This window comes from Rhipicephalus microplus, chromosome 6 (assembly GCF_043290135.1).
Source record: "Rhipicephalus microplus isolate Deutch F79 chromosome 6, USDA_Rmic, whole genome shotgun sequence".
Classification (NCBI taxonomy): Eukaryota; Metazoa; Arthropoda; class Arachnida; order Ixodida; family Ixodidae; genus Rhipicephalus; species Rhipicephalus microplus.
Window position 1 is genome coordinate 113,704,214 of NC_134705.1, and position 144,179 is coordinate 113,848,392.

The 144,179-nt window shown below is 45.2% G+C and overlaps 2 protein-coding genes and 1 long non-coding RNA gene across 4 annotated transcripts; 2 read left to right on the forward strand and 1 right to left on the reverse strand.

Moving 5' to 3' along the window:
• Positions 1-1,283: 1,283 nt before the first annotated feature.
• Positions 1,284-75,232, reverse strand: LOC119167403 (N-acetylated-alpha-linked acidic dipeptidase 2). Of its 2 annotated transcripts, none has more exons than XM_075866456.1 (19): positions 74,915-75,232; positions 33,638-33,931; positions 30,596-30,752; positions 28,030-28,143; positions 26,816-26,938; positions 24,515-24,695; positions 23,382-23,472; positions 22,439-22,528; positions 20,271-20,356; positions 19,007-19,126; positions 17,519-17,601; positions 16,568-16,699; positions 13,293-13,396; positions 12,601-12,694; positions 10,409-10,489; positions 9,501-9,666; positions 8,956-9,037; positions 7,920-7,997; positions 1,284-4,186 (listed from the first exon to the last, which is right to left on the reverse strand). In XM_075866456.1, exons 2-19 carry the CDS (start codon positions 33,907-33,909, stop codon positions 3,994-3,996), a joined length of 2,247 nt encoding a protein of 748 aa, XP_075722571.1. In that variant the 5' UTR covers positions 33,910-33,931; positions 74,915-75,232; the 3' UTR covers positions 1,284-3,993. The 2 variants fall into 2 exon arrangements, with proteins under 2 accessions (XP_075722571.1, XP_037274773.2); XM_037418876.2 differs by lacking the exon at positions 74,915-75,232 and adding an exon at positions 43,433-43,891.
• Positions 75,233-98,092: 22,860 nt separating this feature from the next.
• LOC142765434 (uncharacterized) lies at positions 98,093-105,066 on the forward strand. Its single transcript, XR_012884246.1, has 3 exons — positions 98,093-98,255; positions 99,577-99,662; positions 100,027-105,066. It is a non-coding gene; the product is annotated as an uncharacterized LOC142765434 (long non-coding RNA).
• An 11,292-nt stretch (positions 105,067-116,358) lies between these two features.
• LOC119167402 (uncharacterized) lies at positions 116,359-140,333 on the forward strand. The gene is made up of 6 exons (XM_037418875.2): positions 116,359-116,581; positions 118,965-119,016; positions 123,857-123,942; positions 133,241-133,336; positions 135,738-135,788; positions 137,125-140,333. The coding sequence occupies exons 1-6, from the start codon at positions 116,516-116,518 to the stop codon at positions 137,179-137,181; spliced, it is 408 nt and encodes a 135-aa protein (XP_037274772.2). The 5' UTR covers positions 116,359-116,515; the 3' UTR covers positions 137,182-140,333.
• The last annotated feature ends 3,846 nt before the right edge of the window (positions 140,334-144,179 follow it).

Here is a 144,179-nt window from a genome sequence, read left to right on the forward strand (position 1 = left end):
CTGCGATGAAACTTACACGAAACCCAACCCACATCCCATGTCTTTGGGTTTCAAAGAAACGTTTACTCGAGTAAAGGCTACACAAAGTTTCGCTTCAAACCGTTCTTCCAGCAGTCGCGTCGACGCCCGTTTCAGCCGGGTCAACGGCGTGCATACCACTGCTGCTTCGCATCCCATCATGGTTCCCTTTGGGAAGACTGTCTATATTTTTTTGCGCTGTGTCACCATGCTGTCTACTGAACAGTATAAACTGGCGAGCTTAGTGCAAGCCCTTCTGTTGCTTGCAACAACACCTGCTATGAGGGCACGGCATGTCAAATGTTTCAATCTTAGACGTTGTACTTGGCTAGATGAACGTGTGTTACAACTCAATACTCTAACCGTGGTAAAAAGATGCGAGATAAACATTCGAACGCACCTACTACCCCATTGGACTTGCCGGTTTTGAGCGATGTCCGGGAGTGGCTCCCCGTTTCAAGCTCGTGTCGAAGATCAGCCGCGTCCTCCTGAAAATAGAAGGATTCCGCATGGCGAGGTGACGGGGGGTTGGGTGACACCAGGTCGCTCTCCTCGAGGTCTTGAAGCTTCAAGGAGACTCGGCCCTCGGCGCCCATTGATGGAAGGTAAAGGGACGACCACTGTCGATGATGATGATTCTTTTTGGATGAATGGCACGTACCCAGTCGGAGATATCAGTAAAAAGTCGGGTGGATCATACAGTGTGGGTTTATTATTATTTTTAAGAGCTAACATAGGCTACAGATGTAACGGTAATAAAGCGTTAGTTGAATACTTACACCAGGACCGGAACCGTCTTTTCCTTGTGCCACTTTGCGCATGTATATGAGAATGATCAAGTGCGGTGTTGGTAATGATGACGATAATAAACTTGTATGACTGGTGCACGTTTTCGGTATGCGCTCGAAGATGGCGCGCTTTCTCGCATGCTTCTATAGATTAACAGCGTACCACACATGGAGATGGGAAAGAGTGGATATGTGGACCGTATTAGATTACATATTACTCAAACCACCACGGTGTGACGAGGACGCCTTCGTTGACTGTTTGCTCCGTGTGAGCACTTTATTGCTACCGCCGTAAAAGTGTCGGTTCGTGGGCGACATAAAATCGGCCGTAGCTCTCTTTCACAGTAAGGTGTTGCGGGTTGTCTTAGGAACTTTCCAAGAATTTCGCACCTTTTCTTGAAAGAACACTGAGAGGTCTCCTAATGTATCCGATATCTTTACAATCACCTACCAGATATGACGTTATTTTAGTGTTAATCAGTTTTTTGTATCATCAACTTTATTTCACATTGCGTTAGTGCTTTACAAGGAAGGTATAAAAAAATGCAACAGTTATAAGGCATATACACAGAATAAGCTAAGTATGCAGTCTAAACATAAAAGAAACTGTACAGAATAAATGGGAAAGTCTGGCTGACGTCCAAGAAACACCAAAAGCACACGATGTCTTGCATTTGAAGCACAACAGAAACACACGAGATCAGAAAACACCAAACGTCAGATGCAGTACACTTACAGAAAAGGCGCTTGGTTTGATTAAAAAGATTTCCGAACTAATACTTCTGAGATGCTGATCAAGAAAGGGGACTTACACCTTTCCTGGACCGTGGACTGAAGAGTGCTAAACAACAGGATGTGAATTTTAGCGAGATGGCATTCACTGAGCACAAGAAACGAACAGAAGGTAAACTGTTATATGGGCTTGAGCAAACAAGGCGTTTTTAAAGGATGTAGATGTATTTCTGTCAACTTGTGCAAGTAAACTATCGCTGAGTGGAAGGGCTCCGATTTCGTTAGGTCACTGTAGTTTCAGAACTAGGCCAGCGCAAGCACATCTGGCTTCTTTGTATTGCGAACCGTTTACACGACGTCGATTCTTACCGCGAAGGTGGACAAAATAACATTTTATTCGGAACATACGGGCGTGGACAATGCGTGGCACTTGTGCTTATTGCGATGTATACTTCTACAGTATTATGGTACTTCAGCTGTTTGGTTGGAAGACTGTGACGTGTTCACTGCAATCTTCCATGTCGCTGCTGTCCCATCATCAGCGATACAACAGGCTAATTAGACATACAATGCAAGCTGTGCGCAAATTATAAAGCTTAAGTGTCTCGCCTTCGTAGCTGTGAGAGCTGCCAAACGATGCATTCGCGGTCACTTTTTTGTCCAGTTCTGACTAGCCTTCTTTGCTGTTATTGTACGGATGAAAACACCGCAACACAGCATCACCGACATCCTTCAAACGCGCGTGTCATACTTTTTCTCGGTTATTTAACGTGGACTAACATACTTCAATGGTTCATGATATGAATAGGACAAAAAGTTCGGCTCGATAGTGTAACAGCGACATTATCCTCACGCCAGCATTGTATTCGGAGCATATCATAGGTTGGCGAAGAAGAGGTAGTTCGCTAAGACTCGCTCAAGTAATATGTTTAGCGCTTAAGGCTTGATGGGAATTAGCTTCACCCAAATTTTGGCTAACCGGACTCACCCCAGCTCATACGACTACCATCTTCTTTTCTCAACCGGATTTACTTGCTCTCGAACTCGTCAGGAATAACTGAGACCCCTCCTCACGGCCCGATATAAATGAGTAGACCTAAGGGCGAGTTTGCGGATCGTCGGTAACTTTACTGCCTTTGCTAGCTTTACTTGACCTTGGCGCCAGAAGTTTGAATGGCACACGAGACCCGAAGTACCGCAAGAAAAATGTTTACGGTGTAACGAAACACAGAGCACAACTTTGTGTTGCCCTTCATATCGACTTCTAATGAAACCCTCTTCTGGTGTACTTTCTTCTGATACGTATACTTTTCATGAATTCAAGTAAACTACGTAATTCTGCGCTAAGAAGCAAGCGGGCAGTAAGCGAATGCTAAGATTTTTTTTTAGCATGCGGCACTCACGCTGGTAGTAAAATGAAAAAAAAACAAAATTTGTTAAAATTAGTCTGATATGACATCATATTTCGAACCATCAGTGATGTTTTCGAGCCAAAAAAAATAAGTAAAACAATGAATAGGGCACAATGAAGTTAAAAAGTTCTGCGCACCTCAACTCTATAGTAAGAATGACTTAGGGAGGAGGCTTTTTGGGCTAGTTGATCTATCACGATCAGGGCTCAGCGCGAATATTAAAGACTTGAAGAGATACACTCCCTTTGTTCTAATACAGTCGAACCCAGGTATATATAATACAAGGGGAACCGCAAGAAAGTTGTTTTTATAAATAATTCAATAGACAAAATATTTTAGATATTGAAACTATATCATCAAGAAATTTTACAACTGCTCAATACACGAAATACTTCGTTACCCATGGATGAAGTAATTAAGGTCGAGGCTCATAGCTTTACTACTGTTCATTGTTTACGCTGGGATAACAAGCTTGTACTGTTATACCTCGATTTAAAGAAAAGATATACGAACAAATGTCTTGCTAGTGGTAGTACTTTAACGTAATAGCACTCTACTAATAGCTTAATCTCTGCGCTGCGCCCCCACCCAAAAACATTCTTCCGGTGCCGATGCTTACCGCACAGGACTAACCACCATGGCTCTTAATACAAAATTTTGACGGGAGCCGACAGATGGAAACAACGTGGTGGGATAATCATAAGATGAGCTGGTGAAGTGCCTGAACTCTTCTGCTTTATAGTATCTTGCTTTTCAGGCGTCGATCACCGACAGGGACACTCGTCACCACCATGAGATAGCGTCACCACCAAACCTTTTAAAACTAACACGCCAAGGATGACACGGCGCCTTTGAAAGTCCTCCTATCGAAACGTCGGCCAGTCAGTCTGAGGCACTTCACCTGTTCATCTTATGATTATCTCAACACCACGGCTGCTGCAATTTGCAGAAGGGCGACGATTCTAAAGTCTCTTTAGGCAGCAAAAGTTGATGCACGATATGCAACATGCAGTGTGCGTTGCGAGTTTGCCGTCGCGGCGTCATCAAAGTGAGTCCACGAGAATGTCCGCCGCCGCCCTTATGTGGTAAGTCAACGATGCCATTAGCGGCGTCGCGAGGGGCGATGCGTCGACCAGGGCTTTCTTCAAGGCGGTGAACCGAGATCCAACGTTGGAGTCATCGAAGCTGACGCCGAACACAACATGCTTACTTAAGTAGGTCCCCCACGTGTGGTTCCTGAAAGACATAAGGACAGAAGAGTGTGGATGAATGATGTAGTGATTCATTGAGAGCTCTGTCACACAAAGGATAAGTTTTGAGGAGAGGCCAAGTGGTCAGCCAATCATATGCGTGCTCGTGTTCCACTTCGGTTGGGCAAGGGGAGCAAGTCCTTTTACAGAGCCCCCTCCCCCCCCCCCCTCGCACACACACACACCATCTGTCCCCACACTGTTCAAGAAAAAAAAAAAAGAAAACATATCAAGCTCTGTAATGGATGCAAAACTGAAGCGAAAACGTGGGTTTTACAGCAGCCTCCCATTTTTCCACGGCTTTCAGGGTTAAAAATTTCAAGTAAACGACTCTTTCAATGCAGAATTAGATGACTCGGTCGTTAATGTTGTCGAAAAAACATGCGCAGCTATAAACACTTACACTAAAAAAATGGCCACGTATCTGTATCCTAATCTGCAAATGTCGTCGAAAGACGATAGTCTTGCGTGTGTAGAGACTGAACAAAACATTTATTTGATGTTCTGTGCAAGAAAATCGGTGAATGGTATTCCGGAGGCGCTCCGTTAGAGTGCCTTGAGCGTGCAGCGGAGGCGAACGAGCGCATCAATACATGTCACACGTGAGACATGAGCGCCATCTGGCAGTTCTTTTTAGAAAAAAAAGCGCGTGGCTCTGAGACGGGTATGCGCGCCCGTCTCAGAGGTGATAAGGTGTAGAACGCAAGGCGATGGGTAGGTGCCACCACCGTCTCTCTTAGCAAAGCGTTGGAAACACTCCCCGTTCCGTGCAAGCGTTGCATGGTCAGCGCAGCGTGATATGTGCTACGGTCCTTAAAATTACCTATGTATGCCTTTTCTAGTAAAAGACAAACATGTAGAAAATATATGTGTTGTTGTGGATTGCTTTTTGATTGACAATCGCACACGTATGAATGCTGACCTTTGAGCAACATTGGTGGGCGCTGCGGATGGGGTCGGCCGTTCAGGGTATCTGCTGGTGCTGTTTAAAATACCCGGTTTGCGGTAACAGTGGACAAACAGACAAATGCACAGACAGACAGACCAAATTTTTTGCGTGGAAGGTCAGAACAACTATCATCTTTAAAAATGCTGTAGATTCCGCCTACCATGGAATTGGTCATAATGCGAAGCAGGGGGAGGGAAGGCGACCGTGTTCTAATTTTTTATTGAACAACACGTTACGAAATGACGCTAAATATATGTACAAATGTTGTACGCACAGACATATGTTGAACAGTTGCATATTTTTTACATAACCAGTTCACACTTGCGGAACGATACCAACAGAAACATTAGTATTAGCAATACCAGAAGCCGTGAGCTGATAATAACGCTTGTGCTTTCGAGTATGGTACCCCTGGACACTGCTATGCAAATCAACTTCAGTGGATGGCTTCTTACTACAATTGACGTTAACCCGACGAGACGGCTGTATCATAAATGTACACATGTAATGTTTATAAAGTTGGATAGCCTGCATATTGCAACCGCAATATACCGTTTTCATAATTGTAAAGCTAGCTTTCCTGCTAAGCAGTTTGAACAACTAGTCATTAGTCATTTAGTGCAAATAGCCTGTTCAAGCGTGGTTTGTTAACGCAATGCCATAGAAATTGTTCAGTCGCCTCTAGAGATAATACTCATAATACATGAATCCCAGCATGTTCAAATTTTACCCCGTTCCACTTGAAGCACGACATGTGTTCAAACATGCAACGGAGAGAAGCGCACTTGTGAGTTATGAAAAGGGTACATCGACTTTTCACCAAACATTACACATGAATAGTGTGTTTTTTAAAGACGATAGTCTTTCTTGGGGACCTTCGACGAAAACATCTTGGTCTGTCTGTCTGTCTGTCTGTCCGTCCGTCTATCCGTCCATCTGTCAGTCCGTCCGTCCATCCGTCTCTGTCTGTCTGTCTGTACATTCGTCTGTTTGTCCGCCCTAACGATACCTCCAACGGCACCAAACGGCCAAACCAATTCGCAGCACCCACCAATTGCTCAAGGTTTAGCACTCATAGTTGTGCGATTTGTCAATTAAAAAAGCAATTATTGTGCATATCTGAGGCGCCATAACAACACTTCGAAGGTTTGTATGTCTGCCTTCATACTGGAAGAGGCACACACAAGTAACTCTAAGGAATGTAGCGTTTATTGCGCTGCGCTGATAGTGCAACGCGATGCTCAAAAAGGTGTTTCCATCGCTTTGCTGCAACGTCACGGTAGTGGCACCTGCCCGTCGCTTTATGTTCTACACCTTATCACCTCCGAGACTGGCGCGCATCTTTCTCCGCGGTCTGTACGCCTTTGTTTTCGAAGACAACTGCTAGATGGCGCTTGTGTCTAACGTGCCTCGATGCGCTCGTTCGTCTTCGCTATGCGCTCGTTCGTCTTTGCTACACACTCGAGGCACTCCAACGCAGCGCCTCCAAAATACCATTCACTGATTTTCTTGCGCAGAGCATCAATTAAACGTTTTGTTCACTCTCTTCAGACGCAAAAATATCATCGTCTTTCGACTACATTTGCGGTGTAACATGCAGATTTGGAACCAATTTTTTTAAAGAACAGGACCGTGACAAGCGCGTCATATTCGCCAAGACAGACGGACGGACTGACGGACGGACGGACAGACAGACAGATGGACGGACGGACAGACAGACAGACAGAAAGATAGATGCATGCAGTACGCAAATGAATTCTTGGCTTTTGGAATAACATGAATGGTCTAGCAGAGTAGAGGTGTGGTGCAGAAGTGGCGCGTCCCTTTGGATGACAACGGGTGGCACCAAGGTTAACGGATGACAAAGATTGGGAGGTGTCCACCCCCCTGCCCTATCTGTGTGCGCGCCTATGTAGACGCCAAGGTAGATACAACTTGTAGCGAAGGTTTCAAAGAAGCAGATGCGCTCAAAAAATGGGGGCTGATCAGCAGCTCATGCGGCTTTTTGAGGAGAGCAGACATACGCAATAGCTGGTAAAGAAGTGACGTCATTTTGTGTGTGCTAGTGCAAAGTTTGACCTGAAACTACTTTTTGTAGGTCCCTGATCATGGAGGTCTCGCGCCATGCGATCTCCGGGGAGTTCTCCACGAGTGGTCTTGAAGTGAACGCCAGCTAATTTAATGATATCGACTGATGACTACATAGTGGTGTTTAGGTGCACTACTGTTCAGTTTGCCTCGCTCGTACAAGGAAACTTCTTTTTTAAATTTTTATTCGGCGTTCGTGGCATCTCCCGCTGATGGATTACAGACCAACAGTGCACCTGTCAAGCATGTAGCATTCGTTCTTTGCTTCGCACATACGTAGGTTCTTTAGCATGAACAATGCTCATGCTCTTCATTTCTAAGAGGAAGAAATAACGCCTAGTCACGCTAAGATTATGACGTTTTCATTTTATTGAATGGTCACGATAACTCAAAACTTACTACACTGCGTGCAAGGGTAGTAAGCTGCAAAAAGTCTGCCGACACTACATGCGATATATTTTCTATTATGCTCTGATAAGTTACCTTACGTATGGGAATGCAAGCATGCGATAGCTTGACAGGACTGTTTGCATGAATAGCATCTTTTTCCTTGGAAAAAACTTCCTTGAAAGTGGCGCCCAGAGAGAGAGAGTGTGTGTGTGTGTGTGTGTGTGTGTGTGTGTGTGTGTGTGTGTGTGTGGTAAGCCTAACACTGAAAACAAACACACATGGCAGACGCTACCTGTACATGTTCCCTGCAAGGATGCCCGGACTGTCGATGAAGGCTCGCTCCAGAAGCATCAGCTTGTTGTTCACGTTTCTAAGGGAATCAATGACGAAACATTGTCATGTACGTGGGCAGCTTGCAACATGACATATCACACGAGAAAGTATACATGCCTAGCACGGGCAATATGCAATGTTTTCGATTGAAGATCGTAAGCGGAATCGGTAAAGAAAAAGTCACTGTTTCGGCAAAAGGGCGAAGCAATAAATGCGATAGCATCATATTCGAATGTTTTACAAAGCAAGGCTAGCATTATAGGAGCAATAATAGTTGTAAACATGCGCTTCCTAAGTAACCAAGTTTCCTGCAGCGCAGCAACAGTAGGAGACCCCAACAGGGCTCGTGCGTAGTTACGGCGTTGATGAGAAGCGCCTCGCGTTACAGTATGTGCTGCAGATTACAGGATGCGTACGAAGCACAATACACCTGTGTGCTCTAACCGAAAGCTCTATGATTTTGTGTGGAAGAAATTCCTGTTATGAAAATGCATTTACTTTAGCGTCATTCTTTCCAACACTGGTGTCTGTGAGAGAAGAGAATGACAGTGACATTTAATACAGGCTATCGTGCTGCTGGAGGCAATACTTTCACTATATTAATCAGTTTTCGTAAAAATTACTAGCCATCCTAATTTCACACGCGGATTTGTCTTCTGTGGTAATGTGCAGCAATGCGGCAAGCGCTACATTTATATTCTGACTGCAGTACACCTTCAAGCACACAATACATTTACGAAAATGAGTCGTTTTCTAAAATCAGTCTGTCAATCGCCTTAAAGGACGATCCTTCTTGAATAGTGCTGCATGAATTTTTAACGCTGCACCTACCGGTTCACATCATGAACTTTTCAGGGATTGCAACATGGCTTACGAAACAGCAATGCATCGGTAATTGCACAGTAAGAATGTCCGATGTCATATTTACCACGCACGGCTGCAAACATTTAAAATGTCCTCAGGATATAGCCATAGCAGAGATTCCAGTGTCTTACCTGAAAGTTTTGCTGTTTTGTCTCTCCCGCTCAACAGCGTCTGCTGCTTGGGAGAAGCTCTCCACAGCCGAGATTAGTGGCCCTGTGGCATGAAGTAAATCAGAATACGTAAATATATATAAAAAAACGTACACACTCTGCTCGCTGGACAATTGGGGTGCACTTTCCCGAGACACAAAAACTCCTGAAATCGCGATTTGATGACGGCCTGTCTTTGAATGTGAAGAACCGTAATTGCGAATACATGCACACGCATCCGTGATAACTTTGATATAGTTCAGAAAAGTTTGTATATGTGAGGTGAAATATACTTCTGCACTCACGAGGCCACGCTGAACGGGCGACGCTATGGCTCTAACACTGCATGTGTGGCAGACGTATTGCATTATGCTTAACGAGGTGTAAAAGCTTGAAAACTCTGTGATTGACATCAGAGCTTCATTTTTGCTTCACGTTTGTCGCCCGTGTAAGATTAGAGGAGGTATACCCTCTACTATTTTCTAAAAGCTTTACGGGCAGTGCTGCAATTTGGTCGCCGCACGTACCCACGTCGATCCGTTGGTCCTCGATGTGAGTGGCGTAGAGTACACGTAGCTCGGCCAGGCTCTCGTTCAGTGCCGCCGCGTACGGCCGCACCGTGTGGGGCAGCAGTGCAGGCACCGCCAGCTCGTGCGCTGCTGAGGCTAGCAGCTGCGCCACAGCTCGAAGGAACTGGAAGTCAGTGGACATGGGAAAACGAAAACAGTCCTACTAAGGTGAAAGCCTTAGATGCCCAATAAAACGAGAAATTTGACAATCGGCGTCAGCGTCGAGTAATGCGAAAATCTTGTGATGACGGCACCGTATGACATCATGGTGACGTCACAAATTCAAAAGTCTGCGACGACATTATGACGTCATGATGACGCCACTCTGGCATTGCGCCGCATAATGACGTGTTCATATTGCATTGTCACTTGGCTAAAAGAATTAAGTCCGATCACGGAGGCTTACAACGTAAAACCAGGTGCGGTGCGTCCGATTTCAGAAGCTCTGCAAAACCACATTAGGTGCAGTACTCTCTCGAAGAATGGTAGCACAGAATAAAATCAGAAAAAGGCAATGGCTTTTGCACCCGAGTAGTCTAAGGTGGATGCATAAAACACACTGCTGCTAGTGCTTGTAATACACTGCAAGTTTTTAAGTAAATATATGAGCCCTCAGCGTGCGTTTTTGCCGTCGGCGTTGCCGTCGTGTACTGTTAATGCGTGTGTGTTAGTTTTTTGCCAAAAAAAATTAGCTAGCTAAGCAGAAAGTTTTTTTAGAGGCTAACCCCACCTGTTACGACACTACCACCACCACCTGTTTGCACTTCGCGCTGCCCGCAGTATAATAGTATTATTGTTTTATTGCCTACAAGTGTGCTTACTTGTGCATTCCTTGACATTTTGGAATTTCTCTTATTGTTACTTACCGAGAACTCTTTGTCGACCATCTTGTAAGCCATTTCGTTCTCGTAGATAGTGTGATAAAGAGGCAAGCAAGAGTCGAAGCTCTGAAATAAAATAGGTAACATTACGCAAGAACTACAAATGATTACTATAGCGAAAGTGAGCTGCTTGGGGAACACGTGATCTCAGAAAGCAGGTAACACTGATCAGAGTTTCGTGCTGAGCGCACCGAGCGTATACCACACAGTTGAAAAAAAGAAAAATGGCACGTAAAAACCAAATACATTTACAATGATAATGGACTTGTAAGCAGTTTAAAAGGTAAGCCAAATGAGAAAGAATTGCTGAAAATAGTAAAAAATAGAATGAATGAGTGCAGCTACATGATGTTAACAAAGCTGATATGCTTATCAGTAAATGATTGGTTGAGGTCAAGTTCATGCTGAGATGAGTACGACGCAACAACAATAGTATAGTTTGACACTTACTGATACCTCTTGGTGTGTGTCTGGGTCTACGGCCTAACATATGAAGAAACTCGAGCGCGCGGGTGTGTTATGGTGTGTGCTTACTGAGCTAGGGAACGATAACAAGGAGATAGAAAATGCATCAGAGCAGCTCATAAAGTTTCGCTTTAAAAAGCGGTACACATTAAGGCAACCTTAATTATGAAGATTGAAGTCATATAAAAAATTTCTTGCTATAAGCTTGCTGTTTCAGTAATCTTTGTCTCCACCCTACAAGTACGACCGTGCCACCCCATTCACAATATCAAAATATGCTTTCTGAAAGAACAAAAGCATTGTTGCAGCGTATCCCTTATGTCTATATAGATATGCAAGATGTTTCATGAAATGTGTCCTATATTTTTAAATATTACAGAAAGAACGTATCTGCGTGCTACTTGCAGTGTTACCTTTACTCTCAAATAAGACATTTTAGATGGGCACAGAAATAAATTACAGCTGTAGTTATGCAAACTACAACAATTAATGTTTTAACCAAAGAACTTAAGTGATCAAGTCCAGTGGGTGAATGTAAGTCCTTCCTGCGAATAGTCTATAACAACTTTAGAATTTTTGTAAGGCGGCCAGTGGTAATCACCGCGGAACAATAAAATCTGGCTAATTTAGCAGGTGAAACCGAAATGAATGCACCTCAACAGTGCATCTACTATTCACTTAGAAAAATCTCTCAGTGAGGACAATGTTTCCCTCACCGTTATCAACAGTCAATCTAGACACTCCGCTTTGCGCCCACTCATCGGCGCTCGCTTATCCTCTTCCCTGAACAGTGCCGTTATTGAAACCGTTTTCGAACTGAATGGTAGATGCAATGTTTGGTGTGTCCGTTTCTCTTTCGCCTGCTAAATTAGTCAGATTCTATCGCTCCGCAGTGATAACCAGTGGCCGCCTTTCGAAAATTTTCAAGTGTCTATAGACTATTCACAGGAAGGATTTGTATTCGCCCAATGAACTCGATCGGCTATTTTCGCCGGTAAAAAGGTACTTGTTTTAATTTCCATAATTACTGCTATAATTACCATTTGTGTGCATCTGAAGATGTCTGATTTAACAATAAGGGAACGCCGCATGCCGGTAACATGCAGATGCCTCTTTTCTGTAATTTTCAAATAACATTCGACACATTTCTCGAAACACCTGTATATGTGTATACATCTTTCATAAGCCAATCTGCCTACCAGTATGCTCACGCGCGCGAATTGACATTGATCTACCTCTTCTGGGAGCTCAATTCAATTCCTTCCATTTTATGTCATAATTACCATAATACAGTTGAGAACTACAAAATAATGACCTCCATGTTTCTTTTTGTTTGAATGTCTTTCGATTCATTTTGTTGTGTATAACAAAGACACGAGGCCTCGAAAAAGCTTTTCAAATCTTTCATTCATTTTGAAATTCACAGATACCGGTGACCACAACCCGTCATATGGTCCACAAATTTTGTAAATTTAATCCGACAAAGATGACGAGGCTTTTTTTACAGCAATAGGTTTACCTGTAGAAACAGCGAAACCTGTTCGAGGTCTGTCACCTCTGTTGATGTATATTTTAGCAGATCAACACAAATTTATGACATCAGCACATTGAGCTTTCGGTTCAATAATTAACGAGTACCGCATAATTATAAACAGTATGTAAGTGTTAACGTACTGGCGATCTCGTGCTGCATAATAATTATTTCGACTTACCTGGTTGCGACAAGCATAGCGAACGTCGACACTGGGAATGCCAAGTTCGTGGTAGAATGGTGCGTAATCACTGTCCGACGCGAGATCCAAGAACCTGAGTGATAAATTGCAGATCTAATCTTATTCGCTCTTTAGAATTTATGACTCTGCCAAATTAAATCAGCGCATAATTTCATCAAATTTCGTACAATAATTAATTTCGCTCGATGAGTTAGCCAGTGAAATCGTAGTGCAAGAAATAACTAGAACAATACTACAACTATCCTTGAAAATAAAAGGTATGTTTATATTATTTTACGCCTACAGAAAGCTGCGTAATAAACGGTAACACGGAGAAAGCGTAGATATTTTTAGAAACGCGAACCGAAATGAGAAATCTGTTAGTGTTTATTTAACGGTGACAAGGCCATTACGATTAAAGAAAAAGACGCATCTTTTTCTCTCTTTCTCAATATTTTTCAGCTGATGTACCTGCGTAATTTTAGTTTACATATTTCATTTGTTCTTTCTTGTTCACCACCTAGTAATCATCTGCCAGTTTTTTAATTCAGTTTAGTTGCAATTTATAACAGACGGTCCAATTTTAGGTATTTGTGCTCTGGGATTCTCACCTATAGCATATGTAACCAATAATCTTCCACTGAAAGGGAAGCTGCTAAAGTAAAATGCAGTGCCATTCATTTCCGGCTTACCTTGGCTCGGTGTCAGGGTTATTGAATGATGGAGAATTTTCGAGCCAGGTGTCGAAAACTGACATCCTGCCGTGGGCGACCTCCTCCTTGTCAGGATTTGGGAGCTGCATGATAAATATAACCGAACGCTATGGATAAACTGTACAATGTTACTGTATGAAAACAAGTATATAGCCTGCTAACAAGGAGATATTCAGGCAACGCAATTTTTTCTCAACTTTTTGGGCTCTCGTTCAATTGATTGATTGACTTTTGTAGTTTAACGCTTCAAAACCACGATATAGTTATGAGAGACACCATGGAGGGGGGGTCCAGAAATATCGACCACCTGGGGTTCTTGGACTCTCGTTCAATTCAATCAGTTTCATCAACGGAGAACATCTATCGACACCCTGACTGCACGTCGTTAGAAAGAACACTGCCGTGCACTTGCCAAAACCTGACAACCAGCCGAAGCAATGATGGCAACATCTGGCATAATCATGGTTTCATGGGTAATGTGCATCGCAAGCTGGGTCTGTTGGTGCATAATTATGGCAAGAACAAACAACGGACGGAATTCCAACGACGATGACGAACGCTACACATTAAGAAATAAGGTTCAACCAACCAACCTTTGTTAAAAAATTGCACGTACACTTTCACTATTCGACACAGATGTCATTCTGTGCACATGCCTTGGCACGCCACCAATGTATCATTAGGTGCCCTGCCGCGGTGGTCTTGTGGCCAAAGAACTCGGCTGCTGACCCGCAGGTCGCGGGATCGAATTCCGGTTACGGCGGCTGCATTTTCGGTAGAGGTGGAAACGTTGTAGGCCTGAGTGCTCAGATTTGGGTGCACGTTAAAGAACCCCAGGTGGTCGAAATTTCCGGAGCCCTCCACTAAGGCGTCTCTAATAATCATGTGGTCGTTTTGGAATGTTCAACCCCATATAGCAATGTATCCTTAGGTATTAGGAATGGCGAACTCACACAACGGTCCCCCAGATAGGAAACGCGTTCGGCTTCCTATTTTACATTGACTAGCTAGGAACCACCGCGAGGCGTCTTAGCATACACACGTTGATTAATTGATATGTGAAGTTTAACGTCTCAAAACCAACGTATGATTATAAGATCCTCCCTGCCTTCTCTCCCCGAGTACACGATTTACTCCGACTTTCACTCCGCCATCCGTCACATACAGAACAACACGTTGAAGAGACGCCGTAGTGGAGGGCTCCAAAAATTTCCACCCCCTGGAGTTCGTTAACTTGCACCCAAATCTGAGCACACGGGCCTACAGCCTTTTCGGCTCCATCGAAAATGCAGCCGCCACAGCCGGGATTTGACTCCGCGACATGTGGGTCAGTAGCCGAGCACCTTAGCCACTAGACCACCCACGACGAGGCTGCTTACACGCGTGTGATAAAAAAAAAAAATCGAAGGCTTCCTAGCTAGTCACCGGGCTTCCACTTTCATAGGTTTCTGTACCTTCAGAATCAATGACAAAAACAGTGCAGCGAAATCGTGGCACTTAGACCTCTGTAACTGGCCTCGTTTTGAAGAGTGACGGTCGCAGTTTCTATTACAGATATATAAAACAAAACTACGGTGACTGAAAGTGGAGATAAAAAAAAATGACAGCATATCCACGGGGTGAATGATGGAGAGTGGGGCGAAGCATCCGTCCGTCCATTCGTTCTTGTTTCCGTCCGTCCATACGTCTGTCTGTGTGACCGTCCGTGCACCCATCTGCCCGTCCGTACGTCCATCCCTGCGTTCATCCATGCATTCACCCCTCCGTCCGTACATGCGTCCATCCAGCCGTGCAGCCATCCATGTATCCGTCCAAGCATCTGTCTGTGTGTCCGTTCGTCCATCCAGTCAACACTCCAAGTACCACCATCTCGCAACTTTTAATCATTTATCCCGCATTAAGAAGCACCACCATCCAGCGGACATTCCAAGGACTAAACGAGAGCTGGCACACGCACACTTTTTTATGGCTTGCGCCTTGTGTCTACTTCCCACTTTTAACCACCTCGAGTTCATGGTATATACTAGTTCACTGTATTCATGGCACTACGGCCCAACACTCGCTAAACTTTTCTAAAACCAAGGAGGTTACGCCCAGCGAGTATAACATAGCAACCCTCTTTGTCAGATAGTGCTCAATGTACATGCCAATGGCTGCTAAGGGGGAATGAGAGACAGGATAACTCGACTTTTAGTTAACGCGCACACTGCGAAATTTTTATTGTTCAACAGCGCAAAGGAGAAATCTCCCACCAACGAAACCTTGCAGGTCAAAGCGTAAGACATGTTACATACTACGACGAGGGACCACCGGGTGCCGCTTTAAGGAGCTTCAACCCTGAAACCCAAACTACGCCGAACGGGTTTTGTGCCTATAAAAGAGTTATGACAGCAGCATCACAATAGCTGTTTAAGGTAAATAAATAATATACATGAGGAACGGAATCAAAGGAAAACTGAAGCTTATAGGGATAGTTTTCTGCACAGTAAATATTAAAGATGGGACTCTGCAGCCATACGAAAATTTACAAGGACACTTAAGTGCCCTCAAGCAATGCTTGGCAAATAAGGATAACGTGCCAGTTAGAGTATTCGAGCCTGTGCGGATCAACGTAGATTTAAGGCGAAGATTCATTCCATGGCATAGTTTAGCGCCTCCCCCTCTCTCCTCGATCTAAAGCCTATTCTTTTGAGACCAAATAATGATTGATATGCGAAGTTTAATGTCCCAGAACCACCATATGATTATTAGAGACGCCATAGTGGGGGCCTCCGGAAATTTTGATCACCTGGGGTTCTTTAACGTGCACCCAAATCTGACCACCCGGGCTCGCAGACCAAATAGCCATTTAGTGTCTGGAGTGAGGGTGTTTAGTTCATGCATTCTGTTGCTTTTTGATTGCCACATGACGGGCGTAAATTGTGAAGCATGCAAGCAGCTTTGCTATATCAAACGGCTTCCTGCCCTGCCACGGTGGTTTAGTGACTAAGATTCTTGGCTGTTGACCCGCAGGTCGCGGGATTGAATCCCGACAGCGGCGGCTAAATTTTCGATAGAGGTGAAAATGCTGTAGGCCCGCATACTCAGATTTGCGTGCACGTTAAAGAGCCCCAAGTGGTCAAAATTTCCGGAGCCCTTCTTTACGACATCTCTCATAACCATATGGAGGTTTTGGGACGTTAAACCCCACATATCAATCAATCGTCACAGGGCTTAGCTATACACCCTTTAAAATGAAAATGCGTTCACAGTACCTTCTTCGTCGATTCCCAGATCAAGTGGGCCAGCAGTGGACTTGAGGACACTTCTAGAGTACCGTTTCCCTGAACAGCGATGTCTACGTTGAGGTATGCGACCGCCTGGTGATGCAGCTGCACGCGATGTTGCTGCGTAGAATTGAGACCCATGAGCACAGTTTGATAAGGCAGAAACCTTGTAGCTAGATAACACTAAGCAGGCCTTGTCAATCCTTGATAAGCAATTTTGGCACGCTGTTCATCAAACAGTTATTGACGTGTGAGTACGACAAATGGTGAAAGGAACGCGAATTTTTATAACGTCCACTGGTGGCCAAGCAAGCAGAAGTACCTGAAAATGAAGAAGTCCTTTTCTTCATAGGCTAAGCCCCAAGGTGAAACATGCCTCTTGGTAAGACATCCCTCATCAGGTCCCTGGGGATTTTTTAGTGGTATATGTCGTTTACTATTTTACAGGTTTAGCCACCATAGTCGATGTGAGCACGCTCAACCTCTTTATTTTAGAGGCTATGATCTGGGCTATTTTGACAAAGTCATATGAACGTATAATCAAACATTACTTAAGAAGTTCACGGCATTTTCCTCTGAAAAGCGTATGCACACAATTCCTTCATCGATAGGAACGCACTCGAGACTGATGTCACGTGACGGGCGGCCACCCCTTTGCCTTAGAAAAACATAGCAGAGTGCAAAAAAGGGCAATTCCTGTAGGGCCGAAGGGGATTGGCTGCGACACTTCAGTCACCTAACAAGGGCTTCTGCAGACTAGTTAGGTTGTATTCGTAATTCTGGAGTTAAATAAGGCAATAGTATAAATTAGTCACAAGGTTATCCACTATTGTGTTCCTAGAAACATCTACACCAAGCCAGCAGGAATAACTAGCCGACGTGGGTGACCTGTGTGCTTTTAAAGGTTAGCCATTAAGACATTAGCACACAGTGTCTTACCTCGACCCATTCCTGGGATCCAATCAAGCCGAACTCTTCAGCGCCCCAGCTGCAAAACACAAGCGTACGACGAGGCCTCCAACCTGGACAAGTGAATTTCGCACGAATAGGATATGGTAGCCTATACCTAGGACAGTCTTTATTTATATTATGGTTTATATAGAGGAGCTAAATAAACCGACTCTCTTTCGGCAGGGGGTGCCATAAAATAAAAACAAAATATGATCCTGCGGCATCGCCTAATACGTCTTGCTGTCAGCAGCCCTTCGTTCTAATGCTTTGCCAGCAACTGCCAATCAGTAATAACTTCCCCGCGAAAGTCAAGATAGATGCACATGAAAAAGCTCTGGCGCCTGTATTTCACCAGCATCATCTCAGTGGAGATCACCTGAGTACTGTAGACGATGTAGCAAATCGGTATCGCAAACACTGGTAGGGCAGAGCGAGTTGAAATAAGGAATATTATCGTATTTCCTCGACGTTCAAGAACTGCATGAGAAATGCGCTGAAATTGTCTGAAAAGCAAAATTTTGCAGCTGATGGGTATGGCTGTTAAAGACAAGGCCGGAATCAATCAACGCATTGTAGGAACTCGCAAACTTTACGTTGGTTGAGACTATTTGCGACATTCGATGCCGTATAGAGAAAAGTTGCAATAGGCAATGTAGCAATAAAAACTTTTCCATCGTTTTTTTTTACTTTTATGGGAAGTCGCACAATAAATCTTGCATTTATGTTACGTCAGCACTGCAATGGCGCACGGATATCAACTGTGCGGATTGGTACGGAAAAATTTACTAACAGACTCGACTGATCAATAAGACCAGTCCACGTGCTGGCAAGAGCAATGAAATCTATAGACGATCACACTCAGATCTATCATTAACGTAAAACATGACACAGAAATGTCCTAGTTGTTGCCTTGAAGCTATAATTCTCTGGGTTGTATTCCCTCAGCTGCGCAAATGTGCGAATATACGTACATCGCTTTGTAATGCGCGACCAAGAATACCAAGGAGACAAAATGCACAAAAAGCTGATTTCACTCCGAGTCTGTAAAGATCCATGTTCAAAGTAGAACAAGTTATTACTTCGCGCATAACATAGCACGTCTTTCGTTTTTTTTTGTGTCCATCCATTTCGGACAGCGCGTTACATGGTGCAGTCGTACGAGCTATTTTACATTGAGGTGTTATTTTGCAGAGCTAATAGGCTTGTTAGTGCGTGAATGATGGCGGCTGGCTTGAATGGTCGAAAAAGTAGACTTACATAGGCCCTGCCAAAAAGTATTGTTGAAGTCCTAATAAAGGTATATTGTTAGGGCGTTCGGCGAAGTTTTTTTATTGTACCTGTTTATTGCTACACGTGGGCATAATACTGCTCAGATATGGCTTTATACTTGACGAAATGCGGTAACAATGATGTTTAATAAAATCATGCTCATTTTTGAAAGAAACGGATTGGTACAGAGACATCGTGGACGCTTACCTTTCACGGCCATTTTCCCGTAAGCTTCAGCGATGGCCATCAGCGCCACTGTTCCGCTGACAGGATCGAACGCACCGGGCGTCCAAGCATCTCGATGGTTTCCCACCAATACAAGTTTCTCTGGCGGAACGATTCGAAAAGATGAAGAACTTAGATGACGGGGCGCTTTCACTTTTAGATTTGAAAGAGTTGTCCAGCTAATGCTTGGGTGTGAGGCAACAAAACCTTATTGTTTTTCGAACAATTCAACATCACCCTGCCGTATATCTCCTGAGCGATGCCTCTTCTGGCACTATCCGATTCCTTCCTCTTAATTAACGCACCTCCGTCGTAAGTCAGCGAATCAGCTGTTCTTCCCAAGACTGTATACGCTATAATTTTCAGTTCCCGGTTTGATATTAATTTTTTTAAAGTACCTTCAACTATATCGGATAATCAAAATCCTACATTAATCGAGTAGGAGGCGACCCTGTCCAGCTCTGACCCAGTGCAGCAACAAGCCCTAGTCGGCCGAGCTCGGATGGCGGCAAGAGCCGAAGGTCTTCCGGGCTAGGAGGTCCAACCACTATAGCAAAATATTTATTACGAATAAATGTTTCATGCTCTCTCTCCCTGCTTAGCTTCCAGCGCTTTCGTCGGAACGAGAGAAGAGAGAATGCAATTGCAGCATGCGACAAATCTTTGTAACTCCACTCGCCCTGGAAGGATTCTTAAAATTTTTGCGGCGATGAAATCGTGAGGCAATAAGCTCTTGCAGTGAATTCACTCCATGGTAACTTGAAAAAGTGCTTCAGGATCCCTTCAAGAACCGTACTTTTATGCCACATATTTTTTCTATAGAAGGCACTGGTACTTGAACATTCTAGAAAACACTCTAGGGTGGCTTTATGTGTTACCACTTACGCGGACACTCATTTTGGAGCAACCCGAAGCCCATACGTCACATGACCTGCGCGAGCATAGGCGGTCTTTGTCGGCTAGGATCACGCATTTTGCTATGTGAAACGCCCTAATTCGCCCTTTCAACATCCCTGCTTGTACCTACGAAGTCTGGCAACAATACTCACTTTCTGATGCCCATCAATGACTGACTATTGAGTATTGTTGCGAGTCTTTCCAGTATAGCTGCACACGGTGTTATGCTGTTAGTAGCTTCCTTCTTTTTTTTCTATTAAGGATGAAGGTCCTTATTAAAATAACTTATTATTTCGAATAAGATATAACATTAAGTATATTGACCACAGAAAGAGGCAGAGAGACTTACCAGGTTCTTCGATTCCGGTTATTTTTCCGATGACATTGTACGTCATTGCCAGGCCATTCTTTAGGTGGACCTCCAACTTCATTTCCCTGAAAAGTGCCCGTAAAACACCAATGCAAAATGTTCCTGCTTGCAGGCCGATTCCGATAGTGCCACTGCCAATCACTCCTGTCTCACACGAAACATTTTTCGCATTACGAAACATATGTGTCTCCGAGAAACGCCATAAAACCGGCACATACCATTTCATTGATTGTGAACAAAGAGTCATTTGAATAAAACTGAACTTTGAAAAAAAAATACAGAGCGGATCATTGTAATTATTGGCACCGGGTCTGAAAAGCGCACCTGTCGGAAATAAACAATGCTCGAGCAGCTGTTCCACATATGACTGCCAGTCACTTTCCTCGAATTTTAACACGAGAGTGTTTTATGCCAGAGTCCATCACGGCTCTGCTGATGTACTTTCGTCACGGAAGTGACGCTGAAAAATATACACCAAGAAATTGCAGAGAAAAATTGCAGAAGGCAATCATTTTTCGCGCAGAATGGAACCAGGAACCTTTCGATTGCCCGCGCGCAGCGCTAACCACTACGCCATGGAGCACGCGTTGTTGGCATTGCTAATGGCAAGCCATGTATATGCACCATACACCGTGTGGCAGTCCTCAGAGCTTCGAAACGTTAGCGTGTTTTTGTAATCAGTGGTGAGAGGGCGCGACGTGCTTGCGTTGGGCGCGTTGGTCGTCACCTTCACGAAGCGCCGCCTCCATGGAGCGTGGTCTCTCCTGCGCGCGCGCTTATCAGACTCGTAGTTCGGGAGAAGATGAACGTCACTTCGCATGCTGCTGCAGCCGCGTTCACGAAAGGAGCACGCTGCTGACACACGACGCAGGAAGAATTGTGACAGTTGTTCGCTCTTGCCCTGTGTATACTTGTGCGCTCGTTTCGTGCGTCTTTCTGTTTGTGTCGAGCTTTGACAGTTGTTAGTTCGCGCTCAGCCTGTGTGTGCTTATTTCGTGCACACTTTCTTCTTGAGGTGTGCGCTGAAAGTTTCAAGCTGCTTGCCGTTCATAACGTGACTTTTAAATTTGTTACTGTTGCTAAAGAAATGCACAATAAGCGCTAACTATTTTGGTAAAGACATGTTTCACTTTAGTGTTAAAACGATTCCTATTTAGAGGGGGGGGGGGGATCAGCTACGTTACTTTGGGGGAATGTTTTACTAGGCAATCCGCACGAAATCTCGTCTACCAGCGAATGAATGTATGTGATATAGGGCGGAATAAATTCGGTTGCCACTGGAGCTCCAGGAGAAGTTTTGCCGAGGTTCTTTTACGTATCGTGGATATTTTTTCACGAGTGATCGGCCGACTGGAAATTATCAGCCTTTGTGTGGGTGGAGTTGGAGTATGCACAACAAACGGTGTGTCCACTTGAGAATTTCGGTTATTCAACGCACACAAGAATCGGAACAGGATTCGGATGCAAATAAACTCGGCCAAAAAGAAGACACAGCGCCACGCGCACGCCTTCTTCGGGGCTCTCTTCACCTTCGTTGAAATTCCGCAAAGTTTTTCCTGCACGAAGTCAATGAAATTTTCGAAAATGTAACAATGATAATCCACAACAGCAGGGCAAGTGTTTCATGTACTTGTGAAAACCTGCGAGAGCAACTTTTTACCAAGTTCTCCAGTTTAGAAAAGGCATTGACTCGTCAACGCGAGTTCAAAGCTGATTGCATCGTTGTCCGTGGGCGTCTTGCGCGAGGTCGAAGCATACCAGGTGCATGCGTGAATATGTACAGGGGGCGTCAAAAGTTGTCAGGGCACTATCCTTTGTATTCCTACGGGAGCGTGACTTGAAAACATATGATCACCACCCCCGCACGTATGTTGTCCAACTCCAAAACGAGTGTCTATAACGCTTTGGCTTGGTAAAACGATGTCATGCCTAATTGATGCGAGAATTTCGCCCCTATAGAGATGAAGCCGTGGCTCCCGGTATTTAATTCCTGTTTTCCGAGTAAGCAGCCGAGTGCTGTTACAACTGAACCTCCGTGGCTGCGGTCACGTCATGGCATTTTCCGTTCGCATAATAATTGAGCGTTGGGCGAAGATCAGCGACCTAATTGTTGTCAATATCTGTAACCAGCAATGTTGTCAACTCACTTCGCATCCCTGAAACCAGGTCCAAGCCGGTAGGTGCCGATGTTCAAGTCTCCCGTCCAGGCTTCAGGTGATGCTGGTCCATCCAGACGTCTGAAGCAGAACAAAATGCAAAGGAGAAGTACGGAAATGGGCAGCGACCTGCCACCAAAAAGTTCATCCACACTAGCAAGAAATGTTTGTTGAATTTATGTCCCACATTTGTTGAAGAAGAAGTTGGGATGATATTATTATTATTATTATTATTATTATTAAATGTATAAAAGGAGAGGCCAATACCTCGTTGGTGCGGAAAGTCAAGTCCTCCTCTCTATAAAAAAGTTCTCATTGTGAAGTTGTTAATAACCATAAAACAGTACAAAGTTTAGTGATGAATAAACATTCACGCTTTACACAAGCGTTTATTAGGATGATCAGCAACATTTAATAGACTGTTATCTTCACTTTAAACAAATGTGACATAGCAGAATTGCTCGAACACGCGAGAAACAAGTGGTTCCTTTGACTGAAACTCCTACCAGAATGAACTTTATCATCCTCATCCTCATCCTCATCATCATCATCATCCTCGTCGTCGTCGTCGTCGTCGACCTGACTACACCCACTGCATGGCAAACTCCTCTCCCATGATCCACCAATCAACCCGGTCTTGCGCTTTGTGCTGCGACGTTATACCTGCGACGTTTTTAATCTCATCGACCCACCTAACTGCTCATCAGCCATATTGTTGCATTTATCACGCTCCATAGAAAAAAAGTTCAATCACGATGCACGTCTGAAAACATGCTTTTGACAATAATTTTAATTTCCCTACTTTTGAAACAAGTATAAAAAATTGACCCTTCAAATATGGGCCGGGTGTGTGTTGCCTCCTAGTTGCCATAGAGTGCGAGTTGAACAGACAGTACGTTGTTATGTAGCGCGCCATGCAAAGAACCGATCTTACCCGAGTATCTGGGCCGCTTCCTCGAAAGACGCCGTGAACGCTGGGATGCCAGGAAGGTTTGCCTCCCTCAGAGGTATTCTGAAAGCGTCCTCTTGACAGATTGGAGAAGGTACAGGTTGGCCGACGAGCAAATGTCTAATGATGTCACGTTATCAATCGGAATGCACTGTCTGAAGGTCATTAAACGGGATCAATTTATGATTGCCCATCTCCGTACTAGCGAAAACAAGAGCCAATTAATTGCAAGAGACCATCTTTTGAGAGCAGTTGCTTCAATAGTCAGATCTAATCATGCTTCGTGGATATAATAACATGACTAATAAACGACACCGAGTGGTTGTGTAGTACCCGCTTTACGTCTTTAAATACTGAATGAACTTTAAAAGAGGAGAAAATATATGAAGTCTGCAGACCACTTACTTTTTTGTTTACCATATGCACATATTTGACTGACAAGAATAGACCGTAAAAGGTGCTCTGAAGGATTGGGCTACACTTCAGTCATGCTGTCACTTATTTCGTCAAACATGGTCGTTTACAGGGAGAATTGTGCAAAACACGTACACGACAGCAAAAGTGACTTGCGAAGCTAGCATTTGATACCGTAGCCGCTGGCGACAAGCATTTAGAAATGTAGCTTCAAACAACAACAACAAAAAAACTGTTGCAAAATTTCCTGCGTAGTACGCGTAGAGGTCTTAGACGTTTAAATGCAGCACTTGAGGCTACGTGTATCTCTTGTTATAGAATCACTTGGAGCAATTTAGCGTATACAACTTCAAAGGGTCAAGCTGGCATGCACTTCGTAAGAGAGAAAAAACAAAACACACACTGGTAGAAATCCAATAATAGGAGCATTAAACTAACATTGTCAAACATTTTCATAAAACCTGCGAACGTTTAAGAAAACCAAGGCAAAAACAAAAGTTCATTCACGGATTTAATGTACACATTTCATTCCCATGAGAAAGCGAAGGCCGGGACAATTTTCTATCCCCGTAAAGCACAAGCTGTGAAACATGAAATAAGTCCTAAAAAGCAAAAAGAATGAAAAATCGACTAGCCCGTTTTTTCTTGCGCATGAATATCAATATAGTGTGGCATGACCTGTGTCGTAGTGTGTACACACTAACCTGTAGCTGGGTACACGGGCGTCAGGGGGTCTCCATTAACGAGCGAGAGCGTTCCAGATGCGACTGCCGACGCCGGTAGGGACATGGACTCCGGAAACGGTCGTTGTGGCTGCAGGGCGTAGTCTGCCGGATCGGGGTAGAGGATGACCGCCGAGGCACCTTGCCTCTCCGCTTCTTTCACCTGGTAAATTTAGTTAGCCTCGGAGTCAATTTGAGAAACTTACGATAATTACACGTCCGAAAATCCCGGTGTGATTATCAGGGACACCATAGTGGGGAACGGAAGTGGAGGTCAGAAAATTTCGACCCCCAGTGTTATTTAACGAGCAACTGACGCATCACACAGTACAAGGGCTTTTGCCATCTTGCCTCGGTTGAATAACACTCCACAGAACTAGTTGTGGGAGGCGCGGCTCGCGGAACAGATAATACGAAGCCAACTGGTGACCCTTGTCCAGGCACGGTAAGCCTCTGTCGCCAGTGGGGTCCTGGTAGAAGGCCACCACCCACTGTAAACATACAGAGCCAGACCCGATGTGAATAATTGCTTCTCTCTCTCACTCTACCATTCTGTGTCCATCAAAATGCGGCCACCGCGACCGGTATCAAACCCGCGACTTCTGGTTCAGCAGCCGAGCCTTTTAGCCACTGATTCACCGAGGCGAACCACAGATACTTATGAAATCATGAAATGACGAGGGGGGACCCACTCAGCCTTCAAATATCAACATGCGACTGAGTTGTTGAGAGTTGGCCCATGTGATTGTAGGAATGAGTGATTAATTCACGAGTGGAATATGTCGTACCAATGAGGCAAGAAGTGAGCCATTACTAGAACTAGTTAATTTGCTGTAAAGGGGCCAACAAATGAGGTAGTGTGAGTATTGGGCAATAAAATTTATTTTAAAATTGCTAATAGAGTTCTATTGAATTAGCTGTATTTTGTTGTTTCACCTGGAGTATCAGAAGCAAAGTTTATCCTAACCAATAAAACGTATTTTCAGGCCTAAAATTGGAAAAAAATACAACAAAAGTAAATGCTGTCGTCAAAACTGTCTCCATCCATCCATCCATCCACCCACCCAACCACCCACCCACCCATCCATCCATCCATCCATCCATCCATCCATCCATCCATCCATCCATCCATCCATCCAACCACCCACCCACCCACCCGCCCATCCAACCACCCATCCACCCATCCACCCACCCACCCACCCACCCACCCACCGACCCACCCATCCATCCATCCATCCATCCATCCATCCATCCATCCATCCATCCATCCATCAATCCATCAATCCATCAATCCATCCATCCATCCATCCATCCATCAATCTAGATGATTACGTTTGGGTGCTCTCGTGGTCCCCCGCTTATCTTGGCGTGAAACAAAACTAGCACGTGCGAGTAAGATGGTTTGACGAATATGACGTGCTGGTGAAGACAAACATGTCACAATTCCGTCGCGTACGTCGTCAAACACTTCCCGCCAGACAGTGGCACATGCTCACGGGTGAGAATGTGCCGCTGGTATGCGGGTATGTGCCACAGGTATTTACTCCAGCACGACGAGAACGCACATGGGCAATTTGAACGCGCGAGTATCTCCCCCAGAACGACAGGAATACACATCGGAAATTTCAATGCGCGAGCGTTAAGAAATACCCGACATTGGTAGCGTCAAACCAACGAATGCAAAGAATAAATGTCAAAGTCTTATCTGGATTCGAACCTAATCACTCTGCGGTGCAGCGATGCATTTTACCACAGAGCTACGCAAGGTCTCAGAATTACTTTTAAAAAAGACGTTAATATTCGTGAAACGTCAATAGTGGTTGCAGTGTCGCCTACCCAATTTTATAAACATAACATATCTACTCTTTTTATACAGCCGTCACGTCGGGTTAACGTCAATTGTGGTTAGTTTCCATCCACTAAAGTTGACTTATGTAGCAGTGTCCAGGGCTAGCATCCTCGCGAGCATCGGCGCTTCATATCAGCTTTCGTCACACAATGCGCATGTTCCAGTTCACATCGTTGCGCAAGTGAAACAACTGGTTATATAAACATCTGCAACTATTCAACATATGTCTGTGCATGCGACATTCGTACATACATTTAGCGTCATTTCATGACATGTAGCTCAATAAAAAATTGCAACATGGTCACCTTCCCTCTGCACGCTTTGCATAACGTCGATTCCCAGGTACATGAGATCTGCCTAAATTTTTCCTCTTTCTCTCTATTACAGTGCACATGACACGCAAAAGTGATCGACGGCGTTGGTCGTGTACTTACCTTGTTGCCGCGAAACACGCGACCGAACCGGATCACAACGATTTTTCCGGTGACGTTGATGCCGGCCTTGTGCAGGTAGGCGAAGTCGTCCGGTCGTCCGTAATTGGCGTAAACAACTTCCGTCTGTGCGAAAGAATCAAATCTTAAAAGAATGTAATACTTCACTACAGCTGTATTAAAATGGCAGAACTGTGGCTAGACCAAAGACGAAACGACCACCTGTGTCGAAAAAAAAAATCTCCAGGTTACTGGGAGTGTAGAAATGAGAGGCCATTATCGTACTTCAGTACTTTTGACACACTGTGAATACATAGAGGACGCAGAACAACAGTGTCCCTACTGGTGTTATTCGTGCAACATTAAATACAGCTGAATTTAAGTGATAATTGGTCGAAACTTAGGCGCTGAAGTGTAACGCTCGAGGAGACGAGTTTGATTACCAGCCGCATTTGTATGGGCGTCAATTGCAATAGAGCATTTCTCTTTCGATTTGCGTGCATGTTTGTCTGTTTTCCCTGAGGCAATCGGGACAGCTAACTGCTGCTCCCCCATAGTTGAGTACGAAGTACTCAAAATCGTTAAATACTTTTTCTAAACCTGCAATGAACCTTGGTGGTCCTACATCAAAATGGCATTTCTAATTACTTCGTTTCTTAACATCATATCGTAGCCGTGCTGAGCAAATAAACATCATATCGTAACCTTGGTGCGAAAACAGGATAATTTTTTTCGAAGTTTAAAGTTTATTGCAGTATTGAGTGACATACAAAAGATTTTACTTTTTCAGGGACCCGACGAGCTTGTTGAAGAGTTCTTACACTAGGTACTACCCAAAACAATAAAAAATACGAAACAAACAAACAAACAAACAATACAGTTATAGCTAACTCTGATGTGTTTAGAAAACGACAATGCTCACAGATGTGCTTGGACAAGTAATCTTTTTTTTCCCAGTTTTACTATGTAAACGCCATCCTTTGGAAAACGGTTACCTAAGCCGTTTATATATAAGCGGTTCATGCATCTCCTGCGCATTACCTAGAAGGTGACAAAACTGCCAACGACCGGGCCTCTACCTTACGGAGGTTTTCCTACAGCAGGAACTTCAAGAAATGTTTTGGGTAGGATACAAGGATATACTTCATAATGATATGGTTAATAAATGATGTTTTAATTACAACAAGTGACCATAATTAGAATCTGTCCATGCTTACCACAACAGGCGTATTTCCAGTGCCGGCAGAGTACGCCAGGTAGGGCTCTACGGAGCCAGTCTTCTGTCTTGTGGCAGAGTACACGACTTTGCCTTGGCTGTCAATGATGGATATCTGAAAGAACATAAATGACTGGGAAATCAATTAGGCTACACAGAACTCGGGAAAAAGAAATCTTGCAAAAGGGCAAGCCGACATCGGTTCTTTGCAAGTTTTTGCGTTTGAGTTGAGATAGAGGTAACTTTCCGAAAGCCACAAGCTAGTGCAAAGGGTACAAAACCCATTAAAGTTACAAGGCATTGACTAACGAAAACTTTCTTTTTCGGAAACTGTTCAAGCTAACACATTGACATCAGACTCAGTCATTGGAACCTAGCGAACCATGAGAACTATGTAGACCTAGCAAAACAGCCGCGGGCTCATCATGAAGGGCCCGATATACTCCGATGTAATGTTGACGCAAGCACACGCTGCGTATAGCGACGCTGCGCAAGCAAAACACAAGCTGTCTATGGTCTGACGCCAGATCTACGGTCTGCGACCAGCGTTCGCTGGCGCGGCCCGGTGGCATCCGGCGCAAAATGCGAAATGCTGCATTTCGCACCATAACGTTACTCAGACAGCACTGCGTCTGCCTGTCTTCGTAATGAAGAAACGCTGGGCGTGCTCCAACACGCATGCGTCAAAGCAACGCAGCGCAGCGCGCGCCTGCGAGCATATGGCAGGCAGATCGGCGCCGGATGTGGCATTGCCGGCGTGCACGACGAAACGAACGCCGGCGTGCACCTGTGCTGGGTCACGTCAAAGTGTATTGGCGCCATGAGTGTGGCATGCATTCATGTTCTTACATGGCACGCAACTCATGATTATCATGTTTGCACCAGTCATGTTGTGAGTGGATGACCTTCTCATGTTGTGAGTGGATGACCTTCGTCATCGACTCAAATGTTCTCATGTTGTGAGTGGATGACCTTCCTCATCGACTCAAATGACGTAATACCAAATTTGGCATATGTGAAGCTAGTGAAACGGTCGCAAGCACATCATGAGTCTTGCATGTAGTAATGTTATATGACACGCATGATCATGTTTGGGCATGTCGTGTACTTATGTCTTTCGTTCGCGTAACGTAATACTGAATTTGGTACATGTGAAGCTAGCAAAACGGCCGTGAGCGCGTCACGAGCGTGGCATGTAGCAAGTTGTTACATGACGCGCACCTCATGATTATCACGTTTGCACGCGTCGCATACCTCCGTCATCTATTCACGTCCCATCCCATAATACCATATTTGGTATGTGCGAAGCTGGCAAAACGGCCACGAGAGCATCGTGAGTGCGACATGTAGTCATGTTGCATGACACGCATGTCATTATTTTTATGTTATGGTCTGTCACTTGTTTTTGCCAAGCAGTCATGTGATACCATAGCAGCTTCGCAACATGTCATGCGAAGTAAACCCTCGCAAGAGCATCAAGACCATAAAATGTAAATCATGATATTAATGACATACATGTCATGATTTCAATGTTATGGCTAGTTACTTATGCTCATCATACAGTCATGTTATGCCATACCAAGTTTGGTATCGATACTATTACCGAAATAGCCAGGAGAGCTAAAAGTCATAGATAGATAGATAGATAGATAGATAGATAGATAGATAGATAGATAGATAGATAGATAGATAGATAGATAGATAGATAGATAGATAGATAGATAGATAGATAGATAGATAGATAGATAGATAGATAGATAGACAGATGATAGATAGATAGATAGATAGATAGATATAGATAGATAGATAGATAGATAGATAGATAGATAGATAGATAGATAGATAGATAGATAGATAGATAGATAGATAGATAGATAGATAGATACGCTTAACGTCGCCGAAGCTCGCTAAGAAATGCTTCGGAATCAAAATCACGTATACTGCGGCTTTTGCAGAGTTCCAAGAACGAGAAGAAACACAAATTCGTACACACTGTGCACAAAGTTGATGAATAGACTCAGCCTCGCGCATCAGGACATGTGTACAAATCCTTCGTTTTTCTCGTTTCCTAACAGCTAACTGTTCTTTTCATGTTTCAGACATGCATACGTGGCGTAGGAAAAATAAACCTTTAGCTGAAAGTTTGTGCCCGTCCCTGCGTGCCTGTCATCTTTGTTCTCTTCCGCGAAGTATACGATTTATGTGCGCGATAAAGGACCCCAGGTGCTCAAAATTTCGGAGCCCTTCACTAGGACATGTCCCATAGTGCCATCATGGTTTTGGCATGAAAAACCACAGACATTATACTAGTGCGCTTAAAAATGAATGGCCAAGTTCGATAAGGGACCTTTCATTGCTAAATCTCAGAGCCGGTCCTTGTGACTTCCCTGTACCGCCTTGGCAGCTGGCGTAACCGGTTACCGGGGCGCCCCGAGCCATGACTTAACGAGCAAGAAAGACACTCGTCGCGTGTGCGTGTCGCATTAGCTACGCCCGCGCTTATTGAACGTTCCTCAAAGGTTTGTTGACCCCTTCGAACGCCCGCGTAGACGGCAGGATGCTGATACCTGACTCTGACGGTCGGGATCCGGGTGTGAGAAGTACGCCTTGAAAGGAGTCAAGTGGACGTCCTCGAGGCCTTGCGTTTCCCACATCTTCGCCACGTACTCCGCCGAGGTTCTCTCGCCCGCTGTGCCGCCCAGCTTTGGCATTTCGACGAACGTCCTGCGAGTAAAGATCGTCGTTTTCGCTAATACCTTGTGTGCGAAAGTCAGGCATGACACGAGAATGATGTCGGACACTAAAACGGCACTCCCCTCAACCCCCCCCCCCCCCAAAAAGAAGAATGAAAAACAAAAGGCAGCTTTAGCCTATTGGTGCCAAAACTGAGCGAAGTGTGGAACCAGGCTGCCTTTGTTGTTTCTCTTTGGTTTCCTCTCTTTCCTAATCTCTACTCTTTCTTCCTTTTTTTCGTTTCAAGTGCTTTGCACTGTTTTCTTCTGTTTATTTCAATTTATTTTTGTTTATCTCCCTATTTCTTCCTTTCCTCCCTCTTACTATTTTTCGCGTGCTTCCCGCTTTTTCAAATTTGATACGTTTTGCCAGCGTTGCACCAAGCGACCGCTGCATACAACAGACGGGGCAGTTCAGTGCCCTTAAAGTGCTCTCCACATAAAGAGGACCTTAGAACCTCGAGCACACCGAAAATTAGTTTTTAACTCCTTCATCTGAGAGGCTACTCGCTGCCTCCCACAGCTGCCTCTTATGCAGCTTATTTTCTGAAACGAACACGCAAAATGTCGAAATCATTAAGTTGACTGACAAATAGATAAAATAACTGTAAATGCCAGGAGAAATAACTGAGCAAGCTTGAATGTATCCAGCTTGATGAATTATTACCCCAATAGATATTTGAGAAACAGCAGGCCCCAGATGCGCACAGCAATTTGTGCCAAGTGAATCCACAGGGGCTCAAGTTCAGGGGAAAGGGCGTGGTAACGCGTAAGAAGCGTGTGTTATACTACAGCGATTCTCCATGTCCGTCTTGCGGAAACGTTGTTATCTACTATGTAACACAATATTCAGTTATATTGTACCATAGAGTAGGTATAGGTGACGTGTATTCTATAGTAATAGCAACACTAGAATGCGATTACCTACAATAGAAAAAATAACACAGGGAGACAGACATCTTGCCAAGGCGACCATTTGTTTTTTGGAAATGTGGCCTTCACTTATGTAAAAATTGAAATCGTGCTCATAATCGAATTTAAAAACGAACATGGGTTCCCAGCTAGCGTTATTACATTATTCTATTGAGTCCTCAGGGGAAGCTGTTGAGAGACAGTTGCCATTCTATTTAAATGCTCTCACACAACTGAGAGGTAGCCCAGGCACACACAGTGATATGAGCAATATTTAAGAAATTGAACTCGTTCTACGTAATAGTCAAACAATGCAAATATATGATAATTTGAAGGGGGGGGGGCACTTCCAAAAGGTGTCCTCTCCACTCTGAAAAACACAAAGGGTGTCAAGACGCTTTCCCCCTCCCCCCCAAGAATAACCCCAGTACTGGAGAACGCATGTCTCCTTTATCTAGTACATGATACAATATAATTAATTGATTTGTGCGGTTTAACGTCCCGAAACCACGATTTCATTATGAGAAACGCCGTAATGGAGGGCTTCGAAAATTTCGACTATCTGGGGTTTGTAAACGTGCACCCAAATCAGAGCACACAAGCCTACATTTCCATCTCCATCGAAAATGCAGCCGCCGCAACCGGGATTCGAACCCACGAACTTCGTGCATGATACAATATAACCTGATATGTTTGTTATCTAATGAAGAAAGAGTACTCGAACGACAATGCACACTTTTTTTGCTAAGAATTGTAAAAAAATAGCCTAATCAGAAGCTGTAGGTCGTGTCAAAACAGTTGCCCATATGGTGCCACCTTGTTGCTGTCTTTAGTTTTCGAGGCAAAAATTTTGGTCTGCCTGCCTTCCTGCCTGCCTTCCTGCCTGCCTTCCTGCCTGCCTGCCTGCCTGCCTGCCTGCCTGCCTGCCTGCCCGCCCGCCCGCCCGCCCGCCCGCCCATCCGCCCGCCCGTCCGCCCGCCCGCCCGTCCGCCCGCCCGCCCGCCCGCCCGCCCGCCCGCCCGCCCGCCCGTTCGTCCGTCCGTCCGTCCGTCCGTCCGTCTGTCTGTCTGTCTGTCTGTCTGTCTGTCTGTCTGTCTGTATCCCTTCCCAGTGCCCACTAATATTGCTCAAGATTCAGCGTTCATACTTGTGTGGTTGTTAATTAAAAAGCAATTATTGGGCATATCTGAGGCACCATAACAACACGTCAATGTTCTGTATGTGTGTCTTTTACTAGAAAAGACATACACAATAATTCTGCGGACCATAGCGTTTATCACGGTGTGCTGACCATGCAACGCTTGCACGAATAGCCAAGTGTTTCCAACGCTTTGCCAAGGCGACATGGTGCACCTACCCGTCGCCTTGCGTTCTAAACCTTATCGCCTCCAAGACGGGCGCGCACGCAGTGCGCTTCGTTTTCCAAAATAACTGCCAGATAGCGCTCATGTTTCACGTGTGACGTGACTTGATGCACTCGTTCTCCTCCGCTGCACGCTCGAGACACTCTAACGCAGCGCCTCCAGAATACCATTCACCGATTTTCTTGCGCTGAACATCAAATAGACGTTTTGTTCACTGTCTCCAGACGCAAGACTATTGTCTTTCAATGACATTTGCCGTGTAATATGCAGATACGAGGCCAATTTTTTCTTCACATATTTAGCAGCTCCAATCTCTCTGTCATTTAGTCTTATTTTTGTTGTTCCGCTACGTACCGGTAATTTAGAGATTTCTATAATAACTGCTAGAGTTTTACATCCCGAAACTCCGCTATGAATATGAGATACAACGCAGTAAAGGGCTTGGGATATTAAGACCACTTTCGGTTCTTTAACTTGCACCTCAATGTAAGTGCGTGGGCCTCGAGCGTTTTCGGCTCCATGAAAAATGCAGTCACCTCACGGGTGATTTAAGAGAGAAGGCGGCGGGTATATATTTGCGAATTGAACTAGGTATACTCACCGCAGCGTCGTCTCATAGTCGTACTTGTTGAGAAACGTGGTGACGTCATCAAGCACACTCCTAATCTGACCTACAGCGTCTGCCTCCGGCAGCCCGAGTTGGTCAGACTTGGAACTGCCGCCGCCCCGCATGGCGAAGTGCCCCAGCAAGACACCGAAGATGACGCCTAGTACGGCAACGGCAAGTCCGGAAGCGCAACAGTACTTCCGGCTGACCATGGAGCCAAACCGGAAGTCCTCAGTGTAGCCGGAGCTCATCTGAAGGGACCTCATTCCTGTACCGTCACCAGCGTTCCTGGGCAGAGATGATTCATTACGTTAATGTTGAAAAGATGGCTGCAACGAATTCAGGTAGAACATACTCAAGTTCTTCTCTCCATCACACAGGTGTCACGTATATTGCTAGCGTCAACTGCAGGTGAGGGCCATACACTGAAGTTGGTCTACCTAGAGCAGCTAGCCAGGGCTCTCATCCTCGCAGACACAAGCTCTAGATATCAGCACAGCTCCCGGTGTAGGTGATGCCCACGTTGCTGTTGACACCGTTACCCAACTGTAAACAACTCTTTATATAAATCATATATGCGGCTGATCAACATATGTCTGTGTGCAGGTACAACGTTTGTACACATTTTTATTGTAATTTCGTAACGTTTAGCTCAATAAACAAATTATACCAGAGTCGTATTCCTTGCGCATGCTTCGCGTAACATCGATTTCCTTGGTACGTGGCATGTGCCAAATGTTTTTTTGTGCCATGACCAGCAAGTCACCTTCTGCAAACCATCTTATACCCTCCCGTAGTAATTTTGGTCAACTCCAATTCAAGCGGTTAATGACGAGAGCTCTCAGACGTAGGCTTGCTTATAACGTTGACACCGCGTTGACGTTAGCATAGCGAGGTGCTGCGCGTTTCCCTCAGCCAAGGGGCATGCGCTTTAGTATTGCGTTTAATAGGCCATATTCACCTTTGATATTTCGTGGATGTTGCGTGTGTCTTCGCACAAGCCTATCTCTCTCATTATCTCGCCTTCCCATTTTTATGCCCACGTTCCTGTGAGGTGGATCTAAATCTAAGCGAAACGTAGTCCTCACTTTCATCTCAAACGCGGTCAGTGTGACTGATCGAATCCACGTCCTTCTGAGTTCTTGTATCTTTCTACTTCGAAAAGAAGGCTACAAAGAAGCGTACACATTATAATCCTGCTATACTGTAAGGAACAGGAATAGCAACAGAACGCAGGAAGACTAGTTCGAACTTTCGTATCACATACTTGCACTGGTTGAATTTGAAGTCGATCTGAAATAGCACATCCTAACTACTTTAGGAGCAAGATTAAGAGAGAGAAAATATCAAAGAGGTAGTGAGGTTAACTAAACCAAGTCCACTTTGCTACCATACACGGGGGAGAGAGGAACATATTGCACATGACACACACACCGCACACATGGTGCAGGTTTCACAGACGGTCGCACAGTGATGTTGCCATCAAGAATTGTAGGAGGGCTCGTGTGGCTTTCTCGGCTGATGTACTTTATGGTCACGCACCCAAGATCACCCGCGCACCCAAGGAGCAAGATCCAACTGTCTGACTCACCACTGCACGTTTAATATAACGCCTGCTAAAACGCCTGATAAAAACTATCAGTAGCTATCTTGCTATCAGAAGCTAAGGTGCACTTAAGATCAAAAGAGAAGGTAGCGTGGGGAATAGAGGAAGCGTTTTTTATTAACAGATCTGACGAGACATCCCTTTATCACATTGCATGCCACTGATATAAATTATTTGAGCGCATACCACTAATCAAATTCTTGTTTGCTCGTGTGAATAGCGACTCTGTTCACGTCTATATATGTGTGGGCTTTTCGAATAAAATCAGTTGATAGTTTGCGCAGTGTTTGAGTAGACTTTCTCTCGTCTTCGTGTGTTGCGCTAAGTCTACCGTTAGTATATAGTATTAAGGGGAAACCTTACTAAGACTGCTTACCATTTACGCTGCTTACAATTCTCTGAGATAAAAACTACAAAACTGAAGTATTTCTCAGGTATAAAGGCTGCACTGTCCCACAAGTCTGCGTTGGAGCTGGCCTGGACGAGTGTTGCATCATTTTTTTTGGCCGCATTCAATTAAATCCCGGTTATTATGCACAGAACTATGATTTGTTGTATACGTTAGCCATCTCTCCCAATGGCAGTTGCGCCGTTAAGAAATATTTGTTCTCACACTCGCATGGTGCTTGTCAGTTCAGAAGGTAATTCCTGGGTAGTCTTCCATACCGCCAACGTACTGTGGCTCTCATGATGGGTATCACCTATTGTGTCCGGTCGACTATACTGACAAGCTTTCCTTACTCAATTTTCGTCAAGCACTTCCTGCTAAGTTATCACCCTACCGAGTGTTTGCTAATCTTATCTTTCGCACGCATTGTTTGTGTAGACGGCCGCAACCGCATTTTGGGTAGCCCAGATAACGGAAGACTCCGGTCACCTCCTTCAAGCCAGCTTTCGCTACAGCGACACAACCAGTTAGAACCGCTGGATAAAGGCAACATATGCCACAAGACACTACTTCACTTCATACACCACATCGGCGAAACGGCGCACATTTAATACACATACACGCAAAAAAATATTAGGGCTTAAAGGCAAGTCTATGTTGCAATAAAAAAAAAGACAACAGTAGGAACCGAAATAACACGAAGTACGTTATCTCTTTCAAACAATCGTGTCGCATGGTCACTTTCAATCACGATCGAACACGATCCGGATCGAATTTCCTGATCATGATTGCTCCATTCACCCAAGCTTTAGAAGGGGGCCTATAGTTGTTTTGATTCCGCAGGCGGGCTTACTCGCGATTAGTAAAGCGCCGTCTGACATCAGCATAAGAGTAAGTGTAACGGTTTATTTTTGGAGATTACTGGGAGCATGACAGGTGCAAATTTAGAATATAGCAAGATAGCGGAGTCGGTCAAGAAACAAACGGGGTAAATGATGTCATGGTTGAAATCAAGAAGAACTGGAAATGGTCCGGACACGTAGCGCGTAGGCAGGATAACCGCCGGTGATTAGGGTAACTGATTGGATTCCAAGAGACGATGAACGCGTCAGGGAGAGACGGAAATTTGGGTGGGCGGATGAGATTAAGAAGTTTTCAGATGTAATGAGGCCACAGAAAGCACAGGACAGGGTTGATTGGCGGAAAATGGGAGAGGCCTTTGCCTAGCAGTGGGCGCAATCAGGTTGATGAATATAATGTTGGCGATGATCATGATGAGCCTTAGTGCAGTAATGTCTTTGCCATGTGACCGAATCGACTGCGCTTGCAGAAACCATGTGCAGTTCGGGACGTGTGCAGCATGCAACACATTAAGACGGATCCGAACAGCTGCTTAATGCAGACTAAACGCAACGAGAGCTTGCTTAGATCCCCCGCTACACCATCCGTGGGTATCATCTCGACAACGTAACAACGTAAAACTTGGCTATTATCGTCGAGCTGGAAACTAAACAGATCTGAAGTCTACGTGGAAGATCTGCTCAGTGGCGTTTCTCTTAACTTACACTTCTTAATGCTGGTACTTATAAGCCAGTATAAGTGACTCGACTTCGATCATAACGTTGTTCAGCGAAGTGCTTTGCTTGTTTTCCTGCATTAAAACGTGCAATACAAAATGCTCAACCAGGGATAAAACATATAAAACATTATTTAGAGTTTAACGTTCCAGAACTACACGATAATAAGAAGCACACCGTAGGGGAAGGTTCCGCGAGCTTCGAGCATCTGGTGTCTTCTAACCTGCACTGACATCGCGTATAGTAGAAATGCCTATAAGCATTCTGCCTCCGTCGATACGTAACCAACGTAGTAGGGATCAAACCCGCGACCACAGGGGTCAACAGTCGGGCACTGTGACTGCCACAACACGGCCGCCGTCCGCCACGGTGGATAAGTGGTCACGGAGCTCCGGACCACGTTGGTCGCATATCGATGGAGGCGGAATGACATAGGCCTTTGTACTGTAGGCGATGTCAGTGCAGGTAAGAAAGACACCAGATGATTGAAATTCGCGGGACCCTCCACTACGGCGCCCAACACAACAATGGCGTGGTTTCGGTGCGCCAGAACACCAGTCAATATTATGCTATATAATATAATATAATATATTATAATACGAAGTAATGTTAGATTACGGTGGATAAAAATAAAAGGCGTTGCTTGAGCAAAAAAAATAAAAAGAATAAAAAGATGTAGTGAGACGCAAAGTTGTGCCTGAGAGAGCGACCTAAAATATAGCTAATTGAATTCACACGTTTATGTTTTGACGTGTTCTTATGGTTTTATTACAATATCGCAGCATATTCACGAGGTGAATGGTGACGAGTGGGGCGAGACGTACGGATGGACGCACAGAAGCACGGGCGAACTGACAGAAGCTTCACCCACTAATCATCATTCACTCCGTGGATATGCTATGACATCTTTTTTATTGACCTGCGATGCAGTGCAACTGGCTGCTACGACGACAGAAGACATATAACCAATGGCGTAAGGAGCTTCACACCGAAAAGATTTCTTTAGAAAGTGACATAGGACCTACTAATTTGAGTTGCAGCTTGGCTACACACCGTCGGTTCACCCAGCCACTCGCGTTGACACTTGTCGAGGCAGACATGAGCCCCCTGTCGAGTCTTTAGATTTTATTCACTCAGTCTTTTTTTTATTATTTCTCAGCGCTATTTCGGTCACCGCGAAGACGGCGCAAAACCGGCTTCCGTCGTAGATGTAGCCAACCGCAGCGACGACATCTCGGTAATTCGGCGCAGCGAACACGTCGCTTATGAGAGTCTATGAGATGAAGCGTAACGCCGCTGTATACAGACGGAATTACACTTGTCTGCAGCGCCTAGCCAGCCGCTACAGCTGCCGTTTTCTGCAGAGATATGCGAAGACCGACGCCGTAATCACACCTAACATGTTTATGCCTATTGGTAGGCACTCGTGCAATCATTGAAGCATAAACAGGAACTTGTAGCTGACGTGAAGTAGAAGCAGCGGCCAACAGCAGTGTCGGCAGCTATGCGCTCCACGGCTCTGTAGACAAGTGTGATGCTAAATGTGTACGCACACCCGTTACACTTTGCCCTCTTGATTAACTTGTCTTTCGGCTTAGAAGAACTGAGCGCTCGGCGAGTTGGCAATCATTTACGGCAGAAACTAAGTGACAGAAAAAAGAGAAAGGGACATGAAAATTTCAGCTACACGTATACTAATAAAAATAATTACTGCTGGGGTGAAGCCTCCCGAAACCACGATGTGATTATGAGAGACGCCGTAGTGTTGGGCTCCTGAAATTCCGGTACACTGGCTGGGTTTTCTTTTTTTTTAACGTGCACTAGGTATAAGTTCATGGGCCTCGAACATTTTCCTCTCCAGAGAAAACGCGGCGTCTGCGACCGGAATTCGATCTCGCCACATGCCTGTGAGCAGTTGAGGACTGTGACCTATACAACGCCGCGGCGCGTCGCAAGCATAGACTGGTACCGGAATGTTAATAATAATAATAATAATAATAATAATAATAATAATAATAATAATAATAATAATAATAATAATAATAATAATAATAATAATAATAATAATAATAATAATAATAATAATAATAATAATAATAATAATAACATTTATTATTTTATAAATATTATTATTATTATTATTATTATTATTATTAATATTATTATTATTATTATTATTATTAATGAACCTGGATTATCAAGGGCCAAAACAAAGATTGATTATGAGACATGCCGTAGTGGATAGCTGCGAAAATTTAGACCATCAGTTGTTGTTTAACGTGCACTCACATCGCACAGTAGGCGGGACTCTGCCATTTCGCCTCCATCGAAATACGACTGCCGCAGCTAAGATCAAACCCAGGACCGCAGCAACCGCTACAGCCTTACACCACCGCGCCGTACAAAGTTTGAGTGCGAGAAATGACGTGGTAGAAAGAAACGCGCGAACTAAAGGGTCGCGATTGGACAGTAAACCTCTGTATTTTGGTTTGTGTCCCAGTAAGAAGTTCTCGATCATGTAGAGCCACCCTATTAGTCTGATTCGCTCGCAGGATTTCAAGCTGGATGGTTGTGCCCTCGCGATCTCCGACGCCAGCGTAGCTCCCGCCGACTGGTTCGCCCTCCGCGGTCTCCTGACGCCGTGCAGCTCTCGCATTGTCGCGCCCCGCCCTTGGACTGCTCCAACCGGATCCCCACTTTCCTATCTCCTTCTTTTTTCCGTCGCTTGCCTGTCTATTTCTTCATCTATTTTCCTTCTATTCTTTGTATCCTTCCTTCCCCCCACCCCTATAAGGCACTGTGCCGTGTCGCCTGAAGGCAGACAGAAATTAGGTGCCTTTTTCCTCTTCCTTCTAACCAATACCCCCCCCCCCCCCCCACCACCCTATTAGTCCATCTACGAGCTGTGTAATACTGACCTGCTGCTATAATTTGGGAAAGTACCTTGTCTTGTTTTGATCAACGTCTGCTGTTTCTAGAGCTTTGCGGTAATCGCGTAATATTCCGGGACAATGTTGACAATGAACGTTTGGATGAATGCCGGTGTAAACAGCTTGCAATGGTTTGTCGAAATATGTGGCAGAAACTTGACAGCTTGCGAACGATGGGCTGCGTGCTCAGGTGATTGATTGATATGTGGGGTTTAGCGTCCCAAAACCACCGTATGATTATGAAAGACGCCGTAGTGAAGGGCTTCAGAAATATTGACCACCTGGGGTTCTTTAACCTGCACCCAAATCTGAGCACACGGGCCCAAATCACCCGTGCACCCAAATCTGAGCACTCAGGTGGTGTCAAACCGTTGCTGCTTTGTCACAATTTAGAAAGCTCACAGTCTTGCCAACGCCCGAATGAACAGCGCTTGCCTCTTTTCGAGAGTTGAGCGTTGGGCGAGTTTGTGTTTTGCCATGGAAACAATAACGAGAGCGCAACTACACAGGGCACACGAGAAAGAGAAGACAAGAACAGTTCTCGTCTGTTCCTACTCGTGTGTCCTGGTTAGTTGCACTGTAACGATGGTTTCCATTTCTCTTTTCCTTCCTTTTGCTGTGTTCATAGTTGGCCGCGGTTGTTTTTTGCGTGAGGCGAGCAGAGATTCTGGGCTGAAAACTGGCGATGAGGTTTGACAACTACACACGCAAACGCGTTTCGACGTGAAAACAACGAGGTGACTGAATGATAACGTCGAACTACGAGAGACAAGCACTCGCATGCAGTTACATGACCGACTTGCATCGCTGATAAATAAGCCTGGCTATATTCAGCTACGAAGAGGCAGCTTTCCTTATAGTACTTCAACCTCCAGTCAGAAAAAGTTAGCAAACTGACAGAGCCCCGACTGATGCGAATATTCCCTTGCAGCTTGTTCAGTAAACATACGCGATAAATTGTTCGAGTGTGCGCTGATAGCAGCGAGTGGTCAAGCAATGTAAAAAAACTGCAGAGGAGAAATAGCGCGCACACTGATGTATTGTATATTAAAGTTAAAGAAAGAAAGCCAAAACTTGTTACAGCATCAGCACGATGGAGTCCAATTAGCAACATTATTAAAAAAACTGATGGTTTTGGGAAAATGAATTATACCATACATAAACGAATTCTATATGTCTGTGTACGTCTGACGCGGCCCCCGCGATAGTATTAACTACATATGTTATGCCAAAGCCAGTTTTCCGAATGAAAAAAAAAATAAAGTTTTATTGTCAACTATAACAACGTGGAGTATTAATAGCTTCATTTTAAACTTCCTGTGAGCTTCATCCGCGGGCTTGGGCATGTACTTAATCACAAGAAAAAGCAGGCGCAAGAACATTTAGGTTCCTGGCCAGTCCTCAAGCCTGGGTGTGTGTTACAGATTCAATTATCTGCCCTACTCTAACAGTAAGCAGTCTAATTGTGTTGGTTAACGAAATGAGGTTCTAAGCTGCGCCAATAAGACAGCCTGAAAAACAACACTCAAACAAACACACACACACACACACACACTCAAACACACACACTCAAACACACACACACACACACACACACACACACACACACACACACACACACACACACACACACACACACACACACACACACACACACACACACACACACACACACACACACACACACACACACACTGTGCTTGTGCATGCTTATGTGTTCGTGTTTTTGCCCAGTCTTGTTCGCAGTTGAAAACGCTTCTGAAACCATGAAGCAACTAACCTAACAGCACGCCTTGCAAACAAAATAGCGCTATAGCTATTTCAAATATTTCAATAGAATTCATTTGAAGCACCCGAACAGGCGTCATCACAGAATGCAAATGCGGTGCAATGCGAATCATTAAACGAAAACAACTCTACTGTACCTTCTCGGAGTGTCAGCGATTTATCTGTCAAATGGTTCCACGCCTCTCTTGGATGCCGAAAAAAGAAAAAAAGAAAACTGTAACGCGATAGAACGCGAAATAAATCGCCTGGTTTATTTTTATAAGAACGGCGAAACGTTCATCCAGGTAGTCCCGCCCGCTTAGATTGGTTGAAGCATGCTATAAAAAATGGATTTCATTGTCTAAATACTTGGGAGCTTTAGGATAACGTACGGTAAGTGAGCATTCATTGCGGTCACCTGCGCGACGCATGCGCAGTGGCGATAAGCGTTTATACAATGCGTTGTTACGTTATTCAAAAGCTCTGTCTTCTTTCTGTTCTTTTTATTCGCCTGCGTATTGACGCATGCCTATCACGCATGACAATGACTACGCAGAATTCCAGGTGCAAGGGCACCTCGAGTAACTGACTCGAAAAGCGTTACATCGAATTTTAATATAACTCTCAGGTCGCGGGATTGAATGCCGGCTGCGGTGGCTGCATTTTCGATTGATGTGAAAATGCTGTAGGCCCGTGTGCTCAGATTTGGTTGGCGTTAAAGAACCCCATGTGGTTCAAATTTCCGGAGCACTGCCCTACGGCGCCTCCATAATCATGTGGTGGTTCTGGGACGTTAAACCCCACATATCAATCAATCGAATTTTTGTATATGCACATAATTTCTTTAGCTATCACCGGGGGCCTCGCCTAAACAAACACGTTGGTGGTTTCCTACGATGTTCTTTATTGCACTCCGGCGCTTTGAAACGCTCGGAGCGTTTGTTACAAGCTCAATATAGTATAGGTTCCCCAGAAACACAAGTGCTATCAAGTAAGTGCATTATACATTCACTGTGAGAAAGATAAATGAATAGCTTTGCTCAGGTGTTTCTATTTTTATATTAGTAAGGACTGATCGACGAACAATGCCCACGATGCTTCCACATTCGTTGACTGATCAAATAAGACCTTTGTGACCCACTTCATATCTGGTATTGCCGCTGCGATGCAAGCGATATGTCATAAAAATTTCTTTCACCCAAATGAGAGGCTCGCTGTTTTAGTAGGTGTTTCTTTGCTAGCGGCCAGGGCACCCTTAGAGCGTTGTTAGCAGTGCAGCCTTTGTCGGCGCTCGATCCAGCATCACTGCAGACGCAGTCGGACAGTCGGTGCGCGTGACATGAAGACAATGCAAGGCCGCGAACATAACGCTGCGGCAGTTGACTGCAGTAAATGCTCGTTTTGCGATCGACGAACGCACAGGCACACTACTGTACTTCCATCGGTTACAATCGAGTCCCGTTCAGTACATCCAAGTATGCTGCGTCGAAAACACACACGTGGTGAACCCAACTAACTTACCGAGGTCTTCTTAGCCTGTTACGCAGCTGACGCTCATCCATGCGGCGCTGACGCTAATGGTCTGCCGCTCGAGGCTGCACGTGCACGCAAGTGAGGGGGCGGGGTTGGTCACGTGATCTGCAGCCGAGGCATCGTCACGCCGGCGGTACGATTGAAACAAACCGACGAGACTCTCGAAGTCGTCAGCGCGGCCGCCGGGGAACAGTTTGACCCGGCTCCCCGCCGCTCGTTTGCGCGGATAGACGACTGGGCGACCTCGTAAACGCCGGGTGCCGCGCTTTGTTTTTCCTTCTCGGCGCTTGCTTCCGACGCGCCGCGGTATCGGCTTGGCTGCCGCCACAACACGGGGAGTGCAGACGCACGCCGACGCGTCCGGCGAGGCGGCGTTTGAACTTTGCGTGCACCCACAACGCCAGCTGCGGAGGGCTGTGCTAAGAGAGCGCATTGCGCCTGGCAGGGGTGAGTGTCGTGCCTAGATCTGCAGCCAGCTGTCGTTATCGCGTGCTTGGTTTACGTGCAAGGCTTTCCTTTCGCTTGGAAGGCACGAAGCTGACTCGAAAGTGAATAGGCAGCGCCAGTAGCGCCACCTAGTCGCAGAGGCGCAAGCATGGCGCCGTTTTCCATTGGTGATACCGGATTTCAAGCAGATGTTATAGTGGCCACTCGAGCTAACACATCCCTTCATCTCGTTGTGTACAAATAAGTTTTGGTTCCCAAATCTTCCGGTTCCAAAGATCGCAAACCCCTGTGCTAGTGCTGCAACACAAGCGCCGTTGCTTTCGCGCTGCAAGCGTGTCACAGATTCCAGAGATGAGCGACTAGAAATTTCAGTTCCAGTTTATTTCTATAGGAAATGGAGGAAGCCCTGAACAACAAGTCCCACTTGACAGAGATTAGATTCCCCTTTACAAGGCATACGACAGAGAGGGATATAATACGTACATGTATGTACATATATCATATTCAATATCACAGGAAGTGCAGACCATAGGCATGTATAAATTAAACAAGGCTGCTCTAATTGCCACAGACATCAAGAAACAAAGAAGTAAATACAAATATAGCTTTGAAACACGACAAAACAATTCGTGAAATTTCGCCCCATTTCGTGTAAAGTTATTCGTCAGTGTTACACCAGTAACATAAACAGATAAAAATATTGACATGAAATAAAGCGTTTGACGCCGTTATTTTGTTGCAAAGCAGTTGCATGGATGATTTTTTTTGTTATGTTGGTTATATAAATTTCTTGTTGAAAAAACTTATGCAACAATACAGGAAGGGTATATCGAAGGCTTTGATCAGAGTATTCGTTTTTTTGAAAATGGTACTTGCGAGAGTTCATTGTTACGCGTAGCGTGCAGGGGTGTTCTGGTTTTTAACTCCGCTAGGACAAGTAATATTCTGTTTGTATCTCGTTGAAAAGAATTGTAAAAGTGCCTACAATGTGTTCAGCCCCCCAAAAAAACTCTCGACCCTTTATGGCGAATGTGGACATGCAGAAAATTGCTGCAAATGGACAATGGCCAATCCTTCTCTACTTTTGAGCGTTTACAAAGTGGCATGACAGGGCGTACACCTGGCGTCACTGAAAAACGTCGCTGAGCTTCATCGGTGACGTCGATTTGTTCTATAGCGTTATTTTTTTTCTACACACTAAGTTTGCTGTCTATCGCAGCAACTCGTAGACGCAACGTTGTGACCGACTGTCAGAAAAAAAAGCACGTTATCTCAATTCGCGCATAAAAGAACCGCTTCCATATACGTCACGATGCATGAACATAGCTCGATGCCGTTGCATCAGCCCGCCTACTGCAGTCCTGCCCTGTGCAAAATAATTATTAGAGAGAGAGTCACCATAAAACGCGAGGAGGAGGAGAAAAACTTTATTCATCCCAAGAGGGAAAGGTGCGGTGGTGGAGTGTCAGAGGGGCCTACCCAGCGTAAGTCTCCGCTACCCTCTTGGCCCAACCCAAGATCTGGTCCTGGACCTCGGGCGCCGAGCTGCACATAGCAGCCTCCCACTGCTCCTTACTATTCATGTGTAGAGAATTAAGTGGTGGGTTTCGAGTACACCCCCACATGATATAGTCTAGATTAGCTATTTGTTGACAGAAAATACACAAAGGGGGGGGGGGGGGGTATACCACAGGGTTTATAAGATGGCGAAAAGATGGGGTAGGAAACGTACGGGTCTATAACGGGCGCCATAGTATTTCATGGTAGCACGAAGCTCCAAGATGTAAGGGGGGGGGGGGTATATAGTGCGCTGTAGGTGGTAGTGATTTGTTATATCGTGGAAGGTCAAAAGATGATCTCTCGCGCTAAAAAAGGCCGCGTGGTCTAAGGCGCCATCAGAGGCCTGCGCTCGGCCGGTCATTCCTCGAGCACAGGTATAAGCCGCCTCATTGCCACTCAACCCCGCATGCGCGGGCGTCCATATGAGAGCAACGTCTTGCGTGGGAGAATGTTTCTTAATAATTGAAAGGGCAGTTGATGAGATGCGACCTGCGCTGAAGTTGCGTATGGCAGTTTTGGAGTCACTTACAATCATAGTGATATTGGGGATGGATAGACCTTAAGCGATGGCAGCCTCCTCTGCCTCCTCCGAAGAGTTGACAGTGATGGATGCCGTTGTGAGTGCCTTGCCGTTCTAGTCGGCAGCAGACAGGGCATAGGATGAGGAGGATGGGTATTCTGCCGCATCGACAAAGAGCACGTCATTGGCTCCATGCAATTTTTTCTGAAGAGCATTTGCTCTTTGGATTCGGCGCTTAATTATTATGATATGTTGGATGCAGGTTTTTAGGAAGGGGCGTTATGAGTAATTGTTTGTGTATGTTTTGGGGAATGTTGTATTTAGTATTGGTGAGTGAGGTGAAGTTCATTCCGGTAGACGATAAAATGTGGCGACCTGCGCTAGTGGCCGCGAGCCTTGCGTATTGAGCTGTTAAATGGGCTTCACAGATTTCACATAGGGTATTTATGACTCCTGTCTGGTGGAGTAGTGCGTTAGAGCTATTGATTGCAATGCCTAGCGCGTATTTGTGAACTCTGTGGAGGAGGGTGTTGACCGATTCCTCCTCCGCTAATTTAGGATAAAGGTAAGAAAGGGTATATGTGATTTTACTCTTCACAAAAGCTTGTATTACACGAAGTAACTCTGACTCTCGGAGCCCTGCATTTTTCCCGTCAATTCTTCCTATCATTCTTAGGGTGTTTTCAATAGTATTGCATAAAGCTTCGTGTGTGTACGTATTAAGTCGGTTGGTTTGGATAATTTAAACCTAGCAGACGAATGCGTGATACTCTAGGAATGAGGCACCCATTTATGTGAACTTCGATCATTGGAACGTGCAAGGCTTTCCTTTCGCCGACGATGAGTTGGTAGAAGGAGTAACTCTGATTTAGTTGGGGTACAATAGAGATTCATCTGAGATGTTAGTGCTGCTATTATATCTACAGCTGTTTGTAGGGTGTCTTGAATATGTCCATCTGAGCCTCCTTTCACCCATAAGGTGATATCATCGGCATAGATGGACAAGTTCAAGTCAGGGATACGTTGAAGAGCGTTGGGTATAGATAGCATAGCCAGGTTAAAAAGGATTGGAGAAAGCACTGACCATTGAGGTGTTCCCAAGCTGCCTAGTGTATAGGGTGAGGAATGTTCTGGTCCTAACGTTAATGTAGCTGTACGGTCTGTGAGGAAGCTTTTGATGTAAGAGTAGATTTCAGCGCCACAAGAAATGCAGTTGAGGCCAGCATATATAGCTGAGTGGGCTACGTTATTGAATGCTCCATGTATGTCCAGACCAAGGATTGCCTGAGTATCCTCGTTCTGGTTAGGAGTTAAGATGTCGTGTTGAAGGCGAAGCATCGCATCTTGCGCGGAAAATGAGGTCCTAAAACCAATCATTTCTGGGGGCAGTAGTCAATTATCCTCCACGTGTCTCTGGAGGTGTGCAAGCACAACATGCTCCATAGTCTTTCCGAGACACGATGTTAAGGAAATGGGCCTCAGATTTTTTACTAAGGGAGCTTTGTTCGGTTTAGGTATAAATATGACTCTGGCATCTTTCCACGAAGGTGGAAGGGTGCCCGTGTCAAAACAGTTGTTAAAGTATCTAATCAAAGCTTTAATAGAAATAGGGTCAAGATTCCTAAGTAATTTGTTGTTAACGCGGTCGGGGCCTGAAGCCGACGTGGTACGGAGTGTTGCGAGGGCGTGCCTAACTTCCGCTTCCGTTATCGGCCTATCTAATGACTCATTAGGTTTCCCTGTCTAAGATGGTATAGAATGCTTATGTAATTGAGGTAATTGCAGCGTGCGAAGGTTATCGAAGAGCTGTCCTAAATGGTCACTGTGTTTGTATAACAGTTTAGTGATAACGTGAGAGTGTCGTGCGCTAGAAGTGCTGGGGTCTAGCAGATGTCTAAGAAGTTGCCACGTTCGTTTATTACTGAGGTGGTCATGCATTGCTTCACAAAGCTGACCCCATTGTTGTGCAGCCAATTTAGTCGTGTATCGTTCGATTTGTTTGTCTAGCATCACTATCCTAATGTGGAGTTTTCTGTTGTGGTGCTGGTGTTGCCACCGTCTTAGAAGTGGCTGTTTTGCTTCCCACATATGGAGAAGCTTGGAGTCGAGAGTAGTTATCGGGGTGTCGGGGGGTAGTGTTTTCGTGTGAATTTCAACATATTTTTGAAGCTGTTGAGTCCACTCGGTAAGGTCTGCAATACGTGAGAGAGTGGTGCTGTTGCGGGTCTCTCTAAATTTGTCCCATTCTGTGAGCATCAGTGGTTTAGGTGCAATGGGTATGTATTTTAGTTGTAAAGTAATACTAATAATGGAATGATCACTGCCAAGATTAGTTTGGGTGTTAGTCCGAACCATTGTGGGGGCATTGCGCGAGAGGGTAAGATCGGGGGATGTATCTTTGTTCACACTATTCCCCAAACGAGTAGGCTACTCCGGGTCATTATGCAGTGTAAAACGATGTGCCTGAATATGGGACCAGAAGGCTCTACCTTTTGGTGTAGATGCGGTGTAACCCCACGCTGGGTGGGAGGCGTTAGAATCCCCCACTATGAGGAGGATGTGTTTGCCTGCCGAGGATGTAGCTCGGGCAAATAGGGAATCGAAGCGGTGCCTTTGCTCTTGCGGTCTACTATGTACGTTGAGAATGTATAAGAATGGTGAGTTAAGTTTATCAGGTAGTATTTGGAGAAAGTCGTGCTCAATGTTGATGTCAGCAAATTTGGATAGGTAACTGTAAGCTACTTCTGAGTCAAGACAGCAGTGTTTGGTTTAGTATCAGCCGGGTTTTGATGCGTTCTTTAACCTGGCAGGTGCACTACACCATTTGTTTCTTGTAACGCAATGATTGCGGAGGGGTAGTTTGTGATTTGATGTACTGCAGGAGGTTTGCCTTTTTTCGGTGAAACCCTCTGCGGTTCCATTGCCGTACGCAAAGTTCAGTGCGGTTACGAGCAGCCATTTTCGCTAGGTTGATTTGGCTTAGGTTGGGCAAGCCCTAAATGGTTAGCGTGGACCGTGTCGATCCACTGCGTGACTGTACCTAGGGTTTGTTGCATCGGTAACATGGCTTGTTGTATCGAGGCCATGGACTCATGTAGCTTCTGCAAGGAAGCTGTGGAGAAGGTAATAAAATTGTCTAGTTTTTCCTCAAGTTTGGTTACTTTTTTTTTTCTCTTTGTCAACCTTCTCTAGTTTCGCTTCGACTTGGTCTACTCCCTCATCGAATGATAATGTGGGAGTCGAGACTTTGTTTTTGCGCAGGTGGTTGAGCGGGGGGCATAGCTATAGGGGTGGTTGAGGGAGGAGCTGGTGCTGGTGAGATAGGTGTAGGGGTGCAAGATGAGGCGGGGAGGTTTGGAGAGGTAGATGGCTGTGTGAAGGACTGAAGCTCTAGGCGTAGTTTTGCATTTGCTGCCCTCAATTTAGCGATCTCATCCTGCAATAGTTTGAGCTGCTTTTGAATGGAGCTTTCAGGGGAGGCTACATCAGCCCAGCTCACCTCGTGTCCAGGGCCAGTCCGAAGGCTGGGGTCTTGATGAATGCTTTCGTTGCGGCTTCGGCTGCGGCGGCGACTTTTTCGCCTTTGCTGTCTTGTAATACTGGGTAAGCGTGTTCTAGGGGCGTTCTTGAAAAATGGGCTTGGGTTGAGGAATGGAGCTGCATCTTGCTGGAAAGTTGAGGGTGCGTGCTTTGGTTTGGGCTTGTAGAGCTGTGGGCACTGGGGCGAGCCGGTGGGGTGGTCGCTGTTGCACACCACACACTTAGGTTCAAATGCGTGATCAAGGAGTGGGTTCAGAATGCCACACATTGAACATAAAGGCTGAGGGACGCCTGGGCATACGTCTGGTCTGTGGCCAAGCTGCGGTAGAGATTACAGGATTCCGTCTTATGACGATAGGGTACGCATCTGGTGATGCCACCCTAATAACTTAGGTAGAAAGGCACGCGCGTACCTCTGAAGGTGACCAAGATGGACGTTGTGGATCCCATGCGACGTCCGGTCAGGATGAGGCCTAGTCTGTCATAGTCCAATAGACTTGACAAGATGATTTCAGATGTGTGTTCCAAGGGAATATTACGGATGACCCCTCGGCAGGTATTCGATGGATCGGTAATGTGGGGGACCACTTCAAAGCTGCGCTCGTCCATCTTGGTGGATTTGATACGGTGGTATGCTTCGGTGCGTGCCAAATTCGGTGTGCTTATGAGCAGAATGTTGCTTACAGAGTTGATGTGGCATTGGTCAGGTAGAGAGCTTGTGAGCGCTGCCGCTTTTAGGACGGAATGGACGAGCTTCGGAAGTGGAGTGTCAGCACAGCTGAGGCCTCCACGTATTCGCAGAACTATTTTGTAGTCGTCCGCTGGAAGTGGAGGGGGTCTGGGGGCACTGCGACGAGTCGATGGGAGAGCTTTCTGTGACTCTTCTTGCGAAGTGTTGATGTCAGGCGTTGATTTCTTCGGGGATGAAGCGGGCTTTGCGGCCCTGGCATACATCTGACGCCAGCTGCCTTCATCATAGTCGAGACCTTCGGCGGAGGGAAGCTCCTCTCCCTCTGTTTCGTAGATGACCATGTTGGTAGGCCTAGCTGGTAGGCCTAGCCGGTAAGCCTACCGAGGTAGTCCAACGCTGCCAAAAAGTCAATCTTCGTGGATGCGAACTGCAAAGCACTCACTTGGAATCACTTCAGATGATGCGGTCGATTCCGTAGAAAGCTTCACATTTGTTCAAGTTGCCATTGAATGACGTAAACAGTCAGAAGCAGGAGTTTTGCCGGAGCGCTTGCGAAACGCGGCAGCTTTCGGTGGCGTCTATGGCGCGTCTCCCATAAAACGTGAAAATTGAACAGCGTCCCATGTCAGGCAGGATCTCCATGAGACAATAAAAAAAATGCATCTCGTGCAACTGCTTGTTTTAGTAACAGTGCTGTATAAAACTTCAAATAGGGGCAGTGGTAATCATTTTACAGAACGGTGCCTTTCCTGCTATCGGAAGATAAAAGGGCAGATTAAATTATCCAAGCTGCACATGCTAGAGATGATTACATATCGTGCCCGTAGAATACGATTGAATCACCATTTCCGGAGAGATTTTAACATTTTCATTCCCTCCATTCTTAGTGGAGCATACGGCTGAAAATGTTTCAATTAAATGCCTGTCCTGGTTATTGTGACGTGTTTTTAGCATTTTGAGCGCCCTAACCCTAGGTCTTTAAAAAAAAGGTGGATGAAAAGTGGACAAACCAGGCAGACATGATGAATTAAGTGTCATTTAAGGGCCCGAAATCAAATCATCCCCAATGCATACACCTAAGATACATAATTTTATCATGCATGCCAATATTAAGTAATCGTGTTTCGGTCTCTATTAGAAACGCCGTGAAAAGCAGCCCGCATCTTCCCGCGGGGGGGAACTCGAGTAAATGTGCGTCCCAGAGTGGTGGGGTATCGGATGAATGTTGCGCAATCGGGTATGGTTTAGGAATGCTTACATGTTATTTCGTCCATATATTATTGTTTATTCAATGTAGGAGATGCATCGCCTTCTACGAGTGGAGGAACGCTGATAGTGGCTTGTGCCCCACTGCTGGTTGAAGGTAATGTTGCTTCCGTTGCATTCACTAGAGTCAACCAAAGAGTCAAGTCTAGTGAAAACCAAGTAAAGACGCCCTTGACTGAATTCCGATCGTGCGATCGAGTGCCTACGTATACGGGGCGACCAGTGAACGGTTGTGCAGCGCGAGCAGTCGGTTTTTTGAATGCGAAGCAATGATTTGACTCACGTGTGTTCATACGAATGTGCCGCAACGCGTTCACTTCACCGCAGATGTTGAAGCGGTGCCAAGTAGGTCACACCGCTGCCGCGCTTTGACGTCACTCCCTCCCTCACCCACAGCAGGCTCGCCGCAGCTACCGGCTCCTCCACTCCTCCACCCACTCGCAACACACTTTTCTCTCGCGTCACCCAATCCACCACCCGCAACGCTCGACCGCACGTTGAGTGGACACACTCCTTCGGCTTGTTTATCTGCGATGAAACTTACACAAAACTGATCCCACCTCCCGTGTCTTTGCGTTTCAAACAAACGTTTACTCGAGTAAACGCTGCGACGAGTTTCGCTTTAAATTATTCTTCTAGCACCCGCATCGACGCCCGTTTTTACCGGGTCAACGCCATGCGTACCCCGCTGCTTCGCATTCCATCAGGGTTCCCTTCGGGGAGATGTTTTAGGAGCGAAGCTCCTTAGAGCGGCACCCGTTAGTCCCCCGTAGTGTGTAAGAAGTATAACATTTTGACCTCCAAGGTGGTACCGGTGAGAGACTTTTTCTGTGCGTTGTTGAACAATAAAAAATAGTGCTCAATGTACATGTCAATGGCTGCTAATGGGGAATGAAAGACAAAAGCATTCGGCTTTTAGTTAACGCGCAGGCTGCGATCACCATTAGCAGCCATTGGCATGTACATTGAGCGCTATCTGACAAGAACGGGTTGCTACGTTATTCTCGCTGGCTGTAACCTCCTTAGCTTTAGAAAGGTTTAGCGAGCGTTGAGCCACAGTGCCATGAATACAATGAACTTGTATATACCATGAATGAACTCGATGTGGTTAAAAATGGGAAGTAGATACGAAGCGCAAGCCGTAAGAAAGTAAAAGCCGAATTCTCCGCCTCTCATTTCCCATTAGCAGCCATTGGCATGTACGTTGAGCACTATCTGACTGAAAAAGTTTGCTACGTCATACTCGCTAGGCGTAACCTCCTTGGTTTTGGAAAGGTTTAGTCAGCGTTCGGCCGCAGTACCATGAATACAGTGAACTAGTATATACCATGAACTCGAGGTGGTTAAAGGTGGGAAGTGTACCCGAAGCGCAAGCCGTAAGAAAGTGTGCGTGTGCCACCTCTCGTTCAGTCCTTGGAATGTCCGCTGGATGGCGGTGCTTCTATATGGGGAATATATAATGAAAAGATGCGAGATGGTGGTACTTGGAGTGTTGAATAGATGGACGAACGGACACACAGACAGATGCATGGATGGACGCATGAACGGACGCAGGGGCGGCTGCATGGACGAACGCAGAGACGGACGCATGAACAGACGCACGCACGGACGGGCTGATGGACACATGGTCGGTCACACTGACGGACGCATGGACGGACAGAAGCAAGAACGAATGGACGGACGAATTCTTCGCCCCACTCTCCCTCATTCACTCCGTGGATATGCTGCCATTTTTTTACTAGCAGTCGCTGCCTGCGTCGGCCTTGCGAGGCGAAAGAGGGGCAGGGGAGCAAAAGTTGGCACAAGACGTGAGCATGCGCAGTGGGGGTGTAGATGGCACTGCCGGCGCCGGATCCGCAACATGGCACGACGAAGAAATGCTCCGCATTAAAAATTATCCGCACGTCATGCTGTCAACACGGGACGTAATTGCGAAGTCACAGATCGGCAAAATTGAACATCATTATAATGTTTCATTAAAATATATTCATTATAATGTTTTATATATATATACATAAACATTCTGGAAGAAATCTACAGGGGATCAACTGCTACCATAGTGCTTCATAAAAAAAGCAACAGAATAACAATCAAGAAGGGTGTAAGGCAGGGGGACATAATTTCCCCAATGCTATTTACCGCGTGCTTACAGGAGGTTTTCAGAAGCCTAGAATGGGAACAGTCAGGGATAAGAGTCAATGGAGAATACCTTAGTAACCTGCGCTTCGTCGATGACATTGCATTGCTGAGTAACTCGGGGGACGAATTGCAACTGATGATTACGGGGTTAGACAAGGAGAGCAGAAAGGTGGGTCTTAAAATTAATCTGCAGAAAACGAAAGTAATGTACAACAACCTCGGCAAGGAGCAGCGCTTCGAGATAGTTAATAGTGCACTTGAAGTTGTAAAAGACTATGTCTACTTAGGGCAGGTAATAACCGCAGAGCCGAACCACGAGATTGAAGTAACTAGAAGAATAAGAATGGGGTGGAGCACATTCGGCAAGCACTCTCAAATTATGACAGGTAGATTGCCACTATCCCTCAAGAGGAAGGTATATAACAGCTGTATCTTGCCGGTACTTAGCTACGGAGCAGAAACCTGGAGACTTACAAAGAGGGTTCAGCTTAAATTGAGGATGACGCAGCGAGCAATGGAAAGAAAAATGGTAGGTGTAACCTTAAGAGATAAGAAGAGAGCAGGGTGGATTAGGGAACAAACGGGGGTTAAGGATATCATAGCTGAAATCAAGAAGAAGAAATGGACATGGGCAGGGCATGTAGCGCGTAGACAGGATAACCGCTGGTCATTAAGGGTAACTGACTGGATTCCCAGAGAAGGGAAGCGGGTTAGGGGGAGACAGAAGGTGGTGGGCAGATGAGATTAAGAAGTTTGCGGGTATAAATTGGCAGCAGCAAGCACAGGACCGGGTTAACTGGCGGAACATGGGAGAGGCCTATGTCCTGCAGTGGACGTAGTCAGGCCGATGATGATGATGATGATAATGTTTCAGTGATGTCACATCCCGTGATATCCCAAGATAAGGTGATTTCAATGCATTTCAAGTTGTTTAAAGGAGGTCCACTCACGCGGGCAGAGCAAGACCAGGTGAGGTGCCTCTGATCCTGCAGTGCAAAACCACGTTAGGCGCAGAAAGATTTCTGTTTGGGGTAGGAAGAACGTGGTGAGATCATCATCATCATCATCATAATCATCATCATTCGTATTTCAGTTGTTTTAGGGTGAGTGGATCAGTATTAGAGAACCCTGTGAGGTTCTTTATATAATTTGTTTTCTTCGGGGAAGGGAGGAGGTGTTCTAAACCTACGGGGCTGCATCATTTGTTTGATGATAATGTACTGAACATTAGTCGATTACATACAGTCACGCTGAATATGAGTTGTAACACGCTAGCTGTGGTTAAAGTGACTGCGAGACCGAACAATGACACGGATAAATGTTAAATTGGTTCAGAAAAAACTGCTATTTGAAAGGGTTTATATCACCAATTCTTTCTACGTAGGTGCCACGTAACAGTGTTTGCACCATTTTGAGCACAGGCAGCGTATTGCAATTCACATCGGGCTCGACTGTACAGTCAATTGCAATCGCATGAGTGACAGGGTTGACGTTTTACTTTAGTCTACTTATGCAGTACAAGAAAAATCATAGCATATCCACGGAGTGAATGATGATCAGTGGGGCGAAGCGTCCATCAGCCCATCCGTGCTTCCGCCCGTTCGTTCGTTCTTACTTCAGTTCATCCGCACGTCCATCCGTGCATTTATCGGTGTGTCCGTCTGTTTGTGAGTCCATCCGTCCGTCCGTCTGCTAATCTGTCTGTCCGTCCGTCCATGCGTCCGTCCGTACGTCCATCTAGTGAAGTACCGCCATCTCCCATCTCGATGTGGCACTTACCCGCTAGAGAGCGGGTATGGGCCACCGGTGGCTACGTACGACAACAACAGAGGAAGGACAGACCCACACGCTAAGGAGCTTTGCCCCTAAAAGTTACCCCAATCAGTCGGTTATGTATCCAAAACGCTTGGCATGTGTGTGTGTTTCGAAAAAAAAAGGCTGAAGATGTAGAGTACCGTGTACTCCACTATGTGAGAATATTCAGCCATCTCAACGATATGTGGAAACAAAAGATAGTTTATTGAATCATAGTGTAGGCAAACATTCAAGTGGCAATTACAATCTAAAGAATTCACAGATATTCACCGAGCGAATGATGATAAGTGGGGCACCGTCCGTCCATCCGCACATCTGTGTGTGTGTCTGTCCGTCCGTCTGTCTGTCCATGCATTCGTCCATCTGTCGGTCTGTCCGTCCATCTATTCCTATCACACTAGAGCACGCATCAGACGGACGGATGTATGGACGCTTCGCCCCACTCATCATCATACAATCCGTGATTACGTTGTGAATTTCTCATTATATGAAAACCACTAACTATATCTAGTAATATTACTTCCAAGGGCATATGCCCACAGTGCCATCTAGTGAGTAATTCCTAAAACTAATTATAAGCGGCAACTATCTAACTCTTCAAAAAAACCTCGAGCATATTAATGAGGGGTGCAAAACATGGCAGATAACACTTAATGTTTCTAAATGCAAACTAATCACTTTTAGTCACAAACGTGATAACTTTAATAGCCAATACATAATTGATAATAGCATTGTAGAACGCACTGATCATTACAAATACCTAGGCATAAACTTAACTTCTACACTTCCGTGGTCCACACATATCACTTATATCTGTGCCAACACATCAAGATCATTAGGTTTTCTGCCCAGAAATATATACAGTGCTCCCTCCGATGTGCGCAAACGTGCTTATCTTGCTCTAATCCGTCCTCAACTGCAGTTCGCATTCTCCATTTGGTCACCATATCAACAATACCTCATAGATAAGTTAGAATGTATACAGAACAGAGTTAGTCGATTCATAGCGCGTAATCACAGCTACCCGTCTAGCGTAACACAGATTAAACATATTCTTGCACTCGAGCCACTGAAAATTCGCCGCGAAATCTCACTTTTATCACTATTTCACAAACTCATCCACACCAGCATGATGCCATCTGTTCACCTTGATCTAGCACATCGAACTTCGAGCAGACCACATAACACCTTTAGCTTATCACGCATGTACGGCAATACTAACGCTTTCAACCAGTCGGCTCTTCCACGAGGTATTCGTTTGTGGAATGATTCGCCAGATGATCTTGCGCCAGAACAAGACCGCACAAAGTTCTATCATACTCTTAAAAAATACTCATGCACCAAAAACTGCTCTATCGCATCTTCGTAATCATCAGTGTTTAAAGGAATGTTGCCGATGTTTTTGCACTATTGCTAGGTTGTAGTTACTGTCATAATACTTTTTTTGTATTTCCCCTTCACATACTGTAATTCACTTATCTAGTTGGTATCTTGCTTACATGTTCATAAGTTGAACTGCATTTCCTATTATATTCAATATTTGCCTATGTATGTGTAAATATATATGTATATATATTTTTCTAACATATTATCTGTACCGCCCCCTTACACAATGCCCCTCGAGGGCTCTGTAAGGAACTGTAAATAAATAAATATAGAAGATACAACTATAATTGTATGACCCACACCATAAGAAGTTTCGCCCCCAAAACTTCAAAATTGCGTCTGTATTCGCCTTTTCAGTCGGTTTAAAGATTTCGATAGCAGCACGTCTGGTACACCCAAGACATTTCCGGTCGCTGCAATGATCACTCTCTATTACCGAATCAGGAAGTGTTTGCTAAAGTTGTGCCAGAGTAAGCAAAGAAGTTTTTGCTTTGAGGTAACGCCTAATAAGGAATACGTCTTATAATGTTGCGTTTATCTTAGAAGAAAATATTCATTTGAAACATTTGGTCAGGCATATGACAGAAAGTGGTGAATATGTGTGACCTACTCTAAGACTTTCCTGTCCCGCCAATTTAATAGGCTGCACCAGTGCACAAAACTGGAAGTAGTCCTCCATCTGGGTTTTCGCAAACAACGCTAGACGCACTTTCACTTAGACTTCAATACATAGTTTGAAAATTGGGGTCCCAAGGAGCTGGCGGCCCAAGAAGATTGCGACGCGCCAGGACGCATGCGCAGAACCTAAGCCAATCTCAGACTATTGCGTTCGTGCTAACCCAAGAGTGAGAGAGTAAAACTTTATTGAAGGGGAAAGGGAGAGGGGCGTTTTAGAGCCTTTATGGTTGGGGCCCTACGTCCAGGGCTCCACTGGCCTTAGCCGCCCGCCGGACTTGATCCAGTAGTGCGAGCTGCACTCCTGGGTCCGAGCTAGCGAGGTGTGCCTCCCACTGCTCCATACTAGGTGTTAAAGGTTCGCCGAGAAAATTGGTTATGTCACTTGGTTTACGATCGCACCCCCACGATATGTGGTAGAGAGTCGGTCTTCCGCCGCACCACGGACATACAGCCGGGTAAAGAGTTGGATGTATCGCGTGTAACTTCAGTAGGTGCGGAAATACATCCGTTTGAATTTTTCTAAGGTCAGTGGCCTCTTCCCCATTAAGGGATCTGTGAGGTGTTCCACATTTTTGACGCGTGAAGCGCTGGTGAGCTAGAATCTCCCTAGGTAAAATTGGCATGGTCAATGAAAGAGATGGATTCTCCGCTCGGTTACAAAACGCACGAGCTAGAGCGTCCGCCCTTTCATTGCCTTCGAGACCTGCGTGTCCCGGGCACCAGATCAAGCGATGGTGGTGAGTGAGTTTGGATCCTAGCAACCTCAGCCCCATTGCTGGAAGGCGGCCCCTTAAAAAGAGCCGGCAGGCTTCCTGGGAGTCGGATAAAATAACTGATGGCTCCCCTCTACGCTCCTGAAACCTTAAGGCTAAGGCTATGGCCATCGTCTCCGCCTTTGTAGCCGAGGTCGTGCGTACGGAGGCACTCGTTAGCAGCGTCATGTTGTTGTCGACAACAGTAATTATGTGTCTCTGCCAATCGAAACTGGCCGCATCGACGTACGCGACATTTGAAGCTGAGCCGAATTGCTTTCGAAGCCAGTTTACCCTCGCAGTACGTCGCTCAGCGTGAAAGTCGTGATGCATATTTTTGGGCACCGGTGCGATTGAGATTCGCCTGCGGACCTCTTGGGCTACGTCGACCAGCTCCTCATCAATGTGCTGTGGGTGGGGCGAAATTCCTATTCTAGTGAGTATCGCCCTGCCTGCTGAAGTTTCACTTAGACGATTCCTCTGAGACATGAGGACTGCGGCACTGAGCTCAGCATAAGTGTTATGTATACCGAGAGCTAGGAGCCGCTCGGTCGGTGTGCTGGTGGGTAGACCAAGTGCTGCCTTAAAAGCGCTTCTAATGAGCACATCCACCTGGCTCTCCTCACTTCTGTCGAGTGAGTGGTACGGTAGGCCATACGTCACTCTGCTCAAAACTAAGGCCTGGACAAGCCGGAGAGTATCCTTTTCTTTCATGCCTTTTTTATGATAAGTGATGCGACGGATCATTCTAGCTATCTGTTTAACCGTAGTCTTTAAGGTGGTTATCGTGTGACTGGCTTTGCCATTGCTTTGGACCCAGAAGCCAAGTATACGGGCCTGAGTAACCTCGGCTATGGCATGGCCGTCTACCTGTAAGTTTATGGCACCGTTACTTTTGTAATACTTACTGTGTATTCTTATGAGTTCAGATTTTTCAGGCGCACAGCTCAGCCCACTATTTCTTGCGAACTCTGCCACAGCTGTCGCAGCAGCCTGGAGGGTCTGCTCTTTCAGCGCCAGTGAACCCTTCGTAGCCCAGAGTGTGATGTCGTCCGCATACAATGTATATCCAAGGTGCGGGATTGCTTCGAGCTCGTGAGCAAGTCTGCGCATAGCTATGTTAAAGAGCAAGGGGGAGATGACTGCCCCTTGCGGTGTGCCTTTATTTGGCATCGAGAACGGCACCGACCTCGTGTCGCCTATCCCAATAGTTGCCGTCCGCCCAGAGAGGAAGGATTTAATGTAGTTAAATGTACGCTTTCCGCAGCCGATTGTGTTGAGTTCAGAGAGAATGGCCTCGTGCGAAACATTATCAAAGGCCCCTTTGAGGTCGAGGGCCAAGACCAAATGTTCGCCTCCCCTGGGTACGCAACTCATGACCTCTTCTTTTAAAAGGAGGAAGGCATCCTGGGTTGAGAGTCCGGAGCGAAAACCAATCATGGTAGCGGGAAACAGATTTTCTTTTTCAATGTAATTTTGAAGCCGTGTCTGTACTACTCGCTCGTAGAGCTTGCCCATGCACGAAGTAAGCGAAATGGGCCGCAGGGCTCCGAGCGATGGTGCTTTACCGGGCTTTGGTATAGTTATTATTTTGGCTTCCTTCCACTCCGGAGGAACGTGACCTTGGGACCAGCAGTGGTCGTTAAGAAATTGCGTTATCTGCTCAAGAACCTCAGTGCTGAGGTTTCTTATCATAGCGTTTGTTATACCATCCGACCCCGGCGCAGAGTTCCGATTGGCTGCCTGGGCTGCCGCGAAAACCTCTTCTTTCGTGATTGCGGCGTCTAATGTGGCATTCTCGCTGCCGATGTACTCTAATGTACATGGCGGAACCACATCAGTACCGATATAACGGTCTTTAAGCGCCTGGATCAACTCTCCGTCGGTGCCGGGGTAGCTGTGTACTATTCTTTGAAGAATGCGGTTCATGGAGGACTTAGATTTGTCCGGCTCCAGCATGGACCTCAGTATCGCCCACGTCTGGCTAGTCCCTAGTGTACCGCGGAGAGAACCGCAAAACTGCACCCAACCATCGGTGGCAAGTTTCGTTGCGTATTCATTCGCTTCCTCCGACAGAGCAGCGATTCGCCTGTAGAGGCAGCGGTTGAGGCGTTGTTTTTTCCATCTCTTGATCAGGCGTCGCCTACTATCCCACATGTGCAATAGGTGCCGGTCTATCGCAGGCGCCTCAACTGTGCGCGCTATTTTCTTAGAGGTGGCATCATGCGTTTCTCGAATGAAAGCAACCCACCCACTGACATCACAGGGCGTTTGCTCCGGCAGAGGGCGCTTTCGAAAGGTCACCCAGTCTGTCATCACAACGTCACCAGCGACACGACGAACTTTTGGTGATGCTATAGAGGTGCTAAGAATATAATGGTCACTACCAAGGTTTTCATCGAGGTTTGACCACGTGGCATTTTTAATGTTGAAGGTGAAGGTCAAATCAGGGTACGTGTCCCTGCTAATGCTATTACCAAGCCTGGTGGGTGCTGTTGGCAGAGTGATAAGGGTAAAACCTAATTTAGACGTGGTGTTCTCTAATAACACTCCCTTGGGTGAATCCCGGACGTAGCCCCAAGCGGTGCTCGGAGCATTAAAGTCGCCCACCACCACTAATTGATCTCTGGTGCCAACGGCTCGAACTGCCTCGTTTAGGAGTGGGCCGAAGTCGTCATTCCGGTTTTTGGGAGGACTGTATATGTTTAAAATTTTCGTTCGTACTTTTCCTCGTTTTTGTGGGAAGACATCGATAATTTGGTGATTAATGTCAGTCTGATCGTAATGGTCTAGCGCAACTGTCATGAAGTTACTCACCAGCGCTGCAACGCGGGGGTATTTTGGATCGTATAATGTGTAATATCCCTGCAATTTGACGGGACGGTTCCCAACTTCTTGCAGGCATATTACATCAGGTGGGATTAGTGCCGAATGGATGTAATTCTGCAATGCCGCCGCTCGTTTGTGGAACGTGCGACAATTCCACTGCCAGATTTCTAGGTGGTCGGAGTTTTGCGTGGAATTAGTTCGCGCCATGGTGACTACTGCCTTTATTGGGGGGTGTCTGCTTTCTCCGTGATTCGACGGTCCTTCGGTAGTGGACTGCTCGCGGAGGTAACACTGACCCGCTTGTTGATGGCACGCTGAATGCCTACAACAGAGTCATTAACGTATCGTCTTTGTTGTTCCGTTTCTGCTGCAAACTCTTTCCTGTACTCCGAAAACATTTGATGCATTTGCTGCATCATCTGCTCTCGGAGTTCAGACGCTGCTCGTTGCTGTTGTGATTGGAGTTCTCGCATTAAGTTTCGCAAGCTCTGCAACTGTTCCCCCATCTGTAACTGGCTAACGTGGGCCTCCTCGCTAAACCTCTGAGGTATGTCTACTTTCGCCGTTCCTCCCTCCAAAGAGTGGGCTACGGTTGCCCTGGAGATAGCATGAGTGGCGTTGTTGTTCGCCTCTAAGGCGTTAAGCCTGGCCTCAAGTTTGGTTTCTAAAGATGATATGATTTTGTGGAACTCCCGGCGTTCCTCCTTAATCTGGCATCGAAGTTTCTCGTTTTCTAAAGCAAGCTGCTTATTCTCGGCAACCATTTTCTGATATTCGGGATTCTCAATTAAGGGAGCAGATGGAGACACAATCCTCGTCCAGCTCACCGTGTTTGCTGGCTGGCAGGCGGCTGCCTCCGTCCCCTCTTTGGGCGGCGTCAAGATTTGTACCAGCGCTTTCTTCTTCTGCTGCTGATGCTGCTGCTGTTGCTGCTGCTGCTGTTGCTGTTGCTGTTGCTGCTGTTGCTGCTGCTGCTGCTGTTGTTGTTGCTGCTGCTGTTGCTGCTGTTGGTGCTGCTGCTGATGCGGCTGTTTGTTGAGTCGTTTTCTGGACGCAGACTGGGCTCGACCCTTTGAGGAAGCCCGTGACTTGGATCTTGAACGTGAGCGTGATTCCACTGACGAGTCCCGCTCGGAGCTGAACCAGCGTGGATGGTGCCTCCGTTTTGGTTGATCCACTCGGGACCTCCTAGGCGGAACGTGTTTAAGCTTCTTCTTGCACATTTTGTCACCTGTCATATGGTCCTCACCACATATCACGCACTTAGGGGTACACGCGTGTCCTTGTGCGGGTTCACGTGTTCCACACGTGGAGCATACATTGGCGTCGGGCGTTGGGCACACGTCAGTTCGATGCCCTGTGGAGTGGCATACCTTGCAAGCCTGCCTCGTAGGCTTGTGGGGATAACAGATGGCTTCCGCTCCCATGAAATAGACGCACCTAGGCAGTGTGCTGCCCGTGAAGGTAATGATGGCGGTCTTCGTAGATCCGAGCATGCGTGCCCGCTCAATCTTGACCCCCTGTGTTCTCACACGGAGATTCGCCATGAGTTCTGCTTGAGAAGTCCCCGACGGAATACCATGGACTATGCCTCGTAGGACGTCCTCAGGATCCGCCACATACGAGTTGAATGAGTGCACTCGTCCCCTTATATTCAGATGCGTGATCTCTCGCAGCTCTTTGGCTACATGCTCGTGGGGCGTCGATACGATGATAATATTCGAGCCCGGGTGGACGCGCAGCATGAAGCTACCACCGTCGAAGTGTCGGTGGCAAGCGTCTATCACAGCGGTGGAAAGTTCATAGCCGAGTATGTCTTTTACGGCGAGGCCTTTGTGAGGCCTAAGGATGATCTTTATGTCGTCCTTTGGCAGGGGCGGGAGCGGACGGCGACTTCTCGTACGACGTCGGCGCTTCACCTGACTTCCCTGCTTCGGTGGGCTGCTTGACGAGGCGTTGCACTCCACAGCTTCTGACGCGTTTTTCTGGTTTTTCTTCTGGTTCTTCTTTTGTCGGCGTGTCAAAACCGTGTGCCAGCCATCCTCCGTCCATGCGGCACCATCGTGGCGTTCCCCTGCAGACACATTGTCGACTTCTTCGGACGAACCCTGCGGTAACCAGGTCTGAACGTCCATTTGAGTGGTTTCTGTAGCAGACTCCTCATCTGTGTGAACCAGTGGCTGCTCCTGAGGAGACCTCGGTGTTTCCTGAAGAGCGTCCATCCGCCGACGCTTGAGACGCGACCACGACGCAGACGCCGCTATGCAGCGGTGCGTCTGGCCGGGCGCGACGGTCGCTGCCTCGAAGTTTTCAGCTTGCAGAAAACCGAAAAACAGCCACTCACCGCTGAAATTCGACGTTCACTGTTCGCTGTACTTTCACGAATCCGATGCACTTCAAACAACCAGAAATCGCCGAAAAACCATAGAAAATCTGCGGAGCCGATGCGACGCGCGTCCGCACACCGTGGCCCCCTAGCGGCCGATCGTGCTAACCCAAGCAATGCCCGAAAATCGGAAAATAGCGTGGGGCCATAAGGCGTCTTGGGTCGCCAGCAAGACGATGCAGCCCCAGCGTGAGCCACGGTGCCGTATGGCCAGCGTCTCGCGTAATCTTTAATTTGGCCATAGTATGCGCCCCGCGCGTTTGACCCTACTACGCAGCTTGCGTTTGAGCCAGTTCTGAAACTCTTCTGATCCTGCGAACGAGAGAGCAACCTACGCAACGCAACTTGGGCACCCAGTGTCTTGGGCCCCCAATTCTAAGCTCAGTGCGCTACAACTCCAAAAATAATTACGCGCACCACCCTCAGCACTGTGCAACGAAGCAATAATTGGCGATTTTTGTTCAAACTAAAAGTACTTCTTCGCTAATAGTGCTGGTATTACGCATATTACGAATTAAAAGTACGTCGTTTCTTGTGAAAGTGTTACGTTCGGCTTTACTTCGAAGTCGAAACCTTTTATGAAATTTGTCGAGAAATAGCGTTTTTCGACATAAAACCATCAAAACGAACATGAGCCTGTACGGGCAAGTGATATGCCTGAAATACGTTATATCTGCGAGATGTCCTTTTAAAAACCGTCGGTCAACAGGAAACCGTCAGCTCAAATAATTTAACGCTGCTAATCAAGTGGCGCACGGGACGGCTCTGTGCTCTCCCATAGTAGAGTACTTTGTGCTCTAAATCGTTACCCCCTTTTTCAAACCCCCCCCAAGCGTTTCGAAGTACTCGAAATCGTTGAACACTTCTTCTAAATACAAGCATTTGCGTTCGTCGTCCTCTGTCTCTTCCTGATTGTTGTGTATAGTTTCGCTCTCACAAAGGTTTTATATGAGGCTCACGGGACGGCTTTTTGCTCTCCCATAGTAGAGTACCATGTATTCTACTTCGTCTTTGACATAATATATAGGAATGGCTCACCCATAGTTGAGAACGAAGTATCAAGTCGAAGCCGTTAAGTACTTTTTTAATGCGAAGCATTTCTTAGCGAACTTCGGCGACATTTAGCGTATCTATCCATCTAGCCGCCAACGAATTTTAGCTCTACTGGCTGTTCGGATAATGGTATCGATTTCAAACTTGGCATGGAATAACATGACTATATTAAGAGCATATTTGACTAGTCATAACATGATAATCATGACATATATGTCTAGAATGTCATAATTCACATCTCATGGCACATATGCCAAATTTGTTATTGCGTGACGTCAATGGATGACGAAGGTATATGACTGGTGCAAACATGATAATCATGAGACGCGTTTTATGTAAGAACATGCATGACAACATACCACGCTCATAGCGTGTTCGCGGCCATTTCGCTAGCTCCACATATACTAAATTTGATATCACGTGACGTGAAAAGATGACGAAGGTAAACAACACATCCAAACATGATAATCATGACACGGAAGTCGTGTACGGCGTAATTTACCTCCACCTCGTAACGTTGTGGCGATTTGAAAGTGGCATATCAACCTTCCTCATTTGTGCTTCGCATATCATTGATTCCCACTGTATGTGGGATCTGCCAATGTTTTTCTAAACATATGTGCAAACTTTGCCTGGGTGGGATGGTGACCGCTATGGGCAGAGTTTACATTTATTCTTATGTTGTAGCCGACAAAAATAAACTAAACAATAAACACATCACGTCTCAAAGAGTTAAAGAGTGTTTAGGGCACATGTTTGACGATATGAAGTACGAGTTACAGTACAATGGGAGGGCTATAAGCTGTCCCAGTTCCGATGGAAAAACGGCGTACATAAGCGAAGAGTTGTGGTTTAGAACATATGTTCAACAATTTAAGGTAGAATAATATGAAAGAGCTATAGGCTTTCCCCAGTGTCAATTTAGGCCCAAAACCATGGTCTGTTTTTAGAATAAGTTCTTTTGGATTTAGAGATTGACGTACTCTACTAAGCTATCATATAGCCGTCACGTGGCCCTAACATGAGTTTAGAGTAAGTGGTTATTGATTTAGAGTACTTGGTACACTACTATGCGAGAGCATAAAACCGCCCCTTCTACGCTACAGCCGTGGTAGCGAGATACGGTTGTAATCTTTACTTCTGTTTATTCCATCGTGGTACAGAACAATTTATAGGAAGTAGTGTTCGAACATTAAGGACAGCAATAAGCACACACAAATGACACAGGACAAAGTACATGAAATGTTGGGTTTGTGTGGTTAACGAATAAAAGTGGATGATGATTTAGAGTATTCGGTACTCTACTAAGGGATAGCTGAAAGTCATTCCGTGGGCCTCCCATTTGATGAGGTCGTACCGACAAAAAAATCAGTAAAAGCTGCCAGTTTCAAATTATAAGAAATTCCATGTGTGGGTACAAAGTATACTATCAACCAACACGAATTCTGTTTTTTACTGCAGAACTCGGCCTCCCTTGCTACACAAAGAAGGAAGGCGAATAATTCCCAAACCTCCCGTACCAACTTTCCTGCGCAATCACAAGTGCAGTAACATTTTGTCGACTAGTATGAGGCTCAGTAAGCTTTTAACCAATATATCACTATATCACACCAGATTAGAAAGGAAACAAAATTTTGAACCAGGTCATCCTCGTGAAATATATTTTTGCACAAAAACACGAACAGGTGGTTTTCGAGGACCCGATTGGCGACAAGCGGCGCTGTCGAGGCCACTTGTTCCAAGGGTGATTGCTGAATCGTGTCCCTGCATGGCATTCGCATTTTCTAAAGAAGCGATAATGGTTGAGGCCCATGTAGTTAGAATAAGGTGCACGATAAATAATTTAATGTGATCAAAATTTACGTAGATCTCCACTACAGCGTCAATCGTAATCACATGGAGTAAAGCTAACAGTTTATTATTATTATTATTATTATTATTATTATTATGTTGTTGTTGTTGTTGTTGTCGTTGTTTACATTATTATTGCTTGTTCAATGGGGAACACTTTCTAGCGGAAGTAGGGTCGGGTTGCCTTAAAACGCATATGAAGCGATATTTAGTAAAGAAAAGTGTTGTACCTGCTGTAGCGAAGCTAAGAAAACAACGAAATTTATTTCAATCAAACGCAGAGATTTCTACCGGTGTGCAGGTTTGGGCACTAGCCTTAAATGAAATCTTCGGTTTCAGGGCCAACGAATCCCTTGTATAAGTATGCCGGCGAGAGAAACAAGGAACAGGGGCTCACAAAATTGACAGCGGCAAAGCAGGAAAAAAAAGTGGCAAGAAGTGGTGGGATAAATAGGCCATTCTACCTTAAGCGGCAGAAGGCTGGGCGGCGCAATTATGTGTTTTTCAAGCAACAAAAGGTTTAATTGAACTACACTGGGGATATCACCGTTTTGAAAGAAAATAATGATAAAGTATATATATTTTTTCGAACCACGAGAATTTTTAGTCACCGCCCCTCAGATCAGGAGAACAATTGGTGCTAAGAGGAGAAACGCGGTAATTGACAGGAGATGTCTGTTCGACTACCGTGTACGGCCCAATGAAGCGACTGATGAATTTGTCGCATAAGCCGCGGAGGCGCAGTGGAGTCCATAGAAGAACTTCGTCACCAGGGGAAAAGCTCACAACACGGCGAGACGAGTCGTAGCGAGATTTTTGAGTGTCTTGAGAGAGAGGCCGGTGTTAACGCGGGCCAGGTGACGGCAGTGTGCGAGACGAGATAAAAATTCTTGAGAAAAAGGGGCCGTCGAGGGTGCAGGGGACGAAAGGAAAGAGACATCCAGAGCGAAACTCGGCGAGCGACGAGAAAAAATGGAGAAAAGCCAGTAGTGCGTTGAGCAGCCGTTTTATAAGCGAATGCCACGAAGGGTAGAATTGCGGAGTGGCTATTAAAAGAGAGAAAAGAAGAGAAAAGCGAGCCCCGTTATTGTCTGCTTCAATGAGCGACACCGCCACAGTAGCTCACGAGGGATGGGGAAGAGGAGGGATAAAAAGGAAAGGAGTAAAGATGTGGGAAAGCCGAAAAAGGAGAAGAGAAGAAGAGGCGTGTGGTGGTAAGCCACAGCGAGCGAGGACAAACCGAGGGGATAGAAGAGATAGGAAAGATGGAGCACGGTCACTGGAGTCCGAGGACGGGGCGCACCTGCGAGAGCTCCTTTCGGCGTCGGTGGATGGCGTAGAACAAGTCCAGTAAGTCAGAGCTGCACTGTCGTCGGAGGTGGAAGGTCGTCGGCGGCAGGAGATGACGTAGGGCGAGCCCAGTCGGCCAGAGCCACTATGACGCGGGAGATCGCAAGCGCGCGGAGCGCGCGAGCGCACGACCGGTCGGCCCGAAATCCAGCAAGCGAGTCCCGGGTAGAATTGCATTTCAGTTCGTGTGGTTGGGGTTAATGTACATGGCGATGAGGTCCGATAGGGTCCGATGAAAGCGTTCAGTCAATCCGTTGGTCTGCGGGTGGTAGCTAGAAGTGGTCTTGAGACCAATGTTCGAGGCACGCAAAACTTGCTCGACAATAGAAGAAAAAAAAAAAAAGACTTTGCCAGGATCGATCAGGAGTATGCGGGGAGCTCCATGGCGCAAAAAGATTTGGTGAAGAAAGAAATCTGCGACCCCAGTGGCAGTCCCAGATGGTATAGAAGCTGTTTCAGCGTAGCGGGTAAGGTGGTCGACGGCCATGAAAATCCAGCGATTCCCATTGGATGATATAGAAAGAGGGCCATACAAGTCAATTCCAACGACTTCACAAGGCGAAGCAGGACAAAGAAAAGGTTGCATTAAGCCAGTCGGAGCAGTTGTCGGTCGTTTTCGCCGTTGACAATGGACACAGGAGGCGACGTACTTAGCGACGGCTGAAGAGAGGCCAGGCCAAAAACAACGACTTCGTATTTTGTCGTAAATCTTGTGATAGCCTAGACAAGCGGTGGTTGGATGATCATGGAAGGCTTCCAGAACTGCACGTAGCAGAGAACTTGGGATGACTGGTACTCACTTGTTGCCATAGATTTGGTAAATGTAGTGGTATAAAGCACCACCGACAAGCTTAAATTGTTTAAGTTGTCGACGGAGTCTGGCGTTTGAAGGAGTAGTAGAGCCGGTCAAGCGGTCAGCAATGGTGCGGCAGTATGGGCCGACACGGTGGTGTGAAACAAGGACGGATAGGGTGCCAGGTGATGAACTTAGCGCTGCGAGTGGAGAGGTACTGCCGCGCTCAAAATATACACAAATCAGCTACAAATAAATTGGTTCTATCATTCTAGCATAAAATACCTTAGAATAGACAATAAACAAGACGGCGCTAGATATTTTGCGCTGAAAGCTACGTTCCCCGTGAGTATTCTTGACAGCCGGCTTTAAAGGCGCCATACATTCCGTGACTAGCTTGCTCGGAGTTTTTCGGCATGTCGCGAATTAGCGACACTAGTGGGTAAATTGATTATATATATGATCTAGTAAAAATAAGCTAGGAAGCTCAGGTACGTGATGATACTGGTCCACAGCAAAATTTCATCAGGCTAAATGAACCTTTTATTACGCAGCTGTCTTCTTCCAATTGGTTTCCTCGCCCTCTGACACCACTTCAACTTGGAGAATGACTTCGCCATTTCATAAATTGAATTTCGAGTGCACCACCGAATCATCGCTGGTGTAAGCTTTGAGAGCCTTTTGTAAATATTCTGCGATGCACAAAAGGTTCTTAACATTTCCTTCCCGGACGAAGTTATTTTTTGCCTTATTAGGAATATTCTTTTTATTCAGAAAGCCTGCTCATGGGCATATTTATTCGAGGTATCAAAACACACACGAAAATTTTCAGTAGGTTTGATAGGTGGGCATGTTGAAAGCGATATATTACGTTTTCATCGTGTTCGCACTGTTTATCCAAGCATACGAATCAGCTCAAAGTATAAATTATAAAAGGAAACGGAGGAACAGTCCTTGAATCCAGTGGTCATGGTCAACCAGATCTCTTGAAGGCGCCGTTGTGGTTTCTGTGGCGTCGTAATTCTTTACCAAATGTTTTTTTTATCTTTGTTGATGCATTTTATCGTGATTCCAATACTTATTAAAACATGCACGTTTATGATGACGACAATATCTGGGCTTTATTGTCCCGAAACCACGATATGACTATGAAAGGCGCCGTAGTGGAGGACTCCGAAAATTTCGACCACCTGGGGCTCTTAAACGGGCATCGCAATCTAATAACGAACCTCGAACATTTTTGCCTCCACTGACAATGCAGCCGCCACAGCCGCGATTCGATCCCAACACCTTCTGGCTAGCAGTCGGGTGCCATAGCCACTAGACCACCGCGGCGGGGCTGTGCGTCTATTGTGTGTGTACTTTTCAACAGCGTTTAAATGTAACCCAAATGACGAAATATATCATGGGGACTGGCGCGTAAAGGGTATACCTCCTGGTCCGTCATAACGTCAGCCCTTGCGTTGAACCTGATATGTAAGTTTTAAATGAAGTGAATGCTACTGTCCAATGATGAGCATATTAAATGCGAAGCATATCTCAGCGAACTTCGGCGACTTTGAGCGTATCTATCTATCTATCTATCTATCTATCTATCTATCTATCTATCTATCTATCTATCTATCTATCTATCTATCTATCTATCTATCTATCTATCTATCTATCTATCTATCTATCTATCTATCTATCTATCTATCTATCTATCTATCTATCTATCTATCTATCTATCTATCTATCTATCTATCTATCTATCTATCTGTCTGTCTGTCTGTCTGTCTGTCTGTCTGTCTGTCTATCTATCTATCTATCTATCTATCTATCTATCTATCTATCTATCTATCTATCTATCTATCTATCTATCTATCTATCTATCTATCTATCTATCTATCTATCTATCTATCTATCTATCTATCTATCTATAGCCACCTACGACTTTTAGCGCTCCTGGCAGGTTCAATGATGGTATCGATACCAAACTTGGTAGGGCGTAACATGACTGTATGAAGAACATATTTCACTAGCCATAACATGAAAATCATGACATGCATGTTATGATTTACATTTCATGATCCTGCAGATCTTGCGGTAGTTTCGTTCCCATGGCATGTTGCAAAACTGGTATGGTATGGCATGATTGAATGGTGAACACAAGCGACAGACCCTAACATGAAAATCATGACATGTGTGTCATGCTAAAACATGACTCCATACCACGCTCTTGATGCAATCGCGGCCGTTTCGCTGGCGTTACATACACCAAATTTGGTATTCATCATCATCATCGCCATCGTCATCATTATCATCACCATCATGTCATATTCAGCCTGACTACGTCCACTGCAGGACAAAGGCCTCTCCCATGTTCCGCCAGTGAACTCGGTCCTGCGCTTGCAGCTGCCAATTTATACCCGCAAACTTCTTAATCTCATCTGCCCACCACCTTCTGTCTCCCCCTAACCCGCTTGCCTTCTTTGGGAATCCAGTTGGTTACCCTTAATGACCAGCGGTTATCCTGTCTACGCGCTACATACCCGGCCCATGTCTATTTCCTCTTTTTTGATTTCAACTATGATATCCTTCAGCCCCGTTCATTCCCTAATCCAGTCTGCTCTCTTCTTGTTTCTTAAGGTTACGCCTACCATTTTTCTTTCCATTGCTCGCTGCGTCGTCCACAGTTCAAGCTGAACCCTCTTTGTAAGTCTCCATGTTTCTGGTTTGTAGCAAAGTACCGGCAAGATGCAGCTGTTATTTACCTTCCTCTTGAGGGATAGTGGCAATCTACCTGTCATAATTTGAGAGTGCTTGCCAAATGTGCTCAACCTTGTTCTTATTCTTCTAGTTACTTTAATCTCGTGGTTCGGCTCTGAAGTTATTACCTGCCCTAAGTAAACATAGTCTTTTTCACTACTTGATGTGCACTATTACCTATCTCGAAGCGCGGCTCTCTTTCGAGGTTGTTGTACATTACTTTCGTTTTGTGCAGATTACTTTTAAGACCCACCTTTCTGCTCTCCTTGTCTAACTCCGTAATCATAAGTTGCAATTCATCCCCTGAGTTACTCAGCAATGCAATGTCATCACCGAAGCGCAGGTTACTAAGGTAATCATCTTAACTCTTATTTCTAACTGTTCCCATTCTAGGCCTCTGAAAACCTGCTGTAAGCAAGAGGTACATAGCATTGGGGAGATTGTATCCCCCTGCCTTACACCCCTCTTTGGTATTCTATTGCTTTCTTTATGAAGCAATATGGTAGCAGTTGATCCTATGTATATTTCTTCCAGGATGTTTATATATACTTTATCGATGCTGTGATTCCGCAGTGTCTGCATGACTGCTGATATTTCTACTGAATCAAGCACCTTCTCGTAATCTATGAAGGCCATGTACAGTGGCTGGCTATATTCTGAGCATTTCTCTATTACATGATTGATAGTATGATTGTGGTCGATTGTTGAGTAGCCTGTTCGAAATACTGCTTGTTCCTTTGGTTGATTGAATTCTAATGTTTTCTTAACTATGTTAGCTATTACCTTTGTAAACAGTAAAACTTGGTATTATGGGACGTGAATGGATGACGAAGGTACGATACTAGTGCAAACATGATAAACATAGATGGGCGTTATGTGAGAACATGACTATATGCCACAGTCAAGGCACCAGTACATTTCGACGTGACGCGGTGCGCGTGCTCGCGGGCGTTTATTTCATCGCCTCACGCTGGCGTTGCCACATCAGGCACCGTTCCTGCCATATACTCGCAGGCGTGCAGCGCGCTGCGTAGCTTTGACGCATGCGCGTTTCAGCGCATCCGGCGTCCCTCCGTCACGAAAAGAGGGAAGCGCAGTGTTGTCTGGGTAACGCATCCGCGCGAAATGCAGCAAGTCACATTTCGCACTGGTTGCGTCGGGCCGCACCAACGGACGCTGGTGGAGCCTGGCGTCCGACTGTGGAGTGCTCGCGTTTTCCTGACGTACCGTCGCCGTGCCCAGCGTGCGTGCGCGTTAACCCTACATTTGAGTATATTTGGCCCTTCATCATGCGTTCGCAGCTGTTTTGCTAGCTCCACATCTACCAAAATTTATGCTACGTGACGTCAATGGATGAAGAAAATAAACGACAGGTGCAAACACGATAATCCTGACAGGCATGTCATGTAAAAACATGACAACATACCACGCTCATCGTGTGCTCGCGGCCGTTTCACTAGCTCCAGATATACTAAATTTGGTATCACATGACGTGAATAGATGACAAAAGTGAATGACACACCCACACATAATAATCATGACACGTAAGTGATGTACTACATCATTTACCTCCACCTCGTAACATTGTGCTTATATTAAGTGACATATCAACCTTTAAACTTCGTGCTTCGCATATCATCGATTCCCACTGTATACGTGGGATCTGGCAATTTTCTTATTTGTAGCGTTCGTCAGCGTATTCGAGCAACCCTTGACTATAGCCTGCGCAGTCGATCTTTATTGCATTGCTATAAAATCGGATATCCAACAAATACTTCAACAGCAATTGGCGTTGCGAAAGCATTATACATGTGTAGACAATTTTCTTAAGAATTTCGAATTACTAGCGTGGCGTTGTGGAAGAATATTTTGCTGCCTTGTATTGCCATGTATTGACATATATGTACACGCCAAATGAAGAAGCATCGGGGGTAAAGGGAGTCTCGCTTCGATTTCAGGTGGACAACGAATCTGTGCAGCATGGGAAGAAACGTCTATACGCGCCTGCAAATCGGCCTTTTCGAAAAATCCTGGAATTATAGCAAGTACACTGCGTAAAAAAGCCGAACTGGGTTAGTTGATCAACGCGGAATAATTCCGAAACTTAAATTTCTTATCATTTGTATCATTAGCGTTATAAAATATCCAGAATAAAACGACTCCTCGAACCCTTCAGACACTCCCCAAAAACTAACCGCAACAAGACAATACCGATGCCCAAAAGTCACAACGATATTCAAAAAAACTGTTTTTTATCAATAGCATATTGCAATAATCTGTGTAAACTGTGAAACGGTACAATCTTTTGCTGAAGAAATCAGAAATATTTTTTGTTTAACTAGTGTATTACAATTTTGCATTATACTCACCTGGGATCTAAACATCTTTGAAATAGTTAACATGCCATGCAGAACGGAACGCTTTTTTAATGTGTTCGTCACCATGACTGAACTGTAACCATTTTATGTACTAGCCCTCCTGCTTGGACTGAGAAGGTATGCAGTGTATTGAAGTGAATAAATATACGCATCTGCTACGATATATTACGCGTCTTGAGGACACCCCTCGCACGTACATAGCATTCACGTAGCATTTTCTTCCAAAACAATCTCGAGCACGAGCGTGGGTCCTCCCACTTGAATAGAAGATTTGGAAGCATTTCTTCATGTGTGAAATAAATAGTCAACTTTGCGCCGAAATTAGAACTATACAGAAGAAGAGAACACGTAAACGGTACGGGCACTCATTTACAACTTTTAATTCCTTGAGCAAACAGGCTAGTATAAACCTAGTTGTCTTCAACACATACGCAACATGTTCGAGCCGTCAATAACATGATCACGCTATCGAAGACATGCTCTCTAGATAACGCACTTCCGAATCTTTTCGATATTGGCTCTTTTTTTATGCGTCTGTATCTCAAAATCTCCTTCGCGGACAACGCAGATTTTTCCCTCACAACCAACGACGGCGACGGCGAGGCCGGGGTTTCTGCGAAACGAGCCCTTTAAGGCTGTCGCATTAAACACGTCGAAAATGAGCCAGGTCCAAAACGTCTCTCCCAGTGGTTGTTCATCTGATAATTGTTTCTCATCCGTCGTAGCAGTTTTGTAGCTATAACGCTGCGCTTTCAACGCAGGCGTTTGCTTATAACTACTGACCACGATGAGCGCATCCCGATATAGGCGAAAGTTGTAGTCATTTTTGTTCGGTGTGTATTATGCTGTTTAGCTGCACAAGCCCGTCTGACCTTTCTGAAACGTGGTCATTTGCAAAAGAGCGTTGTCAAGTCCGATCATTGCGTGTCACACTTCCCTACTCTGTTCTTCTTTTTTTGGCTGGTTCAAATCTTCAAGAACGTGTACCAAATAACTTGAGTCGTAACACCATACTTCAAAAACGTCCATGTATACTTCCGACTTAAATGCGCAATGAGAATTTTACGGTCGAGAAAGTTAGTCCAGAGCCCTCACTACCGCATGTGCCCCGCAACCACATCATAATTCGGGAGACGTAAAGCTTTATAACCAATCTTTGAGGTGAAATAAATCGTCGCTTTGTCCTCCTAGAATAACAAATATCCCGGTGAACATCCCTATTCTAACACCCCCGCCCGCTCCTCTCTATTCTCACCGAAACCCGCATAACTGGTTTTGTTCTACATACCTGTAGTGAAGTGATCGATGATCCTGGGAATGGTGTCAAGTGGCGACGCTAAGTAAGCCCCGATATAATGCAGAGCCTTTTTTTCTTTTTTGAAAGAGCGGCGTGGACGCAAACGGGACCCAACCAGAGTTGTGGCAACCGGGCAAGACGGATGCGGTGGCAGCAGACACGAGAGGCTTACCACACCGTCCAGCAATCCAAGGAAGCACTCGCGCACGCTCTAACGGGCACCGTAAAATAAAAGACACGCGTATTCGAGAAGGCGCGCTTGGACACACGTGGCTTAGTGGTACACACAGGCGCCGAGAGAACCGCACCCGCGGTTTGAACACTCCGGGCACCCTTCCGACGGCTGTGCCTCTGTATGAGGGAGGGGGTTGTTGTCGGCTCCCAGAATAGCGAGCCATCCGTTTCAAACGGCTTGCTATGGGGCGCCTTTCCGGAACGTGTCAAGAAGGGAAAGAAAAGGATTTTTTTCTCCTCACATACCTGTTTGTGCGAGCGTGTCTCTCTTCGCGTGAAACTCGGGGCGCTGAGCGGAGGACGGGGTTCCTGGGCGCCGATTCGGAGGGCTCCGTTTTGTGTGGCCTTCGGTTGTGCGAGGCCCTGCTTTGGCGCCTCTTCGAGCAAACGCGAGCTTTACGAGCGACGCCTCTTTCAAAGAGTGGTGGCCTGGTAAGCGTCACTGAACAACGTTCATGGAGTAGGTGATCTGTGGCTATTGGCTTCTGAAGTGCAGGTAAATTTACGAAGCCCGGGGCTTTGCTTAGAAACCAAGTCGAAGCGTCGTGCCATACTGTGTAAATGTTTAAGTGCTGCATTCGACTTTGGTATATGGATGGCGTAAAATAACGCTCAACAAACCGGTGAAAGGCAGCTCTAGTTCTCGCACCTCTCACGCTGCCTTTCAATAACGATTGCGCTTTAAATTGACCGTGTTTGGTATTCGCTAATTTTTTCTCGCATGTATGTAAGAATTCCCATAGGCATGCGCATGAGGTGGAGGGGGAGGAGGGGAGCACATTCTCCTTGTCAGGTAGGAGGTGTAAAATCTGCCCATACATTGACTTTAATGGTCCCTGAAGAACAGCTTAAATATGACGAACGAGTGCGTCATTCTCTCCCTATCGGGCCCGTAGCGAATAATTCTTTTAAATGCGAAGCATTTCTTAGTGAACTTCGGCGACTTTGAGCGTATCTATCTATCTATCTATCTATCTATCTATCTATCTATCTATCTATCTATCTATCTATCTATCTATCTGTCTATCTATCTATCTATCTATCTATCTATCTATCTATCTATCTATCTATCCGCCTACGACTTTTAGCTCTCCTGTTTTCGTTTCAATAATGGTATCGATAGCAAACTTGGTATTGGCATAACGTGACTGTATGAAGAACGTATTTGACTAGTAATAGCATGAAAATGATGACATGTATGTCATGAATGTCATGATTTACATTTCATGGTCCTGCACCTCTTGCGGTGGTTTCGTTCACATGACATGTTGCAAAGCTGGTGTGGTATGACTTGATTGCATGGCAAATACAAGCGACAGACCCTAACATGTAAATCATGACATGCGTGTCATGTTGCAACATCCCTATATGCCACGCTTATGGTGTGCTCGCGGCCATTTCGTTAGCGTCACCTACACAAAACTTGGTATTACGGTACGTGAATGTATGATGAAGGTATGTGACTGGTGCAAACATGATAATGCTGAGATGAGTGTCATGTAACAGTATGACCACTTGCCACGCTCATGATGCGCTGGTGGCCGTTTCGCTAGCTCAACCTATAACAAGTTTGTTATAACGGGACGTCAATGAATGACGAAGGTATTGGACTGGTGCAAACATGATTAACATGACATGCGTATCATGTAACAACATGACGACATGCCACGCTCATGATGCGCTCGGGGTGATTTCGTTAGCGTCACACATACGAAATTTGGTATTACGGTACGTGAATGAACGACAAAGGTGAATGGCACAACCAAACATGATAATCACGACATGCGTGTCATCTACCGACATGACTATATGCCACACTCATGATGCCATCACGGGCGTTTTCCTAGATTCACATATGCAAAATTTAGCATTACGTGACGTCTATAGATGACGACTGTATGTGACTGGTGCAAACAGGATAATCATGAGATGCGTGTCATGTGACAACATGACTACCTGACACAGTCAAGGCACCAATACCTTTCGACGTGACGCGGTGCGCGTGCTCGCCGATATTCGTTTTACCGTGTCACACCGGCGTTGCCACACCAGGCACCGGTCCTGCCATATACTCGCAGGCGCGCACTGCGCTGCGTTGCCATGACGCATGTGCGTTTCAGTGCGTCCCGCGTCCCTCCGTCTTGAAAAGAAGGAGATGCAGTGTTGTCTGGGTAACGCATTGGAGCGACGTTCGCGCCGGTTGCCGTCGGGCTGCGCTGACGGACGCTGGTCGCGCCGGTCGCGCCTGGCGTCAGAATATACAGTGCTCACGTATTGCCAACGTAGCGTCGCTGTGCCCAGCGTGCATGCCCATTATGGTGCACTCGCAGCCGTTTTTTTAGCTCCTTATATACCAAATTTGGTGCTACGTGACGTCAATGGATGACGAAATATATGACTGGTGCAAACATGATAATCCTGACACGCGTGTCATGTAAGAACATGACAACATACCACGCTCATAGCGTGCTCGCGGCCGTTTCGCTAGCTTCACATAAACTAAATTTGGTATCACGTAACGTGAATAGCTGGCCCGCCGGTCGCGGGACTGAATGCCGGCTGCGGCGGCTGCATTTCCGGTGGAGGCAGAAATGTTGTAGACCATGTGCTCAGATGTGGGTGAACGTTAAACAACCCCAGGTGGTGAAAATGTTCGGAGCACTCCACTACGGCGTCTCGCATAATCGTATGGTGATTTTACGATGTTAAACCCCACACACACATCATCATCATCATCATATTCTTCATCATAATCATCATCTTCATCACCATCATCATAATCACAACCATCATCGTAACGTGAATAGAAGACGGAGATAAACGACACATCCAAGCATGATAATCATGACACGGAAGTCATGCGTGGCATCATTTACCTCCACCTCCTCATGTTGTGCTGATTTTAAAGTGACATATCAACTTTTCTTATTTGTGCTTCGGATATCATCGATTTCCAGTGTGCGCGGGATCTGTCAATTTTTTTTCCTCTCTATCGTCTTCCATGCATTCATTCGTTGCCTGGAGGGGCTTCTTAATTTCGCGACGTTGGCCGGCTCCAGTGATTGAGGAGACAGCCTGAGATACCTCATAAAACACGAAAATCAACCGTCGTGCGCATCGGCGGGTCAGTGCCTAGTGTGCGCGGCTGCCAACCCGAAGATCGGCGGCTTGATCCCCGCCCGCGCGTTCGCATTTTTATGTGAATTGGGGGCGTTTGGGCTTCATCTTTAACAGTTGAATGCTATAGCACGCACATCAACTACTTAGTGCATACTTTTTTTGTATGATGCTATTCGAAAAGCTTCACGTGTGGATTACTTCAATGTAATCGATAAAGTTCAAAATGGCTCGTGTCAGTGAAACTTGCGGTGGCGGCTGCATTTCCGATGGGAGCGGTAATGCTCGAGGTCCACGTGCAAAGATTTTGGTGCACCTTAATGAATCAAAGATTGTCAAAATTTCCGGAGAGCTCCACTGCGGCGTCTCTCGTAATCATAAGGTGGATTTGAGACGTTAAACCCCAGCAATTATTAACATTAGTAGTAGTAAGTGAACCCTTTGCATGTGGCTGCATACTGTGTTTTAAGTTGCATGCAATAATGTTCGTGAGATATATTCTAACTTGTTATGCACACTAAACATGGTTTTAGGGGAATACGCGCAGTAACGCGTGTGCTTCTGTAATGGTGTTCAGCTTTAAACCACGAAGTCTTAGTGATAATCACATATACCGTTATGCCCGATGGCATTGATCGGTTGTACCACGCTATATTACTGTGGTATGATATGTTGTACTGCGAAGTCCATGTACAATACGCGTGTGTATATACGAAGCATGAAAGTTCTTTTCAGTGCATTTCAAGGCAGACGCATGGCTATGTGATATAACATCTGCTTGCAACGCAAATGACCTGGATAAAATGCTGACTTGGGCACAGAAATTCTTATTTTATTATTTATGTTTTCTCGCACCCTTTTCGATTTTTTGCTAACTTGTAAGGTGATGATTTTTTACTCATGCACAACCAACGACGCCGATGCCAGAATTTCTGCGAAAGTAGCTCTTTAGCGCTTTCGCATTAAAACACACGATAGGTGCACAAATCATTCGGTGGCGGGGAGATAAATATAATCGACTGACGAGAAGAAGACTGCTAAAATGGCCTTCCCCTGCTTGACACCTTAGTCAAGTGCGTACGGGACCAGGCAAGGTTTTGTTTTTTTTGCGATGACAGTGGATTGATAAACAAGAGAGCGCTCCTTTAATGCCGAGGCGGTGACCACCGCTACACCACGCTCAAGACTTTTCGATAACTATTAGTAATATCATTATTATTAATAATATTGCAGTGCAGTCCAATCTCCTCCCGCTAAATGAAGATAAAATGAAACTTTTTAAATACGCAAACTACCTTTCAGCTTGGTATAACTGTCACTCAAGCGCACGAATAAACAGAAAGGAAGAGAGGACAAGCGCTTTCTCGCAATTAAACGATTTAATAGAAAGGGAAGAATATATAATCAGGCAGTCAAAAAACAACGCATGAGTGTGCAGGCAAAAAGCACACTCGTGGCGCTTTGAGAACACATAATAAAAGAAGAAAGTTTGTCTCGGAACATAATCTAGAAAAGCAAACTCTTTATCGTGCAGCAAAACCGAAGGCTGGCTGACGAATTGTTCTCCTCTTTTTCTTATGTGAAAAGCTTCCCACGAGTCAATTGATTGTAAGATTGAAAAACTACTTCGGTATCCCGAAAAGGAAGTTAGCACCCGCACTCTCTGCAATGAAGCGTGAGATGCGATGCCCCTGAAGATTTTAAAAAAGAATCCTGCTCTCTAAGACGAACATTGGTGCACCCAGGGAGGATTGAAGAAAGATTGCTGGAGTGGAAGCACCCGCATTGCCTTGCCAGCAGAAGTGAAGCCACCTTTTGCCACTGCCAAGATGTCGGAAACATGTTCTTTTCTGATAGTGGCTACTTAGAGATCAAGTGGCTTTGATATTTTATGTAAATTCTACGTTAGTTCTATATTAAAAGACATTTGTTCCCGACGAAATATCAAGCAGAAGCGAGTATATTAATTGAATTTTCAAAGAACTTTGCCTCCAATTAGAGGCTCACTAAGGAAAACTAGTAACTGTAAGACGTACTTGGAGCACTATGTGACCCGGAAAAGTTCCCACGTTAAACACCTTGGGCGTGCGAGTGTCACACAGTCCCGTTAATTAGAAAGGCGATCGCCGGGCTAATTCCAAGGGCCGAAGTATTGGCCCCCCGAACCGCACCACGAAAGCGTGGACAATTTAGAAGTGGTCCTTTTTGGCGTGCCAGCGGGCGCCGGCTGTGGCCCAAAGAACAAGTCAGAGCCGAGAGTTGATAAACAAAACAAATATTATATTCTCAAAAATGGCAGATCGAAAACAATACACAAGAATGCACACTCCACAATAGTTACATACAATACGTCACCAATCAAACAACGTACTACACAGTACAATCAGCCACACTCAAAACAACGGACACAGACAACGATACGCACTACACTGCAGTCACATAAATTGAACAACCAAGACACTTAAAGACTAAAGAGATAGAAAACCTATCCAGTCCAAAGTTCTTGGAACAAAAGTCTGGATGATACTCTTCCGAGAATCACTCACTCAAAGTCCAGCGTTGTTGTCGTTCCACGCCCTCGAAGTTTCTATTCCTGGAAACGTCGCGTCTTCAATTGGCCACTCTCCAAGCTTCAAACTTCTTCGCCCGAACACGTCGCCTTCACACACGCAGCGGTCGCCACGCGTCTTCGCTCGATAGCGGTAAACACACACTCTTGCCTGTTGCTCGAGTCGTCACCCCTCAGGTGGAAATCGTCTTCTTCTCCCGCTTTGTCTCTACGGACAAAACCTTCGCCGACTACACGGCGGAATCCCTACGCGCTCTGGCGCTAACTTCCGTCTTCTCCTTCGAAGTTTCTCTTCCAGGAAATCTCACTTCTCCTGCCTTGTCCGTACGGACAAAACCTTCGCCGACTACACGGCGGAATACCCTACGCGCTCTTGCGCTAACTTCCGTCTTCTCCTGATCTGTCACCTCGGCTGCTCGGTTAAATACCTTCCGCGCCACATTCCAGAAAGTTCTCGTCATTTCGTCGGCGCGATACGCAGCGAAGGCTGGGGAGAGGCGCGAGACTGCACGAGGGCCGTCCCCGACCGATGACTCAACCCAGCAGAACACGCGCCTTTCCTTCTAGAACTTTCCAGTGCTTGCCCGGCCACCGCTGTGGGGTGAGGAGGTTCATCGGCGAAGCCACGCTTCCAAGGGGAGAGCGTCGCGTGCCCGGGGAGCCTTTAGATGTTTGTTTTCTTTTTCTTTTTTCCTCGCCGCGTCACTCCGGCGCGTTATCGCAAGAATTTGGCGGCGCGCCCATTTTGAGCGCTCGTTCTGTGACACTGCCCCCCACTTTAAGAATGTTTATCTCATAATATTCAAAACTACACAAACAAGCGCGAACAGTCACCACACACTCTCAAAGACTCTAACATAGTCCGTCGCTCATGACATGTCACATTCACAATATAACACTCAATACAATTGGACATTACAATTCAATCTCACACACATGAAATATAACCGCAGGTACATGAGTACAACGCTTTATCACACATTCCAAACAATACAAACGTACAACGTTCTGTCTTTACAACAATTATACAACACTATACATCACATCACAGCACAAACACTTCGACACTTGTGACACAGGATAACACAACATTAACACAACATATGGCACTCAGCACTGCCAAACACATTCTGATTCGACCTCAGCCTTATCCTGTGCATTTCGAGCGGCGCTTGCGCCCTTTCTTGCGGTGCTCGCTCGATCTCTTCTTGTGTTTCCACGTTCTTTTTCGGCGAGCCCTTTCCAACGACGATATCTGAGGCGGCGTCTCAGCCATCGTTGTCACTTCCGACACCGTTAACGGTTCATAACATCCGACGGGTCCTGTGTGTTTATTTACCAGCTTGTTCATGTCTCTACATTTGTCCCAGCTGGCCAACTCCGTCTCCTTTACACTGTCGGTCGGTTGGGGTCGTGCCGACGTAAGTCCAGTTGTTCGGCCCGTGAACTCATTCAACACGATCATCTTCTCATTCACGGTCTCTTGTACCGCGGCTTCACCTTGGGCTCTAGTGAGATCCGTCACGGGCGGCTCCTTCACTGTATCTCGCTGTCGCTGGGTTGGCGAGGGTTCTATCTTAGGGTCTTCTGCCAAGCATTCCGGATCATTCGGTCCTCGCGCCCCGTCGATGTTTCCGATGACAAGGTCATAAAGGGGGGTCGTCATACATAGAGCGGTAACCTTCCCGCTGAAGTACGGGGTTTCCACCTCAATCTCTGCTTCGGGAAGCATCCGAACCGTACGGTCAATTAGGCAAACCGGTTTCGTTCTGCCTGTCAACTCACTTTCCCGTACCACATTTCTCCGCACGATAACCGTGGAACTACCGGTGTCTCTTAGAACGGTAATCTTCTTGCCTGCAACCTTTCCAGGCAGCGTTGGCATTCCCTTCGTAACTCCGGTTGGCTGTTTTGACATTACAGCACCCACAATAGGAATTTTCTCCCTATTCTTCAGCTCTACGAATCTATCGGTGACAGCATTATTATCAGATTTCGGTGCCGCTTGCACACAGGATACCTGGTGAGTTTGACTCGCTCCGTTTCGACATGCGTCTGCTTTGTGCCCAGTCTGACCACACTTAAAACATTTTACCGCCGTAGGGCTCGTAAAGATCGTTCGACAGTTTTTCGCACGATGACCCACTCAGTTGCACAGAAAACATCGCGGAATGCTCTCTGGTGCACGCTTCTTTTCTTCGGGAGCCAATTTCTTCGAATGATCGGGACAATTCTTCTTGACCTTGGCCAAATTAGTTCCACCTTGCGCTTCCAAGAATTGATCAGCCAATTCAAGCATTCCTTCAAGTGACTCAGCCTTCCTCTCTTTCAAGTACAGCGACAGGCTTGGGTGGCAACTAGTAAGAAATTGTTCTCTAATTAGGAGCTCTCTAAGTTCATCGTACTCCTGCGCTGTCCCTGAAAGTTCAATCCATCTGTAGAAATAATGGCAAAGTCGGGCGGCATACTGCGTAGCCGTCTCACCATCAGCTGGCTTTCCTGTCCGAAATCTGTCCCGGAAACCTTCTACAGTAAATCTAAATCGCTTCAGCAAAGCAGCTTTCACCTTTGCATAGTTGGTTGCATCGGTCGGCGTCAGCCTACCGTACACACTGAGCGCTTCACCACTCAAGCAAGTACTCAAAGCAGTTGCCCATTGATGTTCCGGCCAATCCTGGCTCCTCGCAATCGTCTCGAATCTGTGGAGGTACGCGTCAAGGTCGTCCTTCCTTTCATCAAACTCTACGAGCAGCTTGCTTGGGTTCAAGTGGAAGCCATGTTCCCCCCGTTCGCTGCTTTCAAATCTAGCTTGGACCGGAGTTTCACTTCGCTGTTGCAAACGGAGCCGCTCGAGTTCCATCTCGTGCTGCCGCTGCCGTTCCCTTTCAGCCATCTGCGCTTCTCTTTCTTCTCTCGCCCTTTCGGCTGCCAACTTTTTTCTCTCCAGCTCCAACTTCAATTGCTGCTCTCTTTCTTCTTTCATCTGTCGCTCCTTTGCCTCTCTTTCTTCTTTCGCCATTTCAGCGGCCAGCCTGTCTCTCTCCAACTCAGCTGCTTTTTCTTCCCGGGCCCTTTCAGCTGCCAACCTCTCTCGTTCCAACTCAGCTGCTTTTTCTTCCTTGGCTCTCTCAGCTGCCAACCTCTCTCTCTCCACCGCCTCTTTCTCCTTCTGGCTTACCCATTTCCGTAGTTCGGCGCCAGAAAGACCCATCTTCTCACCAAGAGCGACTAACTTTTCGAGATCCATTGTTTCTCGCAACTAAAACCTTGCCGCGTGCAAAAAATATCTGCCTAAATCAGTATATCGGAACACTCTCCTGCACTCGTTAACGAGAACACTTCGCAACACATAACATCGTTCCGATAGCAGTATCAACAACTCGAGGCTCTTTCTCACTACTTCGGACACACTGTGCACCAAAAGGTCATGTGTCGCGGACGCCAGATTAATTGTCACACACAGGTCCCGTAAATTAGGGAGGCGATCGCTGGGCTAATTCCAAGGGCCGAAGTATTGGCCCCTCGAACCGCACCACGAAAGCGTGGACAATTTAGAAGTGGTCCTTTTTGGCGCGCCAGCGGACGCCGGCTGTGGCCCAAAGAACAAGTCAGAGCCGAGAGTTGATAAACAAAACAAATATTATATTCTCAAAAATAGCAGATTGAAAACAATACACAAGAATGCACACTCCACAATAGTTACATACAATACGTCACCAATCATACAACGTACTACACAGTACAATCAGCCACACTCAAAACAACGGACACAGACAACGGTACGCACTACAATGCAGTCGCATGCATTGAACAACCAAGACACTTAAAGACTAAAGAGATAGAAAACCTATCCAGTCCAAAGTTCTTGGAACAAAAGTCTGGATGATACTCTTCCGAGAACCACTCACTCAAAGTCCAGCGTTGTTGTCGTTCCGCGCCCTCGAAGTTTCTCTTCCAGGAAACCTCGCGTCTTCAATTGGCCAGTCTCCAAGCTTCAAACTTCTTCGCCCGAACACGTTGCCTTCACACACGCAGCGGTCGCCACGCGTCTTCGCTCGATAGCGGTAAACACACACTCTTGCCTGTTGCTCGAGTCGTCACCCCTTATGTGGAAATCGTCTTCTTCTCCCGCTTTGTCTCTACGGACAAAACCTTCGCCGACTACACTGCGGAATCCCTACGCGCTCTGGCGCTAACTTCTGTCTTCTCCTTCGAAGTTTCTCTTCCAGGAAACCTCACTTCTCCTGCCTTGTCCCTACGGACAAGACCTTCGCCGACTACACGGCGGGATACCCTACGCGCTCTTGCGCTAACTTCCGTCTTCTCCTGATCTCTCACCTCGGCTGCTCGGTTAAATACCTTCCGCGCCACATGCCAGAAAGTTCTCGTCATTTCGTCGGCGTGATACGCAGCGAAGGCTGGGGAGAGGCGCGAGACTGTACGAGGGCCGTCCCCGACCGATAACTCAACCCGGCAACCCTTTCCTTCTAGAACTTTCCAGTGCTTGCCCGGCCGCCGCTGTGGGGTGAGGAGGTTCATCGGCGAAGCCACGTTTCCGAGGGGAGAGCGTCGCGTGCCCGGGGAGCCTTTAGATGTTTTCTTTTTCTTTTTTTCCGTTGACCTTGCCGCATCACTCCTGCGCGTTATCGCAAGAATTTGGCGGCGCGCCCATTTTGAGCACTCGTTCTGTGACAGCGAGGGAAACGTTTCGTTTGTAATCGCTGAACGGTGACACATTATCATGCCCCTAGTAAACTGGCCGCCACAACTGCCATCTTGCCAGAGGAACGGCTTCACTTCTGCGCAATCATTTCCACTCCAGCAATTTTTTTAATCCTCCTTGGGTGCACCTTCCCGACTGACCTATGTACACTTTACCACAGCTAAGAGGAGTCAAACAACGCCCATCACGCAGTCTGCGAACCTTTTGCTGTGTTTCATGCGACCTTGCAGAAACTCTCTGTCCCTGCGCGAACAAATGGACTGCAGTTTGCTTTTGGCTGAGAAATGCGCATCGACTTTGTATTTATTACCAAGTTGCTTAAGTTCATACGATGTCTTATGAAGGTAAGGAATTACGGCTATCCTCCTATTTTCTATTTTCATCACGACGCCCCACGGGTGTACTTTTTGCCTGCACCCGCATGCGTTGTTTTTTGATTGCCTGTTTATATATTCTTCCTTTTCTAATAAACTGTTTAGTTTCGAGAAAGCGCTTGTCCTTTCTTTCTTTTGTTTATTCGTGCGCTTGAACGGACAGTCATACCAAGCATATCGAATTAGCCCAACTATCGATTCTGTTGCACCTTTAAACCCTTCATCGCAAATCAACCTGTTTTTTTTTCTTTTTTGTTCCTGCCTGCTTTTTCGCTATCGAACCTCATATCGCTTTGTACTTATTTCCATCACCCACCTGTTCACCTTGCCAATATTGACCCTGAAACCTAATGCCAGTGCCCTAATATACAAATGGGTTTATATTTCTACATTCAATCGGAACGTGCCTTTTACTTGACATTGAATTGTATATACGCGTTCTAACGGAATCCGAAATCGCTTCAGACGGCCAGTGCCTTCCCCTAAGAATTCTAAAATGTATTCTTCTTTATTTCATCCTAATTTGCATATCTTCCCAGACCAGGTTGTCCTTCCGGGGTCGCTAGTCAATGCCTGTTCACCGACGTTTCGCTAAACGCTTTTCTTTACCTGTCACATACTATGCCAGCCGTTTACACTACAGCTAATATTTTTCTGTTTCTTTTTGCAACTGCATTACAGTAGTATACACTTTCTGTTCCTATTTGCTGTCTTTGATGTTGCTCAGTCTCGCTTTGAAACTACTTCGAAAACCACTGACGTTGCTACCGGCTTCTGGGCCACTACTCGTCCCCTAGTGTTGTAAGTGAAGTATAGCCCGTACTTTGAAACGATTTCAGTACGCTATCTTTGGGCGTACCATAAATTGTTGGACAATAAACCAGTTTGCGGGGAGTAATTTTGACCCTCACGTAGGGTACTTCACAAAAAATTATGAGATATCCATGAACTAAATGATGATGAGTGGGTAAAGCAGTGGGATTGTATGGTGTTACCGTAAGTCGCCCGTGACCGTGAGCCCTCACGCATGTAAATGAGTGACGAACGGGTGTACAGTTATACACAATGTCTATTGCTTGTTATCCATGAATGGTATGTTGAACTGAGTTCTGGATTTTGATTTGCCTTCATTATTACTGCTTTGTGGGGTAGGATATAGCCTGAAGTTGGCGAAGAATATGTGCACGTTCTCTTAGTGGTTGTTGGTTGCTGTCAGTCACACGGAATCCATCATAGTGCGCATCGAGACGTCATGTACTGCACAAGGCTGTCGTTGCCCGTGATTATCGTCATTATCATCATCGTAATCAGCCTCATCGTGGCCATCATGGCTTAATAGTCATAATTGATCTAACGGCTCTGTAACACCCGCCTCCTGCTTGGGCCCATTTGTGGCCTGCAGTATTGTATAATATTAAATAATAAACAAATAAATAAAATAAATAAGCGGTACCTCGCATGTGCTATGCCATGATGGTGTGGTGTGAAACGCGTTTGTCCTTCATTGTCCTAATGGTGAACATTATGACGTATACTGGGTAACTTGCATGTGTTGTGCTGTTATGGCAGAAAGAGGATCTGTTGTCTGGAACGCGCTTCATCTTCATTGGCATCAGCAGCATCATCATTGAGGAACAGCAGACATCGCTCGTTTTTAAGAAGCTTCGCCCCTGAAATTGGTTGGCATCACTGCCGTGTACTTAGACATAGGTGCACAATAATGAGTTCCCGGTGGTCGAAATTTCCGGATTCATGAACTAGAGCGCCTCTCATAACCATATCATATTTTCGGAACCTTAAACTCAACAATACTAAAACGAAACTGCTGCTCGTAAAGCACACACTGACGAAGAGTGACGCCATACGCCTCTCTAGCTAATGGTGTCATCCATAGGAAGATTCGGAGAACTTCCGGTAATACTTTCTTCTGCTCCATGTGGAGCAGGTCTATTCCATTGGCGGATTGAGAGTGCTGCCTGTATGTTCCATTAGTAGATCTCGAGCAGCTCCGTCGCGCGATCTACTCCATGGAGGAACTTTTTATACTCCGCGAAAATCGGCGGATTCGACCGGAAGTCGCAAGCGCCCCATGCCTTGAAATGGTGCCAACTTTGGGCGCGCCAACGGCGCCGGTTGCGTCAGTGGCGCCTCGCGTCGGAGCTCACGTTTTGCTAGCGTAGCCTCGCTGTGCCCAGCGTGCCCACTCAAGCAAGAAGAGAGACGCGTGCATCGTGTTTCTGTCTGACCCTGCCATTTGCTCCAGAGGGAGCGCATTTATTCCACTGGTAGATTCCCTTCTGTTGCGCTCCGCCAGAGTCGAGTGCTCCAGCGCAGTGTTCGTGGGTCACTCCGAATCTGCCAATGAATGACGCCACGAGTTAACAGATTGAAGGTAGGTGGTCGAAGACAAGCGGCAATGTGAAACAAGATTGATAAATTCTACCTCTGTCGTGGTGATGTTTCGCGAAGTCTTCGATAGATTGGTACCAGCAGAGTTGTACACTGGCAGCTTGAATATTCCCTCCAAGAAAGCGATTTCGTAGCTCTCGATATTTGTCAGAAAAGTGCTTGCGTTTAGAAGCCGGGCGTTTCTGAACACGATAAGTACGATTGTCTTCTGATCTTTGTAATTTTCAAAGAACAAAAGCAAATGTTTTTACAAAGGCACTTCCAATACAAGAAGATGCTGGGGAGGTTATGAGGAGCAAGTGACCGGCACGGCTTGCGCACTACAGTGTGATCGCAGCTAAAAATGCACTAAGTCCTTGCTTACTTTTCTGTTGAGTACCAAGTACTCGAAATCGTTAAACATTTTTTCTAAACACACATCCACATTCTGTGGCGCGACGAGTCCACCCGAGTCGGCGTAATTTTTTTCGACACGCCCTCATCGAGTGAGAGGCCTACGGGACGGCATTATGCTCATCTATAGTATCAATTACCAAGCAAAGTACCAAGTGCTCTAAATCGTCAACTTTTTCCGAACACACACGCCTTCTTCCATAGTAGACTATGAAGTACTCCAAATCGTTAACCATTTTTTCTAAACATCCACACTTTTTTGACATGTATACACTCTTGAAGCTATAGGGCAGCTCAACGCACTCCATGGTACAGTGATATCGTACTGTAAGTCAAGGATGACCCGGCTGGTATTGCTGCAGTTCGAAAGAGAGCTCGCCACTCTCCATAGTAGAGTAATACATAGTACTCTAAATCGTCAAGCATTTTCTATAAACACATCGTGTCATAATGGCTGGCTCTGGGACAGCTTATTGCTCTTCCATAGTTGAGTACTTCGTTCTCTAAATTGTCAATCGTTTGTCCTAAAACACCCTTGCCGTAATTGTCCGCTAGAAAAGGGAAACCTGTATGTACTGGTAATAATATCTGGTTTAACGTCCCGAAGCCATGATATGGCTACGAGAGATGGCGTACTGGAGAGCTCAGAGACTTCGACCACTTGGGGTCCTTTAACGTGCACCTAAATCTAAGCACACGAGCCTCAAACATTTCCGCCTTCGTGGGAAATGCAGCCGTCGCAGCTGGGGGTCGACCTCGTGACCTTCGGGTTAGTGGTCGAGTGCCACAACCACTAGACCGCTGCGGCGGGGCAAACCTGTGTGCGCTACAGCAATCTATAATTGCAAGGATATTTTGCAAAGCTTTTCACGCTGGTTTTGGTGGTGTAGCAGATGTAAACATAATTATTACAGGAGTTGATTTCTGGTACTTGTAGCCACTTCTTTTCTTTCGGCACAGATCTATAGTGCAGAAAACGCTAAAGCGGAGTTTCCATCTATATGAAACGCTGATGCTGAGCCCCGTCACTTTCCAATTAGAGTTACGATATGCATGCCAAATCGGACTTCTTCGCGTAGCGCTAATGTTCATAAGCTCCGCTTCAGTGCCAAGAAAGGTTCCCCGAGTGTACGCCTGTTCGAGGCTCCGCTTTTCAAATGCGAATGTATTGCTTATGCAAGGTGTAATGCCTTGTACATTACGAAAGTAATGTACAACAACCTCGGAAAAGAGCAGCGCTTCGAGATAGGTAATAGTGCACTTCAAGTTCTAAAAGACTATGTCTACTTAGGGCAGGTAATAACCGCGGAGCCCAACCACGAGATTGAAGTAACTAGAAGAATAAGAATGGGGTGGAGCACATTTGGCAAGCACTCTCAAAGTATGACCGGTAGATTGTCACTATCCCTCAAGGGAAAGGTATATAACAGCTGTATCTTGCCAATACTTAGCTACAGAGCATAAACCTGGAGACTTACAAAGAGGGTTCAGCTTAAATTGAGGACGACGGAGCGAGCAATGGAAAGAAAAATGGTAGGTGTGACCTTGAGAGACAAGAAGAGAGCGGAGTGGATTAGGGAACAAACGGGGGTTAAGGATATCATAGCTAAAATCAAGAAGAAGAAATGGAGATGGGCCGGGCATGTAGCGCGTAGACAGGATAATTGCTGGTCGTTAAGGGTAACCAACTGGATTCCCATAGAAGAAAAGCGGGTTAGGGGGAGACAGAAGGTTAGGTGGGCAGATGAGATTAAGAAGTTTGCGGGTATAAATTGACAGCAGCAAGCACAGGACCGGATTAACTGGCGGAACATGGCTGAGGCCTTTGTCCTGCAGCGGACGTAGTCAGGCTGATGATGATGATGATGATGATGATGATGATGATGATAGTGCCTTGAATATGCTTACTAGTGTGCCGTCCGCGGCCGTCACGGTGGCACGAAGAATGATGCCTTCCACCGGCGGCCACTAGATGGCAATAGCCGCCGCGACCGTGCTATGCTGAGCCAATGGCCGAGCGGCCCGGGCCAGAGCCCGAGCGGAGTGGTATCGGCGGCATCTCTACCACGGCCGCGGCCGTGTCTCTGCCAACGTGCGCGTGCGGCAGGTGCCGATGGGCTCTCACAGCGCACTTACAGCTGTAGGACGCTGGTTGGGAGGCGATGCTTAATCAAAGTGATATTTTTTAAATGCGAAGCATTTCTTAGCGAACTGCAGCGACTTTGAGCGTATCTATCTATCTATCTATCTATCTATCTATCTATCTATCTATCTATCTATCTATCTATCTATCTATCTATCTATCTATCTATCTATCTATCTATCTATCTATCTAACTAGCCGCCTACGACTTTTAACTCTCCTGGCCTTTTCAATATTCGTATTGATAGCCAACTTGGTATGGCATAACATGACTGTATGAAGAACATATTCGACTAGTAATAACATGAAACTATTGACTTGTATGTCATGAATGTTATGATTTACATTTAATAGTGCTGCAGCTCTTGCGGTGGTTTCGTTCACATGACATTTTGCAAAGCTGGTATGGTTTGATATGATTGCATGGTGAACACAAGCGATGGACCCTAACATGAAAATCATGACATGCGTGTCATATAACAACATGACTACATGCCACGCTCATGATGGGCTCGCGGCCGTTCCGCTAGCGTCACATATACCAAATTTCGTATTCCGGTACGTGAATGAATGACGAAGAAATGTGACTGATGCAAACATGATAATCATGAGAGGGGTGTCATGTAACAACATGGCTACGCGCCACGCTCATGATGCGCTGGCGGCCGTTTCGCTAGCTTCACTTATACCAAATTTGGTATTACGGGACGTGAATGGATGACGAAGGTATGATACTGGTGCAAACATGACAAACATGAGATGCGTGTCATGTAACAACGTGATTACATGCTACGCTCATGATGCGCTCGCAGCCGTTTCGCTAGCTTCACATGTACCAAAATCGGTATTACGCAATACGAACGGACGACTTAGGTACATGACACATCCAAACATGATAATGACGACATGCGTGTCATGTAACAACATGACTCTACATGCGACACTCGTGATGCGCTCGTGGCCGTTTCGCTAGCTTCACATATGTCAAATTTGGTATTACGTGACGTCGATGAATGACGAAGGTATGTGACTGGTGCAAACATGATAATCATGAGATGCGTGTCATGTGAGAACAAGACTACATAAAACAGTGAAGGCGCCAATACATTTCGACGTGACGCGGTGCGCGTGCTCGCCGGCGTTCATTTCGTCGCGTCAGGCCGGTGTTGCCACGCCAGGCGCTGGTTCTGCCATATACTCGCAGGCGTGTGCCGCACTGCGTTGCTTTGACGCATGCTTGTTTCAGCATGTCCGACATCCCTCTGTCACGAAAAAAGGGAGACGTAGTGTTGTCTGGGTAACGCATCGGCGCTAAATGCCGCATGTCGCATTTCTGGCCGGTTGCCGTTGGGCCACGCCGACAGACACTGGTCGTGCCTGTCGCGCCTAGCGTCACACTATATGCACCCGGCAGTGCAGTTTATGAGATCTGATGCTAGCGCCAGAACACACAGCCTAGCGAGCAGGCGCAGGAAAACCATGTCTTCCAAAGAGTAGCCTAGAGAGTACACTCTAAGCCAAAAATGGCCCAAATGGGAGCAACGGCTGTTTTTACTCCTTCAGACCGACTGTTACTCTCCGAAAAGACCAAGCGGAACAAGATGGCCGACTTGTTCGAGAATGGGGGAGCAACTGTATTCATCTTAAGTTTGTAAGGGAGCAACGGAAGGAGGAACCGCTGTAAATGCTCTCGTCACGCAACGGTTACTCCCCGGCAGGACACCGCACACAAATATGCATGCCGCCCACATTGATATTCATGGGCCAGATTATTGTTTGTTCCGTGTGCCAAACATCACCAAACCAAAACAGTCATTTATTTATCATCCGTAGATAATAAGATAGCAGCGCTGGCTGAACACAGAAGGCCTGAGAATACAGTACGGCAAATACCTAACACACGCAGCAGCAGAATGGAGAGTTGGCACGTCAAAGCGGACCGAACGCCGAAACACGTGCAAAACAACAATAAAAAAGCCTAGACACGCCGTTCGTCAGCGAAGTAAGGGCGTCAAAGTCGATCAAGCACCGAAACACGTGCATAAGGAGCCCCCCCCCCCCCCACCCAAATATATCGGAGAAGAAAAAAAAAAGCGGACCCAGACGCGCTTCTCATCAGCCATACACTTAGTAGCACGCTTCACCGTGTAGTTTGAGGGCAGAATGACAAATCTGCGCCATCTGCGCCCGCACGACAAGTGTGGCGCTAGTGTAGCAAACGATGTAAGTTACAAAGTAATTTTTATTCAGTGTTTATGTTGACTAGCACTAAACAAAAATTACACTCAACTTTTTATATTTATTTATGAGTTTTAGTGTACCTCAGTTTTTTTTATAACTGTATTAGGAGAACACACTGAAATTATTGCGCTGACGCCTGTGCTGCCACTGCTCGACGTTTTTTTTTTTTTCGGCGCAACTAGGTTCGCGTTCGCACTACTTACTCATTTTCATATGGTCTGTGGTTGGCGAGCACATGGACGTGCGAGCTGTGAGCTATGTTTTGATCGTGTGTGTGTGTCGCAGATTTGCGTTTCTACTTATTCGTGATGAAGGTTAGTGTATATTTATCTTTATGGAGCGCGAAGTAGTTGTGGATTTTGCTGCTGGGTGGAACAAACACATCGTAAACACGTCTTCAGCTATCTGCAAGCCTGTTCGCTCGTCGGACAAAGGACTGTGCATGCATCAGCGTGCAGGTGAGTGGCATTTCCAGCAACATTTAATGCTCTTACAATACATTGTTGAGTGGTTGCGACTAAATTACCTCTATTACCGCCTGCATACCCTCTTGCTTCCCCTGTCACCACTGCAGTGCCAGTGTACTTTTGCAGTTAAAAGTTCATTTCCGCAACACTACCTCGCTTGAAAAAACATTGGGGCGGGGTTGTAGCTGCATTCATACTGGCACTTTTCTACCATTGGCTTTATGTAATGTTAACGGCTGAGTGTTGGGACCTTGGGCCGCATTTTTTAGAGATGTAAAGTGTATGTAAATCAGTAAGTAAACAAGTCATTGTCGCATAACTTCACTGGCATAGCCAGGCGGTTGCGCACAGAATTTTTTTAGGCCGGGCGTAGGGAGCCCAAATTGACGACCATATTCGCTTGCCGGGCCTATTCAGATAAGCGGACCCCCCCCCCCCCCCCTCCCCGCACGCCAAAAAAAAAAAAAAAAAAAATCTGCCCACATCACTGCGTCACTTGCTTCACCTCTGCGCTGAACGTACTATTTTATAAGCGCACCATCAAGCGAGCAGTTTACATGTTCTGTTTACATATTGACAGAACAATTGGAGGAGGAATGACCCAAATCTTTCAGATTTCTTTAGTGATGCAAAACCTTAGCAAAACTGAATATTGTAAAAGACAATCATAAATGCTGTATGTTCTCGTTAGCGCTGTCATTATTCTGCATCATGAAATCTTTATGCGCTGTGAAAACTTGGCATGCCGTTGAGTCACATATCGACGTTAATACCAATCGACGAAAATTTCGACAACCTCAATAACGCCGTTTGGGATTTGCCGCATGCACATAATTAGGCTGATTCCCACTTGGCTGTTCTTAACTTGACTTCACTGCTACCAAATGAAACAATATTTGATGCATGTCTTTTACTTTTTTTTCAGGGATATGACACAAATTTGGTTATACTGCAGATAAAGATGCTCCCAACGATGCTAAAGTACAGAAAGCAAGTGAATTTTGGTAAGTGCAGACTTTTTGTACTACGTATATGAAAGCATCGCTTTTTAGGGGCAAACTGTGCATGTGTTGGCCAGAGAATAGTTCATTATGCCACATGGTTACACTGGCACTGACAATTCGACATGGCTCCGCTGGCCCGTGTGTGTGCTCACACTGTTACCGTTAAGATAAAATGTCTATGTTTTCATTGCAGGGATTGCTGTTTGTACTAAAAAGCCAACTGCCAAGATTTGTTTACGCTGGTACTCCTAAAAGTATGCTTTCCCTATTTACTTGGATTTTGGCTTGCACAAAGCATAACACTTGGGCCTAGATTCACAAAGCTGTCCATGCGCAGGCCTTCATAACAGCGTTTCTTGACTTGCCTTTACCCTGTTTTCTGCAGATGTTTCGTGGGTTTAAAAGTGCCACAGCATGTTGACCTCCCTCACTCTGAAATATTCGCGTTCAAAGTTCCGCAAGAGTGGGCTTAACTTTCTTGTGCACCTCTTTGCTAGTCCAAGATACTGAAGTGTTATGCTCTTACTAGAGGTGGCAGTGTTTCTAATGTTTGTATTTCCATCACATTGACCAAGTATGCGATCTTGGCTTGACTGGTAGCAAATCCTCAACAAATGTCTTTGTGGCACATGTAGAAGGCAGTACAAAATAAATAGGCAGACATTCACACCGAGAGCTAACTTCTAATAATGCTTTTTTTTTTTGGAAACCATGGTGTGCTTATTCCAATTTGTCTAACAAGCAGTAACCTGTTTGGCTGTGAACCAACAAGACGTTGAGCTAATAAAAGCTTCACATCTTGTTGCTCTCAAATATATATGTATTGGCAAGCTATCTGTGACACTGTCAAACAAAGAATCAGAATATCTGTGCATGCCTTAAGATATATTGCTTCGTCTACATATCTCGTGGCTGTGACTCGTCAACCGAGTGAACAAATGCACCCTAGTTTTCTAAATTTAAAGCATTTTTTGAAGGTAGCACGGTCTACATTTATTTGTCTATAGTTTTGTCCAGCCGTTTGCGTCAGGTACAAAGAAATATACTGAAGATTATCATGTAGCCTCTGCAAATGGTTGCTTTCAAGCAGGCTTTGCATGCTTGGCTTGTGCCTACAGGTATTGCACAATTCAAGACGCAGCAGCGTATGATAGAACAGTAGAATCGAGAGCAACTATGTGCAGGAGCTAAATAAGTATTTTAACATGAGCGGACAGCACGTGTTATTTGCCACACACATGACCTCATTTAGAATGCCCATTGGTGAATGGGCTCATAGAAATGTCACTCAGCTGTGTATGATTAATGATTTGCCTTGTAACATTTCTTCCTCAATTCGTCTTTTCGCGGATGACTGCGTAGTGTACAGAACTAATAACTCTGAAGAAGACCACGTACATTTACAAAAGGACCTCAACTTAATAAATCAGTGGTGTGACCGTTGGCAAATGACGCTTAACACATCTAAGTGCTGCGTACTTTCTTTCACCCGTAAGAAATCGGTTTTAAACTTTTCTTACTCTATCTGTTCAGCTGTAATTCCCCGTTCATCTACATACAAATACCTTGGTGTCCATCTTTGTACTAATCTTGCCTGGTGTACTCACATCGACAAAATATGCGCGAAAGCAAACAGAACTCTGGGATTCTTGCGCCGGAATCTGCATCATTCCCCATCTACACAGTAAAAATTTTTACACCCAAAAGGGTGTAAAAGGGTGCTTTTACGAGAAAGCACCCTTTGCAACACCCTTTAACACCCATAAATGGTCGATTGAAAAAAAAGCACCCATTTGTTTGGGTGCTTGCCTCGATAGCACCCTAAAATAGGCTCTAAGGGTGCTTTTGTGCCTGAGAAGGGTGTAGGTGACGATTCATCAGATGGAATATGCAGCATAAGAAGAACACATAATTATAATATTTGGGATTTTACGTCTCAAAAACCTCGATATGATTATGAGGGTCGTCGTAGTGGAAAGCTCTAGAGATTTTGACCATTTGGTGTTCTTAAATGGGCGCTGATATCGCACAGTGCACAGGCTTCTACCTTTTCGCCTCCATCTGAATTTGACTGCCACGGCCGGCATCAAACCCGCGACCTTCGGATTGGCGGCCGAGCAGCGTAGCTACTGCACGAATATGTGGACCTTGCGTTAAATGACGGCCTAGACTTAGAATGTGTGAAGGTGCTCTCCGAATACAGCAGAATGCCAGCAAAGGCAAATCGCGTTTCAACTATAATGACAATTAACTGCAATCCACGTTACGAAAGCTCACCTTAGCGTTGGTTATAAGCTACATGTTTGCTGTGGATTATATACAGGAACATAATGTTCGCCCGAGTATGGGTGTGTGTGCGTGAGCCTGCGCATGTGTTCGCGTGTAAGCGCGATTGTGTGTACACCCGTGCATGTGTGCGTGCGCGTGTATGTGCGAGTCCGTGCTTGTGTTAAGCGTGCCTGTGCACATGTGTACGCCAATGCATGCGTGCGTTTACGGTCGCGTGTGTGTGTTGCCGTATGTGTGTATACGTGTATGTGTGTGCGCCTGTGAATAAGTATGCGTGTGTATCAGCCCGTGCGCCCTCAAATTTCGTGTGTGTGTGCGGGGGGGGGGGGCACTGCTTCTTAGTGTTTAAGGTCCCACACCTGTTCAGGCTGGGAGTCTATATGGGAGGTGGCTTAAGAAATGGCGGTGGTCAACGCACTGTACACGGACTAATCAGTACATGGAAAACAGCTGCACATTTTCGTACCTCATCATTGCTTACGAACTTGCTGTGGTAGCTGATTAGGTCCGCTGAGGCGCTTCTACGCTCGAAAACGTGGGTTATGACCAATTCACACGGAAAGCTGTCACTGCACTTATGCACAACCATCGTTTATATTAACAACGTTTAACAAGAACGTACCCTGCCTTTGCTACAGGTGCTTAGCTAGCTCATTGGGCAACCATATGGAATTATGTGATGATCATGTGGTCAGCAAAAAGTTTGTTATAAGAACCTCGGCACGTTTCGTGGTGCGTGACAAGCCTTCTAAACATCCGCGACTGTGGATTAATTTGTTCCAGCTTCGACTACGCATTCAGTGTTTGCGGCACCATACGCGGAATTGCCAGACACAGACAATGCGAAAAGAAATTCCTCTGGAAAAAGGTGTAGCGATGCTCTCCCGCTAATGCCACCGAGGACGAAATAATTATTGTTTCTGGCCATTCCATGGTGCACTTTGTTTTCCGCAAATTTTGCTTCACTATTTTTCGCCCACTGCAATCGCATTCCGTCAAAATACTCAAAGAACCCGAGGCTGGTAAATAACCTGCGTCACTGTGCTACTGGCTGGAAGGAGAGTTGCCGTTTACAAGGAGTCATTCCGTGCCGAACGGCCGTCCGCCGTATGCGCCATAGCGCTTGCATTTCGGCGCCGTCTAGGCGGAGGCACCGCCGCCAGTGCCTCCTCCTTCTCTCTCAACGTCGCTCTCTCTGTCTCATCGTCTTTCAAATGCGTTGCGTTGGTCTGGGGTCTTGGCCGCTGTGTGTGTTCTAGCGAACAGGCGCATATTCAATGGTGGTCACGCATGACACCGTGTTCGAAGTGACGCTCGGATTAAGGAATATTCATGGAGTGGCGGACACGGACAACTTGGGCCTGTTAACGGTGAGTGTACTGTTTTCGTAGGTAGTAATCATACAGCGCTAGCTGGGCGCCTGCAGCAGCGCTGCCGAAGTAGGCTGCCAGCCATTTACAACAGCATGCGTTCGCGGGCCTGTTGCAGATGCCCGATTAAACGTGTGACTTAACGAGTTCACACTGCTTTGCGCGATGTTGTGTAAGTGCCTGCATCACTCATACAGTGAGTGATGTGATCACTTAACAAGGGCGGGATTAGTTGCTGATCGCACATTGTCTCCACACTGCACAAAGTGATTGATATTGTTTTAAGATGTGCTTTGGGCTACATCGTAATAACATTTCTATTAATACTCAAATGTGCAACGTGCTTCTGTAGGTGTAAGCGTAAAAAAAGAAAGAAAAAGAAAAAAATTATGTACAGAGGCGCACTGTACGAAATGGCTTTTTTTTTTTGCTTAAAGACGGTATAGATGGAGGTGCTGATATACCGTGATGCTCCCAGCACGTGCGCCTCGGTCTTTTAAGCTATTTAGCACAAGTGTCACCAGCAACAGGGAAAGATCTAGCAGACTTCCAAAGGCGCGTTGTTGTGGCCATCGCCGTGCGTTGCTTTCCCTCGTTTCTGTTTGCTGTTTTCGTGCTTTGCCTTCATCTGCGATAACGTTCGGCGTTATAACAGAATCAAGAAAGTATACGTGACTGAGGGGAGCTATGTGCGGTAGCTCTAGCATAAGCCATGGCTGCTGCAATGTAGACGGCGTCTGCGCGCGTTGGTGTCGTTCGAGCGCTCCTGCTTGCTTGATTGTGTTTAACTGAGTATTTAGGCGCGGGTTACGTTTGTAAATCCCGTGGTCAATAATCGCTAATAGCGGGCCCCCTGATTGCCATCAGAAGATGGGCTTAGTTGTCGAAATATGCCAGACGCTTTTTCTGAAAGCAAGCTTTGAAAAAAAATTTTTTTAAAGAAATACTTTCATACGTGCTAGGCAGTGCCTATTGCAGGCGCAACTCTTTAAAAACTGGACGAGCTATCACATCTTTTATCAAATTACAATGAATTAAGATGATTGAATTATAGATGACGAATTTCTGTGCTAGATTAGGTGCACAAAACACATGTTCGCAGCCCTACGTCTAGAAAGCAGGCAAATAGGAAGCACAGCGTCAAATTTGGATTAGATTCCATTGACGGAGCGTCTTGTGAGGGTAGAAAGAACGAGAAAATTGTTCATTTTTGATGCCCTTATAGAGGCAGTCAGAATTGCACTGATTGGTAACTTGTAACAATTCCTCAGATTGTTAGAGGCGTGATTAAAGTCAGTAAATCTTTTACTTTTTTTTGCAGACCTTTTCGCTAGTGCCACGCCCAAGATCATTTGTTCTCAAGTAAAAGAGAAAGCAGAGATGTCTTCACTGTTTGTACATGAAGAGGTAAGTTTCTTGTGCGTTTTGATTAATGCTACATGTTCTGAACGTTGTACTTTATAGATTGTTTTTCACACTGGCTCACTACCCTAGAAGGAATTTGATTCTTAGGTGAGTTCAGGCTTTCTTAAGTGCCATTTTTGAGTTGTAGTCTTACACTTCACCTCATTTCGGGAATTTGCTGTATGCTGGAAAACTCTTATCTTTATCATACGAAATTATTGGAATGTATGGGTTGTATGCTTCGAGTTTAGTGTAATGTCAATTACACGCCATTTCGAAGGATACACACTACACATTCTTTATATATGGTGCTGCCAGAACAGCACGAACATCCTTTTATGAGAAGTCATATTTGCTCTTATTACAGGATGAGAGGGTGCCGCTGACGTCCTAGAGCAAGCCTACTTCCTGAACCTCCACATGGATAACCGAAAAATCTTCCGTGTCAGTAATGACGAAGAAGGAGTGACAGCACTGATGAGTTGATTTTTTTTTATTTTCAACATTGTCTACGGCCGCAAGGCCTTTAACAACCACCGTGATTGAGCGGCTTTTTCTCGGCGCGAGTTTTGAGTTTATCATAGAAGTTGTTCAGGCAGTACGACGCTGAAAATTTTAGTGTCACAATGCCTGAACAACTTCTTCTAGTGTGGTCATGGTAGATGAACAAATATTGTCATTTGTGTAAGGTATTTTGCTTAAATACAGCTGGACCATTGCACGCCAAACGTCCCAGCCACTTTGGCGACCTTCTGAATTGTGTTTGAAAAAAAAATGTGCTGACTTACTGCGTTGAAAACAGTGAACTGCTAGAATATTTCAGCGAGAAAAAAAGTTTTGTTCATGTGGCTAGCTTATAACTTCCTGGCACAATGCTGTCTGTGTGCTGTTTGTGGAAAATTTTGTTTTAAAACTACCGCTTATTTTTTCTAAAGCTAATTCGGTCTACGTGTTAAGTAAATGTGCTTCTGTAAGGTATTTGAAGCTCAATATTAATAGTGCAATTTCTTTGCCACATTCGCTTCCGAGAATAAAGCCAAAATGTGTTATGTTTGCATTTTTATTACAATATTGCACTTTGTATGAATATCTGAGCAGTGAATACTTACTCCACAGAAGGTTTATTTTGAGGAAAAAACATCTTTATACCTCTCAAGCTGCTGAAATATACGAAAAAATATCACAAATTTCACAAAATCGTGATTTTTGTCCGTATTGAGATGCAATTTGCTCCATGTTGTGATACAATGAAAACCCATCATTATACCTAAACTGTAAGAAAATGAAATTCTTTCTGTAATAAAAATCTTATCGCAAAAAGGACAGGAAAGAGCGCTGTCAACTGAATTTTATTGGAGGTGCTACGAGCGTTTTTATACTGAGCACAAGACCAGGGCTCATCTGCAACAACACATGTGTGACCATGACAAAATAATTTTAACCGAGAAAAGAATACTCTTTTTTGGAAAAGATAAGTGAAGGTGTACTGATGCATTAATCCTTGGCCTTCCTGATAAAGTTCTAAAATCTGCTTGCTTTTTTTTTCAAAAACCGTGTTTTATGAAACCTAGGACTACACTTACATTCTTTACGGTGTCCGGCCATGAGACTACTATAGCCCCTCTTAACATTTAAAGCATGCTGTCTTGCTTGATCATTGAAGCATTGCCCAGTTTGTCCTATGTTTACTTTTCCACGTGTTAGCGGTATCTCATACACATTAGATTGGCATTCAGTAAACCTATTCTAGTGACGAATGGTGCAAGATTTACTATTCCTGTTGCTGTAAGTACATGAAATTTTGAAAGCTTGCAAGGGGTGGAAAACAACAATGTCCTAAAATTGCGAGACACCTTATGTACGTAGTACCGTGTGACATGCAAAGGTGATTGGTCATTCTCTTTTTCTTTTGGTCCTGTTTCCTTTAACTTTATTTTCTGCAGGAGGGTTTCGCAAACAAGTGTGATGATGCTGTTGAGGTATTGGCTGGTGCTATCAGCCCAGGAGTGCTAAGAATGTTCTGCCTTTTGATAGTGGGCATTGAAAATTAGTAGAAAGAGGAATTGATACCACATGTACTCAGGGCACCCTTCAGAAGTCATGTTAGCACAAGGGTGAGGTCAGGCTTAAAAACCAGATTAAAAGACTAAAAGAAGCTCGGTATCCCAACAGAATCATCACACCCGTTTGCAAAACCCTCCTGCAGAAAGTAAAGTTAAAGAAGACAGGACCAACAAAAAACAATGACCAAAACCTTTGCATGTTATACCACATCACGTGTCTCACAATTAAAAAAATAGCCAGCAGATATGATATTAGCGTGTTGTTTTCCACCCCTTGCTAGCTTTCAAAAGTGTGTGTACTAAACATCAACAGGAATAGTCAATCTTGGCCTATTCGTCACGAGAATAGGCTTACCTAATGCCAATTTAACGTTTGAAGAAGTATTTTTTATCAGGTAAACCAATGATTAGTGCACCACTACACGTTCACTTATCCTTTCCGAGCGGGAGTATTCTTTTCACAGTTAAGATTATTTTGTAGTGCTCACACGTGTCGTCGCGCATGAACACGGTTCTTGTACTCCGTATAAAAGCGCTCGTAGCACATTCATTAAATTCAGTTGACAGTCAGTGCTCTTTCCTGTCCTTTCTGTCTCTTCCTAAAGTTGTCCTGCTGTGACTAGCACACAACCACGATGAACCAACTCTCCCAAATTAAGCTCTTGTTATGTAACACGTAGACCAAGTTTCGTATGGAAAGAAGGAGCGGTGCTTTTGAAATAAAATTTTTCACATACAACACCTAGACGGCATTCCAGAAAGTTCAGAAGGCAGCCACGTGACCAAATATTTTTCCTCTCCTAAATATTCCAGAAGTTCACTATTTTCAATGCGGCACGAGTTTTTCGAATACATTTGAGATGGTTGCCAAAATGGCTAGGACATTTGGCATAAAGTGACCCAGCTGTGTCATTAGCCATAATTATGCATTACCTCTTTTGTTTTTTGTGTGTCCTGACTCAGTTTTGTGTTCGTTTTTAGCTTATTGTGTTTCTGATCATTGTATTGGTTTCTTAAGTATTCGCTAAAGTTATATGTGCAAAAACCCGTATATGCTTGCATGTACATCATTTCTCATAACCAATTGTTATACATCCAGGAATACAAAGCTTAAACCACTGTGATTGTATACATTTGAAAACACTATCCATATATATTTTTGTGTGCATCACTTCTTGGGAACGATTGTGTACATGAAGGCGTATATAGTGAAATAATGGTGATTGTATATATTTGAAATAATCATAAGTATATATTTGCCTGTATTTCATTCCTATTAACCGGTTGTGTACACGAAGGAGTATTAAACTGGAAGCCACTGGGATTGTAGATACCCGAAAGAATTATATGCGTGTATTTCATTTGTAGTCTCTATGTACTTGAAGCGGTTTACTAAACTGAAACTAGTGTAATTGTATGTTGCAAAGAATTGTCAATAAAGTGAAACTGAAAAAATTTAATAAACATTTGAGGTGTTGCATGTGTAGTGTACGTATACGTGAACGTATACCTGGTGAAAAAGTTGTGTGGCAGAAGAAAAGTTGATGTTTTATTTGCCTATTAAATAAACGCAATATGCAAGGGCAGCAAGGCTTCATTTTCAGTAACGCGCATTATGCATATACTGTGAAGTATATATAGATCCAGCACAAGTTCATACACGATTGTACGCGTTTATATTTTTACCCACACGCAATGAATGGAGCTCGACAGGTGGCGCACCATCGATAATCAGGACCACTTTCTTTAAGTACTGTGCAACCAGTGCATGCTGATATCTATTAGTGCAGTCTAAAAGAATACTGCCACCCCTGCCATGGGCACTCAACACCCTTGTGCACCCTTCTCGCACCCTCCTCGGAGGGTGCTAAAAAAGTGATGGACATCGAAGGCACCCTTCCTTAAGGGGTGTTTTTGCAACACCCTACAGTTTTTTTACATGTACACCCTATTCTAAGGGTGCATGGTAAAGCACCCTTTTTGGAAGGTGCTGAATTAACACCCTTAGGGTGTCGTCCACGGGACAAGCTCATTTACACCCTTCTGGGTGTAGAAATTTTTACTGTGTACCATTCGGCAGCAGGCCTACCAAACGTTTGTACGTCCTCAGCTGGAATACGCTTCATCGATCTGGTCTCCGCATCAACAATACCTAATAGATAAAGTGGAATCCATCCAAAATCGTGCAGCCCGCTTCATCACTTCAATGTATAACCGCCACTCCAGCATCACCCAAATCAAACGCGATATTGCCCTTACTAACTTGGATTCCCGCCGCTCTGTCACCCGTCTATGCCTCCGCCATAAGTACTACTACAACTCGTGGACCAGTCGTCTATCGCTTGACATTCCTTCGCGTACATCTAGTCGACTTCATAATCATCTCAGTTTCAGACGCATCTTCGGCAACACTCAGTCATTCAATAATTCTGCATTGCCACGCGCCATCGCAGTTTGGAATAGCCTTCCGGATGAAATTGTTTCTGTAAGAGATCCGGTCAAATTTCGTGAGCTACTGCAAATTTATATGTTCTCTTGATTTTGTATAACGATGCTTTATTTTTTTCATTTTGTTTTTTTGCTGCATTTGCTTATAGTGTTTGTTCTTCTCTCTTCCATTGTGCAATTTTCTTTGTTTTCTTCGATATAATTTCTTTTTATGCTTTATGTTATTGTGATTTTTCTGTAACCCCCCCTACTCAATGCTCTTCTGGGGCCTGTAGGGTAACATGAATAAATAAATAAATAAATATAGGAAACAAGTTAACTGAACCTAAGGGCATCTTTAACTGCTACAAATATGCCTTGTTGAGGTGCTGCACATTTTCTTCCAGAATATTACTGTGTGAGACATCATGTGAACAGCGTCTACCACATCAGCATTTATATGGCTTGCCAAGTAACGTTTGGCCGAACCTTCCTTTTTTTTCACATTTCGTTTTGCAGTAGACATCCTAGAATGTAAGCGCTGCTGCAGTGTGTGTGACTCATTGTTATGAATTGATTCTGGCATGTTTAACCTCACACTTCTATTTTTTTTTTCTTGCAGCAATGAGATGCTTCACATATGCCTGCGGTGACGTTCTGCTGCGCTAGCCTGATGGAAACACCAGCTGCGAAACTTGAGTTCTTCAGAATTGGAGAAGTTGCCCTTCTCTCACCAATGATGACACAGACTGCCCTATGCTAGAAATTCAAGATTGTTTTTCCACGGATGACGCAGAAAACCTGTGATGTATTATGGTGTTTGTTTAGTGCTGGCTGTGGTGTGGCGAAGTCTACTTTTACGTGTGGTCACACGTCGCCTCATAAAAAGAACAATAAAGCATTTAGTTTCCTTTCAATATTGTCCACTTTTTGTGTTAGAAGCACCCAAGCAGTGCTCTTCCAAGGAGCTCTCGCCATGTGTTAAGCGTGTGACAAGCATGCTCGAGATAAATACTCATTTCCCCAAGGAGTAACTGGAAGCATGTGCAGTTGGTTTTCAGAGAGTAACTGCGAACACGTGGGAGGAACGGTAAAGAGTAACTGTTGCTCTTAGAAGAGCAATTGGTGGGAGTAATGGTTGGTCGGCAGGGAGCAACTGGTTGGAGTAACTGTTGGTCTGCAGAGAGGAACTGGAGGGAGTAACTGTTCATCCCCCGAAGGAGGAACTGAAAGGAGAGCAACGGTTCCTCCCTCTGCAGTTACTCCTTTTAGGAGAGTAATGGGAGTGGCAATGCAATTGCTCCCTGAAAGGTGCAACCCCTATACCCCTGTTGCTCCGTTTTGGCTTAGAGTGTAGATGCAGCAAAACCGGACTTGCACGTGCATATCATTTCCTTTTTTAGTTGTGAGCAGGGGGTTCACAGCTGATTATGTAAGCGCACAGGAAGCGTTCTTTGAAAACGTGCAAAAAAGGGCACTGACACTTCAGTGTGTCACTGTGTTCAGCGAGCGTTTCATTTTCAAAGTATCCCTGGCGGTCGGTACCAACAATGCTGAGGCAGCCCAAAAAGCTTCGTCGCGCCCTCTGGTCCACTGTCAAGTACCTATAAAATACTCGCGTATTGCTAACGTCATGTTCCTGTGTCCAGTGTGCGCGCGCGTCAACGCTACATTGAAGTATATTTGGCCCTTCATGATGTGCTCGCGGCCGTTTTGCTAGCTCCACATATACCAAATTTGGTGTTACGTGACGTCAATGGATGACGGATTATATGACTGGTGCAAACATGATAATCCTGACACGCGTGTCATGTAAGAACATGACAACATACCACGCTCACCCCCAAACTCTGGTCATGTTCCTGCTTGGACCCTGACATTATTTGATTGATTGATTGATATGTGGGGTTTAACGTCCCTAAACCACTATATGATTATGAGAGACGCTGTATCGAAGGGCTCCGGAAATTTCGACCATCTGGTGTTCTTTAACGTGCAGCTCAAGCTGAAAACACGTCGACCCTGACATTTATTCGTTGCATTTATCGAGGCAACGCTGCTGTAGTCAGGTTTTTCTTAACGCTCACGTGTTCATATTGTCCATGTATTTTCTTGTCATTCCTGGATAATGAAAAACTGAGACCAGCGCAGATCACACCAGTTCAAGACCCACGTCGGCAGGTAATGCGTTTGCATTCCGTCCGAGAGTGAGCCTGTCCACCTACGACTCCTGCGGTTTTTGGCATGATCTTCATTATCCTGGATAGATACCACGTAGGTTTGGTAGATACGAAGTCTCAGTCGTTTGTGGCACATACCTTCATACCAGTGGCACATACCCTTCCATGGATTGGTACCATCTGTCTGGCAGGAAGTGTTCGATGGCGTACGTGACGGCATTGCGACGTTATTCGTATCTTGACAAGCGCGTCATCTTCACCAATGCATGTTGCACTCCAGTACTAATTTTGGTTCACGCTGAGTGAAGGGGGTGATCACGAGAGAACTCAGAAGTAAGCGTCTATTAGATGAATATATATAAATATGAATAGATGGATATACAGATAGATAGACGTCAAAAGTGCTTGCAGTACAAAAAAAATGCTTCGCAGTTAAAAACGATAATCCCTCACGGAATAAGGTTCTTTAACAACTATGCGAATGATCTTGAACATGAAAAAGTTCACATCATATCCACGGAGTGAATGATGATGAGTGGGGCGAAGCGTCCATCCGTCCATACATCGATGTCTCCGTCTGTCCATGCATGCGTCCATGCGTCCGATCGCGTTAGAGAATGCAGATGGCGCGCGCGTAACACTGACGAGACGCGAGCCGAGGAAACCGAGCGCAAGCCTCCTCAACGCTTGCGCTTCAAACAACAATGCCCCACCAACAATCCGCCTCGTACAGCGACTATCCAAGGACTGAGAGAGGCGCTCTTTTCCCGCGCAATCAGGCAAAGCTCGCGCAGCAGCCAATCGGAAAGTAGCGGCACTTCGGAGAGTAGCAGCAGAGTAACGCCATCTAGAAAATAAGACGAGAAGTGGTCATGCATTTCTTTTGCATTCTTTTCTTTTTCGTCTCTTCTCTCAGTTACGCGTGACCAGTGACATGGTTAGACTAAGAGGAGCTTTGCCCGTGAAATATTGGCAGATCGCAGTGGAAATCGATGATATGCGAAGCACGATTAAGGAAGGCTGTTAGGTCACTTTAAAATCAGCACAACGTTACGAGGTGCATAGACGTAGTACAGAGTATGCACAGGTAGAAATGTTAAGCACACTCAAGTATCTAGATAAGATGCAAATATGTTGTTTATATTCACGTAATGACTGCACTACTAAGGTTTGCTATACCAGCGCCAGCAATGTTAGGCATGCAAATTATGCTGCACATGACTTTTATATCATATTTATATTAGAGCCTGGCATTCGTGTTCTTCGTCAATTCACGTCACGTAATGCCAAATGTGATATATGTGAAGCTAGCCAAAAGGCCGCGAGCGCGATATAAGCGTTGCATGTGTTCATGTTTTACATGACATGCCTATCACGAATAATATGTTTGGATATGCCATCTTTGTCGTCCGTTCACGTCACGTAATACCAAATTTGGTATATGCCGCGAGCGAATCATGAGCATCACATGAAGTCATGATTTTCAATGACACGCATCTTATGGTTATCCTGTTTGCACCAGTGACATATTTTCATCATCTATTCACGTGCCGTTTGGTATATATGAAGGTAGCGAAACGGCGGCGAGCGCGTCATGAGTGTGGCATGACGTCGTGTTGTTACACAACACGCATGCCATGATTTCTATGTTAGCGTCGGCCGCCCTTGTTCGCCATGCAGTCGTGTCTTGCCATACCAGCGTTGCAACATGTCATGTGAACGAAACCACCGCAAGAGCAGCGAGACCAAGAAATGTAAATCATGGCATTCGTGACATGCATGTCATGATCTTGAGGTTATGACTAGTCAATTATGCTCGTCATACAGCCATGTTTCGCCATACAAATTTTGGTATTGATACCATTATTGAAACAGCCAAACAGCCAGGAGAGCTGTAGGCGGCTTATATATATATATATATATATATATATATATATATATATATATATATATATATAGATAGATATAGATAGATACGCTCAAAGTCACCGAAGTTCTCTAAAAATGCTTCGCAATAAAAAATTGGCAGCATATCCATGGAGTGAATGACGGAGAGGTGGTGAAGCATTCGTCCGTCCATTCGTTCTTGCTTCCGTCCGTCCATGCGTCCGTCTGTGTGACCGTCCATGCGTCCGTGCGTGCGTCTGTTCGTGCGTCCATCCCTGCGTTCGTCCATGCATCCATCCATCCCTGCGTCCGCTCATTCGTCCATCCATGCATCTGTGTGTCCGTTCGTCCATCTATTGAACACTCCAAGTACCACCATCTCGCATCTGTTCATCATATATTCCCCATATAGAAGCACCGCTATCCAGCGGACATTCCAAGGACTAAACGAGAGGAGGCACACGCACACTTTCTTACGGCTAGCGCTTCGGGTCTACTTCCCACCTTTAACCACCTCGAGTTCATGGTATTAACTAGTTGACTGTATTCAAGGCACGGCGGCCGTACGCTCGCTAAACCTTTCTAAAACCTAGGAGGTTGCGCCCAGCGAGTATAATGTAGCAACCTTCTCCTGTCAGATAGTGCTCAATGTACATGCCAATGGTTGCTAATGTGGATCGCTACGTGCGCATTAAGTTAAAGCCGAATGCTCGTGTCTCTTTTTCCCCATTAGCAGCCATTGGCGTGTACATTGAGCACTATCTTTATTGTTCAACAACGCACAGAAGAAATATCTCACCGGCACCACCTTGGAGGTCAGAATGTTATACTTGTTACAAACTACAACGGCTACGAGGGACCAACGGGTGATGCTATAAAGAGGTTCGCTCCTAAAACAATGTTTCTTGGGCATTATTTTAAGTAAAGGGTGAGAGAAGGACACTTGTTATGATGGTGTAGGTTGCTGCGAACCGGGACGAGGTACTTATTTTGTGCGTTCAAAATACGTGTCTTGCGTTGGGGCCGAAGCATATACAGTGCTGGATAAACTTGGAGGACAGCGCTAATTTTTGAAGCCATAAACAGCGACTCGCAAAGTGACTACCTGCAAGCGCGACGAACCGAGACGCGTCGAAGCCAACGGTCCGGCCCATCTCGCTAGCGTGACGTCACATGGGCGTTCGGAGGCCTTGATATTTTTTTTTAGGTGGCTTTGGCTTGGGCCAGCTGTTGCGCGTACGCAGTAAGTGTGGTAAGCTGCTTCGCATCTGAAAAAAAAAAATGTGGCCATCTCTCCGAATGGTACCTTGATGGGATGCGAAGCAGCAGAGGTTCGCACGCTGTTGACCCGGCTAAAACAGGCGTCGAAGCGGGGGCTGAAAGAACGTTTCGAAGCGAAACTCGGTGTAAGCTTTACTCGAGTAAACATTTCTTTGAAACGCAAAGGCACGGGAGGCGGGTTGGGTTTCGTGTAAATTTTATCGTAGATAAAAGAGCCGAGTGTTTCCACTCGACGTGCGCTCGAGCGTCGCGGGCCGTAGAGACGGTGAAGCGAAGGAGAAGTGTGTTGCGAGCAGGTGAAGGAGCAACACCCCTAAGGTGTGCTGGGAGAAGCCGGCAGCTACTGCGGGTGAGAAAGAAAGTGACGTCAACGCGCAGCTGCGATTCAACTTATTTGGCATCGTTCCATGGAGACACGGACGTAGAGAACTGCACAGGCGAGTCAAAACGCCGCTTCGCATCTAAAAGTGCGTGGCTCGTCTTTCTACACTGTAGACGAAAATAACCTGAAATAACCCCAAAACCGGGGTAAACCACTTGTCCTCTAGTGAAATACCTTATCCGGGTTTTTTTACCACCTAGCAGTCGAAGTAAAAATTTACTCTCGTGCTAATTGAATTTTTGAGTTTAGGAAAGGTTGTAATTATTTACCCCACTGAGGTTTTGAGCGAGTATAGAGAGAGTAAATTTTATATCTTCACAAGGTTTTTCAGGTGATTTTGGGGAGTTCAGTAACGTGGTAAATGATTAAAGGCGACGGGTGCATTCGCCCAAAGAGTCGACAAAGTTATTAGTTATTAAATGACGACAGAATTGCTGACACACAGATTAACGTAGAGCCAAACACACACATACTACAAATGCAGAATAGAACACCCCTTTAACAGACTGCACCCGTTACTAAACGTGCAAGCATAAACTTCAGGTGGGCTGCAGGTCGCTAGGAGTCACACCGTCCTTTTATTATGATACCACCTGATCTAAGATTTTTGAATATCCAATAATTAGCTCGCATACTGGCCTCTTGTCCCTACCCGTGTTAACACTGCTGATGCACAAGTCCATAAAATATACCTATGTACACACAAACCACGGCAGCTCAATGGTTTGTTTTTATTGAGCGGCGGTGTACAAACACAGTAGCAGCACGTATTCGTGACAACGGGCGTTGAAGAGCGGTGCACGCTTGTATGGAAGCTTATTACCGACGGCGTACTAGGCCTTTTCGAGGAGCACGGCTATGCGATGAACGACAGCTGGCGGTCACAGCATAAATCTATTATGTGAATTTTGTCGTCATTTCGGGCTGCACGATTCGGGCTGCACTTAACTCCAGCAGACATCGTCTTCTGTGGAACAAAATATATGCAATGCTTCTTTTACCTGCCCCAGTGAGGCACTCACACTGGCCGGCTTCGTGTCGACGACGTAGCGAAGCCTTTCGCTAATCGCGTCTGAAACTGGTCACTCTTCAGGAAGCAATAACGAACGATGACACCAACTTGATTTTGTTACCGCTGGCAGCTCTTCACGAATCAGCACGAAAGCGAGGTATCCACGACGTACAGGTTCGGAGGCTCGCGCTTGGAAGCGCACGGTCGCTCGATGATCCAAGAAACACGTTGGATTCATCAGCTCAACCAGACACACAGATCCCGAGCCTCTTCTCACGTCCATCTTCAGGGCCGCCGCACAGCAAAAGCCAACAATTTGCGAAAATATGCAGGACAACTTTCCAGCAGGATTTTTTTTCTTGAAGTGCTCCCCCCCCCCCCCACACACACACAATTTTTTTTTCATTGACAGAATGCATTCCTCGCTCGTTGCGCTCATGCTGCTCCCAGTTTCAGTGAAAGTGCGTTGACTCGAGGTCAGTGATGAGGCGCGACGATGCCGTAACAAACTTAAAAAAAAACCATCTGTAGTTTTTGCGTACAATTACGATTGCGTGAGAGCATAAGTCAGGGGTTTTTGGGCTAAAAGCCACCGAAGCAGCTGCAGCTTGCAGTCACGTGGTAATAAACTCTGAAACGCAGGTTAAAAATCACGTGATAGATAACTCCCCACGAGGTAGAACTGGATTTTGACATCCTTTTACTACGTACCTAAGAGCTGGTGGTAAAACTATGTCATGTACCGCCTTTTACTCCAACACGAGATAGTAGTTTTAAACGCGAGAGAGTTTTCAGATGTCATGAGCCGTGAAAACCCTAAGCTCGGATAGCTTTTGCTTACAGTGTATACTAGCCTTGCCAGTACTGCTACAAAAATTTTCGCGAAGTATAGAAGTTAGAGCAACGGGTCAAATATTCGGGGTAATAAAACACCCTACCATTTGGTAGCTCTAAGCAATCCTTTGATAATGAAAATGCAGCCAATCAACGATACCGTTTACAATACAGATTCTTCTGAGGTAGAGCAATAAGCGTGCTTGGTAAATGTGCTGGACGCCCTCGAGCACTTCGTACTCAACTAAGGGAGAACTGTGAACTGAACTGACTGTTTAGAAAAAGGGGGTAACAATTTAATGTACTAGGTACACTACTATGGGAGAGCATAAATGCCGTCCCATGGGATACAATAGTTCTATTGGGGGCTCACTGTTTCGGAGCCGTACTAAAAGGCATGTTCCGTCTGATGCTACTGCGCGCACCCATACAAAGTGGGGAAAACGCATAGATGGTCTCCTTAGTATTTCAAACCTTGTAAGATTTGAATTGGAATATTACTGACGTATTTTAAAGCAATTTTGACTGCAGTGTATGACTTTTAAGTAATACTCTTCCATGTTCTTGACTGAATGAAAATAAACTTATCATTGGTTTACCAGTTTCGACTGATTCAACAGCAACATTAGTTAATTGAAAATGGCCATGCGCGAGATAAAATTTGCACACAAGAATGCAAAAAAAAAAACCTCACAGCATATCCATGGAGTGAATGATGATGAATGGGGCGAAGCGCCCGTCGATTCTTCCACGCTTCTGTCCATCCGTTCGTTCTTGCTTATTGCGTTCCGTTCGACCGTGCATGCGACCGTCCATGCGACCATCCGTGCGTCTATCCGTGCGTCTGTCCGCGCTCCCATTCATGTGTCCACCCGTGCGCTGAACCCTGCGTTTGTCTGTTTGTCCATCCATCCGTGCGTTTCTCTATGCTTGCGTTGTCCATGCGTCCGTCCGTGCATCTGCCTGTCTATTCATCCGCCCGTCTGCTTGTCTCTCTGTCTGTCATTCCATCTAGTGAACACTCCAAGTACCGCCATCTCGCATCTTTTCATCATTTATTGATCATATAGAAGCACCGCCTTCTAGCAGGCATTCCGAGGAGGAGTGGGAGGAGGCGGATAGAAGTTTAAGCGGAAAGACAGGGAAGCTAACCAGTTCTTAGACCGGCTGGCTACCCTGTGCTGGAGAAAGGGGTGAGGGGAATAAAAGATGTGAAAAAGAAATGTTGTGAAGAGAGAGAGAGAAATTACAAAAAAAAGCGACAGAGGAAAGGCAAGATCAAAGAGTATAATACACTATACAGGCACTGTGCCGTGCTCCCGACCGGGTTGCAGAAATTAGGTGCCTTTTCTCATCTTCTAACCACTACCACCACCACCACACTATAGTCTGTCTCTCAGGCCAGTGGGGACATTCCGAACACTAAACAAGAGGTGGCTACACACTAGTACGACTACCACTACTAGGACCAATACTACTACTACAACTACATACATCACGGACGCATGACCCACGGCATAAGGGGGCCCTGCAACACTTTTTGGTCATGGTCAGAAAACGCGGCCGATCGGTAGCAGAGGCTCCCGACAACACGCGAGCTAAATAATATAGGGCCGCACGCGGCCTGGAATACACAATAAATTATCAAAGTCAGCTGAAAATTGCTTTCTCTTTTCTGGGCAAATCACAAAATACTCTCAAGAATCACTCCTAAATAACCCCAATCTCAGCCATTGGCTGATTTGAACATGGCGTACTCAATAGCTACAGTGATTGCCGAGGAAGGACGCGACTTGTCCACGTGATCGCACGCGATCACACGGATAAAGCCGCGCATTAGAAAAAAAAGAAAATGTTTCCTAAGTCACGAGGTGCACGTGGCGTTATTCTTTGTGCCTGCCATCCCTTCCTTCTTAGCTACAAGCACGTTTGTCAGGACGAGAGAAGAGAGAATGCAATAGCAACATGCGACAAAACTTTGCAAGTCCACTCGCACTGCAATGCATTCTGCATTTCATGTGTTCCTCTGGGACAGCGCCATTTAGAAAACTAGACAATAAATGGTGATGGGGACATAGAATGCGTACAGTACTATCTAGCATATTGTCACCCCCACCGACCAGGTTACGCCATAATGAGCTTCGTCCTCGAAAAATTATCAGGACGGCTTGGGAGGGTACGTGTCAGTTGTGTTGACCCTGGGTACGCCACTGTGTGAGAGTGCAAAGCACGCTATTGCCTTGTAGAGTACAGGAGCGGGAATTAAGAAGGAGGAGGAGGGTTTATATGAGAATGAGGATGCGGAAAAAGGAGGGAACAAGCAGGAGTGACGTGAAGGTTAGGCGAGCGAACGGAGAAGGGGTGACAAAGAAAAAAAAGTTAAACGAGGACAGGTGAAAGAGTTTTGAATAGAAGGATGAAAAAAGAAGTGAGTCTGCATTCGTCGGGTGAAAGCGTTTTCTCTCCAAGCTAAATTTAAGAAATAGCGTCGAGTAAAGCATCCCCAGAGAAAGAAAGAGAAATGCAAAAAAAGGAAGGGAGGGAAAACAAATGGAGGAGAGACAGTCAAAGAAAGGGGAAGCCGGAAAGAAAGAGAAACAGAAGGAGAGAAAAAGGTAGAAAATTGAAGGAAAGAGAGAAAGAACGAGAAATACAAGTACACAGAAATAGAAATAGAAAGAAACGCACAAGATAAGCCATATAAAAGACGGAGAGATGAGAGGAAAAGATTGATATTTGATATGTGGTGTCTAACGTCCCGAAACCACCATGTGATTATGAGAGACGCAGTAGTGGAAGACTCCGGAAAAATAGACCACCTGGAGTTCTTTAACGTGCACCCAAATTTGAGCACACGGGCCTACAGCATTTACGCCTCCATGAGAGAAAAAGAAAGGCAAGAGGAAAGAAATAGGAAAATACCGAGAAAAAGCCATTCTGCTCCGCCCTTACTCCAACGTTAAAACCGCTAGAGAGAAGCCACCTTAATTTTTTTTGAACCAAATGTTTACAAACTTAAAACTTTCCTATTTTGTAATGTCGTCTAAGCTGGCTTTATCTGGATTTTTCTTTTCGTTTTGCTGCCTTTTTTTCCGGTTGAAATGAATACCACACTCGAGGGTTCAGAGAAATAATATAGACGCAGTTGAAACACTGCCGAAATATGCTGGTACAGTCACGGTGTGTTTTGGCGGTGGCACTTATGAACGTTTACTGTGGTTTTAGCACGGCATTACAATGTATAGCCATGCCAATGAAGATGGCGGCGTGAGTTGTTCCACTTTGAATAAGTGGGTGTACTGAATCAAGATAGAATCGTGACGGATTAATTTTCTGAAACGGCTGTTCAGTTGATTTGGGACTATCAAGTATTGATGAAGCCAGGTGACTGCATTCGCTCGTTAAAAACGGAACAGAGAGAGCAAGCGAAAGAAGATTTCAAGGTGACCAGCATAATAAACCAACAGTACATAAATAAGGAGAGAGAGAGTTAAAACAAAACACACTGGTGCTTTTCGGAAATTTGCAATGTGCGTTCTCAATTTTAGGTAATTATTGGTTGTTTAAAACGAACAAACCTTATATGAATACTAAAAAATCATTTTTCCCATACAAATAAAATATTTGTTCACAACACCAATATCCCCACGCTATCCCTCAGAAGACGCGTGGTTAGCGAAACAACGTGCGAAAGGAAAATGTCGCTGGCGAAAACACCTGCAAGTTTTCGCACCAATAACGATTACGTCATAGATCTTGACAGCACCTACTTGGTCCTGCGTAGTTTCCTATTCGGCACAAATGAAGTACATTGTTCTCCGAGCTAGCCCGAGACACCATGTCTAAGGAAACTTGGTAGAGAAAGTGTCACCGAAATACCAAACACATATGGTTGATGTATACTCCTGCGCATTCTGTGACATTACGCACTGAGTTGTCGGCGCAAAATATTAAAATGAAACAACGACCTTGGTTTCCTTGTCTACTCGTTCACTGATTTTCTGTCTATGAAGATGAAATTAACGGCGTTGTAGTTTTGAAAGTAAAAATTATGCTAAACGAATTCAGTGCATCGCTGTAATGTCCCTTTTGAGCAACTAGGTGCTTAGTTGGCTACTCTACTTTATAGGTGAAGAGATCATAAATAAGGTAATAAAATATAATAGGGAAATAACAAATCAGGTAGAGGATGAAAGCGGAGAGAAAGATTATCCTTCTGTATTGCTGGGTTGCTTATGTTCTTTCACGCCGTGCGCTGTTCATCATAATAAGTCGAACTAATAGCCGTGATGGCGCGCTGTGTAGAATGACGTTTTCTTGGCTATGGCATGCACTTGCGATAGCTGCTGCATTGCAGAGATGCCATCTCAACACCAATACCAGCCATCGCTGATTCGTTTTATAAATCAACAGCGGGAGTCGGTCTGTGTCAACGCGTGAACGGTGTATGACAAAAGCAAAAACACCTATTTACCATATCTGGCCTTTCACGCGAAAGACCAAGAAACACCCCTCTTGATCCTTTCCTGTTTTTCTTTTGAACTCTCCCCCGATCATCCGGGAACGTCACACGTGCGCCAACGTGTGATAAGCCTGTCCGCGACGGTTACGTCACTTCCGGGATGTCGAGGCGGCAGTGATGCACGTGTTGGTGGTGTCTGACTGGTAGCTCAACTAATTGTTGGCAACGTTTGAGGTGCATTGCGCTCTAATTACGTGAATTGTAAACCAAGTGGGACTCGTACAGAGAAGTACAAGAGACACCAGAGAGTTACAAACACAAGAGAACCATGAAGAAATTTCTGTGGTACTTTGAGCTCCGGACGGGTAACATCTTCATCGGAATGGTGTCGGTGGTAAGCTGGAGATCCGTTTTATTTTGTTCCTCTATCGCTACAGAGCTCTTCTGTATTGATTTTAGATGCAACATTGTATGTTGCTGTTTCATCCACGTTACACAATATTTATCTTCAAGAGGGTTGGCAAAATAGCTCTGGGATCGAGTTTCAATGTAACGTGCAATGAGAAGCAACTGTTATTGTTTCTTGGAAGTGTATGTCGCGCTGTAAGCTCGTCGAAATTATTCCTGTTTATTTTTGTGTAATCTACGAATCGTGGAATATTCGCTAGCAACTCTGGAATTGAATTACTGAAAAGTTTCATGTGTTTTCAAAAAACTAAAAACACATGATGCTGCCGGAATTTCGTTGAATAGTTGGCGTTGCTGTTTGCGAATTGGAAAGTACGTAAAAGCCAGCCATGCTTTTTCAAGCAAAGCAGAATAACATTCTCGAAATTAATTCACAATTCACAAAGAATTCTGTTTACACTCATAATCGTAAGCAGCTTTGATCGCCGTTGCACGAACTATATATATATATATATATATATATATATATATATATATATATATATATATATACATATAAAGCCCCCGCCCTTCTCTCTCCGTCTTTTTTTCGTGTTCTCGTGGGTCGCAATCTTTTTCCTCATAAAAACAAATGTCCTATACACATTGGGCTTTGTGTTTCGAGGCTATGTGTAGAGTGCACTACCATGTGTGCACCTTGTTCTACATGTGCATGCTGCGGCGCGTTTGCTGATGCGGCGCGTTTAAAGTGCTCCTGGCGGGCTAAACGTGGTGAAAAAGGCGTGTTACATCGCATACCTTACGCAAAAAAAGAATGCAAGGCGGTTACACGCACGCGTTACCTGGATTCTGGATTATGGGTGAGGGTGTAGTGTCACTCCAGCTCCTCCTTCCCTCTAGGCAAACACCTCCAAGTGAGCCCCTTATGATCAGCACGCTGTACATAGACGAAGTACAAAAGGTAAGGGGGGCGTGCTTTCTTTCGCTCCCTCCCACTCCACCAACTCCTGCACGAGCTCTACACAATGTCGTAGTCTTTCAGGCAAACACCTCCAAGTGAGCCCCTTATGATCAGCACGCTGTACATAGACGAAGTACAAAAGGGGGGGGGGGGCGTGCTTTCTTTCGCTCCCCCCCCCCACTCCACCAACTCCTGCACGAGCTCTACACAATGTCGTAGTGTTTCAGAAAAGTAATCAAATATTTATAAGGACACTATTGCTCCTACATTTGCCCGCTTAAGGTTTTGAACAATTGCTGTGTGACTGTGAAGAACTAATGAAAACGTTTAGTTAATGTGAGGTGAGCGAACGAGTGTTGTCGCAGGAACACGCGTTTTGGCGAGGGAACTTCTCTGAGGATCTACACGCAGTGAGCACAACAAGCCAGCCTCTCTCAGTGTAACTGGCAATGTGTTACAGAATGAAATTTTACACGGATTATGGTGGCAAAATATGGACGCCCCTGCACTGTGGTGATGTCAGTACATGTCAAAAAAAAAAAAAAAACCAGCTGGTGTAAATTATTAGGAGCCTTCAGCACGGTGTACGTCACTATCACAACGTGGTTTTAGGACAGGTAAAACACCAGCAGCAACAACAACAACGATCACCACAGCATTAATAGTGATAACCATATTAAGAATAACAATAATATTGTTATTAGTTAATATGATATAGCTTTTCTACTACTTTTAAGAGAGTTTAGTGGCGTAGAAATAGGTTGATGTTGAGGGGACACTAAAGAGAAACTCTAGGACACTGAAGACTGGCAAATTATTGTTTGTGTAACCAATTTTCATTGTTTTCGCAATAATACGTGTCTTATATGACGAGCTCAAAGTTATTCTCATAGTTTGACTTTTTTACTTCATGACCAGTACCGTAAGTGCAGCGTGTAGTCTCAGATTCCCTTTTTCACATTTTCGCCACCATGGCTCAATGAAATTTCACGAAGCTTGCTGTGCCTCGCTTACAACGCAATGATATTCACGTTTACTGATAAATAACGATATAAATACTATTTAGCGGACACCTTAAAATAAGTGATGAAAAAACAATTTAATCTCAGAACCTCAATGTAGGCTTCGCCCCCTACATTTCATTTTTTGTCCATTTTCTCGATACCATACGTTCTCTCGTGACTAGAGTTGTGCTTTGTTATAACGAAAAGTAATTTGCTTATGCGAGTAAGTTCTTAGCTATATTTAGTGTTGCTGCAGTTATCTCAGCTACAGTCACCTCTACACCGGAGCCTAATAGCATACAAGATGCGAATCTTTTCTTTTGAAGCAAAGTTCAGACATAATTTGCACATCGGCAAGAGTATGGTTAACTCTGCCGTTGATTGAATTTTCTTTTTTTCTGCAGATTCAAAGTATTTTCATAATACTGGCGGGGTCTGCATCGTACGCCGAGTCTTGTAAGTATCTTAGGCCAATAACAAGTCCACATAAGTGCAGCGACAAGGTTTGCGATCACCACAGTGTGAGGTGTTTTTAGGAAAGAGCAAAATATTTTAATAAATATACTTAAACGAAGCTTGTGTGAGAGAACCTATATATAGTCTGTGTCGACCCGAATCCACTGAACCAAAGAAAGGCGCACCTCGAGAGGCCCTTCAGAAAAGGCATCATCCCACAGCACCATGGTGTGGAAAGGAATGAGGAAAATAGGAGGAAAAGAACAGCAAGGAGGTTAACCAGCCTATAGGCAGCCGGTTTGCTACCCTGCACATGGGAGGGGGATGGGGGAGATGAAAGATAGAAAGCAGAGAAGGAAGACAGATAAACACAGCACATTCGGCAGCACACGCGTGCACACTCAATCATAGTCCAGTTTTGTCTTTCGCGATGTGTGACATTGCTGTTACAGCTGCTTGTTCAAGTCCGTGTCGCGTAGGATTTCAAGAGAGCTTTTGTCGCCTTCTGTAGTGTCGTCTTCTCTCGGGCACTTGACAGAATAGTGTCCAAGGACAATTGGCTGTTGTCGATGCACGAATAAACGGACGCCAGTGACTAAAGAGCGTAGAATGAAGGGAATGGTAGAGAAAATTTTGCCCTGTATCTGCATGCCACGCTGCAAATGTTCTCCAAAGACGACAGCCTTCTGCCGGCCTTCTTTCTTGCATACTGTTGCATTTTCAGCTCAGCCGAAAAAACACTAGGGCCATTAAAATGACCTATGTATGTATTTTCTAGTAAAATAACACAGCACCTAATACCTACGCATTGTTGTTGCGCATCAGATATGCGTATAATTTGCGTTTTGACCAACTATGTTCACAAGTATGAACGCAGCCACCAGTTAAAGATGGCTTGCCGTTCAGCAAGTACCTATACTTTGGCCGGGTGGTTGAATAATGTGACAGACAAATAGAAAGACAGAGAGGCAGACCAAGAATTCTTTATTAAAGTATCATACGGCCTTTAAAACTTTGCGGTCCACTCTACCGTGGCGTGAAATACTTTTGGGGAGCTACTGCACCCCGGCCAAGAGTCTACGTAGCAGTGAGGCTGGAATTTATACCTGGAGAGGAGGAGCAAGCGGTTCTAAAAGAATGATAGCTGATAGATTTAGTGAAGCCTAGGCCTTAAAAAAATTTTTCTTTAATTTCGCAGCCGCATCGGGCGCTCGCAGCAACTCCGCTGACGTTAGCCGCCCGCCCGATGGCAGGCTGTGTTCGCATCATAAACCGCAAAACTTTAGTGTCACCTAATTTAGCGTTCCTGGACACCAAAGTTGAAAGCATGTATCGATGGTTTTTTTTCGGAGAGGAGATGCTCTATTTACACTTTCGTATAAAAGCATGCATGGTGTGCAAAATGAACTGATTTTTCTCATAAGCTCGTGTTTAGCTTACACACCTACTTACTTGAAATTTTTCGCTAAACACTGACGGAAAATTGTTGAAAAGCCTTCGGGTTGTAGGCAAGGAGGTTTACAAAAAATGACAAAACGTCGGTGCTATCTTTGGTCACGGTACACGTCTATTGCCATAAGTTCTTGGTTATTTGCAACTACTCATTTTCGCCGCCGCAGGCAATGCTTATGGACAAAACCGGAAACTTTCGAGGGCCTTTGTTTTGTAAACAGTGAAGGTACTTTCTTGGTACCAAAAATTCAGCCATAGTTTCAGGGAGATATCGCATTTGTGCAGTTAAGCAATTTACAACCTAACTATATAAAACAAGTTCCACCCTTTGTATACTGCGACACACCTGCCATTAATCTGCATAAGCGACTCGTGCAAGGAGATTGCAGTTGTAAACTCAAGTACTTTTGTGCTGCTAATGTAAGTGCTACGCATATTAGTAACTAAAATTCTACCTAAAACTATGACCTTCTACGAAGTGGCGATATCGCTATCCTTGCTGAAATTTGCCTCGAAGTTCATCTGTCAACATGAGCTTCAGTCTGTACTGAAAAATCACCTACATGATGTATTGGGAATCTCCTAGACGTCAAACAAATGAACAATTGTAATTTTTGTTATTTCGAGAGTCTGCCTGGAGGTATTGTAATTCGTGCACTCAAAATACACATATTTGTGCCGATAGACCTATACTAGGGTACTTCAAAGTGTGACGTTACTGATCCACGTGCAAGACCGGTTGGCAAAACATTTACGCTGGTGCCTCAGCGTGGTACAGTAGTGCCTTACTTGGGACAATGTTTTTTGTTCTTTTTTAATGCTTAAACTTCAGCCTACTGTGACATGTTTAGATGTGGTAGCTGTCAGGGAACATATTGGTGCGTGGTAAACGGCGTGATGAAATACTTTCCATGCCGGTTGGCTGTTTAGCTTAAAGAAGTAATCACACGTGGTGGCCTGTGCGAAGAACTGTGGCGTCGTCTTCGGAAATGTGCAGTGTTTATTGTCGCGTGTAGCGCACGTTGAAAAACATCGACAATATTTGTTCACCTTTATGAACGGTGAAGCTGAAAATATTGTGTGTGGTGTGTGAATAACGATGTGCGAAAACTTTGGCACTCGGTGCGGGCTGGTAGCAGTGACCGAATGTTCACAGAACATCACGATTCAACATTTTACACAAAATAAAAATGCATTAGGTGCGATGATGTGCAGGTCCATGGGTACCTTTCAGCGTTTGCGCAGCGTGGAGAAAAAAATCGTGCATTACCTCCGGGCTGAAAGATAAGACGTTGCATGAGCTATTAGCATGTTTTAGCATTGCTGAAGCTGCATATTATCTGCGAAGCAGCGGAGATTCTTGTTATTCATACGTTTAAGGCTTCAACTTTATGAAGTGACAATGGGCATTACAAGTTGTGCATCAGCTTTATAAGAGCAAGGTGAGCATAAAAACCCGTTTTGGGCATCAGATGTGGCAAAGTGTCTGCGTAGGAGATCATCTATATAATGAAGTTATCGGTTTTAAAATAGCATAAATATTCCGTGGATTATAAGGAACGCCGTAAGGGAAGACTTCGCTTTATATTTCTCGCTAATTTGTCAATTTCGGCTCAAGCACAGAAAATTGTTCTTTATTTTTTTTAATTCTTCGTTCATCTCAGACCTGAACTTTTTGTTGTGAAGGAGCATCTTACCCGCTACGTCATGCACAGCAGCTGGAAACCATGCTGTAGCCAGTGATGCAGCCGGTTTAAAACTGCAGTGCACATGTCACGACGGAAATTGAGTGCGTTCATATCCATTTAATGCAAATATTTGTGAAAGCGCAGTGACCGTGAATATGCAGAACATTCGCCTTTGAAGGCGAACGTTTTGCTGCCATGTACGAAGAGCAAATCATCACACATTAACCTAAGGAAATCGTGCATTAGAGGCAGTTACCCTTCCTTTTAAAAGCTGTGACCTTAAAAATAGCAATTGACTGAAACTTCTGTCGAATGGATGTCGACGTACACAGTGCCACTGTGCAGCAAAATCCTGCCTGTGGAACTTCTTGCCAAACAGCACCTGTTTCGAGGGTGAGAATGGTGGGCGGAGTGCTCGCGGTGACACCATACTGTTTGCTAACAGCGAGAAGCTATTTTCTGAGGGTGTGACAGCGACGGCTGTGGGCGGCATTCAAAATTATTCTGGGCTGTTACCAGCCATAGCTTGACACGTTTTTTCTTTCATTTTTTGTAACTCTAGAAAAGTAATATGAAAAAAATTTGTCACAAGCCGTAACCGAGGCCAGCCCTTGGTTTCGGGTTTCACACTCCCCGCGGCAAGTACCTTTGTCAGGACGTTTTTTTTTTAACCATGCTAGGGTGATAGATATGTGGGGTTTACCGTCTCAAAATCACGATATGATTATGAGAGACGCCGTAGTGAAGGGCTCCGGAAATTTTGACCACCTGAGGTTCTTTAACGCGCACCCAAATCTGAGCACACGGGTTTATACAACATTTTTGCCTCCGTCGGATATGGCCATGCTAGGGTGGTATCCGACATTTTTCATACATTTTGCTCTCGAAAGCTACGAGAAATCTCGTGTACCTCAATGGCTTGTTAAAAAAAGGGGGGCGACAGGCATTAGCATGGAGGGCATACTACTGCCTGCCGCCTAATTACAACTTATGGCAGAGGAATGTTAATTTGTAACGAAAAATAGTCAAAATACTGTATCAGGTACAGCATTCCCAGAATTGGACGGAATAATGAGGTTATCTGCAAAGATGGCAAGAGAACTGTAAGTCGGCGTTTACTTAAAATAATCTTGTTTATATTATGATGCCATTTTTACTATCAATCAATCAATCAATCAATCAATCAATCAATCAATCAATCAATCAATCAATCTATCTATCTGTCTGTCTGTCTGTCTGTCTATCTGTCAATCAATCAATAAATCAATCAATATCAATTAATCTATCTATCTATCTATACAGTAGCAATGAAATTTCTATGCTACGCAGCTATATGTAATGTGTCCAGCCACAGCGGCTGCATTTTCGATGGAGGCAAGAATGCTTGAGGCCCGTGTGTTTAGTTTAGGTGCACGTTAAGGTACCATCAGTGGCCGTAATTTTCGGAGCCTTCCACTACGACGTCTTTTACAATCATGTGGTGGTTTTGCGACGCTAAACCGCAACTATTATTATTATTATTATTATTATTATTATTATTATTATTATTATTATTATTATTATTATTATTATTATTATTATACGTAACCTTCCTACCCTTGTATAATCAAAAAACTGAAACGCAAGTGGTAGTCTTGAAAGCATTGCTTGATACGAACGCTCCATATATTAACGAAGTGCTGACTTCTTTCTTTCCACAGCATTCTCGGAGTTTCACTTGACGTGGATTTGCATGGCATCGCTGTTGCTCATCGTATCGTTGCTCTTCGTCAAGGGAGTAGGTGACGTGAGTAATCGAGTTTCTGCGCATGGTCCACATAAGAATCTCACAATTTAGTTTATTCACGCCTGTATTTTTTTTGGTGCGTTACTGATTTAGGTAAACGCAGGCACTTATTGGTTTTGGCATATGGTGTCCGAAATTACTTTTTTTACGCAAAGCCTAGAAATTGCGCTCCGATGCCCCTGAAACACACGCGACTTGTTTAAAATAGATTGCAAATGATTTGAAAGCTCTGTACACGCTCAGCTATGGGTAAGCCTTAACGCTGAGAACTGCCTTTTAGAGGAGGTTGGTTTCGCATGACTAGTTTTAAATGACTAGTTTGGAATTGGCTACGTTTTAGTGCTCTCGTCGGTGTTCAGTTTTAGCGGCGAAAAAGGGAAGTTTATTGTACACTTAATTTGTACGTACAGAAACGAAACATCGAAAACAAGTAAAGGGCAGTCTATACATCTTACAAATTAGCACCAAAATCTAATTGATCACTGAGTATCCAAATGTTACAAGTGAAAAGAAAACTAAAAAGAATCAAGCTAATCACATTTAACAGGACAACACTTATACATGCATACTAGAGTGGGCGTATGGCTAGTACGGGACAACTGGAAACCTCAGTTGTCCCTCCCTTACTTCGAAGAAACGTGTGTGCCATCGTCGAAAGAAGGCCTCTTCGCCGTGCGTTTTAAGCTGCTGATCTAGGTAATTCCACAAAAGAGCCAAATTTTTTGTAGTGCGGGATAGGCGCCTTTATGCGGCTTGTGCCGTACTTCGCTAAACAGCGTCGCCGCCTCAGTACGTACAAGGTTACTGTAAAGACCAGTCTTGCAAACAACCCACGTTCTGTTTCCATGCACGCCGTGCGAAAGCCAAAGAGGCATTGTACCATGTGCCAGACGCCCCTCGCCACCGAGCACTGAAACCGAGCATGTTGGGTTGACCCTCTTTTGCCACAGTTTGGGCAGCGGTCATTTGGAACGACTCCCCAATGTGCTAACCGGTCACGCGTAGGCAATGTCCTCCATCTTCTCAACCAATGAAATTCGCGCATCTGATTAGGTACGCAATTGCAACGCAATAGTTTCCATTTTCTCGTGCAGGATGCTGTTTCTTCTTTTTTGCTCAGTGTGCTACTTGTCACCATTTCGCTTATTTCTTGCGATGAAACATCTTCCAGACTGCATGAACCTATTGATTCCGCTGTTCTTTTTAAGCCACTGGCAGCTCTGTAAAACTTAAGAGGAATTCCTGCTCGTGGTCCGATGTACGGATTGGCCGTGAAAGTACCTTTTAGTGTACTGCTCCAGTACATCATGAGCCTGTACCCGGGGCACTTGCTGTCATCGAACAGCTTCTGTGTTGTTTTTGCAGCCACCGCTCTCGTGAACGTTGGTATATCTGGGAGGCACAAGCCTCCACGGTTTGTGGGAAGCTGTAAAAATTTCCTCCGTACCTTCGCTGGTGTTCCTCCCCAGTGGAAGGTCCCCGCCATGGCGGCGAGGCTTCCTGCAACACGGCGAGGTAGCAGGGCGATGTGTGCTACGTAAAACGCAAAAGCGCATGCCTGTGTCTTGATGACTGTTGCTTTTGCCGTTAGTGACAGGTTAAACTGAGTGTCTGCTGCTATGACATCAGTAGATCTCCTGAGCACATCATCCCAGGTCTTTTTTGATACATCTCCTTCCTCAAAGTAAACGCCTAACACCTTAACAGCTTGAACGTATTCTAAGTCTCCTGGCAATAGTTCTCTGAAGCCTCCAAAGCGCAATGCCTTACATTTGGTGGTGCTTAAAAGAGCACCAGACAGATAGGAATACTCAGCAAAAATGTCAAGGAATGTACTATAGCTAGACAAGTTACGAAAAAATACCGAAATATCATCGGCATATGTGACAATTTCGAAGGTTTCCTTGCCTGGCATAGGGAAACCCACTATGTGCTCGCGGTTTGCAACCTTTCTAATAGAAGGCTCTAGAGACAAAACGAATAAAACCGGAGACAATGGATAGCCTTGCCTAACCCCTTTTCGAATTGCAAAGCTTCTGGTCATTTCTTTGTTGAAATAAAGACAGCTTAACAGATCCTGATAAAGTATTTCTACCAGTCGCACATTCTGCTCTGGGAGGCCAAATATGCGCAAAATAGCGAAAAGATACCCATGTTCAACTCTATCAAATGCTTAGCCTGATCAAGAGAAATATATACTCCTGAGATTTGTTTTTCTTTGGCATATGCAAAGAGGTCGCTGATGATTACAAGAGGTACGGAGACGGAACGTCCTGGTACTGCACATGACTGCTAGGGGGCCACAATCTCTTTTAAGGCCGTAGACGCCGTGATAGCAGCGTGGCTACTAACTTACAGTCTGTGTTTAGAAGGGTAATGGGCCTCGACGATTTAAGATCTAAAGGCTGCATACCCTCTTTCGAAAATAGAATCACCCTTCCTTTGCTGAAGGACCGCGGTTTATGGCTATCACGCAAGAAAATATTCACGAGATCGGTGATCGCGTCTCCAGAGATATAAAAAAAAAACGCAGATTAAATCCCGTGAGTATTCCGTCTGGGCCTGGTGACGTGGACATATTCATTGATTTTAGGGCGTACCATACTTCTTCTTTATCAGTTTCTGCATATAATACAGTCTTCCAAGCATAGCAATGGCAAACCTTCGCTAAAGGCTGAGAGTTTCGCAGTAAAATCGTCGTCCTGTGCGTCATGCTCTGCAGTAAACAGTTTTGCAAAGTAGTCTCGGAAAACTTTCTGAAGTTCGTCCGGGTCATTAACAATGGTACCACCCTCTTTCAGTGCCTCATCAATGTAGCGGGGCTGGCATCGACGACCTCGGTTTCTTTGCGCATATGTCAAGTTTTCAATTTCATCTGTCGATAAGTGCATTTCTCTTGCTAGCCTTGTAGCCTAGGACCTCTGCTTTAGAAGATTTTGATACTTAATTTTTTGCGCTTCAAGGTATTCGAGCACATCGAACGTAGTCGACCCACCTTTTTTAATAATTTGAATGTGTCGGAAAATCCCATTCATCTTGGCCGTAAGGCGAGCGTGGCGTGCGTTTCTTGCCTGTTGAGCTATAAGGCGCCAGCGAGATTTTAAGTGGTCCCATGTAGTCGGAGTTATGCAACCCACTTCTACCAGTGAGGCCGCCAGCTCAGTTTGAAGTACGGAAATGCTTTGGTCATGATGAAGAATAGTTGGGTCCATCCTCCTTGGTTTGTGAATTCTCGTTGCTGTGCTCACGTTCAACGTGAAGGGTAACGGAGCATGATCGCTGAGTTTCTGCTGGCTTGGGCAAGCTGGACCACCTCACATGCTTGTAGGTTCGCTAAAAAGTCTTCGGGCAAATAAACTCTATAAATTCGGCTTTGTTTATTGGCACAAGCGCGGGTTGCGACGAACCTGACTCCATGTAGAGTTAAACATCCATCTGACAGCAGCTTTAGATATTGAACTAATTGCTGTAGTTCTCTGGCGTAATAATTGTTGACGCCTTGGCCGGGACCCCTGACGTCTCGTGTAGTATCAAGCACGCAGTTAAAATCTCCGACAAGCACATATGATATCGGCTCGATCAAAAATTTCTGACACGAAGTGCTTTATAGCGACACCCATTCGTCCCTCATGTCCGTAATAGTAGTAGTAGTGTGTAACAAGCATTACATTTTGACCTCCAAGACGGTGCTGGTGAGAGATTTCTTTTGTGCGTTGTTGAACAATAAAAGATAGTGCTAAATGTACATGCCAATGGCTACTAAGGGAGAATGAGAGACAGAAGAATTCGGCTTTTAGTTAACGCGCATGCTGTGAATTTTTTTATTGTTCAACAACGCACAGAAGACAAGAAAGGGTTGCTATGTTATACTCGCTGGGCGTAACCTCCTTGATTTTAAAAATGTTTAGCGAGCATTGGGCCGCAGTGCCATGAATACACTGAACTAGCATATACCATGAGCTCAAGGTGGTTAAAGGTGAGAAGTAGACCCGAAGTGCAAGCCATACGAAAGTGTGTGCATGTGCCATCTCCCGTTTAGTCCTTGGAATGTCCGTTGGATGGTGGTGCTTCTATATGGGCAATATATGATAAAAATGCAAAATGGTGGTCCTTGGAGTGTTGATTAGGGGGACGAATGGACACACAGACAAATGCATGGACGGACGCACGGACAGATGGATGCATGAACGGACGCAGGAGCGGATGCATGGACGAAAGCAGGGATGAACGCACAGATGAACGTGTGGACGCATGAACAGACACACGCACGGATGGACGCACGGGTGGCCACACAGACGCACGCATGGATGGTTGGAAGCAAGAACTAATGGGTGGACGGATGCTTCGCCCCACTATCCATCATTCACTCCGTGGATATGCTGCCATTTTTTTCAACTTTCTGTGTTAGCCAGCCTGTCTGCGCAGAACAAGCACGCTTCGGATTAAAGCTATATACCGAGCACAACACTCTCGGCAAGTCTCGTTGCTTGCGTGATCATGATGCAAATGGTGAAATGTTGGGCCGACAATGCTGACTCAAAACGTGTTGACTTGCAAAAGCCGATGGCGTGACGTTCCTCTCCCTCCTCCTTTTTGTCTTTCTCCATCGGTCTTGCAGTGCCTTCCAAATCTGGGGCATCGGAAGCCCTTTGCAGCTCTCGTCATTTTGCGTCGCCTCCGGTACTGACACGCATTCGTCCAAGCAACGACTTCGTGTGATGGCGTCATGAATATCTCATATTTCGGTGACGTGCGACGTCATTACAAGGATGCCGTTACACCATGGTGATTTATTGCATCCCTTGTGTTGGCGTCAATGGTCCATTCTGGCGTTTCAAGACACATCTATAGAAGTTTCACCTTAATATGCAAAGTGTGTGTTATGAAACAATTACACGGGAATTAGTTGGGAGCAATTATGCATCACTACAGTGTATATGATTGTTGTGCTTGTCAAACTGCTTGACAGTACAGAGTATCTAGCACTACATTTCATATAACGCAAATTTAGGCAGCAATTGATGTGCCGGTTATTTGTTTTGTTTTCTGAAGGATAGCTCAGCGAAACAACAAAAGACGCCTGCATGACATCACTATCCCAAATGCCTGATTCATGATGCACCAATTTTTTAACAAGGCGTACACTCTTCTACAAGCGTTCGGCTATCCTTCTTGCTAGAGCTCATTAATAGTATAGTGGCCGTGAGTTCTTGAACGCTGATGACTGTGTTACCGCCAATAACTGTGTTTAAAAATCAACATGGCAGCATTCATGCAGAAGTGACTGCCCGCTTCTATCCGGACTTGCTCTTGCTACACGCTTACAGCACTGACAGCAGTAAAAAAAAATGGCAGCATATCCACGAAGTGAATGATGGAGAGTGATGGAGTGAACGATGTTCGTGCATCCGTCCCTTCGTTCGTCCGTGCATCCACCCCTGCGTCCGTTCATGCGTCCATCCATGCATCTGTCTGTGTGTTTATTCGTCTATCGATTCAACACTCCAAGTACCACCATCTCGCATCTTTTCACCATATACTCCCCATATAGAAGCACCGCCATCCAGCGGACATTCCGAGGACTAAACGAGAGGTGGCACACGCACATTTTTTTATGGCTTGCGCTTCGGGTATACTTCCCACCTTTAACCACCTCGAGTTCATGATATATACTAGTTCACTGTATTCATGGCACTGTGGCCCAACGCTCGCTAAACTTTTCTAAAACCAAGGAGGTTACGCCTAGCGAGTATAACATAGCAACCTTTTCCTGTCAGGTAGTGCTCAATGTACATGCCAAAGGCAGCTAATTGGAAATGAGAGACAGGAGAATTCGGCTTTTACTTTCTTACTGCTTGCGCTTCGTATCTACTTCCCTCCTTTAACCACCTCGAGTTCATTCACGGTATATACCAGTTCATTGTTTTTATCGCACTGCGGCTCAACGCTCGCTAAATCTTTCTAAAACTAAGGCGGTTACACCCAGCGGGTATAACGTAGCTACCCTTTCTTGTCAGAGAGTGCTCAATGTACATGCCAATGGCTGCTAATGGGTATTGCAGCGTGCGCGTTAACTAAAAGCTGAATGCTCCTGTTTTTCATTCCCTATTAACAGCCGTTGGCATGTACATTGAGCACTATTTTCATTATTCAACAACGCACAGAAGAAATCTCTCACTAGCACAACCTTGGCGGTCAAAATGTTATACTCGTTACATACAACAACGGCTACGAGGGACGAACGGGTGCCGCTATAAAAAGCTTCCCCCCTAAAATGGTGAAACCAGCCATCGACTTGTTTCAGCTCACTCTGGCTTTAAAGCATCAGGTAAGTTTTGTCGATATTGGCGAGATATGCTGTAGCCGCACCTACTAAGCCTAACGCGCTGAGGCAGTGGTCGGACTGCGTCGTCAGACCAAGAACGCTGCACCTCCAAATATCGGGCATACAATCTCGCACAGCATTTCGTGCGCGTCCAACGCTCCTTCGTTCGATCGAAAAAGAGAGAAAAGGATATTGCAGCGGGAGACGCGAAGGAGCGCTTCGACAGAGAAACATACGAAAGCCACGAACAGAATCGTAGAGAAACAGCCACAAAGTAAGGTTATCCGCCGGCATAAGACTCTACCAATCTTCAGCAAGACAATGAATTCACGCTTCAACAAGTTCCTGATATAGTTGCTTGTTTAATAGCTTTACTGCATTTTAATGTTAATTAACTAGCCATAATACCAACAATCTGTTGAGCAGACGCCGTAAATACGGTGCGCAGACGACACGGCGTGAATGAATACATGTGAAGGGGCTGAGCGCCCTTCCTACCGGCTGAGGGGCCTGTAGCTTCCACAGTGCTGAAGGAAATTTCTTAAACCGAGTATAGTTAAAGGTGGGTAAAATTTGCATATGTGATTTTTACAAGAGCAACGATGCGGTCACTGAGCTTTTGTCCAAACCCGGACGTTTGCACATTTTCTTCACGCTAGCTTTCTACACACGAGGTGTTACCATGGGTCTTCATGATGTTAATTATCTGTATGTCTGTTCTTGTTTGCTATTGTTAGTCTCACACTCCTACTCTTTCTTAACTGATATTTTAGGTAACCAAAAAGATCCTTCTGTGAAAATTCACCGCAATTGGTGGGCCGTGCTGTAGGCATCCTTGTGAACCTAGAAATCCTACTAAACAATCACATGCCATTACATTACTCAATATGTTTTCGTGCGGTAACCATGTGGAATCCATTAATTTTAAATGCGGAGCATTTCTTAGTCACACGAGGTCGCGGATCTGGCGTCGGCGGCGCCGTCCACATCCCCAATGTGCATGCTCCCGTCTCGTACCAGCTGGCACTCCTCTCCCCCTACTCGCATCGCAAGGCTGACGCAGGCTGCGTCTGCTAGCAAAAAAAAATACAGAATGTGCACGGAGTGTATGATGATGAGTGGGGCGAAGCATCCGTTAGCCCGCGTTTCCGTCCGTTCATGCGTCCGTCTGTGTGACCATCCGTGCATTCCTCCGTCTGTACATGCATCCATTCTTCCATCCGTCCATCCACCCATGCGTCCATTCATGCGTCTGTCCGTCCGTTCATTCGTGCACCCGTCCAGCCACCCAGCCAGTGTCCGTCCATGCCTTCGTCCATCCGTTCGTCTTTGAGTCCATCCGTGCATCCGTCCATCCGTGCGTTCGTCCATCCATCTGTCCGTCAATTCATTTCTGTGTCCGTCTGTCTGTCCGAGCGTCTGTCAATCCGTCCGTCAATCTAGTGAACACTTCAAGTACCACAATATTGCATATTTTCATCATATATTCATCATATAGAACTGCCACCATCCAGCGGACATTCCAAGGACTAAACGGGAGGTGGGACAACCGAACTAGAGGAGCGGCACGTGCACACTCTCTTACGGCCTGCGCTTCTTGTCTGGTTGCCACTTTTCACCGCTGCTAGTTTATGGCGCTTTGGCCCAACCTTCGATATCTTGCTAAAACCAAAGAAGTTGCGCCCAGTGAGTTTAGCGTGGCAACCTTTCCTTATAAGATGCGGCTCATGGTGCGTCCTTCTGTTACTAGCTTTTTTTTTTCGTAAGCAGCAAATTCAAGGCAAAGTTTATTGGGGATTAAGTCACCGATGCTCGTCTCTGTAGGTTATTTCATCAGAAACAACCATCTTTTCATTTAGGATTAACGTGTGGAGGTTTCCTCCTCAATTCAAAAGAGTGCGTGCATGCCGGTCCTCTAGTCCAGCCATGGAGGTGGCTACTTACTACTACTACTAATACTACTACTACTACTACTACTACTACTATACTACTACTGCTACTACTACTACATACATCTTGGACGCGTGACCCACAGCTTAAGGAGCTTCGCTTCGCCCCTAAAAACCGATGGTTTGCGTTGCACAACCGTTCACTAGCCCCCCGTATATGTAGGCATTGGACCGTGCGTTCGGAATTTACTCAAAAGGGTCTTTACATGCCTTTCGATTGACTTGACGCTTTCCTTGACTCGAGTAGATGCGATGGAAACGGCAATACTTTCAACCAGTAGAGGGGCACAACCCAACATCAGCATCTCACCACTCGTTGAAGGCAATGCTTTTCCTTCAATCAATAAATAAGAATATTAAAGACTAAATAACAATGAGGCATTCCCAAATCATACCCAAATACGCCATTGCAAATGTATTTTTACTTTAAGAAAATATGTATTGTAGAACGTACTAAAACAGAAAAGAAGTATTACAGTGTTTCATATTGGTAAACTAGAAAAAAAATGAGGCGTCAGCATCTTTTGGAGCAGCAACGAATGACGCTATAGAGCACTACTATCATGACAATGATGGTAGTGCACAATGCTACCAGGGACTACCTGTTATGAGAATGATGGGTAGTGCATAGATCTGTTTAAGCTTCCTTTTTTTGGCTCCGTCTGGCTCTGTGTGGCCTGCTGTCGCTTTATTGCAGGGAACATTTGCGCAGAAGTGGAGCTATATCACACAACACCCTGTCACCATCAATCTCTCCTGCTCGAATCAACTCACGAGTGATGGTGTTACAATGAACCGTTCCCTTATCGGAAACGAAATCCAGAAGACAGCCGCAAACGAAGCCGCAAGTGCGTTCAAAATCGCAACCATCAAGTCTAGACAAACCCATATACAGTTTGCCAGTCCCGTTATGGTAATACGAGCGTAGCGCCACAGTTCCCTCTATTGTAGGCAACTCCATGTCGAGTTAAAGTATACATTGTTTTCAAAAGCGCTGTCACTGAAATAAACTTTTCGTACGCAGAAAATATCCAGACTGATGCTGCCGTGGATTCTAGGCATGGTGCCATTTATTCTATGGCTTTTCGGAGCGGCCGTCTGGGCAGCCGTGAATACCAAGGTAAGGGCTGAAAGTACAATGCCGCAGAAGCGCGCGACGCTAGAATAATTTATAGAAGTTAGTTTGTGCGACGCACGTCCCAAACTGCACAGATTTGTGGCGCGTGTTGTCATGATCTACACACTTGTAACAAATTTTCTACAATGCACGCGAAATATTGTCTATTACATACCCTTGTCATGCGGTCAAGCGTATATTGGGTAGAATAGAAGGTGCTTGAGAGAATGACTTCAAGAGTACTATTATAACGTCAACATAGATGTTTCCAGTCACTTAGGGTGCATTGCCAAGATTGTGGTTCTGTTCCACGCTTTGAAGGTGCGTTAGTGCTTAGCCGCTCACCAGAAATGAAAAGATTATTTATCGAGTCTGCACACATATAGGAAAAGAGGAAAACGCATGTGTAATGATGATATGTGGGGTTTAACGTCCCAAAACCACTATATGATTATGAGAGACGCCGTAGTGGAGGGCTCCGGAAATTTTGACCACCTGGGGTTCTTTAACGTGCACCCAAATCTGAGCACACGGGCCTACAACATTTCCGCCTCCATCGGAAATGCAGCCGCCGCAGCCGGGATTCGAACCCGCGCCCTGCGGGTCAGCAGCCGAGTACCTTAGCCACTAGACCACCGCGGCGGGGCAAAACGCATGTGTAAGCATGGTGTCACTGTAGCACAGACTGAGTAAGAAACGTGATTTCTAAACTTGTATAGTTAGATGAGCAAGTGCTTGCTATGAGTGGACGATAAGTGCAAGAGAAAACTGAACGAATTTCCATTGCTTTTTGTGTGTGCTGTATATTTCAGGCAATACAGCAAACAAAAAGCACTTGTCGGTCAGCCCTCATCCGTGTGCCCCTACCGTCTCTGTCTTCTTGCGCTGTTTGTTTCCTATACAATGTTGTTAACATGCACGTACTTGAAAAGAAAAACAACAAAAAACGAGTTGCGTTTAGTGAATTTCGCTGCTGTAGAATGGCTCAGAAAAGGAGTGTTTATTAAAAAGTGCTTGTGACTGTATCGCTGTGTATTGCTTGGTAAAAGATGTCATTTCTTCATTAGACCTCATGTAAATCTGGGTGCGTTTGCAATGTAAATTGGTCTTGGTTTGTTTATTGCCTATTTTTATTATCTACTGCGGCACTATCTTGGTGGTATTATCTGGAAGGTGTTTTGAGATTTCTCTGCGGCTTTGATGGAGTTAATTCGATAAGTCGTGTCGTCATATCTAGTGCAAGTACGATTGAATAACTTCACAATTACATAAATATATTTAATGACTTACTTCTTTTTTTTAATTCCATTAAGGAATATATGTCAGGGGTTATACAAAATATCTGAGGGCATAATTGTGCAAACTGTGACAGCGGCATATATGTAGCTGAACGTCTTAGATTTGCATTCTTTACAGGTGAACGCGGTTATGAGATCACAACAAGAGCCTAGTTTGGTGCTGCAGTAGTTCGCCGCCAGTGCCGCCGCCGGCGCTGGTGTCCGTAGCAACTATAGTGATAGCGTCAACAAAGTGCGCATAAATGTATAACGCGTAGCTCGTTGACTCGAAGAATAACGAATAATTCCATAGTGGCTGCCTTCCTACTTCACGAAAAGTATGATGCTTTAAGCGGGTACTTCGAAAGTGTACTTGTATTCGAGGCCCCGAGAAAGTTCAGAACTGGCTCCAGAAAATTCATGCTCCTACATTTCGCTGGAACGGGGCTTCGTGCTCCACGGAGGTCTAGCGTTTTTTTTTTCAATAGATCGTGCCCGCTGCCCTATCCCCGGATTCAGTAAAGTACCCTACAGGTTGTGCAGACGAGGGTAATTAAGGTGCCTCGAGCAGACAGGCTCACGTTCCGATAGGTGAACTTGCCTTTGTGAAAAACGTCTTGTCATCTTTGGGACGTTATGGGAAAAGTTAGTCATCGAGTTGACGTCACGTGATCTCGATGACTGTAATAGATAACGGGTAGGGCTAACAAGGCTGACTCACAGATAACAGCTTATGTATGGAATAAGGAAACTATAAAAGAAACAGGTATGGACATAATGAACATCTTATTGGGAACAAAGCTCTAATAGTTAGATAAGAAAAACAAATAACTAAGAGGTGTCTGCAATTTAGAGCTTCAGAAACGCGGAAGCTTCAAATAATACGAAAAACCGAAGTAGTCTGCTTGATTATTTTGTAGAAATCTACATATTACACTCTGTGTTGCCCACCTTTCTTTGCCCTGAAACAATACTGCTTGGATGACAGTATTGTACAATACTCCCAACTGATATACACAGATAACAGCACTTTGAAAAAGTTTTCTTTGTGTTATCTATTTTGAGGGGCCAGATATATTTTTTCTAATACGATACACACCAACGTGAAGAATTTTTGGGCTTTTCAGATGATGGATCCAGTCAGCTCAACGCTGTTGTTTGCGTTTGCACTTGTGCAGGTGAGTACGGCTGATTGTGTTTATTAAGCTAAACATAACGAAATGTGGAAGTTCGCATCCAGGTTTTCACAGACAGAACCGCTGTAGAAAACACGTGTTTTTCTGGAATTAAGGAACGAAGTTTAAACGTAGGGCCACATTTCCTTTGTTAAACACAATATTAGGGAGGACAGACATTTATCCCAGTGAAAGTGTAAGGGATGTTGTTGACAATAATTGCAATGTAAATGTGAGGAAAGAAAGGTGGACTAAAAGATAACTGGCCACGGGCAGGAACTGAACCTGCTACCTTCGAACAATGTACCTGACGCTCTGCCACTGGGCTACGGTGACGGTCATCCTTCCATCCACTTCATATGGTTTATATGTGCGTTTAAATGTAGGAGTGGGAGTTGGCGCCACCAGTAGCCATTATAGCGAGTGTGCAACAGTTATTCTGCCTGTTGACATCCCGCAGCACGTGATCCGCGCACGCTTGACATTTCTAATTTCATATAATTAATTTTATCATCATTGTACGTTATATCTCAATAGTATATATTTCTAAAAAATTGAATAGTAGTTGCTGCCAGAGCCAACATTTTCAGCAGTGAATACTTTGTCTTTCAAGACAAATCTTCTTGTCTAAGCTTTCACTTCTGGGACAATCACTGCAGAATGTTTTTTTTTGCGCGTGTGAGTGCACCATCAATTGATCTTAGAGATCAGGAGATGGTGTTTCTGTTTGGCTAGTGGGTGGACAGGTGGGGCCACTGTGCATGGATAAATAGGTTTGTGTTTCATGGAAATAATATTGTTCAAGTTAGCGCATTCTGGTGTTGCCGTTCTTATGTGCCTGTCCGTTAGCGCACAATACGTTTTCGTATTTTTCATCTTATACCGTGACAAATCGCTTGTAAGCGACTGCCGGACGTGGCCTATCTTTTAAATAATTTTTAAATGTTCCACAATATGGTATATATATATGAAAGTGGTCATTTCTGACACAAACGCGCACGCGAGCACAAAATGAGGCACGAAGAGTATGTTGCTCGGACAAGGGTGATCTACCAACTTGGTATTTCTTTGTTCTTTCTTTGTTTCTCCTAGCAGGGCGCGGCAAATCTTAAATATACAACGAACGGGTCCCCGACCCGGCTGTCTTATATGTAATAATTTTCGGCTGGTTTCTCAAATAAGCAACACGTGAAACCTATGCTTGATCGTCTGCTAGGCACGCTGTATGCGTGCATTAAGAATTAAAACCATATTTTTTTAGCGTGTATGCAGCAAACCTAAATGAATTATCCCGCATGCAGTTAAGGAATCACCACCTATCCCATTCTTTCATTTGCAGGCATACTTCTTATCCTGCGGAGTCTTCTACTACAGAGTACTGGTTAGAGAGCACTGAGGAGTAGTCCTGGAAAGAAGAAACGAAGGCGACAGATCCATGCTCAGCAAAAATGCGATGATCGAAGTGGAGACGAATTTGTACTCAAGTTCAAACGTATATGTTTGCTGCTTGCAATCTGTGCAGAGATTGCCATGAACACCGTTCTTCAATCTGTATTTATTAAGGCATCAGACTTCAATTCTACATTCAACGGGAAAATTGACCATCGGCGGCGAACGTCCATGTGGCGTCAGCAACGAGCGATGCAAAAGATCATCACGTGAGGACGTCGCTGTGTGACGTCACAGACGGCTAAACTGGTCACGATGGCGTGACGTCACAAATTTGGCCGTGATGTCACGTGAATGAATGTCATTAGATATTGTCGTAGTGCCCTTCTTTGGGCAGCGATCAAAACCCTGGGGTGCGCGACCTCAAGCGAACGAAACGACCCTTGGCAATGGCACGTGAGGCCCCGGCTTATGTTCTCTGCTCCGTTATACATCGACCGAGAGGAAAAAAAAAGATTGCTTTTTAGATGAATGTACAAGTGACACTGTTAGTTTTTATGCAGACATCTTCCATTGTAATATGCATTTGTATTAACATAATCTGTTTCAAGCGGGTAGTTTACTCGGAAGGTGAGTAGCAATGCATTTTTTTTGCGCGGCACCTATTACTTGCGTTGTTTTCTTTTTAATCGCATTATGTTGAGTTAACAAGATCAAATCTACCAATAAAGCTAAGCGTTGTTTTTGTATAAGCACCAAACAATGAGGCGTGTTGCAGAAGGCTGTGATTGTAAGTGTTATTTCTGGTATGCTTCTTCCGGTTACTTGCGTGACTTGCGGGTTCTATTCGTAGAGATAACTTTACTCTTACAGCAAGAGCCTGGCTAAGAAAATTTTGCACTTAATACAATCTCAATTCCGATCAGTGGTTGCCATAGGCATTATCACCACAGACTTAGATAGTTGGCGGTTCTATCCACCAATAAATATTTTAACACGAAGCTCCCACTGATCTAATGCAATAACAAGGCACTGCACGCAATTGAACATAAATAATCAAAAGTTGAGCTTCAGCATTGACACACACACACACACACACACACACACAAACACACACACACACACACACACACACACACACACACACACACACACACACACACACACACACACACACACACACACACACACACACACACACACACACACACACACACACACACACACACAAATGTATGTCCTTTTAAACTGAATCTCTCGTTTAATAAGCCAATAAGGCCGTGAATTACGCAATGAAGGCATTGAACATAAACGCGGAATCACTAGTGGAAATATATAAGACATCAAGTGCTCAGATATGTGTAGGGAAAATCGTCAAGAAGCGATCAAGGTGCCCCGATGTACTTCTTGCAGGTACAGGTGTTCTTGTTGCAGTAAAGGCCTGTGCCGCACTGCCGCACATCGCGATGGTCGCTGACACGATTGGAGCACTCTTGGTCCAGGGCTGCGGCAGAAAATAATAGTCTTGAATAGTGCGCTCAGTCTACAAAGGAAAACTGGAATCCGGCGTGGAGCGACCCGATCCAGATGGGCCAGGTGACGCCCCCCCTCCTCCCCCCCCACCATGATTCCCTCAGATCCATGCTAACACTCCCAAAAACACGCACACACGCACTAAGTTTCTCTATGCGTTCGTGTCTCTGAGAGGGTGGGGTGTTGGCCTGCCCTATTTCAGCATTGCCATTCAGGGAACACGCAGATGAAATGGCATTCTATGGTATAATATAGGCTCACTGGTCCATCAGGATCAGGCTGCTCTGCGCCAGATTTCGCTGCTTCCTTGTGGATAGAGCACACCGCTCAATAGTATCGACACAGATCAAACAAAATTGCATTCCGTATTACATGGTACGATATACGATCCCCAGCGAAAAAAAATCTGACTCCGACAGGGAGCACATTGAAAGTTGTCGCACGCATCTGATGTGTAAGTTGGGAGCCTTGCACTGAGTGGGCCTCCCGCCATCATTTCAACTGGCGCGCTGCAGTGCTATGGAAATTTGCGAAACTGTTCTTCGTCCCCTCTTTGATTGAGAACCGAGGTAGTTAAAAGGCCACTCCGGCGACTTTCCGACAATACTGAGATAATGCCGTTTTCAAATAGTACCGACATCCCTGCAACAAGAAGGGTGGTTCATTTTGCCCAGACATTCGTCAATGATATTACTTAGGCAGTGAACGATGAGTCAAACAGAAACCGAAGCAGGGAGCTGTTCTATTCTTCATGATGAGTATCGGATGACGTCTACAAATTCATATCTGATGATGTCACGAAATCTTCTACACACCGCAACAGCTGGCCAGGGTGCAAACGTACTCACGTGACCCTTCTGACAAGGGAAAGGCGTGTAATCAAGCTGTGCCAGCTCCTCTGAACTTACCAATGAGAAGCACAGCGATCGTTGCCGCTACTATCTGAGCGCAAAAGCATCGTCTCTTGATTTGGACACTCCTTCGCATTAAGCATTTTACGCGTCCGATCTTCTCGTTTCTCAATATTGTGCGTGCTTGTGTAAGACCCGACGTCAATGACGACTAACACGCTGTATGCAGCTGACAAAAGTGAACTGTGCTCGCGTCGTCTTGACCTCTTGGAAGAAAGCGCGCTCAGCATCCGCCTGCTGGGCAAAGTGGGGCTCTGAAAAAAAATAGGCCCTTACGTCACATACACAGGGTGGCCCGCGTTAGAAGTGTAATTCTAGAATCAGCCAGCAGTTTTTAAAAACGGCTTTCTAAAAACTAAATGACTCATGATTCTATTGTTTGGCACATATCCCTACTGGACCGATGAGACAACGCGTTCAAAGTTTTATTAAAATAAGTGATTATCGCAAAATCGCCGGAGTTACCTTTAAATGTTGCGTACGCAGTAACCTGTGGTTGCCGTAAAAACAAAGCCACTATTTCCTCTAGCATTGGTCTTTCAATATTTGAATAAGGTGGCCTAATTGCCATATAACTTTATCCAAAGCTCTATCGAATTTATTTTGATTAGTATTTAATTCGGTCGTGCTGTCATGGCTGCGTTTGCAAAGACGTGTCAGTCAGTACATTGAACTCAGCATTTATCAATAAATCATATGTTCTATTTCTGCCACATATCCTTGAAACTGCGTGCCATTACTATTACAAGCAATCGTTTTGCTTGCACTAAAATGTCCTTCAAAGGACATGCAAATGCAAAGCCTCATTCAACTAACGACATAACATCTTGTTCTGTCCCAAATTGTAAGACGTGCAAACACGTTCATAATGACCTTATAGTTAAAAGGTTGAAAGCGCAGGAATTGAATACGTAGAGTATATTAAGTCTAGCTTTACCTGTAATCGTTCAAACGTTGCTTTTTCGATGTAATGTTCATATTGTCACAAACGCTACATTGGTGATGCGGGGTAGCCCGTTAAAGTTAGATTAATCAGACATTGTGCTGACAAGGCGAAATATATATCGAAAACAGTGACACGGCACTTTGATGCGGCAGGATATCCATTTGAAGACCCTACACTGTACGTCCTTCAGTCAAAATGCTGGTCTCCAAGAGTCATAAAATGCACAGAATTATGTCTTATTCACGAATGGAACATATTCTAGCCAGCAAGCACAAACGTTTCAAAAGGGGCTCTTTAGTCTCTTCGAAATGGCACATACACAACAGAAACCGATAAATGTAAAGCCCATCCTCTAGGAATTTCGAAAGTTGAATCGCAATGGCGGAGTCGGAGCAAGCTTTTCTACTCGTCTTTGACCAAGTGCGTTCCCACGATGGAGTGAGGGTAGGTGCGAAGAGTTCCAACGAGTGAGTCAGAGCTGATTCAGAGCGGGAGTTACCCTGTGTATCATGAGAGGCTGCTCCGCCAAAATCGGTGGAGCGGACTGGAACTCGGCGTGACGTATTTCTTATAACACGTTTGCTGCGGGGGGAGGGGGGTGCCGCTGGTAGTCGTTGGTTTTGGTGGTAACGGCGGACGACCTGGGCAGGGCGGCCAATTGTGTGGCGTTGTTTTTCGCTGTTCGTTAGCGATAGCTTAGAGTCGGAAAGATAGTCCTGCAAGATTAATTCATCGCATAGCGACAGCAACGCTGAAACTGCGGCGCACAAGCAAGAGTTCGACAATGTAATGGAATAATTGTACGCGAGATATTCAAGGCAAGTAGTCACTCGAAAGATGAGCCTTCCGCTTCCGCCTTGCTCAAGCGCCACGTGTTTGTGTTCCAGTCGCGGATCTGAGGGCGTAGTTATACGTCAGAGTCGAGTGTTCGCTCCCGCTGTCCATCGACTACCCCGACTCTGCTATTGGAATTCGACATAACTTATGTGAAGCTCTATTCAGACAACTATAATTCAGCGACACGTGACACACCTTCGCCCACTTTTTTTTCCGCGGAATACTGCCTACATAATGACCCTCCCGATTGGCCATGATGGCCTCTCATTGTCGCCAGCCACCTCCCATTTCTTTCGCAGTTGTCCTTTCTTGCTCTTCGTTTTTGGATTGGAACAAAAGGAACGCGTTTCTCATAATCATATGGTGGTTTTGAGGTTGAGGTTTGAGGTTTATATTATTTTCCTGTAGATAGAAAAAAACGAAGCAAAAGCAAAAGGCTGTAAAGCCTGACGGGGGCTTTTGCTCCGAAATACAGCCTGGTACACTACTTACGTTAAACCACACATATCATATGGTAGAACAGGGGGCACGAAGTTCACTCTCACAAGCGCTAAAGGAGTCAGTTGTAGCCTTTAAAAGGACTGTGCTTGGTTACAACGTGAAAATAAATACGCACTCCGTCCCCAGTTCAGTGGCCCGCTAGTCATTCACCTGTGCAGCATGTGATTGACAATTTTCGTTTGAACCATAAGCACTTTTTTCTGATAATGCAATTACTATGCATATTGCGCATCAAAAGATTGTCATTTCTTGTTAAAAAGTTTCATTCGGCTGAGCAGGCAAGTCGAAATTTTCCAGAAAATTGGCCAAGTAAAATTTTTCAACCAAAAACTATCAAAATGAACACGTGCTTATTCGAGCAGGTCATATACCTGTACGGACGTCACGTAAATAAGCGACGAATCTTATAGCGCGAGCTCACAACGACGACAAAAAGACAAGAAGACGAGCGCAATCTTCCAACTGAATTCTTGTATTTTTATCGTCGTTGTGAGCTCGCGCTTCATGACCTTCAAACTAGCCCGAACCACCACGCTTCTAAGTAAATAAGCGATTCCAATTAGTGGGGCATTCATGAAACTTCTGCCTAGATGAGGTGGTGGCCGTCATGCGGGGAGCTTACAATTACGGTTAGGCTGTAACCGACTATGGGTACCAAAATATTGTTCAGAAAAAATTATTGTCAGTAACGTCATGAACACTTCAACAGAACGTTTTCTTGTTATGCGTACATTAACGATGACGACAAAAGGCAGCTCAGACTTCATTTACATGAACATGGATATAAGATGAAGTGATAAGAACACGTAAATTCGATGTTTCACACAAACACAGCTATACAAAAATGCCACAGAAAGATATGAACACTCATGCATATGAAAATGTAAACTGGTACAAATAATAACTCGAATATGTACACTTCACGTATTTATATGCATTTATGTGCAAGGCATTTTGGCCCATGCGTCGATACATCAACCTACCAATACCAGGCATGCTGAAAGACAAGTTTCACTCATCCGTCACAGACTGACACAAAAGGGCAAGACCAGTGATGAAGGAATTCTCCTTCACCAAGGAAGAAGAGCTCCTCCGACAAAAGAGATAGGAGCTCCGAGTAAAATCTCTCTAAGATCAGAAAGAGCCGCGGAGGCGGCGGCCCGTGGCAACCGCCTCGCAGAAAGGACCAGCAATACCAGAGGCAGAAAGGACCAGTAATAATGAGAAGACAGGCGAAGCGGCCTCGAAAACAACGCCTAGTAGACGCGAAGCAATTTTTTCTGAGCTGCGAAATTCAGCATGTACGGCTCTCCAAAAAAAAAAAAACGCAAGCAATGACACAATGCCTCAGAAAATGCCGATTTGTTTCTCGAAGTTAGGGCATGTTGCTGACTGGACCATCCCCCACCTTTCGAGGCAGTTGAGAGTGGGAAGCACACCCCATCTCAGACGCTGCATGCAGTCCCGGAAGTGTCCAGGCAAAAAATAAGCCGTTAACGTCCTCCAAGACACCCTACTAGAGCGAGTACAGCGGGCTGGGAGAACCAACGGAAGCAACAAAGCAACAGTTCTCTCAACTATGTGGTTGTTCAACACATTTATCCCAGGACAGGTCCACTGAACATGGCGAAAAAAATGCAACAGTTGTTGCATAAAACGAAGGAAGTGTTATTGACTGTGGCCCCCTGTTAAGGCACAAATTAGGCATCAAATGCCGAAGGTGAGTACCCAGAAAGTAGTACGCAAGTGTTCGTGTGGGAAATTCCTCCCCTTGCACTAGGCGCAAAAGGAAGCGCAGTGCCAGTAGCTGACAGCGTATGAACACTGAAGGGAAAGCAAAGCCTCCCTGAGAACGCTGCTGTCCCAGTGCCGCCTGACCAGAAAAAGAAACACAAAGCAGACTGCAATGATCGCGCGATACGTAAAGACGGTTGCACGACGTGAGAAAGGCACCAAATGCGACCGCAAAATAGTCTGTGCAAGGTACCTCCGCTGAAGAATAGGAAAATCGAAATCCCTTGCATTCTAAATTTTTTATTCTTACTTCTGCGAGAGCGTTAACACAAACGGATACGCAAATGACATAGCGGTTGTATAAAATACCTAAGATACGAAGTGGTGGTGAAAAACATTTATTTACAAAAGAGAGGTGTAGGACCTCTGTAGAGGCCCCTACAGACTAGGTGGAGTCTCTATTCCGGGACCCCATTGGTTAAAGCCGCCGTCTTGGCTCTCTGGACCAAGGCCTGCTGGGCCTGAAGGTCTGAGCAGCCGAGC

Excerpts from the sequence above, each read along its gene's own strand:
- LOC119167403 (XM_037418876.2), bottom strand. The coding sequence starts at position 43,473 with ATGGATGAGCGTCAGCTGCGTAACAGGCTAAGAAGACCTCG. Across the intron at positions 33,932-43,432 it reads AACAGGCTAAGAAGACCTCG|GAACGCTGGTGACGGTACAG; the intron begins GTAAGTTAGTTG and ends ATCTCTGCCCAG. Across the intron at positions 16,700-17,518 it reads GATCCCAGGAATGGGTCGAG|CAACATCGCGTGCAGCTGCA; the intron begins GTAAGACACTGT and ends AATTCTACGCAG.
- LOC119167402 (XM_037418875.2), top strand. The coding sequence starts at position 116,516 with ATGAAGAAATTTCTGTGGTACTTTGAGCTCCGGACGGGTAACATCTTC. Across the intron at positions 123,943-133,240 it reads TCGTCAAGGGAGTAGGTGAC|AAAATATCCAGACTGATGCT; the intron begins GTGAGTAATCGA and ends TTTCGTACGCAG. Across the intron at positions 133,337-135,737 it reads GGGCAGCCGTGAATACCAAG|ATGATGGATCCAGTCAGCTC; the intron begins GTAAGGGCTGAA and ends TGGGCTTTTCAG.